At 41.2% G+C, this 144,179-nt stretch overlaps 2 protein-coding genes across 8 annotated transcripts; one reads left to right on the top strand and one right to left on the bottom strand.

The window, feature by feature from the left end:
- The first annotated feature begins 26,243 nt into the window (after positions 1–26,243).
- BMAL1 (basic helix-loop-helix ARNT like 1) lies at positions 26,244–108,326 on the top strand. 6 transcript variants are annotated; one of them, XM_081934156.1, is made up of 20 exons: positions 26,244–26,383; positions 65,274–65,418; positions 66,793–66,940; positions 67,595–67,615; positions 69,965–70,003; positions 70,534–70,575; positions 71,356–71,513; positions 72,018–72,097; positions 80,912–81,004; positions 81,613–81,730; positions 82,216–82,365; positions 83,325–83,571; positions 91,652–91,758; positions 91,922–92,072; positions 92,295–92,383; positions 97,874–97,982; positions 100,375–100,468; positions 100,860–100,943; positions 104,943–105,045; positions 107,672–108,326. In XM_081934156.1, exons 3-20 carry the CDS (start codon positions 66,801–66,803, stop codon positions 107,830–107,832), a joined length of 1,986 nt encoding a protein of 661 aa, XP_081790282.1. In that variant the 5' UTR covers positions 26,244–26,383; positions 65,274–65,418; positions 66,793–66,800; the 3' UTR covers positions 107,833–108,326. The 6 variants fall into 6 exon arrangements, with proteins under 6 accessions (XP_081790282.1, XP_081790283.1, XP_081790281.1 ...); XM_081934157.1 differs by having other exon boundaries at positions 26,325–26,540; positions 83,328–83,571; XM_081934155.1 differs by having other exon boundaries at positions 26,326–26,540; positions 65,279–65,418.
- Positions 108,327–120,061: 11,735 nt separating this feature from the next.
- BTBD10 (BTB domain containing 10) lies at positions 120,062–141,078 on the bottom strand. 2 transcript variants are annotated; one of them, XM_081968641.1, is made up of 8 exons: positions 140,880–141,078; positions 129,134–129,324; positions 127,408–127,693; positions 125,896–125,998; positions 124,639–124,759; positions 122,483–122,680; positions 121,907–122,017; positions 120,062–121,218 (listed from the first exon to the last, which is right to left on the bottom strand). In XM_081968641.1, the coding sequence occupies exons 2-8, from the start codon at positions 129,285–129,287 to the stop codon at positions 120,908–120,910; spliced, it is 1,284 nt and encodes a 427-aa protein (XP_081824767.1). In that variant the 5' UTR covers positions 129,288–129,324; positions 140,880–141,078; the 3' UTR covers positions 120,062–120,907. The 2 variants fall into 2 exon arrangements, with proteins under 2 accessions (XP_081824767.1, XP_081824766.1); XM_081968640.1 differs by lacking the exon at positions 140,880–141,078 and adding an exon at positions 139,756–139,910.
- Positions 141,079–144,179: the final 3,101 nt, after the last annotated feature.

The raw sequence follows: 144,179 nt of genomic DNA, 5'->3' as shown, positions 1-144,179 counted from the left end.
AGGAGACTATTGCAGCTGAAAACAACCTGAAACAAGCAACCAGAAGTAAGAAGATTCACTGCTGTGCTACAAGATCTGTTTAACTCAGAAAGTTAGCCAGTCAATAAAAAAATGACCAAAGTAATACAAAAATGCCAACCAAATGCAGTTGGCAGAGGGGGGGCTAGTTGTAACCCCCCAATCAGATGCCACTGTCCTTTAAGAGCACTTCTGTCTTCCCCAGTTCCTGTTTATCACCTGGCCAGGGTGCAGCAAATCAAGGAAGTGTGTGTAGGTGTTTAATTTTTAAGCAATTGTGAAAAACCTTTTGTAAGTTATGTGAGACTCTCTGTATGCTATTTCTTCCCTTCAGCATCTCATTGCTGTATAAGACCTTAAAATCCAGATTTATCAGAATTTCTGGAAAATTGGAGAACAAGCATGATTTGTTTAAACCCAGCAATTTTACCTCTAAATTCCACAACTACTTTAGTCCCTGTAAATTACAGATATAAGAAAGCAGTTATACGATCCCATAAACTCTCTGGAAAGCAGCAAACGTAATCATTTTTTTATAAGTGTATGTCACAGCATTTTTGAGACTTTGCTTTTATTCTAGTCAATTTTCCCTAAAGGGAATTGCATTCCTCTTACATTTCTTTAACAATTTTATTGACTTTTACAAAAAAAAGTTTTCCAAGAATTCTTTTCCAAGATCCAGTATAAAATGTATTTTTTATTGTAGCTCTTCTCCAAGAAAGCTGAAATAAACAGTGTAACACCTGGGATTCTAAATCAAATGATGTGTTGAGGTTTCTGTGTTGTTATTGTTGTTGTGTGTGATGTGTGTGTATGTGTGTTTGTAGCATAGCCAGGTGAGTCCTAAAGGAATGAAGTGGGAAGTAGCACAGCTGCATATTTCCCTATGCCTCGAGCACAGCCACCATGTCCAGACAAGTACTGAGTAACCTTAATTAACTCTAATTAATAAAAACATATAAAGTTGCTCTAACCTGAATCCTGGTCATCTAGTTTTACAGTGACTCCACTCATTAATCATGACACTTTTAAGCAACAATGAGCCTTATTAGTAGCACAGGAACCCCCAAGGGGCTGGGGAATAGGCTGTAATTTTTGACTATCATCTAAACACTACTATTTCAACCTCAGTAACAGTGCTGAGAGAGGCAGTTTGGTGTAGTAGTTATGGCATCGGGCTAGAAACCGGGAGACTCTAAGTTCTATTCCTGCCCTAGGCATAAAGGCAGCTAGGTGACCTTAGGCTAGTCACTTTCTCTCAGCCCTAGGAAAGAGGCACAGAAACAGAGAAATATAGAATCCTATGACTGGAAGGGATCTCGGAAGTCTTCTAGTCCAACTCCCTGCTCAAGGCAGGAATCTTATACCATTCCAGTCAAATGGTTGTCCAGTCTATTTTTGAAAACCTCCAGTGATGGATCAACCACAACTCCATGACGCAAAGGTATTCCATTGATTAATTGTTCTTTTACTGTTAGAAAATTTCTCTTTACTTCTAGGCAGGGGTGGGCTTCAAAAATTTCAGCAGTGGGTTCTCTGCCTGGTTTCTGGGTGGGCATGGCCCTGGTGGCGTGGCCTAGTCTGCCTCCTGCACCACGTCATGGGGGACATTTTCACCTTCCCTGGGCTCTGAAGGCTTTCCTCAAGCCTCTGGGAGGATGAAAACTGTTTTCCCCAGGCTCTGACACCCTTCAGAGGCTGAAAATGGGCCCATTTCCGGCCTTCCGGAATTTCCGGGAGGCCCATTTTTCCCTCTCCCCGAGCCTCCGCACTGGCCCTGCACTTACCTCGCATCCAAAATGGGCTGTGCGGGAGGGGTGGGATGGGATGGGCAGGGCCAGCCAGTGGTGGGATTTGGAGGTTCTCCAAACCAGTCATAACATTAGTTACGGATTCTCCCGAACCTGGGCAAACCCGTAGCAGCCCTAGGTTGCTCCTAGGTTGAATCTCTCTTTAATAAGTTTCCACTCATTACTTTGTGTCCTGCTTTCTGATGCTTTGGAAAATAAGTTAATCCCCTCTTTTCTGTGACAACCCCTCAAGTACTAGAAGATAGTTAGCATGTCCCCACTAATCCTTCTAGGTTAGGCTAGACATACCTAGCTCCCTCAACCTTTTGCCATGCAATTTAGCCTCCAGATCTTTTATATCTTTGTTGCTCTTTTCTACATACTTTCCAAGGCCATTATTTTTGTGTATGTGTGTATCTGTGTGTGTCATGATGACCGGAACTGGATGCAATAGCCCAGGTAAAGTCTCACCTATGCAGTCTAAAACGGCACTATCATTACTCATTTTCTTGATGCTATTCCTCTATTGGGTTGAGCAAACCATTTCTGAAAAACCTTGCCAAAAAAACTGCAGGGACTTGTCCAGGCAGTCTCTGAAAATTGGACACAATTGACTGGAAGGGAGGAAAAAAACAGGATAAAACCTTTTCCTAAAGGAACCATACTCGTAACAATTCAGAGCCAAATATATCCTCTATCTAGACTGGGGGTGTCAGACTCGATTTCATTGTTTGACCTCGGGGGGGGGAGTGGGCATGGTTGGGTGTGGCCTGGGTAGGCATGGCCAGCTCAACATTCTGCAGCCCACACACACCCCTCCCAAGCTCCATTTTCTCTGGCAGAGGCACTGTGGGCTAGTCCTTCACTGTTTCCATGGTAGCCCCGTGGGTGAGATCTAAGCACCCGTGGACCGGATCCGGCCCACAGACCTTGAGCTTGAAACCACCACCACCACCCTGATCTAGACATAGATGAGCAAATGAGTGACCTCCATATGCTTTGGCTATAACTCCTATAGTCTTCTATCGTTAGCCTTTTAATCTGGGATTCAGGGAGATACTTACCTTGCCTTCCTGAGTATTTCCATGAGAGATATTCTTTTATTTCTTTCAATTTGAACCACTGTTGTACTCGGGAGAAGGCTCAGAAGAATGTCTGCCCTTCAGGACTTCTTTTATCAGTTGTATCAGATCTCTTGAATGTTTTAGGGTTTATCTGGACTGGTGCCACGTTTAAGGACAGAAGTAAACGATAAATCACAGAAAGGTAAAAGTTAAAAAAATATCCTTAAGGAGGAAAAAATGCACTATATTCAGATTTTAAATGTCAGCATACTCAGAAAGTGTAAACATGTATTTCATTTCATGTTATGATTACCTCCAGTTCAAACCCAGTGCAGGCTAACATAGTAATCATCAAGGTCTAATCCCATTCTTTTTATTTTTAAAAATGTGTTATTTCATGCCGCAGATCTGGGCACAGTTCCAAGGATATTGTTCTTCCTGGTAAGGCTTTTCAGCTGTTCATTCATATAAAGGCCTCAAGTATGATGTATGGGAAAACTATTTCCATTTTGCAAAACTTTGGATTTCTTCAGTTGTTACTTCGATTACTCTGCTAGTAATGGTGCAATGAAAATTTTAAAATATTTTTTAAAAGGTAAACTGCTCCCAACTCAATTGCAGAAAATATGACTTCAGCAACAGAGTGGTCAATGCCTGGAATGCTCTACCTGACTCTGTTGTTACATCCTCAAACCCCCATAACTTTAACCTAAAACTGTCTAGCGTGGACCTCTCCCCTTTCCTAAGAGGTGGGGTGTGCATAAGCGCACCAGCGTGCCTACTGTCCCTGTCCTATTATCCCCTTTTATTCATGAACATTTCCTGTGTTCATGTCCATGTTTATACTTATACCTGTTATCTCATACATGTTTGACCAACTAAATAAAATAAATAAATAAATAAATAAATAGTCAAAAAATCTGTTTTTTGGTTAAATTTGATTTCTCAAAACAGTATTACTTTGAATCAACTGAATTCTGCTGTGATTGTTTCTTCATTTTTTTTTTAAATCAAACTTGATTTAGTTGACCTGGCCTACTTCTTGGCAGTTAATTCAATTTAAACATTAACTGTTGGTAATATTAAATGTTAATATTTAATAAAGTAATATTGTTGCCATTATTATCTCTGAATTCCCCTAGGGTTTTTTGAGAAATCAGCAGAGGCTCGTAAACTGGCAATCCACTTTTGCAATAAACTGAAGGAAATGTAAAATAGATTATTTTTGTGAATGTTGAAATAATAAACGATAGTTTTGCCTTTGTGGAAGAGTGAAAGGTTATTTTAATTTTAAAATTAAATTAACACAAATTAGTTTTCTTTTATACTGGACATCTCAGATAATATTTAATAAAATTTGGTTGTAATTACCTCACAGCTGAAAATGCAATTCAAAAATTGTAACATATATGGATTGGGTTTATCCTATTATCACTATACTTTCAGCTGAAATAAAAAAAATTGTTAACATGATTTTAGAACAATCATTGCTGATTATTTCTGCTTGTCTACATTTATTTTATTTAAGGTCTCTCAAGACACCAAGAAGTGTGGATCATTCAATGAATTATACAACATTGGAAAGGCAATCTATATCTGAGTTGGAGCAATATCTTCATCTGTCAACATCTTAATATTTGTTTATTAGGGCCTTCAGAGGCTGTCGCATGACTTCCATGAATGGCTCCCACCATTTTTTTAATGCCAGCCAAGCTGGTAGCTAGCACCACAAGAAATATATGGTTATATAGGTTAAAATCAGCACTTTGGATTTTTCTTTAAAACGTATAAGGAGCCAGGTCAGGGCCTCAAACCAATGTAAAAGGTTTGTGTCAGCATCTACCAGCAACACCCAGGCCACTGAATGCTGGATCAAGTGTGGCTCCTGGGTGATCTCTAGAGGGGGCTGTATGTCAAGAGATGCTACATGTAGACAGACAGAGCTACATACTACTAACCACAAATGACAATCTAATAAGAATAAGATGTATTAAAACATTTTGGATGAAGTTATATTCCAACATGATTTTTAAAAATGCAGGTACACGTATATGCTAGAAAGTAAGGAACTATACCAATCTAGTATATCTTCCTGAGAATAAGTCCAATTTAACAAGATCTGAATAGCTGTGTACTGGATTGTATTCTAAAACATACACCCATCTACTTATACAATTCTGCCCTCTTGTGCTTTATTTAATGTATACCAAAAAACCAGGCCTTTTTTCAGTGGGGGAATTGATATTTGCTGAGATTGGCATTTGAAATAACATTTTAAAAATATGCACACCATTCTCAATCCTGCTAACTTATTGAAGTTTGTTTGTTTTTTAAAATAAAACCCTAAACACATTAAATGTCAACCTGCATATTATTTGTCACTAAGTACCCAATCAAGCTTGGTTTATCTCAAACATTCATACAGACACAGTTTGTTAGTGCTTCAGCTAAAAAACCATCAGGGAATCTCAGAACTGCAGACTAGATTGGGAAATAGGAAAATCATAACAGAAGTCAATGGTAACTGGCTTACGCATGTAAACCAGTCTACAGTCTTGTCCTGAAATAATTGCGAGTCAGGTTCAATTTAGACCTGTTCCTTGTTGCTATTGTTCAGTTGCTAAGTTGTTCCTGACTCTTTGTGACCCCCATGGACCACAGCACACCAAGCCTTCCTGTCCTCCACTATCTCCTGGAGTTCACCCAAACCCATGCCCACCATGTCAATGACACTTTCTAACCATCATCAGTGGTGGGATTCAAAAAGTTTTACTACTGGTTCTGTGGGTGTGGCTTGGTGGGCATGGCAGGGGGAGGATACTGTAAAATCTCCATTCCTTCCCCACTCCAGGGGAAGGTTACTCCAAAATCCCCATTTCCTCCCAATCAGCTGGGACTCGGGAGGCAGAGAATACATGGGGGCGGGGCCAGTCAGAGATGGTATTTACCAGTTCGCTGAACTATTCCAAATTTCTGCTACCAGTTCTCCAGAACTGGTCAGAACCTGATTGAATACCACCTCTGGATGACATGTATCTTACTCAGTCAGTTGTTTCATATAATATACTGAATTGTAAACAAACTACAGATATTGGATTTGCACAATGTAGGCAAAATGTGGATTTCAGTTCACGGGGGAAGCACATGGAAAGTTGAGGGGGGGGAGAATCTAGATCTTGTAATCTCAGATAATCGGAGTTTTCAAGCAGCCCCTTTCTTCCTGAACGCAGATATCATGTTCATGTACAATTTTCCATCCACCGAGTTTATCCTGAATAGATAATACATAGATACAGGGACATCGGAAGCAAATATGGTCCTAGGATCCTCCAAGATCCTCTCAGGGATTTCAAAAGCAAAACTATTTGCCAGCCTATGTTGAAAAATAAGCAATATAAAAATCCCATCAAACAATGGTGAGAAGTTGCAGAGGCAATGAATGCATCAATTTTAAATTCCAATACAGAAAGTATCTATTAATATAATCAATATAAACAAAAGCTGTTTTGGGATCCTAAATAGTTTTTAAATGTGGGAAGAAATCCTGAGAGAAAATATTTAAGAAACACTATGATTTAGAGGATTTTAAATTCAATTATTCCCGGTTTTGTACACTAGAAGGCAGTACATGACTGTTCTATTGAATGTAGCCCTAACCTTGGCTACTATCATTAACTTTCCCAATAACTGTTAATCATTCTGAATCTTAAGCAATTATCAGCTTAATACACCAGATAACATGGCAATACTCAGATAAAGTGAGTTCTAGTTCTGCATTTATCCAAACAAATGATAGTGCAAATAAAAAAAAACCCTGCATAGATTGCATTGCAGTTCTTGGCCAGGTAGCATGAATGTTAGTAATACAAGCAAAAAGAACTATATGCCACTTCGTATTCCCCCCCCCTCAAAAAAAGTGGTTACATTTATATATTATCTTTCTTACCTATGATGATTTTTCTTCTAGAAAACACATCTTTTGAAGAAGATGGAGAGATCCTTAGTAGCACTTTGCATCTAGATATTCTCACTTGTGCAGATGGTATATAGGGCCTCCTGCTTGAGCAGGGAATTGGACTAGAAGACCTCCAAGGTCACTTCCAACTCTGTTGTTGTTGTTGTTGCTGCTGCTGCTATTATTATTATTATTATTATTATTATTATTATTATTATTATTATTATTATTATATACTTTCATTAAACATGAAACTCAGCCAACTGAACATTCAAAAATGCATTACAAATACCAGTGACTGGTGCTAATGGTGGATATGGTTTGCTGTCAGCGTCCTAGGTATCATGCTTCATCCATAGCTATGCAGTTTCGATGGCCAGGTCGCAATATTTCATTATTTTTTCTAGTTCTTTTTCTTCGACTCTGGCATCTCCAGGAACAGCGATATCAATAAACTATACACTTCGGCCCTCTACAAACGTGATATCTGGTGTGTTGTGCTCCAAATGACGATCCGTTTGTATTCAAAAGTCCCACAAGATTTTCACCTTCTCATTTTCAATAACTTTTTCCACTTTATGTTCCCATGACATGATGATGATGAGGGTGGTGGTGGTGGTGGTTGTTGTTATTGGTTAATTTTTGGTGAGATTCACAGCCTTTGGGGCTGGTTGGTAGCTCAACAGCTTGAGTCCTAACCAAGGATCTAGGAACTATTAAGGTAACGTCAGAGGATATAAGCTGTTCCAAGTAGGGTGGTTTTTTGTAGAATCAGAATGTTTAAGTCTGATAAATTTAGAATTTTCAAATAGCGAGGTAGCCCTTTAGGTATTGCTCCAAGGGCTCCAATTACAATTGGGACAACACATGGTTTCTTTTTCCACAGTTGTTCAACCTTAATTTGCAAGTCCTGGTATTTTGTGATTTTTTCTTGCTGTTTATCTTCAATTCGTGCATCACCAGGCATTGCAATGTCAATGAACCATACTTTTTTCTTTTCAATTATTATTATGTCAGGTGTGTTGTAGGCCAAGTGCCTGTCAGTCTGGATTCTGACTGGTGGCCTAAAGTCCTTTCCTTTTTCTTTATCTTTTTGGATCAAAAATGTCCTTCCAGTTGTCATCCATTCATCATTTTCAGGTGTTTTTAAGATCTGGTTCATTTGGGCTACCAATCTTTCATGCATACTTGTAAGTGCCTTTAGCCGGAAACCATGTAGCTCATCTGGTCCAGGTGCACTCCAATTCTTCACTTTTCTTGACTGCCTTTGCACCATTTCTTTTGTTATTTTCACATCTTCCATTTTATTCACTTTAATAGAATCCTCAACCTGCTTGATCCATTTTGCATTTCTGTTGTGCTTCTTGTTGTTTTCCCACAAATTCTTCCAGAATTTCAGAGCTTTCTCTTTATCAGGCTTTTCATTTGTTGTTACCCCATCTCCACTTTCTAAGCTCTTATAAAACTGGTGCTGATTTGCTCTGAACTGTGAGTTTTCCTTGAACTGAGTTACTCTATTTTCATACCGTTTAATCTTTTCAGCAATGGCAACAACCCTCTGCTTCAGCTCTTCGATTCCTACCACAATCTCCTTATTCTCCAAATCGTATCTTGCTTCCAGGCTGCTTTTGACCTGCTTGTTCTTTAACTGACCTTGCCTTAGGTTCTTCAAGTTGCTCAAGTCTCCATGAAATTTTTTGATCTTCAATTCCAACCGAATTTTCCACTTAGGCTTCCCCTTCTTGCCTCTTTGGTTCCTTTGTATTTTCAAACCCAATTCTTTGGTGGTTATGAAGGCTGCTGCATACATCAGCTGGTTTGTTTCAGTTAATGTAGTGGTTTGAATGGTTTGCACATCATCATCATCATTATTATTATTATTATTATTATTATTATTATTATTATTATTATTATTATTATTATTGAGAATCGGTTGTTAACTTTCTAAGCAGTTCAGAGAACTGATTGTTGGAAGAAATCTCCTTTTGTTTTTTTCCACTTTACAGGGATAATCCTGTAAGGAAGGCAGGAAGGAAACATTCTGGTGTTGTTTCTAGCCTAATTTTTATTGCCCTGATTACAGAAACTGCCTCTCTGGTTAACCCTTATTACATTGTAACAGCTAAGGTGGAGCACCCATTGATTTGAGTGATGTTGAGTTGGCCACGCCCACCCAGTCACATGACCACCAAGCCACGCCCACCCAGCTGGACATTAGGGCAGAGAATCAGTTGTTAAATTATTTGAATCCCACCACTGCTCCCATTCTACCAATTACATGAACCAACAACGTCAAACAAACCATACAAACCTTGCAAAGTATCATACAACTGTATCAGCAAGTATCTCCCTTTCTCACCTCCTTTGGAGTCCCACTGTCTCTAGGACTCCAGATTCCGCTTTCTTGTTAGCTTCTGTGTTTCAGTGCATTAACACTGAGGAGCCCTGTTGGTGTAGTGGTTAAACTGCAGCACTGCAGGCAAACTCTTCCCACAGCCTGGAGTTCGGTCTTGATGGGGCTCAAGTTGACTCAGACTTCCATCCTTCAGAGGTTGGTAAAATTAGGACCCAGAGAGTTGGGGGCATTATAGAAATGATGCTGGCACTGTAAACTGCCCAGAGAGAGTTGTAAAGCACTAAAGAGCAGTACATAAGTCTAAATGTTATTGCTATCTTAACTGTCTCAAAGGTGATTTGATTCTGCTTAGAACAGAACTCTTTCTCATTTGGTTATCATCAAAATTCAGCTAGGTAGGGCAGGTTGAAAGGGTTTGATTGGTCCCAATTAATTCAATGGTCCTGTAAATATGTGCGATTTCTAAATGAAACGTCTAAAGTAAATTTTCTTTGAAGTCAAGCTAAGTCCCTGATAAACCTATTTACTTTCTATTCTGTCTACCTTACCATAATGGATTGGTCATTGAACTTCACAAGTATAGAGGATGAAATCCATTATTTTCTACCATTGATCAAAAGAAAAATATACAGGAAGTTCAGCTACATTATGAACACCACAACTACATATTTGTGTATCTCAGGTGATTCTGAACATCACACTTTGCTGTATATGCAACTCTCAGGACTCTAGGGAAGGACTCAAACGTCTGTATCTCCAACTAGTTCCCTTAGGTGCTTATTGATTCTAATGTCTGCGATGAAATAAATTCCATTCTTCCACTGGTAAAAGAGCTAACTTTCTAAAACCCACATCCTATACTTGCGTACTATATTTGTTCACTGCTCAGTCCTACTGTGAGGGAGATGGTCAATTTCTAAATTTGATAAAACCATTAAAACTATACATAATGTGAAGGATGTCAGAAACATCTTGCTGCATCAGCCCAAATGTCTTTCTAGTCCAGCTTTTTATTGCTACAGTAGTGACGCAGTTATCTGTGGAAGGCTCATAAACACCATATCAGCCATTGTACCTCCTCTTGATCCTGTTGCCCAGCAACTGATTAGAAAAGATAAATTGCTTTGAAAAATGCAAGTGCTGGGGTTAAAAGCTAGTGATAGTCTTACCTGTCATTAATTTGGTTCACCCCCTTATAAAGCTGACCAAATGGTGGCCATCACATCCCATGATGCTGAGTTATTTGCCCTGTGTTGGTGTGCCAATCTTCTGCACTTGTGTTTCTCTAATGTGACCAATAAAAGATCTACAAGGGCATTTCACGCCATGATTCTGAAGCATCTCAAGATAGATCTTTATATCTGGGTTTCTAAAATTCATGTGGATGTGCCAAATGGCTTAAGCAATTTGTTTTGTTTGCCTCTGAAACAGGGTGGATAAAATTGATGATTTTTTTTTAAAAAAATCACATTTTTTTGGATTTAAATCAGATTTCTTTTTTATTTTTATCAAATTTATTTTAATAAAATGCTTTTGGAGTAAAATTCTATCTAAAGATAGTTTTCTATTTAAGATACATTAATAATTTGGTTTATTCAGCATGAAATGGAGCTTAGTTATGTAGCATGAGGCTGTATATTCTGCAATATTGGGACTGTTGGTGAGTCAGCAGCAGGTCAGAGGAGGAGCTGCTGCAGGACAGAGATGACAGTTGCTCTTTAAAAATTATTATTTAAATCTAGTTGATTTAAATCAAGCCTTTTTACTAGTGATTTAAATCATGATTTAAATCGACTTGATTTAAATCAAATCCACCCTGCTCTGAAACCTGACAGGAAGTATTGTCTTTGGAAGTTTGCCACTGAATTTCAACCACGTGGTCTTGAGATGTCCAGGGTCCACATGCAGCTATGGCTTGCCCAAACACGCACCATGAAGTCCTTCTTCTCATCTACCCTGGGTCTTCCCTCAAAGGATTTGGAATTATGAGAAAGGAATGCAAGTTTTTTTCCTATCCACTTTTTCCATTTCTGCATTTGGCATATCTGACCCAGTGAACTTCCAGGGTGTAGGCTAATGCACTATAACCTGTTAGTCCACCCGTTTTGCTTCTGTTTTATACCTACAGTTCTAAAATATGTGGATGACACAGGTTTGGAAAGGTGTTTTATCTCATTTGTAAAACGAACAACTTATTAACGATATTTAATGGATAGATAGTTTAATGAATTGGAGAAAAAAAATAGAGAGTGAAATGACATTTTGGTATAATCTAATTTAGTAGGTTTGTATTATGTTAAAAAAAAGAATAATAATCAATATGCTAGTTGAGCAGATTTAACATAGTGAGGATGACTAAGAGTAACTATGGAAATGTTTAGATTTCATTTTCATTTGCCCGGTATATGTAAAGCCTAGTAATATAAGCTTTATTGGTATATTCTCAGAACAAGAGGAGCATAATTAATTTTGTACATATCAAAGCAGCTTCTCTCAGTGTAGAGTTCTTGTGGTGGTACCTCTCGCAAACAATAAAAAAAAATCTTTCATCTCGCAAAAAAATACAAAGTTGGAGACTTATTTCTGTTGGTAGAAACCCACGTTGACTAATGTCAACAAGCTCCTATTTCTATCAGGAGAAGGAAGGAGGGAAGGAAGGAAGGAAGGAAGGAAATCTTAATCTGATTTGTCTTCAAAAGTGCTTTCAGTTATTTGTAAATTACTCCTTGCCATTATTTCTCTTTGCTGGGTTGCCATCTGCTATTAACAGATGGTATAACTTAGAGTAGCAGAATGGCTACAAAATAAAGACACATAGAAAGAAAACAGTAAAAAAATTAATAGGGAATATGAAGGTTTTGGGAAAATAAGATATCTGATTAGTTTTCACAAGAGAAAAACAGAATCTGCACAGAATAATTTAGCTGCTGAACACTTCATACAAAACATTGACAACATCCATGGAAGAGAAGACAAATGTAAGAAAAATAGCTTCACTTTGTGCATTTAAAAGCAGCACCATATTTATTGACACTTTGGTTTTTTTTAAAAACTGCAGCACGTTGACTGCATAAGTGTTTGAAGTTATGTTCTTTCCACTATTTGTAATTACGATAGGCAGAAATCATGAGTGTGTGTTTAAAATGGAAAATGTTATTGCATTATAAAGTATAGTGGGACCTCGAGTCACAAACGGTTCTAACCACGACCAAATTGGGTGCCAACCAAAAAGTCCGCTAAATGTTTCACCCTGTTCATGAACATACTTGGGTGGTGATCAAACACACCCACAGTGATTTTCCCTGCCACAGTCATTTCCCCTTCCTCATCTTTTTGTGTGTGTGTGCGTGCGCATGTGCAATCAGTCTTGCTTCCAGGCACGACCAAATCAGGTGCCGACTGACATCCTGGAATGGATTACAGTCGTGACCCAAGGTCCAGAGGTGGGTTGCTCCCAGTTTGGCCCACATAGGGGGAACCGGTAGTAGCAGCATCAGGAGGCTCTGCCAACCTGCCCAGATGCTTCTGTGCATGCGCAGAAGTGTCATGCGCAGGCACGCGCATAGGCATGAGCGTGCCACAATCGGTAGCAAAGAAATTGGCAACCCACCACTGCCGAGGTCCCACTGTATTGCTGTTTTAAGTGGGTGAGGGAGGGACAAGAAAAAAATTACTGCTTGACTGCACATCAATTCTGACTATGATCAGATATTTATGATAAAACCTTGGCTAACGCTGTAATCAGACCATCAGGGCCCTTTTGCCCCTGAGAGGATTTTTGCATTACCAGACAGCCAAATGTGTTAAACTAATCTTTGTGATTGTTTTGTATTTAATGGGTTAGATTTTAGTGCCTTACTCCCTGCTTTGGAACAAGCCTGCAAAGTTTAAAAAGCATGGCACTGTTAGTATCTATATTTTATAGAACTCGATATTTTATTTTTATTTTATTTTATTTTGCACAAGAAAAATATCACAAGACAGTATGGCTCGTTGAAATGTTCCTGCGCAGGTTTCTGCGCATTAAGAGCTGCATAAGATGCACTTTTTATGGTTCCCAAAGTTCATTTGAGGTAGGAAAAAAATACTTGGAGGGAAGATAAATAAATAAGTACTGTGATTCATGGAGGAAGCCTCTAATGAAAGAATCTAGATGACATCAGTGTTGAGAGGTCAGAGTAGTAAAGCTGGAAAAATCAGTGGGATGTCATCAAGCAATTAAAAACTAAAATGTCAGTTCATAAGGCCAAAGTGGACTAAAAGATCTGAAGATGGGTGGGGTTCAGCCAGGAGAACTACAAATGAACCTAGGCAACAATCATCACTAAAGGCATTTTGGTCCAAGGACAAAGGAATTGTAAATAGATACAGGTAGTCCTTGACTTACAACAGTTCATTTAGTGATCATTCAAAGTTACAATGGCATTGAAAAAAGTGATGTTTGATCATTTTTCACACGACCTTTGTAGCAGCAAAGTCATGTGATTTTAATCATGTGATTAAAATTCAGATGTTTTGGAAACTGGTTCACACTTATGGCCTTTGATGTACCCCAGCGTCATGTGATCACCTTTTGCAACCTTTTGACAAGCAAGGTCAATGGGGAAGCCAGATTTACCGAACAACCGGGTTACTAACTTTTCAATTGCAGTGATTCATTTAACAACTGTGGCAAGAAATGTCGTAAAAAAGGGGGCAAAATTCACTTAACAAATCTTTCACTCAACAACATAAATTTTGGGCTCAATTGTGGTCGTAAGTCAAGAATGACCTTACTTGGATATCAGAACTCAGAAGAAATTGACATTATAATGTTAGGTTTAGAGAGGTTTCTACCAATGTAACTATAAGAAAGTTCCTACTTCTAGTTCCAAACCGAAACATCTTCAAATGCAATTTGGTGAAGGTATTGCATAACTTCTAATCAGTAATGGTATCCTATTTTCTTCACTACTGGTTCAGAAGCAGGAGCGCGCATGCACAGAAGGTCCATGATGACGTCTGGGTGGGTGGGTGGAGCCTTGGGTCGCCGCCACTACCGGTTCGACCAAACGGGTGCAAACTGGCAGAATACCATCTCTGCCTTCTAGCCAAAATTCTCAGCTGTGCTTATGAAAGTGTAATATTTATGGCTGGCTGGAGCAACCTAGATCCTATTCACATTGGTATATTCTAAACAACATGTTTAGTTCTAAACAACATGAAGAAATTGTTGGAAAATATATAACTGGTCAAAATACAATGTATTTTTCCAGGTGTGCAGGAGGAGTGATGGAAAGCTCCCCCCACCCATTCTTCACTGATAAGATACAGAATATCATCCAGACAGCCAGTGCTTCTTTAGTCCAAACCATAATAGTATGACAGTATAATTAGATTTATCCTGACAATCAAGCTCTCATTTGCTTTAGTGACAGAGTCAGCAAGTGATATTGTTCTTCCAGCTTGATGTGGAATACATTAAAGAAAGCAATACCATGTTTCCCCAAAAATAAGACAGGGTCTTATTTTCTTTTGATCCCTGAAATAAGCACTTGGCCTTATTTTCGGAGTGGTCTTATTATTTTTGAGGTGCAGGAGACAGTGAGTGTGGTCACCTCATGGCTGCTACTGTGTTGCAATATTTTCAGGGAGGGCTTATTTTCGGGGGAGGGCTTATTTTAATGCATGTGCTCAAAAGCTCGATTGGGCTTATTATCCGGGGAGCTCTTATTTTGGGGGAAACAGGGTAGGTAGATTTCCTGTGGATCATTTTTGACAGATAGGTTGACCTATGGGCTTATTGGGCAGGCTATATAATTTGACCATGATACAGTATATCAGATACTAGGTGATTATTTTAACATTTCTCAAGGACTGGTAGCAGGTTGCAAAACACTCTTTAGGAAACGGTTGTGACCTGTCAGCCACTGGCCCCTCCAGCAACCGAATCAGAGGAAAAGGAGGTGTGGGAATCAGGATCAGCATCAAGGCAACCTGAGAGCTCTCGGGGGGGGGGGGAGATGGAATGGAGCTGGAAGAGAGAGAGAGAGAGAGAGAGACAGAGGTGGGGCCTAGGCTGTCCATCAGCCCTCAGATAGAGAGTCAACAGCCCCCAGGTCTGAAGATGGCTGATGCAGAAGGAAGAGCTGGGTCCAGTGCCTGACACGCAGATGCACAGAGGGCAGAATATAGCCTTAGAAATAGATGGAGTAAAAGATTTAAGAGAAGAATATGGGAGGCAAGCCCCCCCCCCAAAAAAAAGATTAAAAGTTTGGATGTGGACAAGGGGAGAAAAAGAGTAAAAGATTTTTCATGATTATACTTCAGTAATGTGTATTAATATTAGAACTATATAGGTTGGATACTTATTTTGTACGTAGTGCAATAGACATTAGGATAAATATTTTAATATAAATAGATATGAAGAGTGAAATAGGGGAATTATGAAAAAAAATATGAGTAAGAATTAAGCATGAATTGGAAAATTAGAGCTTGAATGATGTATTATTAAACATGTATAAAATATGATTGGCAGTGAAATGATAAAATTAAACAATGAACAATTAGAAAATGAAAGAATATATTTTAATGTAATCATGTGTATTAATAGACCTACACAAATTAGAGGATTGAAAAAAAATATGAATAGTTGTACTTTAAATGCTTAAATGATTGTGATTGGTAATAGAAGTGTACATTGAGACATTGAATAATGAAAGAAGGAAATATGAAACTAACATAAATAGATGTGAAGAGCTAAATAAGAGGAATATGAATAATAAAATAGTGGAAGATGGGAAATAGAAAAGAAACATCTTTGAATATTATAGTGGTATGGTGGGAAAAGGAGTTAAAATAGAGATAGAAATAAGAGGGGAATAATTGTTTGTGTGTGTGTATACACATATTAAGATATAAGAAAGAATAAGAAGGAGGTTTAGAAATTGAAGGGTGGTAGTAAGGCAGGGGTGGGTTCCTGCTAGTTCTAACCTCTTCTATAGAAGAGGTTCCACAAATCTACAGTGCCGTTTAGAACCGGTTCCAGCTCCCTCCCCCTGCCCGTCCGCACATCATCAAGATGAAGAGCGACAGGAGGAATTCTGGGAGTTGAAGTCCACAAGTCTTAAAGCTGTCAAGTTTGAACACCCCTGGGGTTTTTTTCCTAAAGGGTTAGGGCTGCAAAGGTCTTGTAACTTGACAGCTTTAAGACTTGCGTGCTTCAAATGCCAGAGTTCTGAGCCAACATTTTGGTTGCTAAGCAAGAGCGTTGTTAAGTGAGTTTCACCACATTTTACAAGTTGGTCACGCTCACCCACTCACATGACTGCCAAGCTACTTCCACTCGGTCACATGGCCAGCAAGCCACTCCCACCCGGTCACATAGCCGGCAAGTCACTCCCACAAAGCAGGCCACACCTACAGAAGAGGTTCTAAAAAAATTTGAAACCCACCACTGTAGTAAGGGTATGTGTAAACAATATGAAGTAATGAAAATGAAATGTAATAATCATGAGTAATAATATTATGCTTATTTGCATTGAAATATATGGCACCCAGATATCACATCATTCACACATTGATATGTATAAATCATATAAAATAAAAAACTTGCTTGAAAAAAAAGAAGGCAGAGGAGAGGAGTGGAAATCTATGGGCCGATCCTTGGGAAGGAAGGGCCATTGCTGCTAGAGAAGCCCCACCCTAGCTCTGGGGATAAAAGGCAGGAGGCGGAGAGGAATAGATGTGGCAGACAACTATTCATCTCTTGGCTGGACGGACTTGTTAGCCTGCGGTGACAGAGAAACTTTTTTCTGGGGCTGCTGGCGCTCCTAAGAAAGGAATCTTTGAGTTAACTTCAGAGGGTTTGCCGTGTTTGGGGAGCTGGGCCAGAACAGAAACGTTGCCCCAAGCTTTTTCCTCCTACCATTACAAGGTAGTGGAGATTTGGTGGTTCACTTGAAGACCTTGGACTACTTAGAGATACTTTTGTAAGTCCTCTCTAGTCTGGGAGCTGCAGGTAGCCACCTTGCCAAAGTCAATCTTACACAAAGGTCTTGTGCAGCTCTTCATCCTTTCTTCCCAAATGGATTTTCTGTGCTAAGAAAAAGAATTAGAGCTCCATGTCATGACAGGGGAGAGGAAAGAAAAGCGTCTGAACCTCATTTCCTTCCTTAAAATTCCTTGCATGAAGCGAGTTCACTCAAACAATGCTGTAAAAGCTGTATCTGGAATTTAGTGAAATGCTTTGTTAAGCTACAACATGCTTTGTTATGCTACCAACCCAGTACCGCTGATGGAAGTTTAAATAATGTTAATGACTATTGGGAGTTACTTTGACTAATCTGGGATGAGTTATTTCATACATATACAGTACACACTATACTGTGAATGATTCATTTAACATTTAACGGATTGTGTTTTTCCAATAACAAAGGCTGATCAAAATTGCAGACAAAAAGGACTTGGCCCTTGCTTCTATGTTTATGACATAGAAATCTGATAATTTAAACATTCACCTCCATTCCAATCGACTATTTCATATGAACGCTATAATCTTCTCTGTCTAGAGAAGATGGAGCTGTTGGCATCTGATATATAAGCTTTCTAGCTGCCTATTTACACAATAGTTGATCAGAATGCTTAGCATCACAACCCCCCTGCCATTTACAGCTACTTTGTATAAACATAATCCATGTTGAGAGAAAGACAAACACGCAGACTCAACTGAGCTATTGCCAGAGAGGGACACGATTGGTTATCAGAGACATGTGTCTGGCCTACCATGTTTCCTCTCAGCAAACCCACTCTCTTTGGATGGGATGGGAGATACTGGTTTATCACTGGTGCTGATTGGAGCCTCAGGTTCTTTTCTGAATGGTGTGGGTTGGACATGGTGGAGACAGGGAAGAAATTCCATTTTTTCCTTTGTACAGGCAAGAAAATGTATTGGGCTAGCCGGGCAACAGTTTCAGCACAAATCTCTGTGGGGAATATATAATATTTATTTATATTTAAAACATTTATATCGCTGCCCATCTTGACTCAAAACCATGGGAAGCTCACAACCCCAAAATAAATAGGACCAGGTGGCCCCACATTTAAAATGTGCCTCTTTGTTTCTTTCTCTTTCTTCTTTCTTTCTTTCTTTCCTTCTTTCCTTCCTTCCTTTCCTTTCTTTTTTTCTTTTCTTTTCCTTATATGCAAATACATAGACCATTTTTATAAATAACATAATTATTTGTAATGGATGTTTTGAGAACAATTGCAACTGAAAAATCTAATAGATAACATAAGTTAATTGATTGATTTATAAATACTGAATATAAAATTTGCATCTAATGGGAATGCTTTTTTAAAGTTAAGAAATATGCACAAATCTTCAGATGAAGCATGATTTCTATATGAAATCACATTGTAGAACTGGAAATTATTATTTAAATTTTATCAAAGAACTTGACTCACAAAAAGGTCAAGAACAGGTTTTTAAGTTAACAATCTCTCTTTTATGCCATTAAAACAATATGATTATTTATTTTACTGTATTTATGCTCCTGTTCAGGAAATTACACCCACAGGAAGAAATTATCAGGAATCTGAAATGTCAGTCAGCAAGTTCATATTATTCTGTTCATAGTGCTAATTTATTGTTCTATTTCAAGTATGAAATTGTAAATGTTAAGTTGTGAAGTTTTGTAATGATATTTAGAAAGTTGGGTATTTTGGGCTGGTTGCCATTTGTAGTATAGCAGTAAAAGATGGGGAAAAGTCACCATAAAGCTGTAGTTCTTGTCATTGACATGCTATAAAATAATATTTTCTCATCCATGTCAATAGAATAGAATAGAATAGAACAGAACAGAACAGAACAGAATAGAATTCTTTATTGGCAAAGTGTGATTGGACACAAGGAATTTGTCTTTGGTGCATATGCTCTCAGTGTACATAAGGAAAATAAAAATACATTCATGAAGAATAAAAAGATACAATACTTAGTGACAGTCAAGGTTACAAATAAGCTATCAAATTGTACTAGAAAACAATAAAACAATATAAATTGAAAGATACAAGCAACATAGTTATAGTCTTAAGTGGGGAGAGATAGATACTAGGAAGGATGAGAAGAATAATAGTAATACTTTCTTGGTAAATTATTTACAGTGGGGTTTGTTTGTTTTTTGCAGTTCTAATTATCCATTGAAGTCTATGTTTTCTTGTTTGGTTGCAAAGCCAAACCAGACAATTATGGAGGTGCAGATGACAGACTCGAAAATTCCTCTGTAGAACATGTACATGCACAAACACACACACACACACACACACACACACACACACACACACGATTAGGGGAAATAATCTTGAGGCCAATAGGTGAGACACAGAATGCATATGAACAGCCAAAATGTATGGCTCAATAAATATTTTAAAAACATAAAAGAGCCACTAGAATTCTGTAAAGAGAAAATTTCACACATTTTCTTCCAGCCCCTTTTCTAAAATGAAATTTAATTTTAAAAAGTGTGAAATAAGTTGTAAAAGAAGCTTGATATAATTCATTTCCTGAGCGTCTGCATGATACCTAAGGAGGTTGACCAAGTTTTTCAGGATGAATGACTCTGCTGCTCATAAGGGTGAGATCAAATTGCAAAGGATTGTTCAACACTTTTTGGAAACTCCCTTCTTAACTACAGTCTGATTCATCAATAGGGATGAATAATCCCCCCTGCAATGCTTTTCCAAGTACTTCCTATCCGTCTCCATGTAAGGCGGATAAATACAGGGTGCTTCTTTGTTTTGCATTAGCCAGTTATTAAAAATGCTCCCATAGAATGGGATTACATTACCTGGTATGTTACTTAGAACAATTGGGATACAATCCAGACATTTTGAATCCCATTGACTTAATAACAACATAAACACTATTTTCTTTGAATTTAATTTATGCTGCATCCATATCCCTAAAAGTTTATTTCTGTTTTGAATTTTTGTCTCCCAGAATAATAATGAGAGAAAAAAGAAGAATAGTAAACAAACAGCACCCATAGTCAAGAAAGCACTATGGTAATTGTATGACAGCTAAATATTCCAACCAAACACTTTACATTTTGTCTAAAAAAGAAAACCTCTCTCTATAATTAATGGGTGGATTTATTTATTTTATAGTATTCTTATAACACAGGTCAAAACAATGTTCACAGGGGCATTTCTGATTCATAGTGTTCAATTTTCACAATTTTATAGCAATCGTCTCTATTTTCTAAAACTTTAACCCTAACAATTGAGACCCTAACTAACTTCTGGGATGGAAAGAGAGACTTACATTATCTATTTTTTTTTCTTTTTAGCCACAGGGTGATGTATATTCCACTTGTTTCTGAACTGTGTTCACATTTCTCCCTCAAGGTATTTCGTGATTGCAGTATAGGTTTTCTGGAGGAGTCTGTTGACAGAATATTTATGTATGCCACTTCCTAGTTGTAATTTAGACAGCTGAGAATGCAGGGACTGGATTTACTTATATCTCCAAAACACAAAGCAGAGAATGTTCTGAATACAGTTTTCCCTGGCAATGAATTATATGGGGCAATTTCCTGTGTGTCAAATAGAGCAATATATTGAATATCAAGATATTTCTGGCTATAGCATATGGGTCATAGGTGGCTTGATCACCTACCCCTGTGGTGCTCAGTTTTTGTGGCTTGGTGGCCTGGGGGAGAGGGGAACTAGGCCATGCACATGCACACACATTCAACTTGAGAGAGTGGTGGGCTGGTGCACACATGCATGTACACACAGCTCAACTTGTGCAAATTGAGCTCTGCATGTGTGTGCACATGTGCCAGCTTACTGCTTGTGCAAGTAAAGCTCTTCAGTGTGCACAGCAGTCTACCGCTCATGCGGCCCAGTTGCAAATAGGCCCTGGGCCGATAGTGGGCCACAGCCTGGGAGTTGGGGACTCCTGACTCCTATATGTCCATTTTCCCCCATTACAAAGCATATCTGAAGAGATGTGAACAGAACTGTCAACTTGATGTTGGGACAATTGAATTAAAATTAAATTATATAGATCAGTGGGTGACCTTATTCACACATTACATTAAGCTGCGGTTTAAATAGCAAAGTGTTTGTTGACTAAGCATTATTTGGCTGGGTCCATGCATCATATGACTTCTCCCAATGTCTTTTCCTGACACTTAACCTATTGCCCTGGAGCTCTTCCCTCCGAGCCCTAAACAGCCAAGTCCTCTTTAGTCTTTTGAGATCAGCCAATATCATCCAGGCGATGTCACCTACAAACGCTGGTAGGCCCTTAATTAATGATGCACAACATCATCATGTACGGAAATACAGAATCAGAACATTTTATACAAGTAATGCTAACTAATTATGTTGCAGCAACGTACAGAGATATTTAACAAAATAGACTATCAGTCCTGTCAGATAATGTTGGTAGAGAGCGCAACAATGAAGTTGTAGAAATATCAATGTCAGGAAAAGATAGGGCAGCCATTAGAGATAATGATTTCAAAGGAAAAAGAATTAGACATCACATAGGCATTCTTGCTGATATATCATTCACAACTGTTTTATAGTCAATGTGTTGTTTTGTCAGCCATGCCTTTTGGTGCCTTCCCTACTTGATGGTACAGTTGGATAGCATGATGTCATTTTTAGGCATTGCAGTACTTATTCTAAGGCATTTTGTGGGGGTTGATGTTGCCGTGGCAACTCAAGTTGCAACTCTGGAAGTGTGAGGGGGTGGATGCAGTTACTACTGTAGCAGTGACATTGACTTTGGGAAAAATCTTACAGCATTTTGCTATGATGAAGAACTAGAGATAGGCTGCCATGGAACCCTTGAAGATAAAAGCTTCTAGAATTACCAATTCATAGGCATCCCACAGCTATGCTGTCTCCCTAGCCTCTTTTTTTCTTTAATAAGAAAAGGCTCACCTCTTCCATCATATAATTCTATGAGATCAGAGATGATTGCAGAAGAAAACTGTTGTCTTTAAAGGACCCCCCAAAAACAGAGGACACTATTAGACGCATAGATGTGTGATGTCAGAAATCATGCAGATGGCAGAAGAACAGCATTGGAAGAGATGTGTATATATCACAATGTTCTCAATCATCCTCCAAGTACAAATTTGCTGCTGGAGAAGATTATATAGTTATAATGGCACACTCCAAAATAAAGATGGGTGGACTGGTTGAAGGAGGAGATTGTCACAATTAAAGGATTGGAGGGAAGAACAGAGTTAACTCTGTTAACTTTTAAAGGGAGAACCAAACAAACCCAAAATATATGAATTAGGACTGATTAATGCTCAGTGGGGAGGAAAAAGAAAGGCCACAGCTGACTGCATCATTGAACAGGAACGCTGCATTATGCATTTTATTGCAAGTCCCAATTGTGTAAATGTAATACCTCCAATTTCCTGTTATTTTGCTATGCTTTAGAATAGTTCTTTTGACATCCAGTACAGTCATCATTGCTGAATTCACTTAAAATAGTAAAGAAGAATAGAAATGTAGAGTAGCAGAGAGTGTTTTAAGATAGAGAAGCTTTAGGCCAAAAATAAATAAAATAAAATAGAAATTACAACACATTTTCATCAATTTCAAAGTGATAAAGTAACAATAGTGGAACCTATCCAGTTTACAGTTACATTCTTCACAATAGCATCCTCTTGTTTTATTTCTTGTTTTCTTAAAATGCTAAATGATCAGCAAACATTTCTTTACTTTGACAAAATTACAAAATTATTTTGCAGAAAGTAGCAAAGAAGCATTGAATAAGGGATTCTACTTCACATTTCTACAAAGGGCAGACAGTAATATGGAACAGACAGATTACTTCATATACAGTATGTGAGACTGGTCTTTTTCTATTTGTTCCTCTCTTTTTCATGGAATAATAATAATGTTTTTCCCCCCTACAGTTTTCAGGTCTCAAAATTATGAGAAAGCCCACGGCCGACATTCTTTTGGAATTCAGTGCGATGATCAAAGGGGAGTGCAAAACTTTAAAATTGTGTGTAAAACAAAATTAAGAGAATATTGCATGAATATTCATTTTTAGTAAGATTAATTATTTTAAGATACTTTTATGTTATTTGTTTAAAATTAAGAGAGAGAGTCTTATTGTTATCTTTGTACTAAAAGGAAGCCAGAGGTCATCTTATAAATTTGTTTGATATAGGGTTTTTTTGGTCACTTTCCATTTGTTTTGTTATTCCCTTTCCCATTTATGTTGGTTTGCATTTTAATCTTTGATGTTGAAATTTAATAAATTGTAAAAAATAAAATAAATTTCTAGCCATGGACGCAACTTGGGAGGTCACAGATTATTTCAGGTTCAGCTTTTATCTGATGGCTTCTGATTATTATCTGAAATATCAATTCCTTTAGCTTCTCTCTTATATTAAACCTTAACTGGGACATTCAAATTACATGACAATGCATATGACTTGTTATGTATTTTTAATGTTCCCTATAATGTATTAGATTATCAAATGCATTTTCCCCCTCCAGGTGACTCTCCTCATTGACATATGACAACCAGGAAACAGCAGTTTATTTAAATATACACTGTTGTCCACTGAGTATTTCGGCATGCAAGTAACTAGGCAGCATATCTTTGTAAGTTTATGGGGCTGTCATCTGAACACATATGAGAAAATTTTAATATTGAAGAGGAATTGGCAAGTATATTGTTGGGAAAAATAATTTATAAAGTTCATTAGGAGAGTCAACCAGCAGGACTTCAGTTTAAGAGACTGTTTTACTTGATAAATTAGGTTAGGTTAGGTTTATTGGACTTGTAACTATAAATTGTAGTTAAACAGCAAAATGAGGATAATTCCATACAATCAATGAGGCAACAGCATAATTTTATCAAGAATGGAATAAGCAAGACTTTTCACCGTTCACATTTTTCACATTAAAGCATTCTTTTGTCTGTGTTATTACAAAGCTCGTCTCCCCCTCCCTCTTTTTTTGGAGACTGGTGGGGCATGTTCTTTGCCAGGAACAGTTGAATGTCAGCTAGTCTGATAGCAAATGGAAATATCTTTGCATTGGAGATCAGCGATGAAGAAAGTCACTTTTATTAAGTGTCACTCTTCCTAGATACATTTTTCCCCTGTATGTTTCTTCAAGTAGGCCTAGGACAGTGGTGGCAAACCTATGGCACTCATGCCAGAGGTGGCACTCAGAGCCCTCTCTGTGGGCACATGGGTATGTGTGCCATCACTCCAGCCCAGCTCCATCGGGGGGGAGAGAGGGAGGGAGGGAAAGAGAGGGGGGAAAGAGTGAGGGAGGGAAAGAGAGAAATTTTATTACAAAAGTTTTTCTTTTTTATTGTTGCTAAATGTAATATTTAAAAAGTAGGGGAAAAACTGAAGGGGCATAAAAGTGCATTTATCACATTTTTCTTAGAACAATTAGCTGAACTCTGCCTTTAATGATTGTTATCATTAATCATATTATCATTAATAATGAGGTAAAACCTCAGTATTCAGGTTAAATTGCCGTGTTGGCACTTTGCGATAAATAAGTGGGTTTTGGGTTTGGGCACTCTGTCTCTAAAAGGTGCGCTATCACTGGCCTAGGATTTATCAACACAAAAATGAGATATATCAGTGGTGGGATTCAAATAATTTAACAACCAGTTCTCTGGCTTAATTATTTCTTCCAATAACCAGTTCACCAAACTGCTCAGAACATTAACAACCAATTCTCCCCAAGTGGTGTGAACTAGCTGAATCCCACCACTAGGTATACTGGAAACATTGTTACATACCATGTTAGATACTTGTTCTAACTACAGTGGTTTCCACCAAGGTCCTCTGTTCCGTGGGAACAGAGGTTTAATCCTATTGGTCGAAGGGTCTGACAGCTCCCTATAAAAGGGCTGCTGTCAGACTCAACCTTCGCTGGATTGTTCTCACTTGTTGTACTTAATAAAGAGCTGTTGTTACCTTAAGCCTGCGTGTGCCTATCCATTACCCAATCTAACATGCCACATACTTGGAAAGAAAACTAAATGAATGAGCAGGCTTCACGTAAAAGACTATAAAACTTGGGTTTCATAAGGATTCCTTAATTCAGAGATAGGAAGACTTTTGGTTTGGAAGACTACCTTTTAAAAAAAAATTAGGGTACTGATATCAACTAACCAGAGATTGATGCAAAATATGTTAAAGAACACTTAATATCCCAAGATCTTTTTGTTTCAGAAATATGATTTGGGAGGGTACCGTTCTGTTAGTTTTATAGTTAAAAAACAGATGAGTCAGAAACCATTCGCTGGTCTACTAGTATTCAGAGCAGCTCTAAATACCACTGATTTTTCCCTACCATTATCTACCCCAAAGCTTTGAAAAAACGAGTCTCTTTCAAGTTAGTCTATTCTTGGAGTCTAAAATGTGCAATTTTTGGTAGCAATGCCAAATTGTTTCCTTACTTTCCTGCGTTCTTTTGGGACATGTTTCACTACCCAGTCTAGCCTAGGATTTCCTCGTGGTTTCCCATCCAGTTACTAGCCAGATCTGACACTGCTTGTTTTCCGAGATCAGCCGAGCAATTATTAGGCGCTGCTACCCGCATGTAACAACAGAGGTGTTAGGCATGTAACAACAGAGGTGTTAGGATCTGTCACAGGTTAAATGTTATTTGGGGACAGAAAGTAGCTGCCCTACGAGGTAATGCGCAAAGGCTGGATGGAGAGGGAAGCAGCGGGTTAACGGTCCGCACTCCGCAAGGAGCAAATACACTGCAGAAGCAGACGTACGTTGCTCGGCACAGCCACAGGGAGAATCGCCAGGCAAACGGGGATCCCCTCACAGGACCTTAACATCCGGGTCTCACCCGTTCCAAGCAGCTACTTACGCAATTCCTCGCAGAGCGGGAGGGAGGGAGCGCGAGAGCGAGCGAGTGCGCACGCACACCCGCGCGACAGTCCGCTCTCGCTCCCCCCCCCTTCTCTCGCAAGTTACAATCGTTTAATCGGGCGGGCACGAGCAGAGTGTTATCCTCGTTCTGACTCGTTTACTCTTCAGCCGCACGGTTCGGATTGGTCGGCCGGGTCGAAGGCGGGATCTAAGCACCCTCTTTTGGCAGAGTATTGGGCGGCAGGCGCAAGCCTCGTCCCGCGATTGGCCAAGAGGCGAGCAAGGGCTTGATGCGGGGGGAGAAGCCATTGGCTGGAAAGTAGGTTAGTGGTGCGACGTTCAGCGGCAAGCCAGGCGGAAAGTAGGTCAGGTATAGGGGTTGCTGGTGCCGGCCGTCGTTTGCATGGGCTACGCCGGCGAGCTGCTGCGAGAGGAGAGCACGGACGAGACCCCCCTCACCTCGTTCTCCTTCTAAGCACGGTGAGGACCGGGAGGGGGCGGAGGGCTGCTGCTACCTGCAGCCGGGCTGGCGAGAAGGGATCGGGGCGGCGGCGTTGAAGGAGAGGCGAGGCGGTGGAGGAGATTCCCCTTTGGTGCCCGCGCGCGACCAAGGGGATTCCTCGTTTGGAACGTTCCCGGGCAGGTTGGGGAGGGGAGGGGGACTTCTGCCGAGGGGGTTCCCGCGCCGGCTGCATTCTGCTTCGGTCTTCTCTCCCTTGGACAGGTGGGCGGAGGAAACGAGCCAGCGCAGGTTTATAGTGGGCACGTTGTTTTTTGGGTGGGAGCCCACGGACGGGACAACCGAGGGCAGGGGAAGTTTTCAGGATAAGGTTTCAGGTGCGGCGAGCCTTTTTGGGGGGGGGGAGGAAGGGTGGCGGTGGTGTTTCCCGTGGCTTCCCCAGTCTTGGGGACGACGGGGAAGACGTTTCCTCCTTGGGGGGGCGGGTGTCTCCGGAGGCATGATCGGGGCGACCCCCTCGGGAAAGGCGTGGGGAGGGGAATGGGGAACGGGGGTAGGTAGGGGGAGGAATCCATGCTTAGGTAGAAAAGAAGGGTCCCTTTTCCCTCTGGCTTCTATCGCGGGGCATTTGCTCTGGAGAGATGTGGAAGTGAAATTAGATGCTCTTCCTCTTGATTGGAGAGCAGGAAACAGCGTTTATTTACATAGGGTTGTCCTTAAAAAACCCGTAGCCTTGCAGTGGCAAGTTCCATGCCGGGTTGTTGTTTCTCTCTCTCTCTCTCTCTCTCTTTTTATTTCAAACCAAAATCCGGTCCGATGTACCTGGGGTGGAATTTGACGTCGGAACTTGTCAAACCCCCCTCCCCCCCAGTTTACTTGCTGGTGCCTTTTCCCTCTTTTCTTTATTTTGGGAACCGGACTTGCTGAAAACGCAGCTTCTAAGGAAAGCTGTAGTTGACCTTTTAATGTTTCGGAGTGGAAATCACGGCAAACGTTAGGAGTTCATTCGTAAGCATGTGAAACGACAGATACGCGGAGAGTCGAGGAGAGAGAAAGAGAGAACGGGCTCGGTTTCCCTAAGAAGGAAACCTGTTTACCAAATTGGGAGTGAAGTCCTGGTGATTTTCATCTGGACCTAACTTTCTGGTAATTGGACATATGAGTCACTTTTCTGGATTCTGGTGCTTTAATTTTTTTCCTATGAAAAGAGATGTCAGCTATGTGTTAATGGAGTCTTCTCTGGTTTAGATTTATAAGTAAATCTCAAGATGTTATAATTGATAAAATATTTCTCTGAACTACTAACAGTTTAATGAAGACCGCATGTATGTGGTTCTTGCTTTTAGTGCATGCCTATCGCAACCACATTTTCTTTAAAAAAAGCTTGACACATCAGGCAATATTCCATCATTTCTTTAATGCAGATCTCATGCATAATTATATATGTTTCACGGTATCACTGAGCATAAGTTTACCTCATTTCAGCCTCATGATAAAATAAAGCCTGAGTGAGCTTGGTTTAAAAAGTAAAGCCCCAAACAAGCTGTTAAAATATTTTTAAAAATGAGGGCATTAAAATATCTAGAATGGGGAAAAAATTATTGCGTTGCTATTTATGAAATTTCTATCATAAGCCTAACAATGTATTCTTTTATGTATTTGGAGGAATTCCTGCTGTGTTTAAGGAGACCTTATTAAGCATTGCTTCCTGAAATTTATTGGCAAGATGAACTTTTAAAGGTTAAGATAATAATTTGAAATCTAATCTTGGTGTCTGAATAGTTTGAACTTTGAAGTATCTGGTGCTCTCCTGAGCATGATTGCTTGTTCAGGTGTTTCATACCCACTGAGTAACATCATAGTTTGGACTTCCCCTCCCCCCAAAAGCTCTGAAGGACCAGTATCCCTTTTAAAAGTGATAACATAGAAACATCAATTTCCTCTTTGTTTCCCTTGTTTTGAAATACTCTTTCTCTTTCTAAGAGTTTTCTTGCATCCATCTGTCTCTCTCTCTCCATCCTCTTTTCTGTTAGAGTTCTTTTAGATTAATTTTCTTCCACATACACTAATACTCAGGGCAACTGTAAATAATGTCTTCATTGTGGAGTCTCAGAGGTGCTCTCTAAGCTTGGTTGTTTGCTTGCCAACTAGGTAGCATCATCCCTGCTAGTGAGTGTTGATTTGTTCCCTGTTTATATACAGTAGCTTTCCTCCCCTGCCACCAGTTATCAATAGATATATAAAGATAAATCACTTTTACACACCATTCAAAAGAAACAATATGCTAAGAAGGAAAGAAAAAGATCAAAACACATCCTCTCCAGCAACCAACCTCCAGATAAGTGGGAATTAACACTGGACAAACAGTACATTAATCAAGAAATGCCAAGGAGAAAGCCATTCTTCCATGAACACTGGCATTGTATATAAATAGAAAGCAAACCCCACACTCACTAGCATTGTGGGACTAGAATATAATTCCAGTCCAAGAAGTTCTTTCGATTGTTAATATACCATACTTAAGAGCTTCATTTCTGGGGCAAAATGTATAATAATGGGAGTTTTGGAACAGACATCACAAAATATACCCTTGGCTGTCTTGCTCAGACAAAGAATATTAGGAGGAGCCTCAAATGCAAATACACCTCAATATGTGGTTAGGAATTCAATTTTATTTTTAAGCAAGGTCTTTTCTAAGCACAAAGTGAAGTTAATGAGATATATGATATCCTTGGTCCACATAATGCAGGGAGTTTTCCTTTCAGTGGAAGTAATTATGCTGTGATTCAGTAGTTATTAATAGGTTGGTTGCTTTAGCTTTTGCTTTATACCATATCAGAAAACCTTTGACCCATTGGGCCAATGGGGCCATTGTTTCAGAAATATTTCCTTGCCAGATTCCTCAAATTATTCAACAATGGCAGAAGTTCTCATATATTGTCTTCACAAGAGAAGTTCTTTAAAAACAAGGGAAATATTCAGAGATGCATCTATCTTAAAAATAGCCCATGTTGAACTTATAGCACAGTCAATATCCGGAGTTGACCACAGGAAATGTTTTATAAAAGCTTTAATATATACCATAGTGGTATATGATAGATACCAGACAAGAATACCATTATTGAAGCTCTATACACTATTAATCTCCCAGTGAATTTAACTAAAATTTAATTTTGTATACAACTCGGTTGCAGATAATGACCCACAAAACATAGTTTTTAAAATGTCAGCCATATGACAAGCAATTAGTGGGTGGGTATTTTTTTTAAAGAGAAACACCACATGTATTTCAAAACTATTGTAGTTGGGGGTCAAGTGTGTTAGTTTCATTACCGTTCTCACTGACAATAATACCCAGTAAGCACCTGAGGGTGAACTGTGCATCCACTTCCCACATAATAGGATCCTGAATATGCTTGTTCAGATTAAGAACATTTTCATAGCAACAAAGTATTTTGATCTCAATGCTAAGAAAATACAATATTTCTGCAATTAAAACACTGCTTTAACTGAATCTCATATGATAATTTTTTTATGCATAGGCTTCTGGTATAAACTCATAATTAGAGAGGTACCTGTATTAAAATTAGTGTTAATTACTTACAAAGAAGTGTGTTCAAGACTATGTCCAAATAAAAAAAGATAATCTTGACATTATGCCTAACATATTATCTGTTGTAGCCATATTACTTCCAAACAACAGACTTAATTAATATGAATACCTGCTCAAAGTCTGGATTTATACATTAGAATGTAATACAGCAAATAAATACATGTAATTACTTAAACTATCAAACCTTTAGTTTATCTAAAATTTTACATTGCTTCATAAAATGTTCATGGTTGGAATAGGGATAATTGTTGAAAGTATGCACTGAAGTAATCTAGGTTTAAGATTGCTTTGGTCAACCTTTTGTCAACTGTATGAGAAAGATAGAAATATGTTGAGCCCAAATTATGACAGCTAAGAATTTTTTTAATGAAAATACAAGAGTTGGAATGTAACTAATATATTTCACTAGACATTCTCAAAGCTGTTTTTGAGCAGTAACTGCAAGACAAGAAGGGCCCCCCAAATTACCCACTGGTCATGAAAGGAGAAATACAGTTCCATCAAACAGGTAACATCCCAAACCCTGAAGGGTCCAACAGCAGCAGTAACTCAGCCATGTTAGGAGAGAGCTGAGGTCTGCTTTGCTCCACCCAGACCGAAATAGCCTCCAGATACTGGGTCAGTATATTGACAGATTCACCTGTGAGGCTCAGGGTTGTGGCGTAGAGCTAGGTATCATCACTATACTGATAATACAGTATAGTGTACTGTATTATCACACTAGTGAAAAATCTCATCCAATGGTGTTGAACAGGAGAGAGGAGAGTGTTGAGACTTGAAGCATTCCACATAAGAATGCTTCACAGCCGTGATCTCTTTTCCCCGCACCACCAACCACTGAGGAAGAATGTGAATCACTGGAACCCAGTGCCTCCCATTCCTAAGCCCTACAGCCAGGACAGAAGGATACTATGGTCAACAGTATTGAAAGCCACTCCAAGATCAAAAAGCACTGGGAAGGATGCATCAATTAATGCATCATCCTCATGCTGCTCTGCCAAAAGTCATCAACAAGTGTGAACTGTGCTGTCTCTGTACGGGATCCTGTCCTGAAATCAGACTGAAATGGTCGAGATAATCTGTTTCCTCCAAGAACCTTTGTAACTGTCATCTGGCCAGCTTTTTTTACAAACTTCCTCAAGAAGAGAAGGATGGAAATTGGCTAATAATTGTTGAACTGGGAAGGGTCCAGTGATGATCTCTTGAAGTGGGGGTGTACCATTGCTTCCTTCAAGGTCTGATAGGAACATCCCCTCTCTCAAAGAGGCTGAAACCAGCGCAGGAACCCACCATGTGGTCATCTCCCAGATTTCTTTAATAACCCAGGAGAGCCAGCATTTAACAAACAGGTGGCTGAACTAATAAACAGAAAAACCATATCCATTTCCTTGGATACAGCAGAATCAAATTCAGTCCAGATAGGATCACAAGATCGTCTTTTGGACTTGCCTCGTCGGAATCTAACTGAGCGATTTTGTCTGAGTGATTTTGTAGGAATATTCCTCAGTGTGGCTTTGCAGATAATTCTATGCATTCCCCACTCTCTGAACAGCTTACCCGAAACAAGGGCATTGGACAGCTATCAGGAGAAAGAACAGGGTGGAGGAATAGCAACTTCTCACTCTCCTTATCACCACGATGTAGACTCCCACTTCTGTTTGGTTGGATACACTCTTTGACTTTCTCACACATTATTCTAGGCATCACCTCTAGCATATCATCTCCTGGAACTCTCAGAAAACCAAGGACGACTCTCTGATTGGTGGATAGAAAGAGGTTGCATAGGAGCAGTCTGATCTAGGGTGTCAGTCACATGCCTATGCCAGGCTAAACCCAAACTGTCTTGCTAAAACCCCCAAGCTCCTTCTGGGACCCAAAATGGTCCATCAGTTGCCTGGGGTGGGCCAATATGTTAGGTCCTGTCAGATAACAGAAGTGGCAGATTATATATAGTAGTGATTAAGGCTACAATGTTTACCTACTTAAGTAAAAATAAATTCTACTTTTGAATACAAATATATATATGATTGCTGAGTGTGATGGGAAGTTTGCCTGAAAAGAATTCTCTTTACATGAATGTAGTTATATATTTTGACAGTAATTTCATCTATTCTGCTAACAACCAGTAAGGTTATGGGTGAAGAGAATAGGAAAAATGTACTGCATTAGCGACCTTATCCTCTTACACAATACACTATAGAGAACAGTATAAAGTAGCCCCTGGCATAGTTCAGAGTTCTGCTTAGAACTAAAGAGAATACAATATATAAATGGGCATGTTTGAAAAGATCAGAAAAATACCTCCTCCACATTCACAAATGAGAGGAAAAGCTAATCACTTACTGAGGTAAATGGGGGGAAAAATCAGTAATTTCTCACACCTCCTGAAGCGAAATGTTTGTAGGTACATACTTAGTATGATTAAGCTGTCACCGACGCACATCTCTTTTTTATGTACAGAATTCCAAAAACTAGTTGTTGTTTCTCATTGTCAGGAATTCCAGCTGTGCTTCCTTCTTCAGGAGTTACCTCTTAAAATATCATTGGATAGTGACAGTATAGTGTTTATATCTTGATTTGTTGTCACGGAGAACTTTTAACTGCAGGAGCATTCATCTTGATAATGTATTAATTTGATTTACATAAATGTGTTGACAAAGCTTTTGCCATTACTTTTTCCTGATTTTTTTTGCCCAGCTTAATATTATGACAGTCCATGACATTTCAAAAAGGTGAGATAATATTCAAAGAATAACTTCTAGTTTATTTAGATTATACACCAGGAGAAAAAGATTTGCTGAATGAGCAGTTGTGTGTTATTGTTTTTGTGACCTTACCGTAGCCAAGGGGCATTTTTGTTGTTGTTGTTGTTGTTTTGCATTGTAACAAGTCACTTCCAGTTCATCTTTTTTTCCACATACAATCTCAATAAGTTTTATGTGCTGTACATGAACGCTATAACCTTTTCAACCTCATGCTATTTGAGAAGCTTGGTATTAAGAATTTCAACAGCCCTAAGATGTTTCCAAGTCAGCTGTACAAGCTGGAACAACTTGTGATATTGGTTTGATTCCATGCTGTAGTGTTCTAGTTGATTTCTAGTAGGAACCATGCCATTACGCTTATCCTGAAGCAAACAATATTATCAATGAATGGCATTAACAGTTCTAAAGTTCTTGTAACTTCAGTCACAATTCAGTGAAGCTTATTCATAGACAAAACTTAAATAAATTATACAAGTCAGATTATCTACTCAGAAGAAAATCTTCAGGTCAGCTGGAACTGGAACTGACCTCAAGTAGATCTTATGACTTTTTTTTGAAGATTGCTACAAGTCTCATATTCCCACTGAACAATGTTTATCCTGGCTTGCAATACAGTAATAAGAAATTTAGTTCCAATTACCTAAAATGCATCATGTGACAAGACTGCAGTGGAAGGCTTGTAAAACTCTGGCAATAGAAAATAATCATTATTTTAGTTTAAAATGCATTTTTGAGCTCTTTGAAGGAAATATCAAACAAAGCACCATATCTAATGTGGCAGAAAAATAAAGTATTTGCCTAGCTTTCTTTTTGGTTCAGAGACTATATTTTTCAAAAATCCTCCAGGAATTACTTTTTTAATCTCACTATATATTCAGGTTTAAAACTTATTTAAAGATAAACATTCAGTGATATCCACTTGATTTATATCCCGCCTTAGAGGAAAGTAGATGTGTGGAGTTTGCCATGTTATATTTTCACAACAATATCATGCCCTAGTAAGGGCTGAAAGACAGAAACTGCCCCAAGGTTTTATTTATTCTCCAAAGTAAAATTAGGAATGTGCTACAATGTAATGTATAGAATAGATTTGCCTGTGTGCATGAATCCTACTGGGTTTAGAAAGATGATTTAGGAAGCTTCATTAAATGGGCCTAATATATTCTAAATCAAATTCTTTATTTATCAAAACTTTTAAAAGTGACAGCATTTTAAAAAAATGTATTGAAGTGTACTTTGTGTGTACTGGAATGCTAAAATAGGGTTGAAAAAGTGGAAACAATTCCTTGATTTTTATTTTGTTTTGGAAGCACAAGCAGTTGCTATGAGGCACGTATGAATTATTATTCCAATTTGTTACAGATTACTTGATATTTTATTGACTACTTGATAAGCATAATCTGTATGCAATAAATGTTGCTTTGCCTCTTAAAAAATGTCATTCTTGTTTTGCTTACGCCAATAAAAATAAAGATGTTAAGGCCATTTATCAGTTGTAATGTTTGATCTAGTACATAACAGCCTAGCTGTTGGAAGTGTAGCTATACTACAGTTTCTTGTAGTACACTACAGCTTTGGTTTTATCTCTCTTTTTCTTGTCCTCATAATCTGTTTTTATAAGTAATTCAACATGCAACGTGGATTAAGTGTGAAATATGGAATGTTTATGACAACTTGCTGAAGTAGAAAATGCACCGAACTCTTTCTCCTTGTGGATTTATTTTGGTGATGTTCTGGCAATGCAGTGACTTCTCTGCTATAGTTGATATTCTCATTGTGCTTTCTTCAGAGACGTATTTAGAAAACAGCACAGGGAAGATACGAGCATAAGGAAGAAATAGCTGTGGAAATGACCATTGGCTTACCTGAAGGGTCCTTTTCTGTACACCGCGGGAGAGTCCAAGCAATGGGTTAATTCAGTCTGCTTGCCCTTAGGACTGAGGAACTTTTTTTCCTTTAGCCACACCTCCTGGTGTGGTCAATCCCCAGAATTATTAGAAAGAGTCAGTTCGTGAGGACGGAGCGAAGTGTTCAAGATGATGTTCTGTTGACACGAAGAACCCGAATCCCGGCATTAGACAGCCAGGGTGGGTTGGACTCTCCCGCGGTGTACAGAAAAGGACCCTTCAGGTAAGCCAATGGTCATTTTCCTGTACACCGCTTGGAGAGTCCAAGCAATGGGACATACCCAAGTTATTGTCCATCCAGGTGGGCAGAAGAAGGCTCCCGGGATTCGGTCTCTGACACAACCGCCTGGAGCACACGCCTGCCAAAAGACCCCTCAGCCGAGGCGAAAATGTCCAATTTGTAGTGTCGTATGAAGGGAGATGGAGAAGACCACGTAGCGGCCCTGCAGATTTCCAGAATCGAGGGCTGAGTGGCCCAGGCTGCAGAGGTAGCCGCGCTCCGTGTAGAGTGCGCGGTAATGCCGCGCGGGACAGCCTTGGACTGGCACTCATAGGCCGACGCAATGCAGGCTCGAAGCCACCTGCCAATCGTGGACGAAGAAACCTTCTTCCCCAGGGAACCTGGCTGGAAAGAGAGGAAGAGAGCCTCCGACTTCCTGAACTCTGCAGTGCGAGTGATGTAGACCTTCAGGGCCCTCCTGACATCAAGAGTATGCCAGGAACGCTCCCTGGGATGCGACGGGTGCGGGCAGAAATTTGGCAAAACAATGTCTTGTGCCCTGTGAAACCACGAATTTACTTTAGGGGTAAAAGTCGGGTCCAGCCTCAATATGACCCTGTCAGGATGGATGACGCACAGGTCCTGCCGAACAGACAGGGCCGCCAGTTCGGAAACCCGTCGAGCGGACGTGATGGCTATCAAGAAAGCCGTCTTCAGCGTCAGAAATCGAAGGGACGCCGTGCGTAGAGGCTCAAACGGTGGGCCAGAAAGGGCCCGTAGGACCACGGACAGCTGCCAGGTAGGGTAGCGATGAACGGTGGGAGGACGGAGGTTAGAAGCGCCTTTGAGAAAGAGGCGCACCTTCGGAATCTTGCTGAGAGGGAAAAGAGGATCGCCCGACCAGACAGTGGACAGAGCCGCCACCTGGCGCCGAAGTGTGTTTGGAGCCAAACCTTTGTTGAGCCCCCCTTGGAGGAAGTTGAGGACTCTGGAAACAGGTGCGGTCGTTGGCTCGATGTGTAGCCCCTCGCACCACCTCGCAAAGGCGGCCCAGGACGCGTCATAAATTCTGGTGGTTGAAGGACGTCTAGCCGCCTGAATGGTAAACACTACCTCCTCTGACAAAACTTCGCCCTTCAGTTGGTCCCCCTCAAGTGCCAGACGGCCAACTGAAGCCACTGGGGCTCCGGATGAACAACGGCCCCCTGGCTGAGGGAGATCTGGTCCGGTGGAATGCGCCACGGAGGAGACACCGACAGGTGGACAAGATCGGCGAACCACGACCTGCGGGGCCAGTGTGGAGCTACTAGAAGAACCTCTGCCCCTTCTGCGATGACCTTGGCAATGAGTTGAGGTAGGAGAGGTAGAGGAGGAAAGGCATACAGCAGTTCGCGGGGCCACCTGCAACGCAGGGCATCCGTCCCCTCTGCCCCCGGGGTGAAGAACCGGGAGTAGAAGCGGCTGAGCTGCTTGTTGTCCCTGGACGCGAACAGGTCTACAGCTGGAGCTCCGAATCTGCTGGACAGCTGGTGGAACAGGCGAGGGTCCAGTTTCCACTCCGCGGGATCTATGGTTGTCCTGCTCAACCAGTCCGCTTGGGTATTGTCCACTCCGGAGATGTGGTCGGAGCGGAGGGACTCCAGGTGGAACTCCGCCCAGCGGCCCAGGGACTCCGCCTCCCTCATCAGTGCTCTGGATCTGGTGCCACCCTGGCGGTTGATGTGCGCCTTGGTGGCCACATTGTCCGTCATCAGAAGTTCATGTTGACGATGAATAGACCAGCGGAAATGGCGCAGGGCCAGACGAGCGGCCCTCAGCTCCAGGAGGTTGATGCTGTAACTGGCTTCCACTTGGGACCCCTTGCCCTGGACTCCAAGGTGACCCATGTGGGGCCCCCAGCCGGAGAGGCTGGCATCTGTGGTGATGATCAACCTCTTGGGCTCCTTGAATAGGTGGCCCTTGAGGACGGCCGGAGACACCCACCAGCGGAGAGACCTCTTCACCTCCGGCGGGATGCGAATCGGCCTGGGCGAGTTGCTCCTGGATGCCCTCTGGTGCGGTAGCAGCAGCCACTGGAGCGCCCTGGAATGCAGGCGGGCCCACGGGACGATGGAGATACAGGAGATCATCTTCCCCAGCAGCTGCGACAGAAGGACCACTGGAGCCTGCCTCATGTGCATCACCTTGTGGGTTATGGACCTTAGACCGTCCAACCTGTCTTGGGAGAGGAAAAACCCTGCACAAGTTGGTATCTATCACCGCCCCCAGGTGTATAAGTCTGGTGGTTGGGATGAGGTGGCTCTTCTCTATGTTTAGAGAGAAGCCGTGGTTCCTGAGGAACCTCATGGTGATCTGAAGATCCCGCAAGGCCTGCTGTCTGGACGACGACTGGATAAGAATGTCGTTCAGATAGCACTGGAGCCTTACAGGCCTGCGCCTTAGCTGAGCCGCCACAACCGCCAGAACTTTGGTAAACGTCCGAGGAGCGGACGAGAGGCCGAATGGAAGAGCTTTGTACTGGAAGTGGCGACCGGCATAAAAGAAGCGCAGGAACCTCCTGTGCTGGGGACGGATCGGGATGTGAAGATATGCCTCTTTCAGATCTATAGATGTGAGGAGATCTCCCTGTCGAATCCCCGCCAGAATGGTTTGCAGGGACTGCATCTTGAACCTCCGATAGGCGATGTGCCTGTTGAGGTTCTTGAGGTCCAAGATGGCCCTCCACTCCCCCGAGCTCTTGGGTACCAGGAAGAGGATGGAGTAAAACCCCCTCCCTTCCTCGTCCGGAGGGACGGGTTCCACGGCCCTGATGTCCAAGAGGTGTCTGACCTCCTGGTCCATGCGCTCCCTCTTTTGAGGGCAGGTTGGGATGGGACACCGAATGAAGTTCCGGGGGGGGAGGGATAGGAACTCCAGGGAGAGGCCTCCCCTGACTATTTGTAGGACCCAAGCGTCCTCGGTGGTCTGGGCCCAATGGGAGGCGAACAGCTGGAGCCGACCCCCAATGGGAGCTGAGTTCGGGCAGTCACTTTGACTTACGGAACGGCCTGTTGGAGGCCCCACCGCGGTTATACTTGCGGAAGCCGAACTGTTGTCTGCCTCTGTCCCGGAAGGACGCCCTGTCCTGGGACCTGTCGCCCTGCTGACCGAAGGACCTATTGGAGGGAGAGAAGGAAGAGGCAGAGGTGGAAGGTTCGGAGGCACGAAAGGACTGCCTCCTGGGATAGGGAGCGGCCTTGTGATCCTGCTTTTTGGATAACAAAGGGAGGACCTTCCTCTTGTCTTTGGACTCAATGAGAAGAGGGTTCAGGGACTCGCCAAACAATTTAGACCCTTTAAAGGGGGCGGAAGCCAGTTTCCATTTGTTTTTCTGGTCCGCTTGCCAATGACGGAGCCAGATCAGGCGGCGAGAGGTGATATTGGATCCCAGCGCCCTGGAGGCAAATTTGGTGGCGTTGAGAGATGCGTCAGCAGCGTATTGGGAGGCCGCAATTATCTTAGACACATCCTGGTGGAGACGGACGTCTCCCGCCGGGAGCTTGGTCAGAAGCTCGCGCAGCCAAATCACAGAGGCCCTGTTGAAGAAGGACGCGGATGAAGAAGCCCTAATGGCCCAGGCAGCCACAAGGTGAGTTTTGTGGCACGCCTTTTCCGCCTTCTTATCCTCCGCCTTAAGGCCTTCCAGGAGGTTGGCCGGTAGGGAGGAGTTAGAGGTGAGGGCAGCTATGGGCGGGTCGACAGTAGGAAGGGCCAGAAGGTCCTCCAGTACTGGCTCCATAGTATAGAGTTTCCTATCTATCCCGCTGGGATAGGACTGCGTGGCTGGCTGAGCCCACTGGCGCTGGATGAGGTCGAGAAACAGCCCCGGGACTGGAACCAACTCCTGTTGGGGAGCGGGGACATTGAACATGACCGCGTTGGGATTAGCCGGAGTGGAATCTGCCGTTGGCGCGGCCGATTTGGGCTTGATCCCCACCCTAGTGGTAGCCTTAACCTTGTGAAGGACAGACTTGAAAAGGCTGGGCTTGAACAAACCCGCAAAGGCGGGCGCCTCAGGGGAAGGTCCTCGTCATCCGAAAGACCTAGCACCTCTGGGTCAGGGTCCTCAATGGCGGAGACCTCACTGACCACCGAGGATTCCAAGGAAGGGTGGCGAGCTCGTTTACTTGGAGGAGGAGCGGCCTGCTCGGGTTTGGGGCCCCTAGGGATCACTGCAGGGGGATCCCTAAATTTCATGGCCTCCGTGATGCCCTTGGCAATGGCACGGGCCATCAGCTCCTGCATGCGGGGAGAAAGTTCCTCTTGATCAGAATCAGGATCTAGGGCCTCCTTTAGAGGGGGTTGAGCTCCACCCGGCATATCGTCTATGCTAGCATCCCCAGGGGGAGGAGCTTGTTCACAGGCCCAGGAGGGGGCTGGGGAAGCTGGCTCCGCAAATGACCTGTTTGGAGACAGGTCCTGGGACTCCACCTCCTCGGCAAGAACCATTTGGAGATCCTCCCGGGAGGGGGGGAATTCCGGAATGGGACTGCTCCCTGCCTGCCTGGCGTCTGGCCTTCTCAAACTGCTTGTCAAGGGCCCGCTGGCGCCTTTCAGCATCCTTGGCCTCAGCCACTGAAGGGGTTCTGGAACGATGTTTCCCAGAACTTCCCCCACCACTCTTGCCCGCACCCCCGCTCCCCGATGAGGAGGAACCCTTGCTAGGGGCCTGAGAGAGGCTTGGCCTAGTGTCTTGGGAATCAGGGGGACTGGGCAGGTCCATAGTCAATGACCACACAAGATGGAGCAAGGCTATGACAAGGCAGTAAAGGTAGAGGCGAGACTGGTTTGCTGCAAGGGGAAAAACAAAAGAGGAATCTGTTAAAATTGCTAAATGCACAGTAAAGGATTCAAGGCATTCAATACATATTAGGGGTCCCTTGCTTAATACCAGTCGGAGGCCCAGGGATAGGATTGAGGCCTGCACCTAGGCGCGAGGCCCCGCAGGAGAGACAGGGAGGAGAATGACTAGCGAAAAAAGGCTCTGGCCTGCACTTAACATAGGCCTCCTCCCTGAGCCGGTATGGTGACCGTTGCACGGCCCAGGAACCAGCGCCGCTCGCAAAAATAGGCAAAAGGTGAAGGTGGTGGTCCCAGCCTGGAAGCCCTTGCCAGGCCCTGCCACCTCCAGCGGTCTCCCGATAACGAGGCTGATGCAAAATGGCAGCCAGAAAGGAGCACGCTTTTTTCACGCCTAAAATGGCCGCCGCAACAGCGTGGGGGCGAAGGGAGAGCGAGGAGCGAACGCGCCTTAATGGCGACGATCGCTCACTCCTCCCTGCGGCAGAGGTCCTCTAGCAGGCGGGGGAATGAAAAAACTACGTCTAAAATAGCAAACGAGGGGCCTGGGGATGTAGGAACCTCGCCGCTGCAGCCGCGCCGTTTTAAACGACAAGCGGCAGGCCTCCGAAGCCGTCCTTTTGAGATCGGCTGAGGGGCACCCCCCCACACACCTCCTAGCTTACCTCCTGGCCTTTAAGAACGGAGAATCTGCTGGAGGAAAGCGCAGCAATGAAGAGGAAAACGTCTCACAATGTTGGGGGAGATATCAGGAAAAGAGAAAAAAATGCAAATAGAGAGTCCAAGCCAAAAAAGGATTAATTCAGCTCAGAGCTCTAGCTAATTACGTCCAAACGGGCTGACTGAGGAATAATTCTGGGGATTGACCACACCAGGAGGTGTGGCTAAAGGAAAAAAAGTTCCTCAGTCCTAAGGGCAAGCAGACTGAATTAACCCATTGCTTGGACTCTCCAAGCGGTGTACAGGAAAAGTGTTAGATATTGAGGAAGTATGCTGATTAGGGGTCAGGTCAAACAAAGTTGATTGAGGATTGTTAGAAAGAAGCAACAGATAAGGCAAATAAAAGAGCAGTTTAAGCTGAGCTGAATTCATAGGCTTTGGAATATTTGAGGCAAAATAGTAGATCTATTTTAAAAACCAATCTGGGTAAGAGCCAAGTGGAGATGTTGCTGTTTTTATAAAAGAAGCATGTAAATAGGGCAGTTAAAAACAAACAGAAAACGAAATTGCAACAAACTTGGCAGTAGTAGTAACTGTAGTGTTTGCGAAGTTTCTGAACGGTGGAGAAAAAAAGAATGATAAAAAATTGTGCTTGGTGTTAAGCCATTAATATTTTATATATTTATAGGCATATAATTTTGTGTAGAGTGCTGGATCTGGAAATCTGCTGTACAAATCATTCCTTACTACTGTTTGTTTAAATTATCACTACTCTAAGCTATTTTGTGATTTTATGCCATAATTATTATGCATAGCTTGCTAACTTGATAATTGTGTACAGCAGACCACTGCCTTATATCGCTTTTGAAGATAGTAAGTAGTAATAATGATTAGCAGCCCATGCCTTATCTCTTGTTTGTTTCTATGTTGTTAGATTGTATACCACAATATATGGCAGCTAATAGGTAGCCTATTTAGAGGTATAGGTTTGGGTAAATACCACAGTTGTGGTTTGCTGCGTGGATGTGAACAGTCACACTCAGTCATGTAGCAAAGAAAGACTCCTGGACATTTGATTTTGCCAAGAATGTGCAGGAAGTCCTCAACTTACAACAGTTCATTTAGTGACAGCTCAAAGTTACAACGGCACTGAAAAAAGTGACTTATGACCATTTTTCAGAGGTATGACCTTTGCAGCATCTCCATGGTCATGTGATTAAAATTCAGATGTTTGGCAAATGGTCGTATTTATGACCGTTGCTGTGTCCCAGGGTCATGTGATCCCTTTTTACAACTAATGGGGAAGCCGAGTTACTCAACAATCCTGGGTTCCTGTCTTATCAATTTCAGTGAGTCATTTAACAATTGTGGCAAGAAATGTTGTAAAATGGGACAAACTTCACTTAACAAATGTCTCACTTAACAACAGAAATGTTCGGCTCAATTGTGATAATAAGTTGAGGACTACCTGTACTTTACTGAAGCTTAAGTGGTTACAGAAGTATAGTATAAGCTGAATCTGAGGTTTCCCCATGCAAACAGTACAAAGTAAATTTTCTTACCATCCCCCCCAACTATCTGTAAATGTCAAATTAGGTGCTTGTAGGAATGTCAAATTAGGTGCTTTAGGAAACAGGTTCTCGGTTCCCAAGTCTGCAGATTGATCTTGCCTGGCTGGCTGAAGCTTCTCACAGAACGCAGCTGAGCTTCTTCTTCCTTACATTCCAGTCTTTCCTTATACACCCCGCCTCCATGGCTAATGTCAGGCTGTCAAATCATGAAGCTTAGATAGGAGAGATGCCGCCATGACAGCGGAAGTTAGATTTAGAGGAAGAAACTTCCCAAATCACTGTTTTACAGAGAGTTACGATGTGGAGTACCCTAACTTTTTCTGTGTTTGGTCCCTTTAAATTTACAAGTTTCTTAGTCACTAAAACAACTCTTAGCAATGCCTCACATTATCTGACATTTTTAAAATCCTTCCCTGGATAATAAAGACTCTCCATTATAATCAGTCATAATAGGAGATGGACAATATTATCTTAAATGTACAGAACAGGAACTATTACACTAGTATACATACTAGTATAAATTCAGAAGGTTGATTATCTACAGTATAGAAATGGGCCATTCTCGGCGCTGCTTGGAGTGTCCAAGCACGGGTTAACATCAGCTTGCTGCCCAAGGACTGAGTTCAAATTCTTGTAGCTCCGCCTCTTGCTCCCCTCAGAGGCTCAGTTTTAAAAACTCAGTCGCCCTACAGGACGCAATTTGGGGAGATCCAGTCCTTGAGCAGCAGACTGGACCCTCTGGTTAGTGTAGTTTGCTCCTTTTAAGTCAAAATTTTAAGTTTAGTTAGCTCCTAGATAGAAGTTTGTTATTTTTTAGTATTTTTCTTGTATTTTTCTTGTATTTTCGACCTTTGCTGTTTGAATTTCACGCGCGAGCCAGGCTGCCTGGAGCGCGACTCGCTTCTCGCAGCGACGAGAGCGATCGCACCGGAGGGGGTTCGTTTGGCGGCTGCCAACGAACAACTGGGGAGCAGGTAGGAGGCTAGGACCCCAAAGGACAGCATTAGGCTGTAGCCTTTTCCCCCGGTGCCGCTCCAGGCACGAAAACGCGAACGGCGGCCATTTTTTTTCAAAAATTTTGGCGCGCTTTTTTTGGCCGGGGCTTTTAGCCTCATTGCGTTGCCTGCGCTCTCTGCAGATCGCCGCAGTAGGATTGGAAGAGGACCATCGCAGGGTCTCCTGACTGGATCTCTTCCCTCCAGACCTACAAAGCGGCCGCAGGGGTTCTTTTGGTCTCCAGACCATTCACCCTTGCCTTCTTCAGCGCGGATGTGCTGGCTTCCAGCCTCATCTCAGCCAGAGCCATTTTCCAGCCACCACTTGCCTACAGCAGGAGGATCCCAGCGATGCAAGCCTCAGATTCTCCAGCACCTCAGCCATCGGGAAGGATTCCCAACGCTATGGAGAAGCAAGTGGATCAGCAGGCTGGCCCACCAGCAGCTAAACGCAGCAGGACCAACCCTGCTGCTAAAGGTGAAGGGGTGGGATGCCCAGCTAAGGGGAAGGCTCCTAAAGCCAAGCAGCCTTCTAAGGCTGAGGAGAGACTAGCTGCTAGGAGGCAGAGGGCCCTGGAGAAACAATTCCAGAAGGCCCAATCTGCCCAGCAGGCCCTTCCCCCAGCTCCTACTCCTGGGGAGGAAGGGGTTCCTGTTCCATCCACCTCCCAGAAAGGGAGGAATTTGATTTTTCCCCTAATCCTTCCAGGGCCTCTATGGGTTCCCCAGGCCATTCCCTGGCAGCAGATTCCCTTGATGAGGCAGACTCTCTGGTAGAGGAGGGTTCCTTCATCTATTCAGTAACTGGGCCAGATACTCCTCAGGCCCATGATCTTCCTTTGCCCAAAAGCATGCAGGAGGTGGTGGCAGAGGCCATCTCTCGGGGTATCACTGATGGGATGATGCTGCTGGCATCTAAGTTTCCCTTTGCCTCTGCTAATCCCAGTAAGGGAAAACCGGCTAGGGCACAGGGGCCTCCAGCTAGGGAGGCCTCACCTGCCCCCTCGGGCATCAGTGAGGTTTCTGATTCAGAGGAGGTGGAGCGTGATGCTCCAGACCTCTCTGAGGATGAAAATCCTACACCAGAACCGCCCCCCTCTCTGGGTCTTTTCAACTCTTCCATGTTTCGGGCTATCCTGACCAAGGCCCGGGCTGCAGGACCCCAAATGTGCCTTCCAGCCCCTAGGCCCAAACCTGCCTCGGATCAGGCATCCATGGAGACCATCGGTCCCCAGGACCCAGGGGCAGGGCTGTTCAACGAGGTTTCTCCTCCCCTAGACTTGGTTCCAGCCCTTCAGCTGTTCCTCGATATTATCCAACGCCAATGGGCCCAGCCTGGTTCCTTGGCAAACCCCAGTGGAAACGACAAGAAGTTATATACCATGGAGGAACCTCTGGAGGAGCTCCTAAAGCTCCCCCAGGTTGATGACCCCATTATGTCCCTTACCTCCAATTCGGCTCTACCTGCTGAATTACTGGAGGGGCTCAAGGCAGAGGACAAAAGGGCTGAATCATCTTCTCTCAAGACGCATATGGCCACTGCTTGGGCCATGAGAGCTTCTTCTGCCTCTTCCTACTTCGGAAGGGCAGCTCTCTTCTGGCTCCGCAAACTATTGTCCGGCCTACCGGCTGGGGACACTAAAATGAGACAGAACGTGAATAAGATCATAGCAGCCATAGAATACTCGGCTGATGCCTCACTTAGTGCCACCAAGTTTTCCTCCAGGGCATTAGCCGCCAATGTGACCTCACGTCGCCTGCTGTGGCTCCGCCACTGGCAGGCAGATGTCAAGGCAAAGTGGAAGCTGGCTTCCGCTCCCTTTAAGGGTGGGAAGCTTTTTGGAGAGGCTTTGGATTCCTTTCTGATTGAATCCAAGGATAAACGCAAGGTACTCCCAGCCATGACCAAGAAACCTGAACGCAAGGGCCAGCCCTTTCGTAGGGGTTCCTTTCGGGGTTCCGAGCCTTCCACCTCCTCAGGTGGTTCCGGCCGTCCCTTTTCCCAGTCACAGGAACGTTCCCAGGACAGACCTTTCTACAGGGATAGAAATAGGCAACAGGGCTACCGTAAACCTTCCCGAGGGGGGTTCTCCAACCGCCCCTTCCGGAAATCCAAGTGATCGTCACAGGGACCCTCCCATAGGCGGCCGTCTCCAACTCTATGCCGCCCAGTGGGAGGAGACCACGACGGACGCGTGGATCCTCAACACGGTCCGTCACGGCCTGACCCTGGACTTCCTTTCCCCCCCTCCAAAATCCCGGGTTCGCTGCCCCACTCCCAGGTCACCTCACAAGCTCCAACTAATGAGGGCGGAGATAGACCACCTTTTAGAGATAGCGGCCATAGAAAGGGTACCCGAGGGTCAGGAAGGCACAGGCTTCTATTCCATCCTGTTCATAGTCCCCAAGCCATCGGGAGGGGTGCGGGCAATATTGGACCTCAAGCGACTCAACAAGCATCTAGAATACAAACGCTTCAAGATGCAGTCCCTGCAGACCATCCTGGGTTGCATCAGACAGAGAGACCTCTTGACTTCGATAGACCTGAAGGAGGCGTACCTGCACGTACCGATTCACCCGGCGCATCGCAGGTTCCTGAGGTTCCAGTTTGCCAACCAGCATTTTCAGTACAGAGCCCTTCCCTTCGGACTTTCGTCGGCCCCACGCACTTTCACCAAACTGCTGGCCGCCATCGCAGCTCACCTACGCTCAATTCCAGTGAGGCTGGAGTGTTACCTGGACGACATCCTGATCCACTCGTCATCCAGGGAGCAGGCACAGCAGGACCTCAACACCACCATTCAGGTCTTGCAACAGCACGGCTTCTCGGTCAACCTGGCCAAGAGCCATCTCAACCCGACCCACAGGATCCAGCATCTCGGCACCATCATCAACTCGGAGTCCTGCAAGGTCTTCCTCACACAAGAGAGAGTGGACAGCATCAGATCCCTCGTGCGGAAGATCCGGTCCACCAGGTCAGCAACGGTAGTTTCCCTCTCCCAACTGCTAGGGAAGCTGGTGTCCTGCATTTTGGTGGTCCCGTGGGCACGCCTCCACGCGAGGGACCTCCAGTGGTTCCTGCTGCCCCTCCAGAGACGCATGGCCAGCAACTCCAAGAGGGTGATACGTCTCCCTCCCAAGGTAATTCGTTCCCTCCGGTGGTGGCAGTAGGATGCTCTCCTGAAGGGCTCCTACTTCAAGGAGCCAGAGCGCCTGGTCATCACGACGGATGCCAGCCTCTTCGGGTGGGGGGCGCACCTTCAGAACCAGGTGATCCAGGGCAGATGGTCGCCAGCGGAGCTCGCCCACAATATAAACTGGCTGGAGCTCCGGGCTGCCAGACTGGCCCTGCGACATTTCCTCCGGCTGGTCAGGGACAAAGATGTGCTGGTCCTGACCGACAACATCGCCACGAAAGCGTACATCAATCATCAGGGCGGCACACGATCCCTTGCTCTGATGACGGAGGCGGAGTCCCTGGGTCGGTGGGCGGAACGGCACCTCAGATCCCTGCAGGCGGACCACATCTCGGGGGAGGACAACGCGACTGCAGACTGGCTCAGCAGATCCACCATCCAGAACACAGAGTGGCGCCTTCACCCAGAACTGTTCCGTCAGCTGTCTCTGCGATTCGGCCTTCCAGTCGTCGACCTCTTCGCGTCCCCGGCCAACGCCCAGCTACCCAGGTACTTCACGAGGTTCCAGTGCCCAGGGGCGGAAGGCACGGACGCTCTTCGCTCTCGCTGGCCCCCGGGTCTGCTGTATGCCTTCCCGCCTCTGCCGCTAATCCCACAGGTCATCGGGAAGATTCTGGCAGAGGGAGCGGAGATACTGCTGGTGGCTCCTCATTGGCCGAGGAGATCCTGGTTTGCTGACCTGATCAGTCTCTCAGTGTCTCGTCCCTGGCGCATTCCTCAGGACCGCATATCCCTCAGCCAAGGGGCCATCCAATACCCGGAACCCCAGTGGCTGAAACTTGCCGTGTGGCACTTGAAGGGGAGATCCTGAGGCTCAGCGCTTATTCGGATAAGGTGATCCGCACCATCCAGGCATCCAGACGTCCATCAACAGTCAGAATTTATGAAGCTACCTGGTCGGCCTTCTCCCGCTGGTGCCTTCAACACCAGATCTCTGCCACTTCTGCCACCGTTCCCCAAGTTCTGGACTTCTTGCAGGACGGTCTTGACAGGGGTCTGGCACCCAATACTCTCAAACGCCAGACTGCCGCCTTGGCCTCCATCCTGTCTACAGAGTCGCGCCTGCTCCTCAGCAAACACCCGCAGGTGCGCAATTTCCTCAAAGGAACCACCAATCTGTCTCCTCCTACCATCCACAGGTATCCTACCTGGGACTTGTCCGTGGTGCTACGTTCTCTGTCCGGGCCACCATTTGAACCTCTTCGGACAGTTGGACTACGCCACCTGACCCTCAAGACGACATTCCTCATTGCCATCACTTCGGCACGCCGGATCTCTGAACTGGCAGCCTTGTCAGTCAGAGAGGACCTTTGCATCATCCACTCCGACAGAGTGATATTACGACTGGACCCGGCATTCGTACCAAAAATCAACAGCGTTTTCCACCGCTCGCAGGAGGTGATCCTCCCGGACTTTTGTCCGCATACCAAACACTCCAGGGAACGTGAGTGGCATAAGCTGGACGTCCGCTGTGCCCTGTGGATCTACATGAAAAGAACAGCTCCTTTCCGCAAGTCAGAGGCACTCTTTGTGTCCTTTCAACCTGCCACCATGGGCAAGAAGGTCACTTCCACTACAGTAGGGCGCTGGATAAGGGCGTGTATCCAGTTGGCCTACGAACATCAGGGCAGGCCGGCGCCTCCTCGTATCACTGCACACTCGACAAGAAGTGCTGCTACATCGGCTGCATGGGCCACCCAAGCATCCATTGAGGACATCTGCCGGGCTGCTACGTGGTCAGGCCTGTCACCGTTTGTCAAGCATTATAGACTGGACACCTTTGCCTCGGCTGAGGCAGCCTTTGGGAAAAGAATTCTGCAGAGGGTTGTGGCTAGTCCCGCGCCCGTGAACAGTTCTTCCCTCCCTGGGGGATCATAGCTTTGGCATGTCCCGTGCTTGGACACTCCAAGCAGCGCCTAGGAGAATGACCGTTGGCTTACCTGAATGGTCTTTCTCTGGGCGCTGCGGGAGTGTCCAACCCCACCCTATCAGGTGTCGCGGGGTAGTTCTACATTGGATTTGGACTATTGCATTGACAGTTCCTTTGGACACTCCTTCGTTTTTAAAACTGAGCCTCTGAGGGGAGCAAAAGGCGGAGCTACAAGAATTCGAACTCAGTCCTTGGGCAGCAAGCTGATGTTAACCCGTGCTTGGACACTCCCGCAGCGCCCAGAGAAAGACCATTCAGGTAAGCCAACGGCCATTCTGAAGATGCATTTTCATTGGTACTACTGCTTATGCTTAAGGATTATTTTTATTTAACATTGCAATGGAATGAATAAGAGGTAGTAATTTATCAAGAATAATTTGTAATAGGTTTATAAATATTTGGACAAAGGATTTCCAAAAAATTCCTACATAGAGAAAAGAATGTTATCATGTATCTGCTTTTCTTAAAAACTTTCAAGAAAGGGAAATTAAAACTGGCTAACAGGTTGCTGACTTTAATATAAGCCCACATAAAAATATTGTCTCATAAGACTGCAATTCTGTGCCTGTCTGTTCAAAAGCAAACATCAGTATGTGGTTCTTTCTTCAAAATAAATGAGCATAATTTTGCAATCTTGTTTTCTGCCACACTTTTGGCTCCTTTGGTAATTGTAACTTCCAATCATGCCTCAAAATATGCTGTGGAAACTCTTCCAGGCCAGAATTGAAAGCAGCATGAAGGACTGTATCTTTGAATAAACAGAGTTGGCACTTTAGAAGTCATGTACGGTAGCAAAATACTGAGAAATAGAACATTTGCAATTATATTATTATCACTGTCAAATGCTGCATTACTTTTTAAATAGGCATGTTTCAAATTAGGAGTGCACAAAACTTTCAAACCGTTTGAAGTGTCAAACCTCTGGCTCAAACCACTTCAAATGGGTGAAACCATTCAATGGTTTTGTGCTCAAACAGAGCTTTTTCAAACTTTTTTTTTGGTGTGTGTGTGTGTTTGAAAGAAATTATTTTTTACATGCTCTTTATTTCAGGAAGCTTTCTAGCAAATGAAAATGGATTACTGTTTTGATATTTACAAAGAGTCATGATTCATAATTATAATGCGGCATTTTAAAAGACAATAGATGTTGGAATGTACGATGAACGGGGAAAGCCAAAACAACTGGTACTCTAGAGGTTTTGGATTATATCTGGACAATTGGCCATCTTATTTCTGTACTTATGTAATTTTTGAAAATTTGGATCATACAATCTCAATTTAGACTTTACTCATTGTATCTTGTCTGGGTTTGTTGTTAATATTCCATAATTTGTTAGAGCTGCCCTTTAGGAAGTGATTGGTCAATTGGGCAGTGTTATTAGACTTCTAGATTTCTTTTGAAGTTTGGTTATTAAAACCCAGCTCTTTAAAGGGAACTGACATAGTTTGAACTAAATCCAGTTTATGTACAGTTTCTTTCTCCTATTTTTGCTTTCCTAAAAACTGCTGTGGAAAGTGTCCCAACTTTTGAAACTATTTTAGAGGATTAGTATGGTTTTGCCCATTTCCTGTTTAATTGGTCATCTACTAGATTGTCCCAAAAGAGCTTTTTAATATGGCTATTGAGACATTATCAGGCACAGGTAGATCTGTAAAAAAAAATCGCAATTATAGTCAATGAGGCCTAGAAATATGTTTCTGATGTCTTGGAAATGAAAAAAAATTATCACTGGTACACGACAGTTTACTTACTGCAACAAGTCCATATTCTAATTATGATAACTGTATAAATAATCTGGAATGAAGTAAAAATCTTTATCCTTTTTAAACTTTAGTTTTGTTGGGTGTTTAAAAAAGAAATAGAGGGAATTTGCATGCTGTTTGGATTTTTTTTTTTTTTTTTGCATTTGCTCATTTATCAAGTCAAATTGAGCGTAACATTTTTGTTGATGAAATATTACTTAAAGAAAAACATCTTGTTATCTCCATCGTGCATATTCATTCATTATGGATATTCACCTTGATATGTTTGAGTTTTCAGAACAAATGTTCAGAAGAGAAATTACAAAGTAGATAAAATATTTTCTAAATTTTAGAAAACGCATTTACTAAATGGGGGAAATTGTTAAAGTATCTTTTCACAAGTACCGGTATGTAAATAACAGCATTTTCATTATAGACTTTAAACCAGTGGCTTCCAACTTTTTGGGCACCAGGGACCAGTTCTGTGGACAGAGGTTTTCCACAGCCCAGAAGGTGCATGGTGTCACATGCTGCCTTCATCTCGTGGATGGGGCTTTGCTTGTTTGCGCGGCTTGGTTGCTGGCATGCCATGGACTAGTGCCGGTCCATGGACCAGGGGTTGGGAACCCCTGCTTTAAACATCTTGTTGACCTTTCCATCTTAGACCTTGTTCCACACTAATTTTTACGTGACAAAAGGTGACACAAGAGTATATATCTTATTCATCACATGAGGTATGTTTCACAGGACAGCATCCCATGAGGCAGTCCTATCTCAAAAGAAACCTTATGAACATTCATGGAAGTTTCTTTATCATTTAGCGATAGCAATAGTACTTAGATTTCACAGTGCTTTACAGCAGAGTTCACCAAACTTTTGGACCTCAGAAACCACTACATTCATAATTTTAAATCCCGTGGACCACTAATATAATCTGCCTAATTACCAGCTGGGTGGGCATGGCAAAGTGGTCATGTGACTGGGTGGGCATAGCCAATTCGATGTCAATTTATGTTGAGGGGTGCCTTGCCAGCATCTACTCGCCACTCCTCACCTCCCCATCAGGGCTCCTTAGGGCCCCAACAGGAAGCAATTGCTGGTTAGCTAAGCAGCCACCAGAGAAAGAGCTGGCAAAACAGCTGGCTCAGTTCAAACAGTTGGATCTCACCGAGAAGGAGGCTCAGCAGAAGCACCTCACTGAAGACTATGAGAATAGGCTTTCCTAGCAGAGGGAAGACCTGCAGGAGAGCAAGGCCAGGTATTGGCGCCTGGAGGCTCAGCGGACTGAGATGGTCAGCCAGTTCCAGGCCACGATGCTGTCCCACGGGAAGAAGGCCTATGGCTCTTCGACACCAGCAACACTTCCCTCCAGCCTTCGCCCAAAGCCCTGCACCAGGAGGCTGAAGCAGACCCCAAGTCAAAATTTATCTCCCCCCCCCTCCGATCCACACAAAAAGACCCCGAAGGGGGAGACTCTCTGCAGCAACACAAATGTTCATTGCACATATCTGGCCCAGGGGCAGTAGTTTGAGGACCCCTGATTTAGTGCAAAGTAAAAAATACAAATAATTTTTCTGTGGACCACCAAAATGTTCTCATGGACCATCAGTAGTCCACGGACCACCAGTTGGTGACCACAGCTTTACAGCACTCTCTAAGCAGCTTCCAGAATCAGCATATTGACCCCAACAATCTGGCTCCTCATTTTACCAACTTCAGAAGGACGAAAGGCTAAGTCAGCCTTGAGCCGGTGAGAATCGAACTGCCGAACTGCTGGCAGCCGGCAGTCAGCAGAAGTAGCTTGCAGTCCTGGATTCTAACCACTGCACCACCATGGCTCTTGAGGTAATATTTAGGTAATATGTCCATTAAAATAAGTGCAAGCACCACTAAAAGGAGGCTTTTCTCTATTTATATGAAGAAGTTTAGCATTGATTAATTTCTGTATGTGTGGAAAAGCAATCAAATGACATGTTTACCATGCATTCAATCTATATCTCTAGCAATGTCACAAATTTGTAAATAACTGGTGTCTTAATTGAGCAGCAGAATTCCTTACCATGGGCAATCAAGCAAAGATTTACTGATTGGAACAAAATAATCTTTTTTTTTCATAGAAGTTACCAATAGGCCTTACTCACTTAACAATACTTACAGTCAAGCAGAAAAATGGTTTAATATATTCATTATTTAAGGTAATTGACTATGCATGTTTCTGGTTTCACAAGTTCACCTTTTCTACATATTTTCTGAGTTATTAAATGAGCTGTGGTGGTACAGTGATTAGAATCCAATATTATAGGCTGACTCTTCCTACTGCCAGTAGTTTAATTCTGACCAGCTCAAGGTTGACTCAGCCTTCCATCCTTCTGAGGTCAATAAAATGAGGACCCAGATTGTTGGGACAATATGCTAATTCTGTTAGCTACAGTTTAGAGAAGGCCGTAAAGCACTATTAAGCGATACATAAGTTCAAGTGCTATTGCTAAATGTGCTAGCCTAAGAAAGAGGCAACAGCAATTCTCCTACCAACGTCAGTGTTGGGTTTGCATAGCTAAGGTAGAATGAAAACAAATCATCAAAATCATGCTGCTATACTGTAGTAGAACTATGAAAGTACATCTGGAATGGATCATTAAATAATAATGGCTTGACATTTTGCTATAAGCATGTGCTGGGGTCATAATTTGGTTATTCTGAAACAAAGATGAGTATAGACGTCTTGACTTGCATATATTTCACGATTGTGTCCTTTAACCACACCAACATGCATTTAGTCTTGTTCATATCTTTCCCAAAGTGTGGCATATCATTTTAATATACGAGTGTTTAATGTGCCAGTATTTTGTTCTCAATTAGATGTGACAAGAAGTCAGAATAGTTTGAAGGCTTTCGGTTAGAATTAAGCCTATTAGTTGAAGAGTATTGGCCATTAGAGGAATGCCCTTGATGAAAACATCTTAGAATATAAAGGACTTAATCTGTCATTCCCAGTTTATTCAGATAACAATTCTTTCCTAGTGAACACAACAGTGGTGGGTTTCAAAATTTTTTAGAACCTTTTCTGTAGGTGTGGCCTGCTTTGTGGGTGTGGCTTGCCAGCCATGTGACCAGGTGGAGTGGCTTGCCGGCCATGTGACCAGATGGGAGTGGCTTGCCAGCCATATGACCGGGTGGGAGTGGCTTGGCAGTCATGTGACTGGGTGGGCGTGGCCAACTTGTAAAATGTAGTGAAACTCACTTAACAACGCTCTTGCTTAGCAACCAAAATATTGGTTCAGAAACTCTGGCATTTGAAGCACGCAAGTCTTAAAGCTGTCAAGTTACAAGACCGTTGCACCCCTAACCCTTTAGAAAAAAAACCCAGGGGTGTTCAAACTTGACAGCTTTAAGACTTGTGGACTTCAACTCCCAGAATTCCTCCTCTCGCTCGTCATCTTGATGTGCGGACGGCGGGGGAAGGGAGCTGGAACCGGTTCTAAACGGCACTTTAGATTTGTGGAACCTCTTCTATAGAAGACGTTAGAACTGGCAGGAACCCACCCCTGGAACACAAGTACTATAATTCAACAATATTTGGAAACCTAAACTTGGGAAATGCTGAATCAGGATTACCATTCTATTTCCCCACAAGGAAGATGGAGTTTCCCCCAGTTTTGTAAATAGAGAGAAGGGCTATTTTCCTACTTTTGCTGGAAACTATTGTTGAAAGTTGGAGAATGGGTGGGAGATGCAAATAAACAGATGAAATCGAGGTAGAAGAAGAGAGAAAAGATAATGTGATTCTTTCTCTGAAAAGGAAAAGGAGAAGCAAATAAACTTAGCACATTGTCTGAACTGAATTCGAAGTGTTGAATATATTTACCTCAGAGTAAGAGTCCGTAAAATTAGAATCAGACCTACTAAATCAGACTTACTACAGATTACACATACAAAAGTTTTTTGTTTTGCAATCTAACCTCCAGCAACTTGTTTCCTTGTGTAAAGCAGAAATCACTCTGTGTTACAAACTTTTCCCCTCAGTTCTTACCAGTTATCTGGAGAAAACTGGGCTAAATAACTACTCCCAACACCATTATATATTTATCAGAATATATACTGTGGTCCAGTCTATGGACTTGTTACAGAGTATATCTGTCTATCAATCAGTCATTTATCCATCTATCCATTTATTATTTGGGGATTGGGGGGACTTCAGAATTGGTTTTAGAGTAGATTGGTAGTTTTAGATGATAAAGAAGTAAAAGTAGACAGTACACAGGATTTTTGTATGTATTTTTAACCTTTAATCTTCCTCTGGAGAGAAGATTGTCTTAAATTCAGAACTGTCTTCTTTTGGGATTAATAGAGCATGTAATCATCCTTGGCCACTAAATAAGTGGTATTGTCTGCTTCAAATATTTCTATTCTTCCAAATTTGGACTGAATGTATCAGTTTGTGTTCCCTCTTTCTCTTCTATACTGCTGCACAAAGACATAAAGTTAAGCAGAATGAAGCACAAGAAGAAGAGTCAGAAATATGAATAAAATATTTTAAGTAAAAAAATAATGACAATTCTTACATGTTGAAATATAATTAATAAAATACAAAATATTCCAAATAATGTGGGCAAGATCATTGTGTGCCAAAAGATAGAAAGGTAATGAAATCTCTAAAGTGGACAATTGTAAAATTAACTAAACCTGCAGAAATGAAGAAACTGATCGGTCTGGTCAACGGGGGGGGGGGGGGGGAGGGGGGAGGGGAGGGGAGAGATAAAGGCTTTTTAAAAAAAAAATCTGGAAATCCTATCTAGAGATTTTGTTCAAAGAAGAAAAGACTGAATTGATGGTTTCTGGATTTGGGGATTAAAAAGGCCCAAAGAGAATGGGGAAAAGAATAATTATCCAATAGAAGGGTGGCAAGCATAACTATGTTTTTCTTTCTCTTTTCTTTTTCTTTTTCTTATTTTATTTGGATACTTAATAATTTTACCTTGAAAAAATTTATATATGTGTTGGATTAAATGTAGGAAAAATGTTAAAAAATGACTGACAGCCAGTAAAGCTGACATTTACTAATTTTCTTCCAAATGTTTTGCTTACATCCATCCGCCCATCAATCTATCATCAATGGCTGGAAGTTTGCATATGTTAAATCATAATATGATTTTTCTTCAAAGTTTCTATATGATATGGGAATTTTTTCATAAAATGTGGAAATTACACGATGGTTTCTCACCATATACAGGCTAGCTCCAATGATTTCTATCAGGGTTTTACTCTCACTGTGGAAGAAGGTATTTCTTTCCATCCTGCTTAGTGTCTTTCCTTGGAGTTGAATTGTTTTAAAACAGCCATACTGGAGGAGGGGGGAATATCATTTCAAAAGCAGGTTTGAAGTGAAAATAATAGCAGTCTGTTTGTATAGTACCTCCCTAAACAATAGTAGTGGAATAGCTGTTATTCATGGTGGCCATATGCTATATACAGAAGCTAGGAGGGGGCATAAGTGACAAAAACAGCATCATGTCATCACAATGCAAATGTTCTGCCTTTTTTGTATGTGATTCATAATATTGCACACATATCCAGGAGGGATGAAGCTTGCATTGCAGGGAATTGCTGCTGCTTTCCTCATTTTGACAAAAGCCTTTGATTCTGTGGAGATTTCTGGCTACACATTTGAATAGTAAATTGGAAATTAGTAGGAGAGACTATTATCTTTCAGTCCTATCTGCTGTTTCCTATACAGGTAGCCCTCAATTATTAACCGTTAATTTAGTGATCATTCGAAATTGTGACTGTGCTGAATGAGTGGTACACACGCTCTTGAAGTTCCATCCATCGGATCTCCCTCACAGTCATGTGATTGCGTCTGGGCACTCGGCAACTGGCTCCTCCATGATGGTTGCAACATCCTGCAATCACGTGCTCACCATCTGCAACATTCCCTGGCAGAGTCTTTGGGGAAACCAGAAGGAAAGTTGCAAGTTACTCCTCCTGCTTTTTCCCCCAAGGTGCCCTCCTTGATATTGCAGGGATCTAGTAGTGATCTTTGTAGTGCATGCTCGCACAGTAGCACCCCCTTCCCTAGCCTTGATACACTTACATTGCAGTACAACACACCCAGGTGCTGCCCAGTATTTAAATATTCCAGCTGTTTCCCCTTTGCCTTTGCTTATGGAAAGACAGCAGGAAGTTGCAAGTGAGGTCTTCGGTTAGTGATCCACAATTTTTACTTAAAGTTGATGGTAATGAGGACTGCCAGGGTTGCTGTCACTAAGCAAAATGGTAATGTGATTTCGTGCTTGACCATATCATTGAGCGACAGAAATTTTAGTCCCAATTACTGTGGTTATGTAAGAACTACCTTTACAATATGATATATGGTAGTCCATCATGTCTCTGGTCTCTGACCCAGAAAATGTTTTCTTAACAATTTTCAGGCAACACTTACAAACATGTTGAAAACAAAAATCCGCATTATATATATGCAACTTTTCATCTTTACGTCAGTGCATACAGTGAAACCCTGCATATATTTCATTGCTGCTGAATTCCTTGTCTGAAAGGTTGTCCTGCAGACATTGCTGGTACAGTATTTAACAAATAACTCTTTTCATGGTTAGTGGGGCTTGAGAATGTGGTCTTATTGGATGCTGACAATGAATGTTCTCGTAGCCAGAAGGGGCGGTCTGTACATCGCCTGTTGAAATTCTACTACTTAGAAGGGGTCATGCCAGGCTTTTTATGGTTATGGTTCTGACCTTGATTTGCTCAGTGGGATGTTTATTTTATTTATTTAAAACACGTATATAGCTGCCCATCTTGAATTGAACCTTGGGCGCCTCTAGTTTTGATGCTTGTGATGTTTATGATCTGATTTGCTGCATGGTTAAGCTGATTCTGTGAAAAGAAGCCATCTCTAAAGAGAAGCTCCAAATCAAACCACTGGCTGCCTTCTATGTGGGGAAGGAAAGAGGAGGAAGACAACATATATATGTCTTGGCCCTTTATCTATTTCTCTCTTTAAAAAGGTGTAACATTTAAGACGAAGCATTGAGGAGAGAATAGAAGTGTTCTTGTGTGAGGATGTCCTTGGAAGTATCTTGGCAACAAGCTTTGGTCACAACATGAAGAGCATTAAGGGTGTTTTTGCAGTCTATTACAGCAGGCGAATGTTGCCTCATTTCAGAATATTTTTATAGTGCTTCAATAAACAAGAGGAATAAATCTATTCACAGCATCTCATCTAATTACAGTACAATAAAATGGACAACTGTTGCCTCCTCATTAAAATAAAACAGCAGAGATTATAAACAATTTATCAAGTTGCAAATTATGGAAATAATACCGTTCTCCATAGTGAGGAGAGGAGTATCCAGGATGGGTTGACTTTGTCCTCTCATTGATTGGGCTGAGTCAGATAAGCTCTTTGGGCTACGCCCTGGTCACCAGGTACCATCCAGTTATCGACTCAGCCCCTCAACGGGAGGCTGTGATCATCCCAAGCTCCTGGAAAATTTTAAAGAAAGGATTGAACTCACTGTTAACTTGATTGCATTTGCTGCCTCCCTGCCTGAGTGAGTAACTGGCTCTTGGCTGATTCCCTGGCCGAGAAGAGAAAGAGAGAGCACGTGCAACAAGACCTTCAGGGCAACGCGCAGCCCAGATCATAAAGAGAGACTTAAGGCACTAATCTAGACTGCTGGCGAGGGGACGCTCCCCTGGAAGCCCTGGGAAGGCAGTCATGTCGGAGAGGGTCAGCCAGCACCGGAGCGTTCTGCCTCTCCCCCCCAGGGTGGTGAACAACAGCGTTTTTAAACGCAGCGGAGAGCCCGTGACTGCCTGAGAGTGCCGGAAAGAGATAGCGGCCTGCAGGAGCTCGCAAAGCTCGGAAGAGAGTGTGGGAAGTGAGAGAGAGAGCTCTCCAGCGACAGCAGAAGCCGCGCAGCAGCCCCAAAGGCACAAGCTGCTTCCATGTGTTCCCAGGGAGAGGAACTTTTTGAATTTGGAGCAGGTGGCCATTTTGGAACCACGTGATCCAAGATGGCGGCGCCCGCAAGACTCAAGCCTCCAGCCCAGCTGCCAGCAGCCCCACCGGAGGAGCAGAGGAGCAGCTAACTAGGTCAGAGACTGCTACAATGGCTGCTAAAGGAGGAGGAGGCAAGGCAAAGGCAAAGAAAAGCACGTCTCCTCCAAGGGGGCCAAAGAGGAAGGCTGCAGCTCCAAGCCCCCAAAGCCTGGCTCCAAATACGAAAGGCAAAGGCACCAAGCCTTGGAGTGCATTTGCCACAAGGCCAGCAGCAAGAGGGCTACCCCTGGCCAGGAACCTGGGGAAGGATTTCCATGGATTCTTTCTCCTGGCAGGACTGCAGATGGGGACCCCCCCCCACAAGTGAGGACTCCCTTTGATACTTCGGGCATCTGGGGGGCTGCACAAGGATGGCAATCACCTCCATGCCCCACAGCAGCAGGACCCTCACCACAGCCCTTCCTATCCACACCTGCTGGCACAGGGGCTGGAATACCACCCACATCAGGGATGCCCAACTTCCAGGACATGATGATGCGGGCCTTCCAGCAGTGCATGGCAATAGCCTTTCAGCAGCCACAGATGCAGACCCATGCAGCCCTGTCCCTGGGGTCTCGGAAGGGCTAGAGACTCAGGAGGAAGATTTTCCAGAATCACCTGCCTCCTCCCAGGGGGACAGCGATTTGGATTCCAAAGAGGGCAAAATCAGAGAGGATAGACTCTGAGGACAAAGGCATGCCTCCTCCCAAACCTACCTTCTCCGGATTGTTCCAGCCCTCTTTGTACAAATCCCTTCTGTTCAAGGCCAAGACATCTGCCAAGCTTGGCAACAGGCCAACAGAAGCCCCGTACAACCCCAGGGGTTTTCAGCGGAAAAACATTTTTGAGGAGCAGGCCATCGAGGCAGACATGGTGCCCACACCCAAGTCTTTCCTAGACATGATCAAGCGACAATGGGCCTCTCCCATGGCAGGCCCCATGCCCACTTCCACAGACAAGACCTTCTTCAACGTGGACAGGGACATGGCCCAGGTGCTTTCACAACCCACCATCGACCCGCCTGTCACGGGTGACACCATCGACCTGCCTGACCCGCCTGCTTGGAAGCCGTTCGGGTCTGGATGGGGGACAACAGACTCAGGCTCAACCCCTCCAAGACAGAGTGGCTGTGGCTACCGGCGCCTCGGTTCAACCAGTGGACTCCATTGCTGGCCATAGGGAGCGAGCAACTGCCCCCTGTGGAGCGGGAGCGCAATTTGGGCGTCCTCCTAAATGCCCGGCTGTCGATGGATGACCATGTGGCAGCCGTGGCGAGGGGGGCGTTCCACCAGGTTCGCCTGGTGCACCAATTGCGCCCCCTATTGGACCGGGACGCCCTACACACAGTCACTCATGCGCTGGTGACGTCCCGTCTGGACTACTGCAACGCGCTCTACATGGGGCTCCCCTTGAGATGCACCCGAAGACTACAGCTAGTTCAGAATGCGGCCGCCCGGACTATCATGGGGAGTACCAGGTACTCCCACATAACACCTCACCTGCGCGAGCTGCACTGGCTGCCTGTGGTTTTTCGGGTGCGTTTCAAGGTGTTGACCACCATCTTCAAAGCGCTCCATGGCACAGGACCTAGCTACCTGCGGGATCGCATCCTACCTCATACATCCCTGCGACCAATTCGCTCCCACAGGGAGGGACTCCTCCGGGTGCCGTCCACTAAGCAATGCCAAAGGTCATACAGAAAATCCTGCGGGAGGGGACGGAGGTGGTGGTGATTGCCCCACACTGGCCCTGGAGGCCTTGGTTTGTTGATCTCCAATCTCTCTCGGTGGACAGGCCCTGGAGGATCCCTCAGGAAAGAATCTCCCTCAGCCAGGGATTGCTGGAGCACCTGGACCCTCAGTGGCTTCAGTTGACCACTTGGCGCTTGAGCGGAGCATCCTGAGGGAAGGCCACTTCTCTCTCAGGGTGATACAGACTATTCAGGCGGCTTGCAGACCTTCCATGGAGCACATTTACAGTGCTACATGGCGTGCCTTTTCAACATGGTGCAGCTTCAGGGGCCACGATCCGGTTCGAGCCACAATCCCTCAGGTTCTGGATTTCCTTCAGGCGAGCCTGGACAGAGGATTAGCTCCCAACACGATTAGGAGACAGATCTCGGCCATCTCATCGGTACTTCTGTGCGGTAGGTCTCAGACCTTCACTCTCCACCCCTTGGTCAGGCGATTCCTCAAGGGGGCATCCAATCTTAAGCCACCCACAGTACATAGGTACCCTTCCTGGGACTTGCATAAGGTGTTGGATGCTCTGACAGGCCCTCCTTTCGAACTGTTTCTCTTAAGTTTTTGACTCTTAAAGTGGCCTTTCTGGTGGCCATCACCTCAGCCAGGCGGATATCTGAACTACAGGCACTGTCGGCCAGGGAGGATCTCTGCGTGTTCCACCAGGACAGGGTGGTACTAAGGTTGGACCCCCTTCTTCATCCCTAAGGTGTGCTCCTGCTTCCATCGCTCGCAGGAATTGATATTGCCGAATTTCTGCCCGGACCCCTCTCACCCGTTAGAGAGGAAGTGGCACATCCTAGACGTAAGGTAAGGAAGGCTCTGAGGATTTACCTCAGAAGAACCCTGCTGAACAGGAAGTCTGAAGCCCTGTTTGTCTCTTTCCAGCCAGGATCTCTGGGGAACAAGGTGACATCCACCACCATAGGCAGGTGGTTACGAACCTGTATTGTTACCGCCTACCAAGCACAGGGTCTGCAAATACCGAGCTCTATTACAGCGCATTCCACACAAAGCACAGCCACCTCAATGGCCTGGGCCACCCAGGCCTCATTGACTGAGATCTGTAGGGCAGCTACGTGGTCTTCTCCCTCATCATTCGTGAGGAACTACAAACTGGATTCCTTTGCCGAGGCTTCATTTGGGCATAGGGTGTTGCAGGCTGTGCAAAGGGCGGAGGTGATGCCTCACCAGGCATAACGTTTGTGCGAGCTGTTAACATGGGTAACCCTCCCTAGGGACGTGTAAGCTTTGGTACGTTCCATCTTGGATACTCTTCCCCTCACTATGGAGAAAGGGTGTTCGTACTTACCTGATACAACTCTTCTCATAGTGGGGGAGGAGCATCCAGCCCCTCCCTGATATGGTTATGTAACATGAGCGTTATGTTTGATGGTTGAGCTGTTCTGTTGAATAAATAAATAAAGGTTTAAACTAAGATAAAGTCTGGAGTGGATGACACAACGAGTTGTATAAAGTTCTTCACTGATAACTGGGTGGTACCTGGTGACGAGGGCGTGGCCCAAAGAGTTTATCTGACTCAGTCCAATCAATGAGAGGACAAGGTCAACCCATCCTGGATACTCCTCCCCCACTATGAGAAGAGGCATATCAGGTAAGTACCAACACCCTTTTTAAGGTTACCTGAAACTGCATTTGGAAAAATATATAATTTTTCACTTTAAGTGACAATAAAATAGTTAAATGTTGGTATAGATTTTTCCTGTAATGATGACTAGGAATTCTGGGAGTTGTAGGAAAAAAGATTCAAATCTCTGATCATCTATAGCAGGAGTTTCCAACCTTGGCAACTTTAAGCCTGGAGGACTTCAACTCCCAGAATTCCCTAGCCAAGTGGCTGGGGAATTCTGGGAGTTGAAGTTCACCAGGCTTAAATTTGCCAAGGTTGGAGACCCCTGATCTATAGTGTGGCCTTGGCCAAAGCTCAATGTACTCAAATGTATGTCATAGATCGCTTTAGTACAATGGTGGAAAGAAGGAACCTTGGAACTGTGAGAATGTGCTGTGGGAGAATTTACATGAGATCTTGGAATTGTGGCTAAGATTCATGATATATACTTGAGGTTTGTAGGGAATTTGTAAAGAGAAAATGGGATAATGTGAGTTGATGTTTGAGTTAAATCTGCTGAATAATAATAAGTGACAGCCATCGTTGAATAAGCTCTGGAGGCTAGACATTTCTTACACAGTGGGGATGAAGGAGAGTAATTTTCATTGTTGCAATCTTCTTTAACTTCATTCCTTAATAATGACACTGCTGGGTTTGCAGTCACTAAGCAACATGTCATATTTTACGACCACATTACTTAACGAAAGAAATTCTGGTCCCAATTACGGACGTTAAAGAAGGATTACCTATACTCTCAAATAGAGTTCCTTCTTTAACGTCCATAATTGAGACCAGAATTTATTTTGCTAAGTAATGTGGTCGTAAAATATGATATCAAGTGATCACATTGCTTAGTGACTGCAATCCCAACAGTCCTGGTTGGTCTCATTAACTGAATCCCACTCCAACATTAGGCAATGACCCATCCCAATGCAAACCATTTCTGGCTTGATTCCCTCCCAGCCTCAAGTTTCAGTAGGAACTGCCTCCTCTTCAACTCCTTCCTCCTCAATAGGAATTGCCTACTTTAACTCTTCAACCTGCCTACCTCCTCCCCATCTCTTTCCCTTTGACTGCCCTGCACTCTGTTTGCTCTGCCACATGGCTGGCCGTGTGCTCCACTCCAGTGGTGGGTTCCTATCAGTTCAGACTGGTTCAGCCGAACCGGTAGTGGTTTGGTGGCTTGGGTCACTGGAACTGGCAGTGACCAGGCCTGCCACGCCCCCGATCCGTCGGCGCCTTTCAGTTCTGTGCACACACAGAACAATTTTAATTGCACTGTGCACACATGCGTATCAAGCGTGCACACACAAAGCATGCACACGAGTGTCAGTAGTGTCAGCCGGAACTCACCCCTGCTCCATTCCCTGCCCCCCTACACTCCAGTGATTCTGCCAATCCTGCTGCCCCTAGCTATCCTTTGCTTCTTCCTCCCACTGCTAACCTTCTTCCCATGAGGCCTTGTCCTGATTGCATGGAGCCTTCTTGCTAGGCTTGAAGCAGCAGGGCCAGCGGCGTGCGGTGTAGCAGGACCAGCAAAGATGGCAGAGCGCAAGGGGGGAGGGGGGCAAAAGGGCAGAGATGGGAAGAAGAGTTAAGCAGCTGGGGAGAATCGAAGTACCTCTGGTCTTATGTGTGGGCAGATTGCCAAGAACATGACTTTTGATCACAACCATGGGGATGCTGCAATTGCTGTAACTTTGGAGACCGCACATAACTACCATTCATTCAGTGCTGTCATAATTTTGAACCAGTACTGAATGAGGGTTCATACTGAGCAACTTAATAGGGCATTATGTTTTAGGGTCCTACAGGAGAAAAGGAAATAGAAATAAATTGTTCTTTCTGTTCAGTATTTGAAAATAATTGATTAAAAGAACTTCTGCATTAGGCTTAGTTAAGCAGATTAGGGCCCTTTTTTTCTTGCCTGGAACAAAAAAAAATGGATTCAATTCAATATCTATAAATTACTTTATTGGTGTATCAAATAAACAAGTGGTAAAGCTTAAGTAAGAATGTCAGGCTTAGAGGCTCAATTTGTATTTCTTGGCAGTAATCATACTTATTTTAAAATCCAATATGATAAAATCTAATGAAGGGTTAGAATTAACTGTGTTTAAATGTAGTATGAGTAGTGGAAAATAGTGTTGGCAGCAAGGCTAGATCATATTTTAATGGAATGTTCTTTAGATTTTGTATCAGTATGTAATTATGGAATGCAGTTAGTTAGCATTGCAGGTTTGTTTGCAATATTCATACGAAGTTATTGAGCTGCCAGGGTGTATGCCTCTAAAATATGCATTATGCAAGGCACGGAATGCTAATCTCTTTAAAACTAGTGCCCAAGGTTACCTCTAAAAATAATTCATGTAAGTGTTTATGACATTCAGAAGACCTCCCAGGTAGTAATGGGAAACATTTAATTTGGAAATTTTAGTAATCCTGCTTTTATCTTTTAAAAACCGTTCTCAACAAAACTGGAGGAGGAAAAGCAGGGATTTCCTAGCAAAGATTTTACTATATCTTCTGTTTATTGTTTATTTTTGTTGTGGGCCACCTGGAGTCACATTGTTTCATCTGGGTGGCCTTATAAATCCATTAAATATACAAGTTTATAAATATCCCATATTTGTACAGATCTAAGATAACAAAAATAAATTAATCTGACATTACAATTTTGTTTTACATTAAAATGAATTGCAGGCAACTTTTCATATAGCTTGTATGTATATCAAATATATTGATTGATTATGTAGCATCAAGATACACTATGCATATCAAATACACTAAACACACTAGAATATGAGAAAAAGAGAAGTGCTTGAAAGCATCCTTTAGGAAAAAGGCATAGATCTGTTGCTTCTCAGTAAGAGAAGTAACTTGATTTCATTGAGGGCTGCATCACGGTTGTGTTTGACCTCAGGAAGGTGGGGGGCATGGCCAGGGGGGAATGGCCAACTCAACGTCACTCATATTGAGCTCCATTTTCATTGGCAGAGGGTTGCAGAAGGCCGTCGCAGCTGAAAATGGAGCTCGGGAGCTCTTTTTCTGCTGGCAGAGGCACTGCGGGCTGGCCCTTCACTGTTTCCAGAGTGGCCCTGCGGCTCAGATCTAAGCCAGGATTCGGCCCACAAGCCTTTGAGTTTGACACCTCTGGTCTAAACATGTATCTGATTGTTTGAATATATGCATCTACTTTGCGAAACACTTGGTTATCTTGGATTATTTTCTTCTGTCGATGGTCAGGAAGGAGGAGATTCCTTTTGCAATCTTCACAGAAGAACAGTCTTTTCCTTGGTGCAGATTAAGTGTAGGAAGCAATAGAGAAGAAAAGTTGTTTGCATGAATGGAAGACCTCAGCTCTGCCTATTGCACCTTTAACTCCATGCAGTGAGTTATGTCGTGTAACTCCAATACGAGCAGAAAGATCCTGAAAATACCAACCTAAATTTGATAAAGGTTCTCCTATGCCCGGGCTCTCCTCTGTAATGCAAAACAAAATCTCCTTCATGAACAGGTTTTGTAAACATGATAGTTCTATTTCTTTTCTTTCTTTTTCTGGATGTGGAAAGTGCCCAACTAGAGATCAGTAGTGAGTTAAAAGATTTTATTGGCATAGTTTCAAGTCAGCAAAAGCAACCAATATGTCAGCAACTCTAATTTTACACGGATCTGTGAAACTCCTATACAATGAGAGTCTTAACTGAGGCTCCTTTTAACTGGACCAAAGGTCTTTTATGTACTTTTGACCATATGGATTGCTTTAATTTATGGAGAGAAATTCTAGTTTGTTTGTTTGTTTGTTTGTTTGTTTGTTTAAAGGTCAAAGACTGTAGCCAGTGATTTGGCGGTAGTAAATTGACAGCATGATATTTGTTTTCTTAGCACAGAGGCACCTTGAAAGTGTTGACGAGCAAGACTGGAGGAAATGAAAGGACAGTTAAGGTAACTGGGTTGCTTTGCCGTTGGCAACGGTAGAACAGCACATCTTTGCAAAGTGATTTTAGGATTAAAGGGATCAAGCTTACAGGTAAGCAAAGCCACAAACTTAACCGCTGCTATGTAATCATATTTTCTTTCACAAAAAAAGAGAATCCTAAATGTCCCAATTTATTGTATTGCCCCACTTTTTCTCTGCTTATTTAGAATTTTAAAAGTTTTTTTTTTTCCCCTGTTTGGCTTTCTCTTACAAATCATGTGTTGTTGTTTTGTCTTTTTTTATTTCTTAATTAGAGACATTAAATAATTACTCAGTGCTTTCCAAGAGCTTTAGGCAGACTTCTTAGTAATATGAGCATGTTATGCTATTTCAAGTGTGGTAAATTCATAAGGAGCTGAAATCCTGAAGTGTTTCATATCAAAATCCTGTTACTCTAGCTTCAGTGTATCAACTGATACTTTTTTTAACCTAATTATTTATTTGTATTTCAGTCAGATTTGACTCTTGGCAACTCCATAGATAAAATCCACACCCTTTTTGTCGGCAATATTTTTCTTAAATCTTTCTTTTCTAGGATTCTTCCTAGGGTTAGAGAAAGGGACTGGTTCAAGGTCATCCAGCTGGCTTCCATGACTAAATCAGAATTAGAACACACAACCATCTGGTTTCTAGTCTGGCACCTTTAGCCTTGACACCATCCTGGATCGCATAATACTGTATTATGATAGGAATAACATTAATAAAGAATCTTGTGACAGCTAAAATATTGCATAGAAAGAATAGCACAAGTCTTATCAAGTTCACCTAATTTTTGTTTTCATTTTACAAAGTACATCAGTGTTCAGCATTTGTCCCAAGGGCATGAGAATTTGATTTTGACTTAAATGATATATGTGCTTCCCAAGGTCAGTTTTGAAATATGAATGGCCCCTGGCTCAGCCAACTATCTATTGGCATTACACTGTTAAAAAAAAGAGATCTATCACTAGCAGATATAATCAATGTCAATAGTTACAGCCTTTGGGACATAAATAGTCTCTTGTTTGTGAGCTCCCAAAAAGTATATAGGAGAGAATGATATAGCTGGGACTTTTTCTTAACTGTTCCTTCTAGCACAGAGCTTCTTCATTTTTCCCTTTGTTACCCCAAACTGTTTATCAGAAAGTCCTTTCTATCCAATGTAGGTCAAACACTTTAAATCAATTTAAATATCCCTGTTGTGATTGAGTAGTGTTTTTGTGTGCCATTACCTAAAGAAAAAACACTTTTACCCCATTTTGGGTAATTTATCCAGGCTTGGGAAGTTTTGTTGTAGCAGGTTACTTTCCTGTTTGATGCAGAGGAATGCTAAGGAATGAAATAATAAATCAGCTGAGCATTAGGGTACAAAAGACTATGTAACTATACAAACAATTGACTTTTTAATATAATCCTTCAGTGTTTTTTCCCTCTTAATAATGCCAGGCAATCCAATGGCTGACCAAAGGATGGACATTTCCTCTACGATCAGTGATTTTATGTCACCTGGTCCCACTGATTTGATCTCTAGTTCTCTTAACTCTTCAGGAATGGATTGTAACAGGAAAAGGAAAGGAAGTTCTACCGATTACCAGTAAGTGTTTCCAACCCATATCACACTTCAACTGTGCCTTGGCTTGCTACTACACTTCGGTTTTTGGGATTTGCACCTTGCTTTCAGCAAAAACATTTAAATCTTCTTCAAGCTGTATAAAGTGCTAGGATAATCCAAAATATACAAAGTAAATATGTGGTCATGTATAAGTAGTTTGCTTTGCAGACCTCGTATAAGAAGTCCCAATCTCAAATGTCTGTATTAAAGAACAAAACATATGAAGAATATTACTCATCAGAATATATATATTCTGAGAATATAGTTAGTCAGAAAGTGACCAGCCCAAGGTCATCAAGCTGGCTTTGTGCCTAAAGTGGGATTAGAACTCTTGGGGTTTCTAGCTTGATACCTCAACTACTGTATCAAACATATATGTTGAAGATTGTTAAAAGTAAATTCAAAGTATCTTTACTATTGCAGCTGTACTATTTTCACAGTTGGAACAAATGTAGCAAAAATGAAGTATTTTCACAATGCAATGACTACTAATGCATATGAATCTAGCTAGGATTTCTTAATAAATGTCTTCAGAGTGCAGTTTCTCAGCTAACAGTGGAAATTAAAATAAATGGACAGTATAAAGATAGACATTTTTTTTACTAATAGTACAATGTACAATTTATCTCTTTTCAGGCTCGATGGGTTTTCTTTTGAGTAAGTATAAACCTTGGGTGATGATGAGGGAATCTTGTTATAGAATTGACTTTTTCAAAGTGTCTCAAATAAGAACAATGTGAAATAGATTCAGTAGCACTAAATTATACAATCCTGATTTTAAAAGCAAATAGGTGGGAGCATACACAACGAATAGGAAAAGTTTCCATTTAAGCAACTTGCAGTTAAATTGTTAGCTTTGGACTCCTAATAGTTTCTAAATCCTTACCTAGTTTAGAAAATGTTGGACCTGCAACTTGGGGAATCACACACATCCCTGTAAGTTTTAATGTAACCTTCAGTGTTTGATTCACAGTTGTTCTATCAATATCTAGGAAATCTCTAGGAAATGAGTTTTTCTCTTTTTCTTATGTTCTGAATAGCTTTCTAAAAGATTTAGGTTAAACAAAAGAGGTTAATAAATTACTGTGGATAGATGCTGTTGAGAGCAGAACATTTATCCATGTATTTAATTTCTGTTCTAGACTTCCTTTCATCCATTTGACCCCCATTCTGTTTTCCACAGTCATCCCAAAGCCAAATTGTTTTTAAAAAACTAGTATTGTTGCTTTATTTTGCCACCTGCCACCTCCCCCCCCAACCCCAGTTTTCTAATATTTGGGCATACCGAAGATATGCAGACTTTTCCAGACTGAGGACCATATTTAGTCTTTAAAGCCATATTCCAAATCATACTTTGAAGTGTGGTAGAGCAGGGGTGTCAAACTGGCAGTCTGTGTAGGCCACGCCCACCCCAGTTCCTCAAATGAGGAATGCATCACAAAATGTCACATGATAGCAACGTCACTTTGCGAATTTGACACGTCGTAGAGGGAATATAATTTAATAAATAAGGTATTTCAAAAAAAACAGGTTTATACCATTTTTATGTTGTTGGAATCTTGGGGGTTGGTGAGCAGTATTGAATTGAAAAGAATAAACAATTGAGCATTTCAAAACAATTTTTATATTTCAGTAATATATTAAAATGACTATTATAATAAATGATAAAATATAAATCAACACCCATCAACACCCCAATCGATTATTAAAAAGCCATATAGCTAGGCACTACATAAATACTACACATAGAATAGCCCATAGCATACATTTCTGATGTGAGAGAAGTTCCCTGAGAATGAGCTCCAGCACGAGTCCAAAAGCTTGGAAGACTAAATCTTCCAACCCATATTGGATCCTGAAAAACTAGAAATGATTAGTGGCAGTTTAATTCATAGGGTTATATGACTAAGACTTCGCACGCAGTTGTTATTTGTGCTTCTTAAAATCCCAGTATATTGACAAGAGAGAAAGAAACGTCTATAAAAGCTGTTATTCAAACAAACAAACAAAATCATATTATATATTTCCCCTGGGACTAGAAAATTTAATAGCTAAATTTATAGGGATTATGAAAATTGTTTTCTTCTAGCAATATACAATATGCACCCCACATGAATTTCATACTCTAGTAATAATATAAAATCACACTAGGCATGCCAAAGCTACAGATATGAGGGGAAAGTTCCACTTCTTAGTCTTCACTTCTTATTGAAGAAATAGGGAGAGGAAAACCTACCCAAATTTTTCTCATTTTCTTTCTGTGTTTTCTCATGTTTAGCCATACCTTTGATATAAAGGCTTACTCAGTTTTGGACTGTCCCTGTTTTATCATTTGGATTAACATTGTTACTTTGGATTTTTTTTAAAGATGAACTATCAATGGAAAACTTAATTGTTGAAACACAGTTTTACAAATTAGAGAGCAGAAAGAACTACACTACACATATAGTACTTACAGTACTTATTCTTAACTGAATGAGTACTATATATTGGTGTATGCATCAATTCTGTTTTGCTGAATGCATCTACTGCTTCAAATAGTAATGGAGCGTATACCTGATTGTTATATTTTTTGAGGGGAAATATAAACCCCCTTACTTTGATTCATGTATACCAATCCAACACTGATGATTGTCGATGTCAGCAGAAGCAAGAAGTATTGCCTTGCTGCAAAACAAAAAGATATCACCCAGATAGAGCTAAAACTATAGATAACCCTGTAATCAGTGCTAATATTTATTTGATCTTATTGATCTCTTCTGCTAAACATGGTTTTCCCTTCTTTTAATTAATAAAAAGAATGCATCAGAGTATTAAACGGTATGGGTAGGTTAAGCTATTTTGGGAATAAAAGGCTATACGTGGCATCTCAACTGTTTATTTCCCAGTGCAATTTATATATTCACTGTATCATAACATTTTATTCCAATGATATGAATGTTAAAAAGTTACAAATTTTACTTCATTTAGTGCCATGTTCATTTTTCTTTTGTTTTGATTTTATAGCGAAGGCATGGATACAGATAAGGATGATCAACATGGAAGGTATTTATTTGTTCACCATTGACAAATTGATTGGATTTTTGGAAAACCCCTATTTTCTTTAAAAAAAGCTTTTCCAAAAGTATAATGTTTTGATTATTCTGAAGCAAGAGATAAAAGGATGGTTTTGCTCCACGTGGACTATAGTTAGGATCTCTGGGAATCTAGGAATGTTCAAGGGACCAGAAATTGATTAATATTACTGCAGTGTCAGATCCTAATAGAATACCCAATGAGAAAGAAGTGATAATGTTGGTGAGAGAATACTGGAGAATAATGAGAGAATACAAAGCCTCACTTGAATACGTGGCAGTAGATGCAATGTCACTGACGTTATTTCAGTTTCAGAAGGAATCACCAATAATGTTGGTGATCCTTCTGAAACTGAAATAACGTCAGTGACATTGCATCTACTGCCACGTATTCAAGTGAGGCTTTGGGTGTCACTTTTTTTTTGATGCCTTCTTTCTCCTGCTGCATTATAAATAGAGAGCTGCTATCAAATCTAACTTCTGTCCCTTTGCTTCCACTAGGTTGGAATATACAGACCAACAGGGCAGAATAAAAAATGCAAGGTAAGGTAATAACAATCTTTATAGTTACCGGTTGCGATAAATGCAGATCTTTTAGATGTATTCCTAAATGGAGTTGCATGCTTTTTTTTTAAATTGCAACATTTTTACATTCATCAGTACTAATTTATATTTTTAGACAATATGAGACTATATTACTCTATTAAGGGGAAACCCACCCACCCCTGCTCTATTTGCATTTACTTATTGGACACAACAGTCTTCAGTCATCAGATCTTAAATTAGCTTGCATTGGCAATCTATTTTGCAACTAGCCCCCTGAATTGTGTCTAATCATTAGATGGCAGTTTTAAAAGAATTTTTTAAATCTGAAATGAAAATTAAATTAACCATGAAAAATAAGTCACAGTTGAAAAATGTGATTTATACAAATAATGGTGGCTACAATTTGCTATTAATGTTCCTCTTGAAGTATATAATATCTGCTCCCGATTAGTTGAGAATGCTGTGGGAAACCAGAGTTATCCAAGGCTTATTTTTCACTATGTAATTTGTTTCAGACTTGATGAAACTTTTGAGCCCAATGTTATTTATTTATTTACTTACTTACTTACTTACTTACTTACTTACTTACTTACTTACTTACTTACTTACTTATGTGTATTAGCTTCTCAACTCCAATGGGCAGCTAATAAATTAAATATTTATGTATAAAAGACTGCAACTATTCATAATCATGTCCTGCAAATGCTGTAGATAAGAATTGAATTATAACAGCGGGGGTACTGAAAATGTCATGATTTTTATTTCATGATTGCTTAGAGAGGCTCACAGTCAGATTGAAAAACGGCGGCGTGACAAGATGAACAGCTTTATTGATGAATTGGCTTCTTTAGTGCCAACATGCAACGCTATGTCCAGAAAGCTAGACAAACTTACTGTTCTGAGAATGGCGGTTCAGCACATGAAGACTTTACGAGGTAAATTTGAAATAAATGTTTAAATAGAATGATTCCATATATGGATTTTAGGTACTGAGAAATTTGTGAGTGCTTTTGTGTAATCAAAGCACTTTGGATAATATTTACAACAAGGAGGGTCAGCATTAGTCTTCCCTCTTGTAAAAATCTTCTGGGAGAATGGTGGTATGCCTAAAGATAGCAAAAGAGTGTGTGACTGAGAAAATATTCTTAGCTGCTGTTTTTCCCCGTTTCAGATTAGCTAGTAATAATTTTCTATTGCTGAAAGGTACAAAATAAATATGACAGTTGATTATGGTATTATTGTATACGTGGTTTCAAACTAAACATATTAAAACATAACTTGGTGTTTTCTGAAAAAACATCACATTTATTTTAGAATTTCAAGCAGAGGATACTGAAAATAGTTAAGGTACTGAAAATAGCTGCATGCACAGGAGTTTAACACATGTTCCACATAATATGATAGATTGTTTACTTAAAATATTTTTCCTTTGTCTTAAGGTGCTACAAATCCATACACTGAAGCAAACTACAAACCCACTTTTCTCTCAGATGATGAATTAAAGCATCTAATTCTTAGGGTATGTATAAGCTTCAGCTACATGAATTTGTATAAGGGGTGATGAAAGAGAAGGTTTTCTTTTACCAGACACACTGACTGCAGTTTCTTTTAAAAGTAACAGGTGGATGCTCTAAGCCAGGGGTATCAAACTGGATTTACTCGAGGGCCAGATCAGCATTGTCGTTCTCCGCTGGTGTGGGGGGTAGGGGTGGCAGGAGAGATGGGACGGACACCTCCTGCAGCACTCTGCTGGCCAAAACAGGGTGCAGGAGGCCACATGCGCCCCCCTCGGCCCTGTTTTTGGCCGGAACAGCCTCCTGTAGCACTTTATTGGCCAAAAAGAGGCGCCTCCCTCGTGCTTTGTTTTCGCTCTCCATAGCCTCCTGTAGCACTCTGCCGGCTGAAAAGAGGCTGTTTTGTGGTCTGCCCGGCCTCCAGAAGCACTCTGCTGGACAAAGACAGGCTGTGCCGGTGCCTTGGGAGGCTTCCACATAGCCTGTTTTTGGCTGGCAGAGTGCTGCAGGAGGCTAAAAATGGACTGTGCAGGGGCTGCATATGGCCCGTTTTAGCTGGCAGAAGCCCCGCAGGCCGGTCCTTTGGTACTTCCAAACCTTGGTCCCCTTTTTGTTGGTTGTCTTGTCAGGGCAAATTATTTAGAATTGGTTTTCGAATTGCTCGCTGGGGCGAGCAAAGCAATCCTATTTGAAGTGCTGTGTCAGTTAAATTTAACAGATTCTGAATTAATTGATACTTTTTAATCCCTGCTATGCTGTACACATCTTCAAATGATTTGAAACAAGTGCTTTAGAACAGATGATAATACAGCACCTCTTCTCTACTCATTAACAAGGAATCTTAATACTTTGATGAGTAGTAGAATAGATGCTGCACTTGCCCCAGTTCCAAAACACCGCTTTGAAACCTTTTTCAACGTGTGCATCAATGTTCTATTTCCAAGTTATATTATTGGCTACTAATTTAAAGTCCCACATTACTGTAAAATCTTCAGTGCTCTTGTTATAGCATGTCAGTGTAAATATAGTTTTTTTTTTTTAACATCATAAACAAAAGGTGCACAGCAGCCATCCTCAAAGATTAAGGCAGCCAAACACACAGAGGTCATATTGGATCCTTGAATTGGCCTAACACTAATAATACATTGATTGCATTTTATAGATAGTCCTTTACTTATGACCGGTCATTTAGCGACTGTTCAAAGTTACGATAGATTTCTCCAGAGCTACTAACAAACTGGATTCGAAGTTCTTTTTATTTTATAAAGATTTTTTTAAATTTTTGAATACAACACAAACAGACAAAACACACACAAAAAAACAAAAAACACATAAACATCTTCCATTACAAATTGTAGAAAGTGTGTCGATTGGTTACAAAATCTTGCATGCATCCTTTCCACATTCATCACACAATTCATATCAAATCATATATTTTAAATCAAGTAAATTTATATATATTACTATCATCATACCTCAACCTTCATTTGACTATAATTGTTTTTATGTCCTTTTATATAAAATATTCCAGATTTAAAGCAAAACCATATAATGGCATTCCATTAACTCTTCCCAATATCATCCAGTAACATTACATCTTTATAACATTTTCTAAATTAAAAAATGGTTATATTTAATAACAGATTCAAAATTCTGATGGCCATGCTCCCACCCGACAGCCATATGATCATATTTTGGGCACTTGGCAGTTAGCCTGCATTTATAGATGTTTGCAGCATCTTGTAGTCATGTGACCATGAGTTACAATGTTTTTTACTGGAAACTGGCATTTACCTCCAATTTTCAGCAAAAAACCAGCCATTGTGGACAATAGATTTGCATAATGACCATAGTGATTCATTCAACAACTGCAGCAAAAAAAGGCCATAAAATCAGGCTGTCATCATGGTGATTCACTTAATGGCCAGCATAACTTGCAACCCTAATTCCAAGATTAATTTACAGTCCTAAATTGAGAATTACCTGTATTTTTGTTTTCATATGACCAGTATTGCTGTCTTTTCTTTCTAAAGTGGTAAGCACCTTTCACTCTGTAATGGAAGCTTGGTCAGATCTTCCTAATAAGATATCCTTGAGATGATCTGTTGAACTATCATATTCTTTAGCCAGTCAGCTCAATGACTTTGCTGAATGTTATTGTATTAAAATACAACAAATATGGAAAGGGTTAGGTTGGAAAAAATTCAGTAAATCCCTCAGCAGGTCCAAAGAGTACAGACTTTAGGTTTACTTGAAGCCACAGTTGCATTGTTGTGCTTTTGTTCTGTGATTATGGTATATCAGGGGTGTCCAAACTTGGGAACTTTAAGACTTGTGGACTTTGTCACGATGTTAAAAAGTTTGCTAGGCCTGAACTGCCTGAATTGACACTCAAGAGTTAAACTAAGAAAGCTTTATTGCGCAGGTCATAAAACAAAAAAGGGTTCTTATCTGAAAGTGATTTATTGCGCACGCGTTACACATTCCAAAAATTCCTCTCTTCTTTGTTCGGCAGCCAACTTTGGCTAACGTAGTTTTCATTATCAAAATGTAACCAATTAGTTATTTTCTGTTTTATTTTATTATTAAAGTTTGTTTATTAATTAGAATACTTTTAAAGACTTATTTTTCTCAATATCTCAAAAGATATGCAGAAGGGAATCAGCCACGGTTCATCGATCTCTAACAGGGTGTTTTTTTTCCCCTGACAACTTGGTAGCAGAGGTTTGGTTGACACCTTGGTAGCAGAGTTTTGGCTTTTGATGATACCAGCTGAGATGACTACAATTTATGGCTGTATTTTCCCTTCATGCTATCTAAAGATAACCGACTAAGCCTAATTAGCAATGTCGAAGAAGAGAAAGAAAAAGAAAGATGGGGCGAGCACAGATGGATCAGCTTCCTCTGACAAAGAGGCTCCCTCGGACACAGAGAAGCAAGATCAAAACGTGCTTCAGGAACAACAAATTCCTTCAGGTGCCGAGCCAAATATGGGAGAAGGAGCTACAGGACGCGACATCCACGAAACGAGGTCAGTGGTTCCTCCTTCTAAAATATCTCCAGGAGATTATGAATTTTTGGGGGCCAAGCCAAAACTTCCCACTCTGCCAGAGCCACTCCATTCCCAGACCCTCGCAGATTATCAAACGATTGATGAATGGCAACTGCCGGCACAGAAAATATCCTCCCACGCAGAAAGCAGATTTTATAACATCTCCCCAGATGATGAGCAAGAAATGCAAAGCTATCTAGATCAAATAGAACTGTTTGAAAAATATGCTAGGGAGGCGAGAGTGTGTTTTGAAGAGATAAGGCGAAGTAGAAGAAGCTCCCCCACTCCCAAAATGTCTGAGGACGCCATCTTGTCTTCTTCAAAACAACAGCCTAAGACACACCCCACAGAGTTCATTGGTCAATTAGAACAAAGAGACATGTACACGTCACCGAGGTCACGTGGTCCCTTTGAGCCCATTGAACTTCAGCATACGTATAGAAAGGAGAGGCAGCCAAAAAGTGAAGCTGCACTGCCATCTGCTGGCGGAGAAAAATTATTACAGCAAAAGATTAAGCAATTGGACCAGATTTTCAGAGATATGTCTATGAGTCCTTTAGAAGCCAAAACTTTGTCTCCAAAGGTTAAGTCTTCAACACCTCCTGGCGGTGTGGAATTCTCCCTAGATGGAATAAGGCAAAGCCAAAGGAGAATTCGAGGAAGCCAATTTGATGTTGCCACGCAAAGGCCAATGATGCAACCCCAGCATCCCCTGGTTCAACAACCAGATTTGCAACCAGAGCAACAAATTGTTCCTCAGCAGGTATTCACAGTCACCCCCTTGACTGGTGAGTCCAAATTAAAGGAGTCAGGAGAGAATTATAAAGCCTGGGTCAGTGAAATTGCGCTCTTGCTTCGAAGAGAAGGCACATATTCCATGGTTTTTGATCCTCCCCGTCAACCCTGGACACCTGCAATAAGAAACCTTGAAAACAGAGCTATCACGACTTTACTCATGTCAATGGAAATTGAGATCCAAGGTATCTTTCCACCTGATGCAACTGCCCAAGAAATTTGGGCTATTTTGGAAGATTGCTACAGGCCCGTTTCAATTGAATCCTCATGTTTGCTCATGTCTGAGTTCCATGGTTCGAAGTTGAAACCTGGTGAACGAATTGGTGGACATTTGACCAAACTGAAAAGAATGAGAAGTGAATTGAGACAAAATGGCCATGTAATCGATGATATCCAAATGATTAGCATCATCATTAACTCATTGAATTATGAATGGAAAGATGCTGTTGCAAAGATTAACTACGTGCCTATTGCTCAACGCACAGTTAACCACGTTTGCAGACTTTTAGTGGAAGACGAAGCTATCAGGTTAGCTACCCCACATCTGCAACGGCCTCCAGCACCGAAGGCTCCAGCCAGACGTCCCTTCCGAGGAAGAGGCTACGCTCCAAGGATGCCAAAATGCTACACCTGCAACCGTGTGGGACATGACACCCGGGATTGTCCCCAACGAGTTCCAGCTCCCGCCACGTACCAGCCCAGAGGAACAGATTCCAGAGGCAGAGGTAGAGGCGGAAGACAAGGTCGTCGTGGTCCAAGGCGTGATCCACAAGCTCCACTTGCAACACTGGCCATAACCAACGTTCCACAACCTGATCCAAAGTTCGACAGACGTCTTTTGTGGACTTTAGATAGTGGAGCAGCTGTGCACGTTACCCACAGAAGGGAACTTTTCACAGAGATGGGCGAACCAGAGCCCGAGTATCGAGAACTGTATTCCTTCACCAACCACACTTGCAAGGTTATGGGAAAAGGAACTGTTTACATTGAAGAGCTCGATACACACATCCCTGATGTTTATTACATACCTTCAGCAACCAGTAATTTGCTTAGTCAAAGTCACTTGTCTAGAGAGTTAAAGTTCCAGGTTCACCACCTCGAAAAAGCAAGTTACTTAGTTAAAGATGGTGATATTGTTGCTGAAACCATGCTGATTGGTGGTGTTTATTACTTAAAGCCAAAGCCTAAAGGGCAAGCACAGGCAAGTATGCAAACTCCAAAAAGGCACAACGCAAACCCAGAGAGAGTTGTCCCAGAGAGAGAAAGCGTTACTGTGCCAAAGGCTCCTAAAGCCAACAAACAAAGAAAACAGAAACAGATTGCTCAAAGCAAGCCTGAGGGTCCTCATGAAACTGTTAATGTTGAGAATTCACTAACTGGTAAACCTTTGCATTCCAGGTGTATTCACAAGTGGCACAGAAGATTGGGGCATGCCAGTTTCCGTGTTCTTAGAAAGATGCCGGAGTTCGCAAAAGGTTTGGATCTAAAGGGGTGTAAGGTGTTTTTGGATTGTGCGGTTTGCAAAAAGGCTAAATCCAAGGCGGCTGCAATTCCCAAACACGCTACACGCCGGTCAACACGCATTTTTGATTTGGTACACACTGACATAGTGGGTCCTTTCCCACCAACACTTGGTGGCAGAAAGTATTTTTTAACAATTGTAGATAATCATTCTAGATATGGATTTGTATATCCTATGAGAGAGAAATCTGAGACCTTTCAGATCTTTAAAGACTTTGCAGCATTTGTTTCTACACAATACCAAGTTCGCATCGCCAGAATCCAGAGTGACCGTGGTGCAGAATTCATGTCTCAGCGTTTCCAGGACTGGATGCGTAAGAATGGAATTCTTCATCAGACATCTGCTCCATATACACCGGCTCATAACGGAGTCGTAGAAAGAAGACAAGGGGTTCTACAAACCATGATGCGTTGTCTTCTAGAAGATGCCAATCTCAGTAACGCATACTGGGGTGAAGCAATCAAATATGCAAATTACATTGTCAACCGTACTTGGAGCAGTGTAATCAATCAAACTCCTTTCTACATGCTGTATGGCTACAAGCCTGATCTCAAGAACCTCCACATTTTTGGTTCATATGCTATGGTGAACACTCCCTTAAGTCAAAGAAGAAAGGGAGGTGCAGTAGCAAAGAGACTGAGATTTATGGGTATTGATGATAATTCAAAATGGTACAAATTCATTGATACTAAACATGTGATTGTCATTTCACAATCTGCTAATTTTGAGGAAGACATTGACTGGTCCAGGATTCATTCCAATGATCCTGAAGTTTATTTTCCTAGAGATGGTGTTCCAGATGCCACGCAGCCTGATGACAATTCGCAGGCAGATATTCCTTCTACCAGTTCTTCACAACCTGATGTTCCGTCTTCTCAAGCCGCGGATGCTGATGCTAGCGACGAACGTGAGGACGAGGATGATGATGATGAAGAAGAAGAAGACTGGTCTGTTGTTCCTAGACGCTCCAAGAGGGCCACAAAAGGAATCCCTCCACAACGTTATTCATGGCAACTGACAAAATCACCAGTACCTTTGATTTGCAACGTTACTCTTCCTCCAGAGACATTCACACAAATCAAACAGCTTCCTGATTCAGAACAAGACAAGTGGTATGATGCAATGCAGGATGAAATGGACAGTTTAAAGAAACTTAATGTATTCACACCTGCAAAAACCTCCAGCAAACAAGAAAGTCATTGGCACCCGATGGGTCTACAGAATCAAGAAGAAACCGAATGGTGAGTCTTTATACAAAGCCAGACTGGTAGCTCAGGGTTTCGCTCAACGTTATCCTGAGGACTACACAAACACTTACTCACCAACAGTCAGAACTGAAAGTGTAAAAATTGCCTTAACCACTGCAACTATTCTTGGTTTAGAAGTTTTCCAATTTGATGTGGACACAGCTTATCTACATGCAGACCTAGATGAAGAGATCTACGTGAGAAGCCCTCCAGGATTCCGAAAGCAAGAAGGGGATACCTGGTTTCTGAACAAAAGTCTTTATGGTCTGAAACAGTCAGGTTTAATGTGGTATTTATGTCTTACTGACAAACTAAATTCAATGGGCTTTATTAAGTCCGAAACTGATGAATGCGTGTTCACAAAAAGATCTAACAATGCATATGAGATAATTCTTGTTTATGTTGATGATATTGTTTATATTGGTCCAAATAAGAAAATGAGTGAGATTTTTGCCAAAAGTTTGCAGAGATACTTCACACTAAAATCTTTAGGACACATTAGCACTTATTTAGGTGTTCAAATTGAAAAGACACAGAAGGGGTTTAGTCTTTCACAAGAGGAGAAAATTGACCACATTCTACATCATTGCAACATGAAAGATGCTAGCACAACAAAGACACCCATGCAAACAGATTTTCACAACTTAACACATGAACTAAGTCCTGAGTTCGAGGATCAAACACTTTATCGTTCAGTCATTGGTTCACTATTATACATTAGTAGTTGGACCAGACCTGACATCGCACTTAGTGTTAATCTTTTATCACGACACGTAGGTAAGGCAACACAATTTCATTGGTCATGCATTAAGAAGTTGTTGAAATACCTAAAACACACTAAGCACATGAAGTTATTGCTAGAACCAACACACACTGATCAACCAAAGTTGATTTGTTTTGCCGACGCCGACTGGGCGAGCGACAAGAAGTCACGCAAAAGCACTTCTGGTTACATGATGTTCCTAAATGGTTGTCCTGTTTACTGGCAAGTGAGAAAACAGAGTTTTGTTTCATGTTCATCTACTGAAGCTGAATATGCTTGTGTTTCAGATGCTTGTAATTCTCTAACGTGGTTTGATGCTTTGATCACAGATATCTGGACACGTCCGATTCGACCAATCACCGTGATGGAAGATAATGTATCTGTTGTTTATATTTCTGAGTCACATTTCACAGGTTCTAGGTCCAGACACATTGACATTCGTTATCAAAACACAAAGCAATTAGTTAAGCAAGGTTTTGTTAAATTGCAATATGTTTCTACACATGATCAGATTGCAGACATGCTTAACAAACCACTTGCCGCAAATCAACACGAGTATCTGCGAAAGAAGATGTGCCTTAATTGATGATTTGATGACGTCAGCCCAGACTAGCAAAAGAAGGGGTGTCACGATGTTAAAAAGTTTGCTAGGCCTGAACTGCCTGAATTGACACTCAAGAGTTAAACTAAGAAAGCTTTATTGCGCAGGTCATAAAACAAAAAAGGGTTCTTATCTGAAAGTGATTTATTGCGCACGCGTTACACATTCCAAAAATTCCTCTCTTCTTTGTTCGGCAGCCAACTTTGGCTAACGTAGTTTTCATTATCAAAATGTAACCAATTAGTTATTTTCTGTTTTATTTTATTATTAAAGTTTGTTTATTAATTAGAATACTTTTAAAGACTTATTTTTCTCAATATCTCAAAAGATATGCAGAAGGGAATCAGCCACGGTTCATCGATCTCTAACAGGGTGTTTTTTTTCCCCTGACAGACTTCAACTCCCAGAATGGCTGGCTGGGGAATTCTGGGAGTTGAAGTCCACAAGTCTTAAAGTTCTCAAGTTTAGACACCCCTGTGGTATATAATGTCTTCCAAAACATCCAGAATGCCTAATCTTCCTCTTATAAAGACAATAACAAAAACATTTCCCCATGGCAACCTTAAAAAAGACAGAAAAACAATTTAAAACAATATAGTTTAACGTCACTGAATTATATATATATATTTAATTAGATATTTAGCTATGACATGTGATACTGCTTTTTTGTTTTTAGTGCTGCTGAGACAGTAAAAAAGTGCCCGGATCTACTTTAGCATTTTATTATGTGTTAATCTTGTTATCTTCAGAGAAAACACAATGTAATTCAGTTGCACAAAGTTGTAATTAATTTCAAAAATATGTAAATAAGACAACCACTATTTTTTGCATACCATCAGGCAGCAGATGGCTTTCTCTTCGTTGTGGGCTGTGACAGAGGGAAGATACTCTTTGTTTCAGAATCAGTCTTCAAAATCCTCAATTATAGTCAGGTATTTTTTATTTATTTTTTTGCTTATTTTATGATTTGGAAGAAAAACATAGAAGAAGAAGCAGAAATAATATATTTGAAAAAATCAGAAATGGAAAATATTGTTGAACTAGTCACTATGGTGGGATTGAAGGTCTATCTATCTATCGGGAGAAATGTTGAAAGTTATAGTTTAGCAACATTTGGAATATGGCTCTAATTTTAATGGGGCATATAATCAAATATGTGCTTAAAGAATCATGATTATCTCTGTTTTATGGTTGAAAGGACTTTTAGCAAACTTAAGACTGGGTTGTTCTTCAGATGCTTCCCTTTGGTTGATTATTAGTTGGTTGGCTTTTGTTTTTTTGTTGATGTCGTTTTTTGTGAGCTGTCTTTTCTTCTTGATATATTCTGTTTTCTTTTCATCACTATGGCCCTCAAATTTGAAAGAATAAAAATCAGGTAAATAAATCAGCCTATTCTTGGTACGAAATATATTAAGCAATCATATTTTATTTTTCCACTACTTTGAGTATCAATAAACAGTGAAATCAGCACTTTTCTTTGCTGAAAGCTTCATAGCCGATTATAATGACTTTACTAGTTGTATGTATTTTCTATTGATAGAATGATCTGATTGGCCAAAGCCTGTTTGATTACCTGCATCCTAAAGATATTGCCAAAGTTAAGGAACAACTCTCTTCTTCAGATACTGCCCCACGGGAAAGGCTCATAGATGCAAAAAGTGAGTACTTGAGGAGTTTATCCAACTTTTATTTCATTTTTATTTTCTTTTGGAATAGCCAAGAATAAAATGCTTTATAACAGTAAATAGCTATTTAAAAAAAACCTGAAAATTACAAAAGATTGTATATGGTCATTTAATATATTAATATTATATTATACTAACCATAGTTTTAGAGTTGATATTGGTTATCGGATGTGTGGTTGATTTAACTGAAACATCTATCACCCCCTTGATCACCAGGATTGATTTGGCTATTCTGGCTGACTAGGAGGATCTCCCTTTCCTCTCTCACTACTCCATGTGTGTCCCTCCCACTGTGCTCTTGATGAGAGATCCAAGCGATCTCAAATAAGAGGAGGGTTCCATTTTTAAGTCAAGGCTGTTTGAGAGCTGTGCTGCCCAGCTAGAACCGTCAGACAAACTTAAAGCTTGGATGAGACATACTCAACAGTTTGGAATTAATGCTTTTTCTCTTCATGCAGCTGGACTTCCAGTCAAAACAGATATTACACCTGGGCCATCACGACTGTGTTCTGGAGCAAGACGATCATTCTTTTGTAGGATGAAATGCAACAGACCCTCAGTGAAAGTAGAAGACAAAGACTTTCCTTCCACCTGTTCTAAAAAGAAAGGTATTATGAAGATTTAACTAGCATTAGGTGATGCAAAATTGTATACAAAGTAGGATAAAAAGCTATTTTTTTACAGTCTCAGACAATAACTTTTCAGACCACTGAATCCAGCAAAATCAAAATTGTTTGGTGTTATATAGAAAATGGGAATTAACTTCTTCTTGTGATTTATGCAAGCCTACATATTGAATGAAGAAAAGCTGTTGGGGAAAAAGGTTTTCCTTAGTGTGCTAGGAAAACATCTTTCAAATGATATTTATTAAGAGTAAAATACCAACTTACTAAAAATTTATAAACAGTTTATTTGAGTGGCAGGATAATACGTTTTCCTTGCTGATCTGGTTTAAAAAAAATTAGGTTTATGAATAGAACTTAAAATTACCTCAGTTTAAATAAATTCACACACTGAATTTAAGAATAAATATAACTTGTAGTTTGTTTTTTAAGTAAAATAATGTCAATTAAAACACAAAATGCAAAGCAAGTGAAAATGATATAGAAATAGGATTCAATTTAAAGTATATGGAATATAAAACCCAAAATGCTTTCCAAAATGAAGACAGTATGCTGAGAATAATCAGAATATGACATTCTATGGTTCTGGACACAATCAAGAAGTCCTCCCCATTCAATTTTAGTAATTGATTTCCTAGGGCAATCAGTCAACTATCATGGTTTATTGCTGGCTTCAGAACAATATAGCATGTCTGTGGCCACCGAATCAAGGGCAGTGCTGATTACATTTTATTTTGTTTGTATCTATCTTTCTGGTGCCTTCGAGTTAGTGTTGACTTTTGGTGACTGCCTGAACTAGTTCCTGCAATTTTCGTAGCAAGATTCTCTTCCTATTGACTCCATCTTTGTCTCCAGTTACTGGTTTACAACATTGCAGTTTCTCTTGATTCCAATTTGTGAATGTAGTTGTTTGCTTATTTATTTAACCTTATTTTGTTTTGTAGCAGATCGCAAAAGCTTTTGCACCATCCACAGCACAGGATATTTAAAAAGCTGGCCACCAACAAAAATGGGACTAGATGAAGACAACGAGCCTGATAATGAAGGCTGTAACTTAAGTTGCCTTGTTGCAATTGGACGTTTGCATCCTCATGTAGTTCCTCAACCATTAAATGGAGAAATCAGGGTTAAACCAACAGAATATGTTTCTCGACATGCAATTGATGGCAAATTTGTATTTGTAGATCAGAGGTAAGAACAGCATTTAATTCTTGCTTTGAGGATAATAGTTCTTATTCTTTTTAGATGGCTGGAGGTGGCTTGTTTGAAGACTGTTTCTATAATGATGAACAAATGGCAAAACACGTCAGCTCTTATAAATATAAATCAACTGAGTATCCTAATTGTTTTACTCTTTGTAATATAAAATGCAAACCTGAAAAAAATGCTTAAGGATTATTAACAATTGGCTGAATGGAAATACTGGCACAATCCACAATTTTTCCTTGCTGTGCTGAAGTGAACTTTGAACTACCTACCCTTGCCCAACTCCCAACATAGTACAAGAAGCCAATGGGAGGATATAATTTCACAGAGCAGCATCAACTGACATAGGTCTGATCACAGGAGTCATAAGAGGTCTCAGCCTAGAGATACAAGTACACAGTCCTCAATTGGATTGTAAAAATACACTTGATAGATTTTTTTTAAATGGTTCCTTTGATATCTGTTGCTCTATAATTATGTGGGAGGGAGTAAAAGGTTCTATTTATGAGCTTATTTTACTTTTCTAAAGGGGCAAACAGAGGAAATTAAACAAAATGCAGGGGACCGCTTTATAATGCCTTGGTAAGGCCACACTTGGAATACTGCATTCAGTTCTGGTCACCACGATGTAAAAAACATGTGGAGACTCTAGAAAGAGTGGAAAGAAGAGCAACAAAGATGATTATGACTGGAGGCTAAAAGATATGAGGAACAGTTGCAGGAACTGGGTATGTCTAGTTTAATGAAAAGAAGGACTAGGGGAGACATGATAGCAGTGTTCCAATATCTCAGGGGTTGCCACAAAGAAGAGGAAGTCAAACTATTCTTCAAAGCACCTGAGGGCAGAATAAGAAGCAATGGGTGGAAACTAATCAAGAAGAGAAGCAACTTAGAACTGAGGAGAAATTTCCTGACAGTTAGAACAATTAATCAGTGGAACAGCTTGCCTCCAGAAGTTGTGAATGCCCCAACACTGGAAGTCTTTAACAAGATGTTGGATAGCCATCTGTCTGAAATGGTATAGGGCCATGATGGCGAACCTATGGCACGCGTGCCACAAGTGGCACGCGGAGCCATTTGTCAGGGCACGTGAGGTGCTGCCCTGTCAGCTGAGTTCACCTTTTTAAAAGCTATTTTTCGCCTTCCACAGGCTCCAGAGGCTTTATTAGGAGCCTGGGGAGGGCGAAAAGAGCCTCCCCCGCCCCCCCCCCCCCCGGAGGCTTCAGGGACCGTCCGAGGCTTCCCTGATGCCTTCGGAGCACTTAAAACGACCCTCCGAGCAACCCGGAAGTCACTCCGGTTTGCTCGGAGGGTGGTTTTAAGCGCTCCGAAGGCTTCAGGGACCGTCCGAGGCTTCCCTGATGCCTTCGGAGCGCTTCCGGTTTGCTCGGAGGGTGGTTTTAAGCACTCTGAAGGCTTCAGGGACCGTCCGAGGCTTCCCTGATGCCTTCGGAGCGCTTAAAACGACCTTCCGAGCAATCCGGAAGTCACTTCCGGTTTGCTCGGAGGGTGGTTTTAAGCACTCCGAAGGCTTCAGGGAAGCCTCTGGACAGTCCCTGAAGCCTTCGGAGGGCCTCCGGGGGGTCGGGGGAGGCTCTTTTCACCCTCCCCAGGCTCCTATAAAGCCCCTAGAGCATGGGGAGGGCAAAACAAAATATAAAAATGGGGTGGGTCGCGCGTTTTGCGCACATGCGCACTGGGGGGTGGTCGCACGTTGCATTATGGGTGCGGCATGCCCGCACTCGACCCCCCTGCGCTCCCCCCACTTGTGGCACGCGAGCCAAAAAAGGTTTGCCATCACTGGTATAGGGTTTCCTGCCTAGGCAGGGGGTTGGACTAGAAGACCTCCAAGGTCCCTTCCAACTCTACTATTGTATTGTACTGTATTAAGCCAACCAATAACTGTATTAAGTCAGTGCCAGTTGTATTGCTGAGAGCATTGGAACTGGTATTTTATGTATATATAAAAAAGCAAAATGAAAATATATTATATGTCAGTATGTGCAACCTAACTCTAGATTGGCAGAAGTTGAGGTTATTTTGAAGAAAGGTGTGTATGTATATATTTGGAGGGAAGATAATTTAAAACCTCTCTGACAAGAACCCTTATTTCAAAAGTTTCCAATAATTAATTACAATAGGTTGTAATCATTCAGGGTGAAATCCTGAGCTCTTTCTCTGAGAACTTCTCTTTCCAATGCAGCTATGAGGGGAAAAGTAGAAAGGAAGATGTTTTGGATTGTCCCACCCCAAATCCAGAAAATATAAAACACAAGGGATAGCTATGAATAACTACACTGCATTCTCATGAGGAAGCTTTTAATGAGCATTATTTTTATTAAAACAAATCAAATTCCAGTGTTAAACCAATCCACAATAAATAAAAGTTTTATTGAGGTAAAGGGAGTAGAGGAGAGCGAAAGAAAGTAACATTCTCATACCCAAGGAATTCCAGTTAAAATCAATGTAGTCGCCTTAGCTAAACCAGTTACTTGGATTTTGGCCTATGTGCACTATTCACTGCTCAAAAGAATGCTTACAGATTATTGGTATTTTCTGCTTAGCTGTTGCTAGGCAGACCTTTCTGCCCTAATACCTGTTGAACCTTTCTCAGCTTTTAGAATATGGAGGGTAAGCCAAAGTCACCATTAGCTTTCTCCAGTCAAGCTAAATGCTCCTAAATCAAATCAGCAAATTAGAAAATCTTCCTGATGACCCCTTATTGAATGATAAAGATTAGTTCTACCAGATTATAATGAAATGGTTATGTATGGAGGAATGAAAAAACCAATTTTGCATCGTCAGGTTTTTCAAAATGGGATCCAGTTATGAACTACTTTATGCGTATGCTTTTATCATATTGGCATTTCCACAGCTACAGTTGTATAGTGGGATATAACTGTATGCATTTGCTATGAATGACTTTTGGTGTATTGTCATAATAAAAATACACCTTAGATAAATTTCTGTGTATAAACTACTAGTTTAAGTTTAAAGTTCTTTTAAATGTTGTCATAAAATTTTATTTAAAACTTGTACATAGCTCTTTCATCCTGAAATGATGTGAGCATTGAATGTACTTCATTTTGGAGCTCTTCCTCTCATAACTCATGTATTCTTGTGTAAGAATTCCTTGTATTACATTGCATTTTAAAATTTATGTACACTGCAGAATTGGTGGGCGAACTTTAGGTTATTAATATTTTCAACTATATAAATCTTATACGTGATAAGATATTTTTTTAAAGGAATATGTCTATTTATCATATTGTTTATATGTATCTACTAGGAGGTGATCTCTTATACCACCAAATAAGAAGCTAATATTGTGCTTAATAGAAAACAAATGTTTATTTAAAATTTATATAATTTATATAATTATATAAGTAATCTCTTTTTTTAAGGATGACAACTAGGGTAAAAATACTTGGTAACATGTATTGGAATGCTCTGAAATATAGTTGCTAAAATTGATATCTAAAGTTTAGTCATAGAATATTCCTGCCAAAATAATATTTGCTTATAAAAATGTCCAATATAATGGCAACAAAGAAGACATTATTACTAATAGCAAAATACACACAGAGACACATATTCACATTATGTTGCATGGATTATCTTGATAATTTTAACTTTGTCAATAACCAAACCCCAATCTACAGTTAATATATCAATATATTTTAAATTTTGTACGTATTCCATCACATCTGTATTAGGGCACAGTTTATGTTTGTGTGTCTATTAGTTCTCCATAGTGAGGGGAGGAGTATCCAGGATGGGTTGACCTTGTCCTCTCTTGATTGGACTGAGTCAGATAAGCTCTTTTAGCCACGCCTTGGTCACCAGGCTCACCCAGTTATCGACTCAGTCCATCAACGGACGACTGTGTTCATCCTGAGATCCTGAAGAAACTTAAAAGAATTTTTTTTTAAAAGCGATCGAAATTGCCTCCACACTGCCTGATCAATCACTAGAGGCTGAGGAAACCCCCAGCGGGGGTAGAAAGCCCGCGCAGCAACCGCTAAGGCGGCGTGCAGCCCAGGTCACAGAGCGAGACCCAGGGCACTAAGTGAAGACTCTCACCAAAGACAGGCAAGCGAGCTCCGCAGAGGCCTCTGCAGGAAGGGCAACAACCAAGGAGACTCTAAGGGTGCTGGAGCGCTCCACCGCTCCCCTCAGGGGTTGGGCGATGAACCGCGGCATTTTAAAATGCCCCAGAGCGCCTGCGCTGGCAGCGATTGCCAAAGAACAAGGTGAGAGCCGGAGGCTCAGAAAGAGCTGCAGGAGGCAGGGGGAGGCAAGAGAAGGCCCCCAGCAGCAGCGGAAGCCGCACGGCAGCCTGCAAAGGCACAAGCTGTTTCCACATGTTCCAGCAAAGAGGAGCCTTTTGAATTTGGAGCCGGGAGCCATTTTGAAACCATGTGGTCCAAGATGGCGGCCCCCAGCAGCTCAGAGGTGGCCGGCAGGAGCCAAGCACTCAACCCTGCAGCCAGCAACCACTGGAGGCACTGAGGAGCCCTTAAAAAGGTTAGAAACCATCTCGGAGGTATCAGCCAAGGGCGGGGGAGATAAGGCAAAGGCCAAAAAGAAAGCATATCTCCACCAAGGGGGCTAAAGAGGCAGGCTGTGGATCCAAACCCCACAAGCCTATCTCCAAGTATGAAAGGCAGAGAGATTATTATGCTCTTGTGGATTGGTTACTATTGTTTATGAATTATTTGGGAAGGGCTCAACCCCTATAGAAGGTACCAAGCTAGCCAGGTCCAAGACGGGTTCCAAGTTCGGGTAAAGACCCTTAGGAATTCCAAAAACTGGAGAGTCAGCTTGATAATCTAACCAGCAGAAAAGCCTTGGCAACTAGAGCTGAGGTGGCACAGGGGTTAGAGTGCAGTACTGCAGGCTACTTCAGCTGACTGCTAGCTGCAGTTTGGCAGTTCAAATCTCACTGGCTCAAGATTGACTCAGCCTTCTGTCCTTTAACAGCAAGGAAGGTGCCATTACCAATCACTCCAAACAGTAGGCACAAGCAGTGCCCTCTAGTGGCTCCTCTACAAACTCCAATCCAGTATTTTAGGCCAACACTTGCAACGCCTAGTGGCCGACAAGTGGCCGACAAGTGATGTGCGCCTGCATCTACAAAGCATTGCATCGCACTCTAGTGGCCAACTCGTGAACTGCGTTTGCATCTTCAAAGCCCTGCAATGCACTCTAGTGACTGATCAGTTAACTGCATCTACTAAGTTTTGCAACGCACTCTAGTGGCTGACCATGAACTGTGCCTGCATTTACAAAGTCTGGCAGTACAATCTAGTGGCTGACACGTGAACTGCGGCTGCATCCCCAAAGCCCTACAACGCACTCTAGTGGCTGACCAGTGAACTGCGTCTGCGTCTACAAAGTTTTGCAATGCATCATAGTGGCCGACAAGTGAATTGAACTCAAAGAATTCATAATACATTCAAGAAATTTTTTGAGCTAATCCTAGTCATAGAATTATAGCACCCTTCTAGCCATGGCAAAAGGGTCAGACAGGCCGGTCCCCATGCCTGAACCTACCACAAACTCAGAATTGGATGTCCAACTATGAGAAATCGCAGAAGTACCTCAGAAAGCCTATGACCTTAGACAGCATTCGCTGAGGGCAGAACACATAGCAGGAGTGGAGAACATCAGAGCCGACTGGCTCAGCCGGACCAAGGTGGACAATTTGGAAGTGGAAGCTGCAGCCACAATCTTCGAGGAGCTGGCAGAGTGCTTCGGACGCCCGGAGGTCGACCTATTCACCACCCCTCTCAACGCCCAGCTCCCGAGGTTTTACTCTAGGTACCGGACTCGGGGGGAGGGGGTAGATGCTCTCCACTGCCCTTGGCCCCGGGGGCTCCTCTATGCCTATCCACCTTTACTCCTGATCCCCAGGGTCATACAAAAAATCTTGTGGGAGGGGGCGGAGGTGGTACTGATTGCCCCACACTGGCCCTGAAGGCCTTGATTTGCCGATCTGCAATCCCTCTTGGTGGACAGGCCCTGGAGGATCCCACAGGAGAGGATCTCCCTCAGTCAGGGGTCACTGGAACACCCGGACCCTCAGTGGCTCCAGTTGACCACTTGTCACTTGAGCGGATCATCTTGAGGGAAGATTACTTCTCCCCCCAGGCTTATACAGACTATCCAGGCAGCTTGCAGACCCTTCATGGAGCGCATTTACGGCACTTCATGGTGGGCTTTTTCAACATGGTGCATCTCTAGGGGCCACAATCCAGTACGGGGCACTGTTGCACACGTTCTGGACTTCCTTCAGGCAGGGCTGGACAGAGGGTTGGCTCCCAACACAATTAGGAGACAGGTCTCGGCCATTTCATTGGTACTCCTGTGCAGTAGATCTCAAACACTGACTCACCATCTGATGGTCATGCGGTTCCTCAAGGGGGCCTCCAATCTTAAACCACCCACGGTGCACAGGTACCCTTCCTGGGACTTACACAGGTTGCTGGACGCTCTGGCAGGCCCTCCTTTTGATCCATTACGTACTGTCTCTCTGAAGTTCCTGACACTTAAGGTGGCCTGTTTGGTGGCCATCACCTCCACTAGGAGGATATCCAAACTGCAGGTTTTGTCTACCAGGGAAAATATCTGCATATTCCACCAGGACAGGGTAGTGCTAAGGTTGGACCCCTCCTTCATACCCAAGGTGTGGTCTTGCTTCCATCGCTCACAGGAGTTGATATTGCCCAATTTCTGCCTGGACCCTTCTCACCCATTAGAGAGGAAGTGGCACACCTTGGACGTGAGGAGGGCTCTGAGGATTTACCTCAGAAGAACCAGGCCGAACAGGAAGTCAGAAGTCCCATTTGTTTCCTTCCAGCCGGGGTCCTTGGGGAACAAGGTGAGTTCCACCACCATAGGCAGGTGTTTAAGAACCGGTATTGCTTCTGCCCATCAGGCACGGGGTCTGCAAACACCGAGCTCTATCACAGCTCATTCTACACAAAGCGCGGCCACTTTGGTGGTCTGGGCCACACAGGCCTCACTATCTGAGATCTATAGCGCAGCCACGGGGTCTTCCTCCTCATCATTCATGAGGAATTACAAGTTGGACTCCTTTGCTTCTGCAGAAGCCTCATTTGGACATAGGGTGTTGCAGGCTGTTCACAAGGCAGGGGAGAGGTCTCACCAGGCATAATTTTGGGCATATACTCATGTGTCACCCTCCCTAGGGACTTGTAGGCTTTGGTACGTTCCATCATGGATACTCCTCCCCTCAGTATGGAGAAAGTGCGTTGGTACTTACCTGATACGCCTCTGCTCATAATGGGGGAGGAGTATCCAGCCCCTCCCTGATATGGGTATGTTGCGAAATTGTTATGTTTGTTGAACTGTTCTGTTGAAGTAATAAATAAAGGTTTGAAACTAAAAGTCTAGAGTGGATGACACAGCGGGACGGATAGAGTTCTTCGCCGATAACTGGGTGGAGCATGGTGACCAAGGCGTGGCTAAAAGAGCTTATATGATTCAGTCCAATCAAGAGAGGACAAGGTCAACCCCATCCTGGATACTCCTTCCCCACTATGAGAAGAGGCATCTCAGGTAAGTACCAATGCCCTTTTTTAACTACATTTTTGTGTTATCTGAAATGGTTCTCATTTTGAGCTGTAAGCACCATCATTTCTTTTGTTTATAGAGAAGAATTTGAGTTCTTTATAACTGAACTCCCAATTGGAGTTTTTGTTTCAAAAATAGTGAGATGTTAGTTGTATTTGGATTTTTATCTTCTAGTTGCAGTTTGATTTTCTTCAGCCATGACTGTCATAATAATTGATGACTTCATGACGGGTCATAACAAATTGGGTATATTAAAGAATTTTTGATTTCCTTATGGATTATAGCATAACAATAGCAGCCTTATTTATGAACATTGTCCAATGGATATTTTTGAACAAGTCACATCCTGATTTCTGTAATTATGTGTCTCTTAAAAATACAAGAAAATTAAAAAAAGATTTTCTTTCTACTTTTACACTAATTTCTAAGTAAATAATTAAAACACTGAAGCATTTGTCTGTTTTAGGGCAACTGCAATTTTGGCATATTTACCACAGGAGCTTCTAGGCACATCATGTTATGAATATTTTCATCAAGATGATATAGGACATCTTGCAGAATGTCATCGACAAGGTAAAATGTTATCTGTGGAGTAGCCAAATGGTTCAGATTTTTTTTTACCCCTGGGTAGGAAAATGATCTAGGAACCTTGAAAAAAAATTAACATTACCATTGTACATGTACGTACTACACACACAAAAATTGTACAAGCCTAATCCCTTTTGTGTCTTTTCAGTTTTACAGTCAAGAGAGAAAATCAGTACTAATTGTTACAAGTTTAAAGTCAAAGATGGATCTTTTATTACACTGAGGAGTTGTTGGTTCAGTTTCATGAACCCTTGGACCAAAGAAGTAGAATATATTGTCTCAACGAACACAGTGGTTTCGTAAGCTGTTTTCTTTTCTTGTGGGGGAAGAAAATAAGTTGACTGCCTTCCATGTATCAAAGAAGGAATACATCAAGTATTAATTTGTTAAATTTGATAAGAATCTACAACAATTCATATGTTGCACGGTAATGAGGTTGACGGTAAAAAAATTAAGTATTTTGCTATACTAAATAATTAATAACATAAAATGATACATTTATGTTTCTTCTGAATCTCCAGTGCTAATATGCTTGATGGTGGAGATACGTCTTTTCCACAACTAGCAGCTTCACCTCACAGCATGGATAGTGTACTTCAAGCAGGAGAAGGTAATTAGAAGACTGTAACAAACTTCTTCGAATTTGTTTTATTGAATATAGTGCAATTTAAAACGCTTAGTATTTAAAGCCCGTAACTGCATGTTCCTTCTATATCACACTCAAGAAGCTGAAGAAATGTCAAGGAGGTGAAAATTTAAAGAGCTAAGAAATGTCAAGAACATTGATCCGTGAGGATGACAGCCCAAATTAATCCCTAATCCAAAAATAAACATAACAAATTATTTGGAGTATAAAGCGAAATGTCAGGATAATGGGTATTTCCCACCAAAATCCCCATGCTATATTTGTATAATATTCATTTTCTTTAGCATATGATGAAATTAAATGCATGGTGGATAGAACCATTATTTTGGATCCATATTAATTTTTATTTATATTCTAGTTTTATAATTTTTTGTAAATAATTCAAGGTGATGAACATATATAACACTCCTTCCTCCTCCTATTTCTCCCACATCAACAGTCTTGTCAGGTTGGCTGATCTAAGAGAGAATGACTGGCCCAAAGTGTCTAAGGCAGGACGAGAACTTATAGTCTCCCAGTTTTTAGGGTGGTGCCAGAGGTGGGTTCCTACTGGTTTGGACCGGTTTGGTCAAATAGGTAGTAAATCAGCCTGTCACGTCCCCGAACTGGTTCTATTGTTGGCAGCGCCATCTTGTTTTTGGGTTGTGCGCATGCGCAGAACAATCTTTATTGCAAAAATGTATTTTTTTTTCCTTTTCTAATGTTCTGCACATGCACAGACCTTTTTAGCTGCAAATGCGCACACGCGTGGAACGTGTTTGTTTGTTTGTTTTATTGGATTTATATGCCGCCCTTCTCCCAAAGGACTCAGGGCGGCGTACAGCATTAAAAAACACATATTACAAAAGTTAAAAGGAAATTAGAAACAATCCAAAAAACAAACCCCATTAATATAACACTAACATTTAAAAAATTAGATAAAATTAACAGGCCAGGCCAGCTTGCTGGAAAAGCCAACTTTTTAGGGCGCGCCGGAAGGACCGGAGGTCAGGGATTATGCGAAGCTCAGGGGGCAGCTCATTCCAGAGGGAAGGCGCTCCCACAGAGAAGGCTCTCCCCCTGGGGGTCGCTAGCCGACACTGTTTGGCCGATGGCACCCTGAGGAGGCCAACTCTGTGGGATCGCACTGGACGGTGGAAGGCTACTGGTGACAGTAGGTGGTCTCGCAGGTACCCTGGGCCTAAGCCATGGAGTGCTTTAAAGATCATAATTAGTACCTTGAATCGCACCCGGAAAACAACCAGCAACCAGTGCAGGCCGCCTAAAAGGGGTGTAACATGGGAGCACCTAGATACCCCCATGATAACCCGCGCGGCCGCATTCTGGACCAGCTGAAGCCTCCGGGTGCTCTTCAAGGGCAGCCCCATGTAGAGAGCGTTGCAGTTGTCCAGGCGAGAAAGGACGAGGGCATGAGTGACTGTGCATAGAGCATCCCGATCCAGGAAGGGGCGCAACTGACATACCAGGCGAACCTGGCCGTCAGGTGATCTTCGAAACTAAGCCGCGTGCCCAAGAGGACTCCCAGATTGCGGGCCCTTTCTGAGGGGGCTAAAATTTCTCCCCCTATCATCAAAGATGGAACAAGATGCACAAATCGGGATGACGGAAACCACAGCCACTCAGTCTTGGAGGGATTGAGCTTGAGCCTGTTCCTCATCCAGATCCGCTCAGCCTCCAGGCATCGGGACATCACATCGAGGGCATCTATTGGGTGGTTTGGGGTAGAGATGAAAAGTTGGGTATCATCAGCATATTGATGATAACGTACCCCAAAACCACGGATGATCTCGCCCAGCGGTTTCATATATATGTTGAATAGGAGGGGTGAGAGAACCAACCCCTGGGGCACCCCACAAGTGACACGCCTCGGGGTTGATCCCTGCCCTCCAGTCAACATGAACTGCGACCGACAGGTAGGAGGAGAACCACTGTAAAATGGTGCCCCCCACTCCCAACCCCCCGAGTCGTCGCAGTAGGATACCATGGTCGATGATATTGAAAGCCGCCAAGAGGTCTAATAGGACCAGGATAGAGGAGCAGCCCCTGTCCCGGGCCGGCCAGAGATCATCGACCAACGCGACCAATGCCGTCTCCGTGCTGTACCCGGGCCTGAAACCCGACTGAAAAGGATCCAGGTAGACAGCTTCATCCAGGTACTGGGGAAGCTGACGTCCTACCACACTCTCGACAACCTTTGCTACAAAGCAAAGGTTGGAAACCGGACGATAGTTGGCTAAAGAGGCTGGGTCCAGGGAAGCTTTTTAAGGAGGGCCCTCACCACCGCCTCCTTCAAGGCGGTGGGAAAGAACCCCTCTCTCAATGAAGCGTTGGTAATCGCCTGGAGCCAGGCTCGTGTAACCTCCCGGGAAGCCGAAACTAACCAAGAGGGACACAGGTCCAGCACACAAGTGGCAGCACTGAGTCTCCCCATAATCCTGTCCATGCCCTCGGGGGTCACAGGGTCAAACTCATCCCAGATTGTCTCCACAAGATTCATCCCCGTCGACTTGCCCGAATCAGTCCAAGCCTGTCCGAATCTGAGCGATTTTATCCTGCAGATACTGAACAAATTCCTCAGCTTTAACCTGCAAGGGGTCTTTCCCAGTTCCTTGGTTGAGTAAGGAACGGGTCACCCTAAACAGGGCGGCTGGGCAGTTATCTGCGGACGTGATAAGAGCGGAAAAATGTTGCCGTGTGTTTGGCGTGCATGCATGCACAAAAATTTTTGCGTGTTGAATCAGCAGTAATGCAGGTAGCAACCCACCCCTGGGTGGTGCCTTAACCACTATACCAAACTTCACTACAAACCTTTGACAGAAGGAAAAACATACATGCTGTCCTTCCCTATGGATAAACAGAGATACAGATTAGCAAGATTTCGCTCTCTCTGGATTCAGCAATATTCTAGATTCTGTGAAAAAAGAACACTTGAAATGTGTCCCTGGCCCAGAATCACTTGTGAGTATTGAAAAATCTTATCGTAGGATATTTTTGTCTCTCAACCTTCAACAGTATACTAACAACAGATAATGGAAATAGTTCTCTCTTCTTCCCTTTCCATGCTAAGATCCTTAAATGGAACAATAATTATTTTTTCTTTAATAATCAAGGAAGCTTCAGTGTAAGAAGCCAGCTAGGAACCCAGAGATGTTTTAAGCATCTGTCCAAGAGGCTGCCTTTGTGTTGCCAAACAGTACTAATATTGTTAATAGCTCATAAATTTATGTTTCTGTGTTAAGTCTAATACATAGTAATTCACATGATTTCTGTTTCTCAATCTGTTTCTCAATCTGACCCAAGCATTCAGTTCTGTAGTCTCCTAGGACGTACTGTCTTAAGTGAGCAGTTTGTTGATACAGCAACAAAAAACACTTGAGATTCAAAGCATATTTTTAATAGTAATTATGGATTATCTGCTGTTTCAGGCAACTGAGTTATAGTATTCCAAAGCCTAACCTTGTCCATTTTGTACTTGCTTATATAAAATTGCAGGGCATGTTTAGATATACTGTATTTTTCGGAATATAAGATGCACCTTTTTCCCTCAAAAAAGAGGCTGAAAATCTGGATGCGTCTTACACACTGAATACAGCATGTTTTGCCGTTTTTTGCTCAATTTTGCCCTCCCAGCCCCCAGGAGCACTCTATAAGCTTCCTAAAGGCTATCCATGCCCCTTTTTAAACAAAAAACGGGGCTGTTTTTGCAAAAAATTGGGCGTTTTTTGCTCATTTTTGCCCCTACCCCACCCCTCAGGAGCACTCTACAAGCCTCCTATTCATGTCCTTTTTTTGAACGGAGGGGAGGCGTTTTCACGAAAAACGAGCCATTTTTGGGAGGTTTGCAGAGTGCAAAACTTTTTTTTTTTTAATTTGCCTCTTCAAAACCTTGGTGCATTTTATACTCGGGTGCGTCTTATACCCCAGAAGGCTGAAAACCAGCTGGCCAGCACACACATGAGCTGACAACTCGTTTGCCTGCAGATATGGCTTCACGCATGCCATAGGTTCGCCATCACTGAGATATATATATATATATACATACATACATACATACATACATACATACATACATACATACATACATACATAGTTGTGTGATGATTTGGAATCAAGTGAAGTAGCCTCTAGAACATCATATTGAAAGAGGAGCAGACATTTTTTCCCAAATATAACCCAGCCATTTGGAGTTGCTGGAGAATTTAAGGAGCATGTGTACCTAGTATGTTAGGTATGTGAGAACATAGAGAAGAAAATTGTGTTTTGAAGGAGATTTTAATTGTATAATTGTAATTGTAAGCTTGCATTACTCATACAAGGCATATTGCATCTATCTTAACAATAGAAATGCTGAAAGTTCTCCATCTTCAGTGATTTCCTCCTGAGAGGGGCTTGCAATACCCTTTAAACTCATTGTGAGATGCAATAAACTTGACTAGAAAAGCCCATTAAATAACTTTATATCCCAGGGCAGTCTTTTAAATCCCATGTAGCAAGGCTATTTTTTTAGCGGGCACTTAACCTCTCATAAGTACACCAGGGGCTACCTCCAAAAAAGTGGTAGCTTAAAAAAAATTCATTTCTTTGTCATTTAATGAAAATTGAATACTGTTAACATAAGAGTTGTAGCAGGAAATAGAAATTACTTCTTTTCAACAGGCAGAAGAACTTTTATCCCTGGAAAAAACATAATCTGAGTTTTGAAAGATTTCTCCTATGATGAAAAAGGTCATACATAAAAATGCATTCAACAGCTCTCAAAAATCAGGATTAATAGGGTCAGGCAGTAATGCATGCCAGTGACCATGAAATATATTAAAATCAAATTGTAGGCAGTAAAACATACAGTGCCTTGCTCTTCGTGTAATGTTAGAGCAACTTTACTGCATTGAAATTAATGTTTAGTGAAATAGGATGAGATTGAAAGGAAACAAAAAAGAAATTGTAATAGAATTGCAACAATTGCAAAGGGTATGTGAAATGCAGAGGTGCAAGTGCAGGTAATCCTCAACTTAACAGCTATTTGTTTAGTGATTGTTCAAAGTTAAAATAGCATTGAAAAGAGTGATTTATAGTTGTTTTTCACATTTACAACCATTGCTGCATCCCGGTGGACGTGTGATCAAAATTCAACTGCTTGGCAACTGGCATGCATTTATGATGGCTGCAGTGTCCTGGAGTCATGTGATCATCTTTTGCGACCTGGCAAACAAAGTCAGATTCACTTAACAACTGTGGCAAGAAAGTTCGTAAAATGGGGCAAAGTTCCCTTGAAATTTTAACAGTGGAAATTTTGAACTTTATTGTGGTCATAAATCGAGAACTACCAGTACCTATATTCAGAGTAAATGTGTAGATTGCAGGTATATATTAGCTTGGGTGCCCTTTTTCTTTCCCTTTCATTTATTTGCATTTCCCCTTCTTTTTTTCTTTTCTTTTTTTGAAAATCTTTTTAAGGTGGTCCAAAAAGGGCCCTTCCCCCAGTTCCTGGTATTCCAGGTGGAACGAGAGCCGGTGCTGGTAAAATTGGAAGGATGATCGCTGAAGAAATAATGGAGATCCATAGGTAAGGAAAAGCTCATATTTCAAAATTATTAAGTATATGTTTCTCAATTTGTTAGGGAAAGTTCTATTTCATTCCTATTTTTAAATCTTTCACAGAAACATGGGGTATAAATCCAATAAATTGATTTCTAAATAGGCTGGTCAGTTGTTTCCTTTCAAGACAAAACAAACATAACTGCTTGTATGTTTCTTAGTACAGTGAAGTATTTTAGCATGGTTTATCTACAATAATTAAGCAGTAATTGTGAAAGAAGTTTAATAAAATAACCCAATGTAGTTTCCAAGATTATGATGAACAATATTCAACATATAGTTTTCCAAATCATAGTAATGGCAGACAGGAAAAATAGACTAAACTTGTGGAAATGTAGTTTGTTTGCCAATTTTATTTTCCTTTTGCCATATCCAGGCATATACTGTACAATAGCAAATTGGAGCCATATTCCTTAGGAGATAAAAATCAAAAAATTAAATCATAAAACATGACAAGAATGCTGTGACTGTCCCACAATGAACACAATGTGAGGAACCCCAAAGGTGCATTTTAAAGAGGCAACTGGATTTTATGCTTTTTCTTTGAAGACTTTTAGGTTCTCATCTAAGAAGCTTCTTCAGCTCTGACTGGATGGTGGGGAATAGAAGGATTTATACTCTTTGCAGACAGCTGTCACTAAAAGAATGCAAATGACCAGCTGTCTGTAAGGAGTATAAATCTTTCCATTCCCCACCATCCAGTCAGAGCTGAAGAAGCTTCTTGGATGAGAAGTGAAACGTCTTCAAAGAGAAGAAAAAACAGCTAGAACACCTAGAAGCAAACAAAGTAGTAGCCAAAAGTCAACATGGATTTGTCAAAAACAGATCATGCCAGACTAATCTTATTGCATTCTTTGATAATGTGACAAAACTAGTGGACAAGAAGAATGCCGTTGATATAGTTTACTTGGACTTCAGTAAGGCTTTTGATAAGGTAGACCATAACCTACTACTAGATAAAGTAGAAGAATGTGGGTTAGACAGCATCACCACCAGATGGATTCGTAACTGGCTGACCAACCGCACTCAACGTGTAGTCCTCAATGGAACTGCATCTACATGGAGGGAAGTATGCAGTGGAGTACCCCAAGGCTCTGTTTTAGGCCCAGTACTCTTCAACATCTTCATCAATGATTTGGATGAGGGAATAAATGGGGAACTCATCAAATTTGCAGATGACACCAAGCTGGCAGGAATAGCCAACACTCCAGAAGATAGGCTTAAGATACAGAAGGATCTTGACAAACTTGAACATTGGGCACTATCTAATAAAATGAAATTCAATGGTGAAAAGAGTAAGGTTCTACATTTAGGCAACAAAAACGGAATGCACAGGTACAGTATAGGTGGTACCGTGCTCAATAGTAGTAACTGTGAGAGGGATCTTGGAGTTCTAGTGGACAACCATTTAAATATGAGCCAGCAGTGTGCAGCAGCTGCCAAAAAAGCCAACACAGTTCTAGGCTGCATCAACAGAGGGATAGAATCAAGATCACGTGAAGTGTTAATACCACTTTATAATGCCTTGGTAAGGCCACACTTGGAATACTGCATTCAGTTCTGGTCGCCACAATGTAAAAAAGATGTGGAGACTCTGGAAAGAGTGCAGAGAAGAGCAACAAAGATGATTAGGGGACTGGAGACTAAAACATATGAAGAACGGTTGCAGGAACTAGGTATGTCTAGCTTAAGAGAAAGAAGGACTAGGGGAGACATGATAGCAGTGTTCCAATATCTCAGGGGTTGCCACAAAGAAGAGGGAGTCAAGCTATTCTCCAAGGCACCTGTGGACAGAACAAGAAGCAATGGGTGGAAACTAATCAAGGAGAGAAGCAACTTAGAACTAAGGAGAAACTTCCTGACAGTTAGAACAATTAATCAGTGGAACAGCTTGCCTCCAGAAGTTGTGAATGCCCCAACACTGGAAGTCTTTAAGAATATGTTGGATAGCATCTGTCTGAAACGGTATAGGGTTTCCTGCCTAGGCAGGGGGTTGGACTAGAAGACCTCCAAGGTCCCTTCCAACTCTACTATTGTATTGTATTGTAACAGAAAGTCCAGTTGCCTCCTGAAAAAGCACCTTTGGGACAACCATGACCTGGATGACTGAGAATCTCCACAGACAATGTGAGGAAGAACCATGCAGTCTTAAGAACAGAGATTATGATTTACTGGAATATTTTATCAATATAATTTACTAAAAATAATTCCTTAATTGTGTTTAAATTCCAAAACTAAGCACACATACAGGGTTTCAGATTATAATTTTGGGTTGTTGATAATATGTCATCCTAAACAAAAATGACTTTATATATTTTTTTTTTATGCCTTTTGTAATTTGGATGTCGTTGGTGTAACAGGATACGAGGATCTTCCCCTTCAAGTTGTGGCTCTAGCCCATTGAACATGACCAGCACGCCTCCCCCTGATACTTCATCCCCAGGAGGGAAAAAGGTGAGATGGGAGAATTTTAAAGAGTATTTTCAAAAAGCTATATTGTCAGACTTCACCGTATAAATTAATTTAAACTGTTCTAACAAATCTGTAAAATGAATGCATTGCAGCATTTGCAATCTGTTGAAATAGATGATAGACTGGCATAATAATATAATTCCAAGTAGAGCTTTTAAAAGGTTTAAAGGATTTTTAAATGCAAACACAAAATATGAACATAATTTGCCCTACGAATGAAAGCTTCAGAATTCAAGCGAGAGCAAAAATGTGATCTTCATTGTTCAAAAGAATCAAAACTGCTTTCATAATAGAAAAATATATATGTGTATTAATAAATGCTTATCGTAGAAATAATGTTTCCCTGATTGACCAGTGTTCCATTTGTTAATAGGTAAGAAATTTGAGAACCATTAAACTGATTTATGATGACAAGTATCCATGCACAAATTTGAAGAGCTTATTAAATACACTTGAGGTAGGATCCTAAGTACATTGTGGTTAACGGTATCCTGGCTGTAAGTAGGAACAATATGTAACTTGATCATGTTACAGTATTTTCTTTGTGGGTATCATTAAAAAAGCCTCAAGTCTGTGTGGCAGAGATCCAAAAACCTGGAGCTGTGGATCTGTCAGATTCTTATTAAATCTTCAGTAGAGTCAGATATATTTATAGTATACGGGATGCCCATGAACCAGGGTGCCTAACATTGTCAAAATAGGTTTTTCAGTTATTGCTCATTGCTGTGCGATTATGTGTGAATATAAAGCTACTTGTATCTTATCATCAAAAATTTACCAATATATCTCAGGATCTAAAGTAAAAAAAAAAAGGAAGGACAAAATAGAACATAGTTTATCACTTTCTATCACCTAACTGCATTTAATTTTCTTATTTCTATGGTCACCCATTTCACCAAATATGACTCTGGGCAGTGTACAATTAAAAAAAAACCTATAAAATATGGTAGTCCTTACTTATGACCACAATTGAGCCCAACATTTCTCTTGCTAAGCATGACAGTTGTGAGTTTTGCTCCATTTTATGACTTTTCTTACCATAGTTGTAATGTAAATCACTGCAGTTGTTAAATTAGTAACACCAGTGATGGGTTCCCACTGGTTTGGGCCGGTTCGGCCGAACTGGTAGTGGTTTGACAGCCTGGGTCGCTAGACCAGCAGCGACACAGACCTGCCATGCCCTCGAACTGGTTCTCCCGATAGCGCCATAGGTGCCGCCATCTTGTTTTTGGCTTCTGCACATTTTTATAGTACTGTGTGTGTGCACGCGGCACGCATCATGCGCACGTGCTGCGCAACCACGAGCAAACCAGCAGTAGCGGCTGCTGGAACTCACCTGAGTAACACAGTTGTTAAGTGAATCTGGCTTCCCGATTGCTTTTGCTTGGCAGTTCACAAAAGGTGATCACAAGACCCTGGGACACTGCAACCATCATAAATGAGTAAATTGCCAAGTGTCTGAGTTTTGATTAAGTAACTATAGGAGAGATGCTCCAATGGTTGTTAAGTGTGAAAAATGATCATGTCACTTTTTTCAGCGCCATTGTAACTTCAGTCACTACACAAATGGTTGTAAGTCAAGGACTACCTGCAGTACTATAAAAAACAGTTATTATTTAAAACAATATTATTAAATGGCAGTTTTTGAATAATATGATTAAAACAATATCTTAATACATATCAATACAATTCTTCTAAAACAAAGACACCAAGCTTTTTCAGCATACTGCTACTTTGTTATTTTTTATTTTGTGCCTTGAGAGCAACAACTGGGATGTCTTATGACATTGATGTCACTCAATGGATTACATGGAATTTTTTAACATGAATTTCTCGGATTATTTCAAAATGGGGAGGGATATTAGATATTAAGTAGCAATAGCACTTAGACTTATACACAGCTTCACAGTGCTTTACAGTCCACTCTAAGCGGTTTACAGTGTCAACATATCCAACAATCTGGATCCTCATTTTACCGACCTCGGAAGCATGGAAGGCTGAGTCCATCTTGAGCTGGTGAGATTCAAACTGCCGAATTGTGTGTATTAGTCATGCAGATGATTAATATGGCATTTTAGAAGAGGGAAATAGTGATAGTGGTGAATATCTGTAGCTCAAGTATAAGATGAGTCTAGAAGTTCATTCTCCGAGCTTGAGGGTTGGTTTCTGAACGTTTTGTTACCAGGCTAATTAACATTTTAAATGGAATTTAGGGAATGTCGGTGTTGATGTTCTTCAGTTTATAAGGGCTTTGTGTAGTCAGTAGATCTGGTGATGGAGGGTTCCATCAGATGAGGGTCTTGTCTTGGGGAGGTCACATCGGGTGAGGGTCTATGGGAGATATAGTGTTAGTTGGGGGAATTCAAGAGGTTGGTTGAGGGTTAGTGCTATCACTGGTTGGTTGTGTAGTTGACTTGAAATCTCTGGGGTTCTTGTAGGTTGATTGTAGGTAGATATGTCTGTTGATAGAATTGCTTGTGGAATGCCAGGGATTTGGGATGGTGGTAATTGACTGCCAGCTGGTGTTTATGGATTCTAGTTTTAAGTTGAAGTGATGCTTGTCCCAGAAGAATTGGTTGCAATTGTTACAATTGGTTTTGTAAATTACATTGTTTCTTTCATCCTTCTGCATTATTTCTTTGGTTCCGTATAATTCCTGGTGAAGTGTGACTGTGGATTTGTGGTCTATTGTTATTCCTAGAGTTGGGGAATTCTGGCTGGGGAAGTAGTCTTCTCACTAAACATTAGAGGGGTTTTACAAAAATGTGATGCGTGATGTTGGAATGCTCCGATAATTAAAAAATTGGGACCAGGAGTACATTGAATTATGGGTTCCTGGGGTTTTCAAGATACAAACATCACCTCACACTTTTTGTGACTTTTTCCCCTCTTTTCTGCTACCATAACAAGCAGAAAACAATTTCATCTTTAAGTTGCATTCCTTTACAGTACTCGTTTCTGGCCTCCCACCTCCCTGTAATTGGTAATAGCAGCCACAAAATAATAAATCCTGTAAGTTAGAAATGACAAAACAGAATTTTTAAAATATTTTTTCTCTCTGCAGCACTAGCAAAATAAAGCTCTGGTGAAATCTACATTGCTATGTGTGCAATCCTATATGTTTGCTGAATATGGCTAGTGCTAATCCTATATGCTATCTCTACCTCCTATTTTATAATTACTTTACCACTAAGGTAACTGACATTCTTTCTCAGATTGTCATTCTCTGTCTGGTTGTGGTCAATGTGATATCTCCCCTCTCGTCCATAGTGAATTGAAATTTCAAAAATGTGTGGTCTCTCAGTGTTGCTGGGCTGCTAGCTGGAGGTTCAGTAAACTGGTCCTGCCCTAGCCTTCTGCTCATCTGGAGGCCAGATAGACTGGCACCTCCTTTGGCTGCTGGAAATCAAGTAGACCGGTCCCATCCTAGTCCTCAAGAGACCAGGTAGACCATTCCCACCATCAGCTGCCAAAGGGTAGTGAGCCAAGTCAAGCTCGCAGGAAGTCAGAAGCTGCTCCCACTTCCATGGTTTTTTTACCCATGATTATCCTTAATTATGTAAGGCAATATCTCTGAAATGATCAAACATGTCATGGGTTATCTAATAGTATATAAGAGTGTGGTATAGCCATTATATATGAAGAATTAATCCATTCTTCCATTTAAAACAATGTAGCCCGGATAAGATTCCAACTTCCCAGTAATTAAAGAGACAGGGCACACTATCTTATGCAGTCACATTTGATTTTGATAAGTGGTATAATTATACCTAGTTTCATTTTGTCTACATAGAGCATCATCTGGAATGTAGTGTCATCACTTGAGACATGTGTAAGGGTAATATTGGTGACAGCATTGTTTTTGAAGCAAGCATGTGCATATGAAGCTTTGTAACATAATGAATCAATTTTATTTCTCAACACAAGATTTGATAAGGAAAATAACCACATGGGATTTTTAACTAACTGTGAAACATAGGGTATAGCTAAAGTTCACCAAAATTTGGTTCCTAAGTTAGAAATCTCTAGGACAGGGCTGTCAAACTCCTGGCCCATGGCTGTGGAATGGATGTGTCATGCCCATGCCCCATTTAGCGAGTGGGGGGAAAAGTCTTGATACTTCACGTGATGCTGCCGTGATGTGAGTTTGACACCCCTGCTCTAGAATGATTGTAATTATAGCAGTAATGAACTACATAGGAAAGCATGTATTCTGCCTGAGTAGGACTTCTTTGTCACTAAGTTGATAGGTGATTGTACAAAGCAAATTATTGAGGAAGTTACATGGCTGTATAATGTAGATGAAATTTTGTGTATAGAAATATAATGACATTACCATTTATAAATTTCATTGAAGAGTTAATTTTATGCTAGACTTTTATAACTTCCAGCAAGATCAAATGTGTAAAATAGGCTGAATATAAAGCCTTTTTATTTTGTTTTCATTTTCTTTCAGACTTTGAATGGTAGAACACAAGACATTCCTCCTGCCAGTATATTGCCTGGCCAGATACAAGACAATCCAGTCTATCCATATTCTGACAACAACTCCGTTCTTGGTAAGGCAATTCATGAAAGTTAGAAGATCAAAATGAGGAATAGGAGAGTAGAGCCCTTTCATTATTAGCTAGGTGAAATCCTTAAGGGTGAATCCTGCCATGGAATGAATATAATTTCTAAGGAAAAATATATAAAATTAAAATATGGGCATATTGTAGAATGTAATATTGTATTAATAAAGCTCTAGAGTTTTGGAGGATCATTTTGTTGGAAGATGTTTTTAATTTAGCTCCAACATTATTTCTTAAAAGAAATTCTACAACTTTGGTAGCATATTAGTAATTTTCCAAGTTACTATGGTAAAATGTAAAATTAATATCTTAAATATTCCTATTTAGAATATTTTATATTGATGTTTAATATATCTTATTAAAAATAGATTATTTTTTCAATTTCAATCTACCTCATCCCCCGGAAAAATTCTTAAGACAGTCTAAACACTAGTAGTATTTTATCCAAATTTTAATTATTTATACTATGTCGTCAGTTACACAATACTATATGGATGTTTCATTTCTTTGTACAGTTCACAGAGATAAAGTCAGCTATCAAATAAGAGAGTTCATACTATATGCAGTCAATGTTCCCTCTAAGGTGCGCGGCTGCGCGGCCGCACACATGGCAAGAAAGCACCGCACAGCAACTGCCGTGCAGTGATTTCTAATGTCACAGGCTCCAGAAGCTGAGGGGCCTCAGATTTTCTGTCCTGGTTAGGGTTAGCACGGATGCAGGGGTGGGGACAGTGGCAGGAGTTTACGCGGCACGGCCTCCTAGGGGCCCGCTGCTCCACTCAAACTACTGCCAGTCACCCCGTATTCAGCAAAGCAAACACGGGGAAGTCCTTTGCAGGCGGCTAGAACTGGCCGCCTGCAAAGGACCTCCACAGACTTGCTTTGATGAGCACGGGGCGACTGACGGTAGTTTGCATAGTTTGAGGTGAAGCCGCCAAAACCACCGCCGCCACCGGAATAACTGCTGCCACCTCCTCCTCCAACAGCACTGCTGGATTTGCCGCCCAGCGCTGCGGCTGAGGTGAAGCCGCCAAAGCTCCCGCCAGTGCCCCCACCCATGGCAGCAGCGGCGGTGCCTTCCCCTCTGCTTGGAACACCTGAGCTGGGCCCCACATTACCCCTGCCACCTCCTCTGCCGCCGTGCTTTTGAGAAGCCATGAGGCCTTTTTTTCCTGCAGGGTGGGAGCTGTATGGCAGGTGCGAACCGACCGTGGGAGGGGAAAAGGGCGCCGGAGCCCTGACAAAGGTGAGGTGGCAAGGAGCCAGTAGGAAGGCGGCGGATGGGGCGGGAGCAGGAATAATAATAATAATAATAATAATAATAATAATAATAATAATAATAATAATAATAATTTATTAAATTTCTAGACCGCCCCCTCTCCCCGGAGGGAAGGCTTCATGGCTCCTCAAAAGCACAGTGGCGGAGGAAGAGGCGGCAGGGATAATGTGGGGCCCAGCTCAGGTGCTCTGAGCAGAGGGGGAGGCACTGCCACTGCTGTAACTGGTGGGGGTGCCGGCGGGAGCTTTGGCCGCTTCACCTCAGCCGCAGAGCAGGGCAGCAAATGCGGTGGTGCTGTTGGAGGAGGAGGTGGCAGAAGTTATTCTGGTGGGGGCGGGGACCCGTCGGCATCTTCAGCAGCGGCCCTGCCCCCGGTGAAAAAACCAAAGATGGAGCAGATCCAGGCTGATAATGTCGCAGCAGCTGCCAGGTCCGGACGGAGGTAGCCAGAGCAGCGCCGAGGAGAAAGAGCAACATGACTGGAGGAGGAATTCTGGGAGTTGAAGTCCACAAGTCTTAAAAGCTGTCAAGTTTGAACACCCCTGGTTTTTTTTTTTCTAAAGGGTTAGGGGTGCAAAGATCTTGTAACTTGACAGCTTTAAGACTTGCGCACTTCAAATTGCAGTTTCTGAACCAACATTTTTGTTGCTAAGCAGGAGTGTTGTTAAGTGATACTGATATTATATAACACTTTTAATTAAGCGGGTACCTTGAATAAACATAACTTTGAGTTTCAAATAATACTGATTTCGTTGTTGTCTTAGGTGACATCTGTGAAAAAAATTCAGGTACTCAGGCATGAAAATGTGCCGCTCAAACACTATACTTTTCTGCCCCCGCTGAAAAAAAATTAGAGGGAACATTGTATGCAGTTGCTCTTAACATTGCTCTCAATTATACTGTATAGAGGGATGTGGTGGCTCAGTGGCTAAGACGCTGAGCTTGTCGATCAGAAAGGTAGTTCAGTAGTTTGAATCCCTAGCGCTGCATAACAGAGTGAGCTCTTGTTACTTGTCCAGCTTCTGCCAACCTAGCAGTTCGAAAGCATGTAAAATGCAAGTAGAAAAATAGGGACCACCTTTGGTGGGAAGGTAACAGCGTTCTGTGCTCTTTTGGCGTTTAGTCATGCCAGCCACATGACCACGGAGACATCTTCGAACAGTGCTGGCTCTTCGGCTTTGAAACAGAGATGAGCACTGTCCCCTAGAGTCGGGAACGACTAGCACATATGTGTGAGGGGAACCTTTACCTTTATACTCTATACTTTTCTAAGTATAATAATTAGCTTAGGAATAGAATTATTGTAACATTTAATTTTTCCTATTCTCTTTCCAGGGGAAAACTCCCATATAGGCATTGATATGATAGACAATGACCAAGGATCCAGCAGCCCCAGCAATGATGAGGCAGCGATGGCAGTCATCATGAGCCTTTTGGAAGCAGACGCAGGGCTTGGTGGCCCAGTTGATTTTAGTGACTTACCATGGCCGTTATAGATGCTGCCCATAAGCTTTGACAACAGAATATATCAAAGTGCATTATTGGTCGAGTTCTCCAATCTGTGAAGCTTGCTGAATTGTTTTGGTGTTTTAATTTGATAAGCCATATCAGAGAACAGTCATACTTCTCCCGTGTGTACTTTTTGACCAAGTGGAGATGAATTTGCAATGGTGTTCCTATCTTTTTTGTTAGCTGTGTATAGCTTGCATTAATTGTATATTTTGGGTATTGTTTTTGTTGACTTTTTTTAAAAAAAAAAATCACTGTGCAAATTGAGCACTAGCATCACTGGTAGCTTTTATATGCAAATGTCATTTCAGCTATATGGTGTTTTTACACTACAGAGAAAGTCCCTATGTGGATAAGGAATATTTCTTATACTAATATATCAAAGCTGTTTCTTGTAAGATCCTTTACTATAAATATTGTTGAAGTGTAATGTATTAGACAGTTAAATATTTTTAAAATAAAATGTTTTCTTTGTTCTAAATTGGAGTTACTTTGTAAAGTAGGGTATTCAGGCTTCAGCTGTTTTATGCAACTTGGTAGACTTACCTAATAAGCCAAATCCAGGATGAATATAGCTTTATTATTTGCAATGTAACCTATCAACTGCAATTTGGGTGGGTATATTGTATTCGATCCATAGATTTTGTAACACCATCGGAATACTTGAAATACTTAGATTGGGTAAACTTTTAAAATGGGAAAATTTTCTTCCTTCCTTCAACCCAATATATGCAAGACGTTGGACCTTGTCTCGGTTGTTTTGCTCCTCTTTCTTTCTACATCTGGCAAAAGTATGAGACTAAGTCACAGAACAATGGCGCTTAAGTGTGGTGGTATTTGGAAAATGAAGATAGTTCCTTGAACCTTCTCATCCTAGAAGATAAACTGTCCTACTAAAAACCAAGAGAATACCAGAGACATACATCAAACATGTTTTTTTGGAGTGGGCCCATACCAAAACACAGCCTAGTTAATACTCAGTTATTATAGTATTAGTTAATATTCATAGTTCAATAGTTTCCTTATTGAAATGGAAGGAGAGTAAAGAGAGTTGAATGAGTCAGGAGCGGAGACTGTGGACTGTTTGCTGATGCAGATGGTTTCCAGAGTATTGACTGAGTGATTGCCAATGATTTCCGGAGAGAATGACTATGCCTTATTAGAGTCTTGTTCTTGCTAACTTACCTAGGGCAGCTCTAGGGGAATATATAAACAACCCAATTTCCAAAAAAACAAGATCAATAAGCAAGGAAAAAAGGAATTTGAGCACACCAAGATAAGAGGAAGGCACAGGGAGATATCTGCTTTTTCTCTTCTATTTTTTTCCATCAGTACTACCGGTAGGTAATCTTGTGTTCAGTTAAGGAAGTTGACAGAGAAGGCTCCAAGCAACAAGTGAGGGAAGCATCATTGTAATTTGTAAATAAAATGTATTTCTGTTCCTGCCTACAAACACCCAGACTGCATTCATGCTAATGTGCTCCCTTTATTAGAAAAAAAAGGGGAGGCGGGGGGAGGGTGCTGAAGAAAAAAGTTGTAAATCTGCAATGGATCAGAAATAATATGAGTTTCTTGACTACTCTCCGACTATTCTTGAAACTCTCCAAAAGGAATGTATTGGAATAAATACCAATTGGTGAGGGAGAGGACCTCTCTGGTACAAGCAACTACATGGAAGAACGTGATGTAAAATTAAAGAATAACTCTCTCCTAGAGGAGTATTAATAGTCACCTGGGCAAATCATATCACTGAACCCATACAAAGAATGACCTCATACTAGAGAAAGTGCTGTCGATGTGGCCCGATATTGGGTAAATATCATTTACTATTAATCTTATTTCACGTACTTTTTACACATGCTACATTTCTATGACCTGTTTTATACATAGAATAGAATAGAATAGAATAGCAGAGTTGGAAGGGACCTTGGAAGTCTTCTAGTCCAACCCCCTGCCTAGGCAGGAAACCCTACACCACTTCCAGTGTTGGAGCATTCACAACTTTTGGAGGCAAGTTGTTCAACTGATGAATTGTTTTAACTGTCAGGAAAGGAGCGTTGGCTTACCTGAATGGTCTTTGTGCGCTGCGGGAGAGTCCAAGCATGGGTTAATTCTGTCTGATTGCCCTGGACTGAATTGAAAGATCTTTAGCCATCCCTCCGCTGCTGGCACCTCAGATTTGTTCGATGAAGGTACGGACCTGTAAGTCTATTCAGCTGTGGTTCCGTTGTCTGGCGTAAAGTCAAATTTAGATCATACAAGTCGTACTTCAAAAATAGTTCACATCTACAAAGCTGGCAGCAGCGAAAGACCCTAGGGCGGGGTTGGACTATCCCGCAGCGCACAGAGAAGACCGTTCAGGTAAGCCAACGCTCCTTCTGTGCGCTGCTTGGAGAGTCCAAGCATGGGATATACCCAAACTAAATGTCACTAGGGCAGGGAGTAAGCTAGTCAATGGTCTCTCCAGTAGAATGAATACCCTGAAGGACTCATCTCCCAAATGCTTCTTCCGCTGACGCAAACTTGTCTAATTTATAATTTCACACCAACTGAGATGACGATGTCCACGTTGCCACTCTGCAGATTTCTTCTATGGGTGCTTGGGTCGCCCAGGGTGCTGTGGATGCGGTGCTCCTTGTGGAATGGGTCATGATGTGGCGCGGTACCTGTTTAGACTGGAGCTGATAAGCAAGGCCGATGGTGCGGAGATGACTTTGCATCCCAAAGGGGCCGGCTGAAAGGAAATGAAAAGAGATTCCAACCGCCTGAACGATGCCGTACGCTTAATATACTTGCGAATAGCTCTCCGCACATCAAGCTTGTGCCACCTGAATTCTCTAGGATGTCTCGGGTGAGGACAGAAGTCCGGAAGGATGACTTACTGGCTCCGATGGAACCAGGAGTTGACTTTAGGAAGAAATGAAGGGTCCAAGCAGAGGACAACTCTGTCAGGATGGATGAGACATAGGTCCCCCCTGACTGACAGAGCTGCCATCTCCAAGATCCTTCGTGCAGATGTGATAGCAGTCAGAAAGGTTGTTTTGAAAGTCAGGTGTTTCAAGCTGCAAGAATGGAGTTTCAAACAGTGGACTGATCAGCGCCCCGAGTACAATGTTCAATTCCCAAGTCGGATATCTATGGATGACTGGGGGTCTCAGGTTGGTGGCTCCCTTCAGGAAACTTTGGACTCTGGGATGCTGTACCAGAGGAAGGTGCTCGCTGGGTACCAGGACGGTGGAGAGCGCCGCTACCTTGCAACGAAGAGTGTTAGCCGCCAACCCTTGGTCCAGCCCCTCCTGCAGAAAGTCCAAGATCTCTGGAATAGAAGCAGAGGCTGGATCAATCTGTGACTTCGTACACCACTTGGCAAATGCTGACCAGGTGGAATCATAAATTCTGGTAGTGGATGGTCGTCGCAATGCCTGAATGGTTTGGATGACCTTAGAGCCTGTTCCTCTCTAGGAGGTCCCTCTCAAGTGCTCAACGGCCAATTGGAGCCACTGAGGCTCCAGATGGGATAGGGCCCCCTGGCTAAGAGAGACCTCTTCTGGGGAGATTCTCCATGGCTTGGCGATTGATAGGCTTATGAGTCAGCAAACCATGCCCATCTGGGCCAAAACGGCGCCACCAGAAGCACCGTTGCTTGTTCCATGAGGATCTTGTGAATCACCCTGGGAAGGAGAGGCAACGATGGAAATACTTAGAGCAGGCCTGGGCGCCAGGGGCAAAGAAGGGTGTTGATGCCTTCTGCTCGGGAGCAGAATCTGGAGAAGAAGTGAGGGAGATGAATGTTCTTCGGAATCGTGAATAGGTCGACTGAAGAACAACCGAACCTCTGTGTTATCTTGAAGAAGAGGTCCGGATGCAGGGGCCACTGAGTGATCAATGGTGGCCCTGCTCAGCCAGTCCACCTGAACGTTCCTCTCCCCGGAGATATGCTCCGCGGAGAAGCGATGTCAGATGCTCCTCTGCCCACTTCCCCAGATGCTCCACCTCCGCCATCAACGACTTGGATCAGGTGCCCGCCTGGCGATTGACATGCGCCTTGGTGGCTACATTGTCCGTGAGTAGCATTACATGGTGACCTTGAATGGTCAACTGGAAGTGTAGAAGATCTAGTCTCACTGCTTTTAGCTCCAGCCAGCTTATGCTGTGCTTGAGATCGCTGACGGACCATTTGCTCTGCGTGACTTGATTGCCAAGATGGGCTCCCCATCCAAACAGGTTGGTGTCTGTCGTGATGGTTAGACGATCTGGCTCGCAGAAGAGACTGCTCTTGGTCAGTGCAGGAGACTGCCACCACTGCAGGGAATGTTGAACTTTGAGGGGAACCGGAATCGGAGCAGGAGAGTTGCTGTTCTTGGCCTCTTTGGTGGGGCAGAAGGCACCATTGTAGCTGTTGCGAATGCAACCTTGCCCATGGCACAATTGACAGGCAAGAGATCATTTTGCCGAGGAGCTTCAACAACAGGGCAATGGGCACAGTTCGCGAAGTCCGCACCTGGTGTATCAGGCGTCTGATGCTGGAGATCCCCTCCTGAGACAGGAAGACTTGGCAACTGGCAGTGTCTATTATAGCCCCGAGATGCAGCAACCTGGTGGTGGGAGTGAGGTGGCATTTCTCCAGGTTGACAGAGAACCCGTGGCCTTGAAGAGTTCTCATTGTCACTTGGAGGTCTCAGACTGCTTGATGGCAAGATGACGACTGAATGAGGATGTTGTCCATGTAGGCTTGGAGTCGCACTGGATGTGACCTCAGGGTGAGTTGCCAGAATCGTTATAAATGTCCTGGGGGCCGATGACAGAGCCCTGTATTGATAATGGTGGCCTGTGTAATAAAATCTCAGGAACCTGCGGTGAGCCCTGCAGACTGGGATGTGGAGGTACGTTTCTCGGAGATCTATTGATGTTAGCAGATCTCCTGGTCTGATTCAGCCCAGTATTGACTGGAGAGACTGCATTTTGAAGCGTTTGTACGCTAGGTGGTAATTTAATTTCTTTTAATATCTCCCTCCACCCTCCCGAGTTCTTTGGAACCAGGAACAGGATGGAGTAGAATCCTGACCCTTCTTGTCCCACTGGCACTGGTTCTATGGCCCTTATCTCCAGAAGGTGCTGGATCTCCTGCTCCATTGGGGTCCTTTTGACTGGGGAGGATGGGGTGGGACAGCGGATGAAGTGGTCGGGAGGAGGGGAGATGAATTCCAGGGTCAGACCCAGTCGGATTGTTTGGAGAACCCACTGGTCTGACGTGGTCTGCTCCCATCGGGCCTGAAATAGCTGCAGAAGGCCTCCAATGGGAGCCCTCTGCTGGTCGTCACTTGTAGCGACGGAAAGGCCTAGAGCCTGATCTGCCACAAACGGGCTGCTTGGAAAAAGACTGTTGTCAGCCCCTGTCCTGAAAAGACTGACGGTCCTGGGACCGATCAGAGCGCTGTGCATATGGACGGTGGAACAGTCCTGTGCTAGTAGATGGTTCAGGGCACGAAAGGGCTGCTTCCTGAAATAACTGGAGCCTCTACGCTCCGCCTTCTTGGTCACACAGAAGGCATGACCTTCTTTTTATCTTTGTTCTCAATGAGAATCGGGTCCAAAGCCTCCCCAAAGAGTTTTGCTCCCTTGAAGGGAGACGAGGCCAATTTCCACTTGGACCTCATATCAGCGTTCCAGTGGCGAAGCCACAGGAGCCGCCTGGTGGTGATATTGGAGGCTAAGGCCCTGGAAGCGAACTTGGCGGAATTTAGAGTGGCATCCACCGTGTATTCTGCCGCGGCTATAATTTTGTTTAGCTCCTGTCTCAACTTAGTATCACCCACCGGGAGTTTAGCAGAGAGTTGGCAGAGCCACAGAAGGGTCGCCCTAGACATAAAGGATGCAGGGGTGGCCGTCTTTATGGCCCAGGCAGCTTCCTGATGTGTCTTGTGACATGCTTTCTCCAACCTCTTGTCCTTCGCCTTCAAACTTTCTAGAACGTCAGGAGGCAAGACGGAGGAAAAAGTAAGAGCTTGTACTGGTGGATCCACCTGAGGCAGTTTTAATAGCTCCTCCAAGATAGAATCCACAGTATAAAGTTTTCTGTCACTGTTGCTAGGCGTGTTGGCTCAGGAAGGAGGGGAATGGGACCGCGGCTCGCGCTGATCTGAGGCTAGCACTGAGGAGCCTCCTGCACAGCGTGGCTCTTCGCAGCGCAGCGGAAGGAGTTGCTGTCTCTGCCACCGTGATCCTGGGGTATTTTGCTTGCACACTTGCAAAGATCAAAGTTGTCACAGTCCTCCCTTTTTAGAGGCTTTTTAAGCCTCACCTCAGCACTCACCTTTTCCCTTTTACATTTTTTTTCTTTTCATGAGAGCAGTGAGGCTCTGCCTCCCCGGCCTCCCCTGCCTGCATGTCACTGGTGGAAACTAATCAAGGAGAGAAGCAACTTAGAACTGAGGAGAAATTTCCTGACAGTTAGAACGGTTAATCAGTGGAACAGCTTGCCTCCAGAAGTTGTGAATGCCCCAACACTGGGAGTCTTTAAGATGTTGGATAGCCATTTGTCTGAAACGGTATAGGGCTTCCTGCCTAGGTAGGGAGTTGGACTAGAAGACCTCCAAGGTCCCTTCCAACTCTGCTATTGTATTGTAAGTGGCTGGGTCCTCACACTGCTGACTGCTGCGCTCAGATTACCGCTAATCACGAAGGCATCAGCACTCCAACCCTCTCGCAGCGCCTCCTGGCCGCCCGACAGCTGTGCGTGCCCGAGCAGAGCACAGAACACGTCGGCAACAGCTTGGTGAGATGGAAAGGAGAATTTTTTTAAAAAGCTCACCAATCTGCTCTCTGAAGGGAATTGAGGTGTAGGTAGGAAAGAAATACACAAAATTATTGGTTTGGAGAGTCCAAGTAACTGGTTTTCCTAGGAACCACGTTAGGATATGTCCACTGGGCTAGACTGAATTGAAAAAATCTTAGGTGCCAGCAGCGGAGGTGTGGCTAAAGATCTTTCAATTCAGTTCAGGGCAATCAGACAGAATTAACCCATACTTGGACTCTCCAAGCAGCGCACAGGAGAATTTCTCCTCAGTTTTAAGCTCCTTCTCTCCTTGATTAGCTTCCACCCATTGCTTCTTGTCCTACCCTCAGGTGCTTTGAAGAATAGTTTGACTCCATCTTCTTTGTGGCAACCCCTGAGATATTGGAACACTGCTATCATGTCTCCCCTAGTCCTTCTTCTCATTAAACTAGACATACCCAATTCCAGCAACCGTTCTTTATGTTTTAGCCTCCAGTCCCCTAATCATCTTTGTTGCTCTTCTCTGCACTCTTTCTAGAGTCTCCACATCTTTTGTACATCGTGGCGATCAAAACTGAATGCAGTACTCCAAGTGTGGTCTTACCAAGGAATTATAAAGTGGTATTAACACTTCACGTGATCTTGATTCTATCCCTCTGTTTATGCAGCCTAGAACTGTGTTGGCTTTTTTGGCAGCTGCTGCACACTGCTGGCTCGTATTTAAATGGTTGTCCACTAGGATTCCAAGATCCGTCTCACAGTTATTACTATTGAGCAAGGTACCACCTATACTGTACTTGTGTATTTTGTTTTTCTTGCCTAAATGTAGAACTTTACTTTTTTCATTTTCATTGAATTTCATTTCTTTAGATAGTGCCCAATGTTCAAGTTTGTCAAGATCCTTCTGTATCTTAAGCCTATCTTCTGGAGTGTTAGCTATTCCTGCCAGGTTGGTGTCATCTGCAAATTTGATCCCCATTTATCCACTCATCCAAATCATTGATTTTACTTGCTCAATGTTAAATATTATAGGTCTACAATTTGAAAGTGCTCCCAACACATTTTTTTTTAAAAAAATGACCATTCTTTGTTTAAAAAAGAGGTTCCTTAAGAAAGTTATGTCGAATTTATAGGTGCCGCCCAGTTTGCAGCCTGATCATTTGCAAGAAAGTATTAAAAAGAACAATTGAGTCTAGTATCTTGTACCCCTAACCACAGTAATAGCAATTTATTGAACTGAAGAAAACTGATACCTTGGAGGAAAGTGAACACATTGTGCCTTGAATTTGTGCTATCCAGAGTTGTTTTGGGGAAAAGTCAAGCTTGTATCCTGCACTGCAGAAAAGCAGATTTTGATGAACTCCAATTTTGAATGGAATGTGAAACAAGATTTTGTATTGAACACAAACACAATCTCCACAAGGAAAGGAAGAGACCAGCATGGATCTCACAAATCCTGAAAAGGATATTTACAGGTAGCAGGAGGAAGAAAACAACTCGAATACAAGGTAGTATCCAAAAGCTGCAGGAACCTTTCAGAAAAACTAAAGTTCAAAAAGTACTGAAGCTTACAAGAAATGATGTTGGTAATGGGAGAGAAACAGAAAGCAGAATTTAGTCATTTCTATTGGGCTTCTGCCCTCTTATAAGGTTTAAAAAAAGATAAAACTTAGCTGGTCATCATTATGCCACTGGGGAGAAAAAGATAAGAACCTTTAGCTAATTTACATGAAGGTGACTCTCCAGAGTCACTTGGAGTATGTCCCAGAATACTCAAGGAACAAGCAGAAATGATTATAGAATCACACTCAGTCTCTTTAAGGAATACTAGAGCAATTGTAACCTTCATTTTTAAGGAATATAATAACTACAGACCTTAATGTCTAACTGGGCAAGGATTTCAAAATAGGTCATCAAGCTGCCTATCAGTGAGCATTTGGACAGGTGTTGTGGCCCAGCAGGATCCTGTTAAGCTGCTGATCAACTTGGATAGCGAGGAACCATATGAGTCTGCCCTGGACGATGTGGAGGACCCTGTGCAGGGTTCAGACTCAGAGCAGGGACCAGAGAGGCTGGTTGGCCATCAGGAGGCGCCTGAGGCATGGAGCAGTGGGGAGGATCAAAGGCAGTTTGTCCCTGATGCTAGATTGAGAAGGGCTGAGAAACGGAAGCAGCAACTCCGTAGGCAGACTCACAGATGATTAAGCACAGGTGGTTGTGGATTGGCCCCTCCCAAGAGAGGTGAGGCGTTGGGAGGGGACAGTTGCAGGAAACAACCGTTTGAATTAGTAGTTAAGAAAATCTATCTGTGTATTCTAGCCGTGTCTGTTTGGACTATCTGCGTTGCTTCATTTGAATTATCTGGGTTGCTGCAGAGCTATTCTATTGAACGTGAGTTGTCTGGGGCCTCAGCCAAAGGATTTGTTATCTCAGTAATTAAACAGTGGCAAACAGCCAAGCCTGTGTTCTGGTTTATTCATAGGCATGGAGGGGGGTCAGAACAGACAGGCATGCTACATTTAAAAGGATGGGTTTCTCACAAATCATGACAGATTTTTTTTTTCTTTGATAAACTAGCTTAGTATTACATAAACATTCTTAAAATTGTAACCATGGATAAATGTTACATGGACTTATAATTGACTGAATGACCACACCCAAACAGTGTTAATTAGTTATTCTACTTTAGTTTGAGGACATTATTAAGTGGAGCTCTTCAGAGCTCTTCAATATTTTTATCAATGACTTGGGTGAGGAAGTTGATGAGAGACTTTTTAACAAATCTGCAGAGGATATAGCGCTGAGATGCATCTACTTTAGAGTAAAACAAAATAGGATTCGGCAGTGAACTGGTAAGAGTTGAATAGATTTTTAATGAGTAAATTAAAACCCTGCATTTGGAAGAAAAAAATGTAAAACACAAATGTAGTCTTAACTAGTAGTACATATGTAAAGAATCTGGGCATCCTTATTAACTACAATTAAACAAAAGTTCATGATGTGATACACCTGCTAGAACAGCACATGCTATCTTGTACATTAATAGGAATCCAGAATCCAGGTGATGGGAAGTATTTCTTCCATTTTCCTCTGTCCTAGTAAGACCCTTTGTGGCCAATTCTAGAGAGCAAAGTTGAAAGGACAGTGAAAAATTCAGAAGAAGCTACTACAATGGTGAAGAACCTGGGAACTAAGCTCTTTACTAACTATGCTCTAAGAGAAATGATTAAAGGATTAAGGATCCTGTTCAGGGGTGAAATCCTCCTGGTTCGGCTGAACTGGTGTCAAAAATCCCTGGTGGCCCGAGCAACGCCCGCCTCGCCTGGTTGTCGTCTCATCTCTTCCAGCCGCTCAACCCGCCCAACCAATCCAAACATTTCTCCCTCCATTCGCAGCAGAGCTGCTGCAGCCTGTCCCTTTAAGATAGTCTCCGGGAGGGAGAGGGCCTGGGGGGGGGGGGACCATAAAGGGAGCAGCAACTCCACGGAAGGAGAAACGTTTGGATTCTCTGCCACATAATTCAACATTAAATGCAGCAGAGAGAATCTGAATGTTTCTCCCTCTATTCACAGCAGAGCTGCTGCTCCCTTTATGATCCCCCCAGCCCCCCCTCTCCTGGGGACTATCTTAATGGGACAGGCTGCAGCAGCTCTGTTGGGAATGGAGGGAGAAACGTTTGGATTCTCTCTGCCGCAGCATTCACTATGAGCCCTTCTCATGCTCATATACACATTTTTTCCAACCTGGTTCTGTGGACGTGGCTTGGTGGTGGTGGGTCATGTGACTGAGTTGGGTGTTGCCATGAGTGACATCGAGTTGGCCACACCCACTCAGTCATGGGACCCCTCCTCACCAAGCCACGCCCACAGAACTGGTAGGGAAAAAATTGAATGTCACCCCTGATCCTGATTAAAGGATCTATAAGAAAAAAGTAGGGGTAGATATGGTAATCTTTCAATATGTAAAGAATTGTCATACAAGAGCAGACTTAATCTATATTGTCACAGAAGACACAGCCAGAACCAATGGATTAAAGCTAAAAAGAGACATTTAAACTTCAGGAGGAATTTCTTGACTATATGAAATATTGATCAGTGAAATGAGCTGCCACATAAAATGGTAAGTTCTTCTTTAGGCATCTTCAGATATGGGTATATGGTTCTCAGAGATGCTCCAAAAGATTTTTCACTGAGCAGTGAAGTCTAGCAATTAAGGCACTAGACTAAAAGCCAAAATACAGTAAATTCTAGTTCCCCCTTAGGCATGAAAGCCAGCTGCATGGCTTTTGGTCAGTAACTCACACTCAGCCCAACTCACTTCACAGGGTTATTGTTGTGAAGAAAACATGAGGAAGGAGTACTGTGTGTTTATTGCCTTGAGCTATTTATACAAAATAAAGGCAGGATATAAATATAAATTAAATAAAGTTGATTTCCTTCAAGATCCCTTCCAGTGCTATGCTTTTACATATCCATATAGAAAACCACTGATCATCATGGTTTCAAATGTCAATTATCAAATTTGGGAACAATGAATCATGTTGATAATATATAGTCAAATTGCCAGGATAACATCCATTCTGAATAGAAAAATTCAGGAAGTACAAAGTATCAGACATCAGTTAGACAAAACAGAATGCATGCTTTTCCTTTTGTGTTGCTTAAATTGAATTTTTAATTATGTGCCCATGAATGCTATTTTCTGTCATTCTGAATACTAATTACCTAATTATTATAAATTACAGGAAGTGTGTATCACGGAGCTATGCAACACTTCACCATGGCATCTATCAATGACTCAAAACAATCACTTCTATTCCCAGGGTTCTATGGTTTCTTTGAGATGTTGCAGGCATAAGCTATAGTCATGATTACACATACTCTGACGCATCATTTCCAACTTATTTCAGAAATACTTTACAGGCATTATGGAAAGGCACTTAAGTTTCCCATTCATAATTTATATATACCTCTGAGTCTCAACTTATTATTCAAAGAATATAGTGGTTTTTACATTGTGTCAAAATTAGATAAATTCTGCCAGCTCAATTTATTCCTCATTAAAAACAATAGCCCTGTTCCCAACAAATTTAATTAGTCAATGAAGATGACATGAATATGCTACACAAATATCAAGAAAGGTCAATTGACCCTGTCAACAATCCAAAGGTATTAGTCTAATTCTACAAAAGATTGAATGAAGTCAATTCTAGTCAAAAGTAGTTAGTCAACTATGTCATGAAAATTTCCAAACTCTCATGAATTGCGCTATTTTGCCTTACTTTTAGAGGAAAAATCCTAAAAATGGGGAATCATAGAAAAAGCAAGCCATTCCATATTAAATAGTAGGAAAGATGACCTGATGATTTTTTCTGTAAAATATAAACTTAGGTTGTTATTCATCAATTTCAGAAGAATGAATAAATTATATTACTGCTAATATTAAAATAATGGAAATTTTATTTGAATGAAAAACTTGAGTTTACAATCAGTTATTAAGTGAAGAGTGAACAATTTGCATTTTTCTATTCTATGACACATATGAAAAACCTCTCAGGAAATAAATATTTCTGTGAACAAATTTTAAGATAAGGCATTTTTTAAAAGATAAAGCCCATATCAATTGTTCCTGACCTTTCAACATGGCTCACATCAAAACATGAAAAAAAAATTAACTGGATAATTCTGAAAAAAGTAGGCTGTTGGATCACAACCCAAATGTCCCAGTGGCAAGAATGTTGTGCTCATTCATTAGAGAACAAGTTAATTATCCTATTATCCCTATTCAGAACAAACTATTTACATTTCGCTGAATAGAGAATCTCTGAAAGCAGCACTCTGTTAGAATCAACATCGTGCACCCAGACTATAAAAATGGCTTTGAGAATATTTTTGTCCACCATTTGTAAAGTGCCACTATCAATTTTAAGTCTGCATTTTGCTCACTGTGTACCAAAATACTGAAGAAACCATAGCTTCCAAATCCTGCTGTTTTGACAAGAGTTTGAGGCTAATAACAGTCCACCATACAACCAATACCACAAAAGCTACTTACTGGGAAACAAATGCAGGTATGTAACTGAACCTCATGATGTTACATATGTACTCCTACAAACCATAATCAGATCCCACTTTGGTCTTTGTGAAGTCCATACTGCAATATCCTGAAACATTTTATGTTCATTACACAATGGAGAGAAGCTGGAATTGCAGTGCAGTATGAGCTCATTACAGCATCTTCAATTTTTTTTTAATAATAGCATGCTTTTGTTTAACCCACAGTTTGGATCAGAGTGGCAAGTTCTGTACTTCAGGATCTGTGTCACTGTTGCTGGGTTGAGGATGAATTGGTAGAATATCTAGCTCATCCACCTGGGGAGTGGGGTGCATCACCACTAGCTGGTCCTGGGGAATGTCTGCTGCAGCTGCTGCTAGGTTGGTAATTGATTTACTTTTCACACACTGAAAGTCAACATGGCGACTTTTCCCTTCTTCTTTCTCCCATGACATCCTTATGAAAGGTCTTTGGACATAATTATAGATTACTTCTGGTCTCCCACCAGGTCGCTTCTTAACTTTTTCTTTGTATGTGGGATAACCTAAAAAAAAATTACCAATAACATTTATAAATTTTATTTCACTCAACATTTGAGGACTCTGAGGTAGAATACAGCATTTTATTCAACAAAATATTTTATTTATTTGGCATATTTAAGACATACCATTTTGTAAATCCATCATCTAGCGTTTCACTGCAGTTTAATTGACACTCTACTTTTAACACTTTCTGTAATTAGATTCACTTCACGAAATATAAATTATTCATTCTAAGTTGAAATTTCAAGCTATGCTTCCGTATAAGAATAAAGCTTAAACTTAAGCAGAATTACTGTTTACCTGAATTAAGACATGATACTGAAGAAAGGACAACACAGTGACTGCTTATCTCTTTTTTTGAAGTCACCAAATTGTAGTATTATGTGGTCCTCGTTTAAGAATCACTTGTTCAGTGACTGTTAGATCTTATGACAGCACTGAATTAGGTACTTACATCTTCTCCCCAAGGTTCTGGCTGTTGCAGCATCCCTGCATTTGTGTGATTGCTATTTGCAACCTTCATGGCCAGTTTCTTATAAGCAAAACAGGGAAGCCAGTAGGTGGCCGCAACTGTTGTTGTTAACAACTACCTGCACTCCCTCTTATTTCACCCTGGTTTTAGATCATAAGTGTCTACATCCTAGTTTTTCACTGCATGTTAGATTAGACAGCAAGATCAAATTATCTTACCTTCTATACCTAATCGAATCTTCTTAAGACCTCTTTCCTTCAGTACTGATTTGGCCACATCTCTGTTCTCAATATACTTGAAGAACCTATATAACTTTGTGCTATAAATAACTGGGGGGAAAATACATTTCATGAAATCAATAAACTGTACATAGGTTCAGTCAGTATACAATAAAAAAACCAAAGTACTGCATTTGGAAACAACTTAAAAATATGCATAGTATTATTTATATCATCTAAGAATCCATGTATTACTAGATTGAAGAGTGATCCAACATGGTAATCCAGGCTAATATGCCCCCTGCACACTGACTACATTATGACCTTGCACACAGACATGAAACAATGTGATTGTAAGCCAAATATAGCTGTAATTCTCCAATTGACAGATTTGACAGGACACATTACACAATCAATGTGCTGAATTACCATAAAAATTATGTCTACTAAATGATGCAGGTCTGCACAATGCAGTGATCAGAGGTATTGTAGTGCATATATTTTAAAAATTAATATACAATTAATTATATAGAAAAGGGAATGAGCCAAATTCAACCAGAATGCCAATTGACTTACTTTGAGAATATTCTTCTCCCATTTGAGGTGGGTACTCTTCATCCCAATCAACAACATCATCATCAGTGAGCACTACAATATGACACTCTCTTTCCCCACTCTGAGCACTGGCTACCATCAGTGGCAGTATCATTTCTTCAAGGTAAAATTCAAACTGTTTCCGAGCACCATCATTTGATAATTCATGCATGAGAGCACCTGAAATGAAAGCAATCAAATTCATTACTCTCTGCACATAAGAATACTTAGCTGAATGTTAGATGAGCCATTATTAATTGCTTCAATAAAAATATTACTTTTGGCACAACAGAGGTGCAACTTCTCATAGTTCTCGTAATTGCTAAATGATGCTCAAAGATTTTCAATATGTTACCTTGCACTTCCTAGCTTCTGGGCTCAGAATAGTAATTGCTGATGTTTACAAGGTATCTCTGACTTGCATATAAAGCTAAATAAACTGGATCAAAATAGTGTAACTTGAGAATTAATCAACACATCAAAATCATTAAAGTATGCCTTTCAAATATTCAAGATAGTTATTTGAGCATGTAACATCCTTTAAATATTTTTCATCCTTCTAGTAGAAGGAAGTCTCATGCTTCCTATATTACCCAAAGAACTCAAATGGGTTGTATCTGCCATCCTTAATATAGCAAACAAAAGGGCCTAGTAATTGACCTGCTACATTGAGCAAAAATACTGGCATCAACGTTTTATGGGGAACCTTCAGGCCATATTTCAATTTGGCTTTTTACAGAAAGTCTAATCTAAAGGTTTTAAACTCAGTAATCCAGGCCCTCTACTGTCTCACTAAATGTACATATTAATATTAATATGAAACTATTAGCTAAAATACATTTTTGTCTTCTGGCTTCAGTCCCTTTTAACTATGGAGTTTGAATTCCAGTCTGCTTGGAAGTAATTCCCGGTTAGATAAATAAAGTTGCCTAGAACTCTCTCATTCCTTATTTACTATTCTTGAGATTTGATCAAGCCAGTTCTGTGCTGAACCAGCAAATATTGAAAGCTAATGTGGTGTATTAGTTAAAGTGCTGCTAGAAATCGGGATACCAGCCCTCACTTAGGTATGAAAATTAGCTGGGAGATTTGGATCAGTCTCTCTCTCATTCCATAACCCACTTCATGGAGTTGTTGTTGTGGGGAAAAACAAGGAAGTAATTAGTATGATAGCCATCTTGATCTGATAACACACACATACATAATAATAACTCTCAATCCAATTACACATTACTCATATAATAATATTAATAGTTATAAAGCCTGATCTAAGTAGTGCTCCAATTCTCCCTAATATTGACAGCACAGATATACAGTAGCACTTGCAGCATAGCTTATTCAATTAAAAGCATCCAAAATGTAGAAGGGACACTACTTTGATTGTTTTGAAAGAAAGATATAGGAAAATCCTATACTTGGAACATTCAGATCTCTGAAAGCTTAGGGAAGCTGAATCTACTGAGCAGATTCTTCTTCAACATATACATACATATACATTAGAAATACTCCAACCTCTTCACAATTGAAAAGTTTACAGGTAACAGTTCAAGCTATTCCTGTTTATTAGGCTAAAATCCCTTTACAACAGCTTGGTCATTTTAATATTATTTATGATTCCTGCATGTAGTTTTTAGAGTTACGATGTTCATAGTTTTGGGCTATTAATGCAAAGTTTTACCTCTATGTTCCACAGCTTAGATAGCTTATGTTCAGTAACACATTTTGTGGTTCTCTAATCAATATTTTTAAATATATTTTATATTGCATCTTCTTTCTATATAATCGTAAAACTATTTAATGTTAGACATTTGTAATAGTAATGCTGATACTTTAAATATTTCTTCCATTCTACAGTCCAGATATATATGGAGTTGTTGGTTATAAGTTGCATTGTTATATGCTATATGATGCTGGTCTATGAAAGAAATAAAATTTTATATATAAAACGGCTATGCACTTAACGGGTATAACTTCAGTATATATTACTAAACCCAATCATCGACCCAATCTATAATCTATTTTATGATGTTAAAATTGATAAATGCTGAAATATTACTTGAAGTAGTTTATGGGTAGAAAACAGCATCTTAAAAATGTACATATGGGGTATTTGAGGTTAACAGCAATGTTATACTTACTGAGGTCTCTACATTTGATAGTACTATAATCAAAAGAAATACATAGATAGTCACACGCTTCTCGTAGTTCAGGAATAGATATTCCATCTGGACAGCGTATCATCCCAGTTTTGTAATAATCCTTAAATTAAAAAAGAAAAAAGAAGCAGATTTGTGAGAAAACATTTCATTTGTACAGAATAACTTTTCATTTTTCTAATATGTTTTGCTGCTACTGCAAACAAATTGGATGTCCAGTGGTAGCAGAATGAAGCAATCTCCTTCCTGTCATATGGAGACTGAGAAGAGACCCAAAGAACTAGAACAACAATTAAATTCTGAGAGCAATTCAAATTGCTTGGCTAACAACATTATGTTGAATGAATCTTGGGAAATATCTCTCCCCTCAGAAATGTTATCATACAAAGCTGTTAATGTCTTCATTCTGTCTCTCAACTTCAGTCTTCTACTTCCTTGCTTACAAATAGCATAGTTGAGGAGTTGAGGAACTCTGGTGTTTTCGTGGGCAAAGTCTTTTCAATTAATATATTAGTAATCAAAAGCACATTTTATGAAAAATAGCCTGCTCACTATTGCTGCCTTTTCCCAACAATGCACTTCCATATTCCAGAAGATGGTACATAGATGGTAAGCCCAAAAGGAATGGCCAGTATCTTAACTAAGCTGAGAATCCTTTAACATTCAGATATATTAATGAGATGCCTGAACAGAGTACCGTATTTGTCAGAGTATAAGACACACCATTTTCCCCCCTAAAAGAAGGTGAAAATTTGGGTGCGTCTTATACACTGAATGTAGTCCCACCCACCAGCCCCAACCCTTTGGCCTCTGTCGCCCAGCGATATACCTCCTTGCAGCAAACGGGGGCTTGTGGAGCCTATAGCAATCCCTGCAGCCTGAAACAGCTGATGATGGGGAGAAACAAAGTGAAACTTGCTGTTTGTTGCAGGAGGCAAATTGCTGGGAGGCAGGGGTAGATATTTTCCCCTAGTTTTCCTCTCCAGCAGCTAGGTGCATCTTATGCTTCAGAGTGTCTTATACTCCAAAAAATACAGTAAGTCACAGACTTATATCTAAATTCTTTATTCCTGAATTTTCCAGGTTTTTGTAAAATTGCAATATGAATTAATGGTACTTAGAATATTGTTTAAATAAATTATAGAAGTTCATGATAAGCTTTTATAGGAATGATGTTCCATTTTTTAAAATTTCATAAATGTGAAAGGGTGAGAAACATAATCTCTTATGAAATCTCACCAAGATAGCACGAAACACAGTGGAACCAATTCCTTCAGCCACTTCATATTCTCCTTTTTCATTGGGCCGTGTGAAGTTATGTTCCCTTCCGGAACCAAACATCCTATATATAGAAGAGAGGAAAAAACATGTTATTCCAAATCCACACAGTGCACATAGTTCACTAGTATTTGAATTCAATTTGGTAAAACTTTAGAAGGAATTATAGGAAATTCAGAATATGCACTGTTAAGGGACTTGCAGACTTTACAAGAGATTACATTATGTTCATATATCCAAAGGAAAACATTTTTTGGAAATGTTAATTTTAATGCATGTAAAATATGAATTAATTCAAAAACATTCTGAACTTCCAAGTTTAAGATAGAAGTGTTTTGCAATTTTTAATAATATATGTGTGGAAATGGATGAGTAAGAAAAAACACTGATCTTCACATGAGTAGTATCTAGTAGTATTTAAGTAAACTGAAGCTGAAGCAGTAAAAAGTTCCCTACATTAAGACAGCCAACCAATCTGCTTTTTGGTAAATTTGCAATTAATGTTGAATTGACATGTTTCAAAATAGTAAGTTAGCATATACTGAACATGTACATTAAGCTTCATATCTTGTTCAGCACCACCCTTTCCCCAAACTTTGGCCTTAGCCACAGGAGCCTCTCTGAAATTGCCCAACTGTTATGTTTAACCTGAGACACTATAATTAAATAGTTAACAATAATAGCAGTATTACATTTTACTTGTTTAAATATAAATTAAATCAGCTGTTTTGTTTAATTACTTTTTGCTTTCCTCTTTGCCCTCTTGTCTGCCTTGTCTACTTTTTCAATCAGGCTCACCACGTATCATAAAAAGGCCAACTATGGCTCTTGGTATTTTAAAAAAAGGTTCTTACTCTAGATAAATGGCATTGTATGCATCCTCATTATCACATACTCTACTCCAGAATGAATTTGACACTTTACATTAGGTAAGTTCAAAATAACAAGAGTGTTATTTTAAAAGTAATTATTCAGGAAAGAAGTCATGAAGTGTCTTATTTCCAGGAAGGATAGACTGGTTTAAAAAGAAACCACACAACAGCTAAATTATACTTCATGAAAAATACAGTAATACAAATTAAAGGAGACTAAACTACACCTGAAATGTTACACTCAAGTATTTGACAGAAATAGCAATAGCACTTAGATTTATGTATCATTTCCAGTGATTTACAGCCTTCTCTAAGCGGTTTACAGACTCAGCATTTTGCCCCCCAACAATCTGGGTCCTCATTTTACTGACCTCAGAAGGATGGAACATTAAGTCCACCTTGAGCCAATGAGAATTGAACTTCTGGCAATTGGCAGAATTAGTCTGCAATGCTGCATTCTAACCACTGCGCTACTAGGGCTCTTTGACAGAAGCAGCAAATAATGAAATCACAAAATATTTCGCAATACGAAGACATTTGTTTTTAGCCATGATTTACAGGGATATCTGATGGTATATATGCAATAAAAAGCCACACCAACCTGCCCAACATTGTATTTGGCTGTGCAGTAAAAACTGAAGGATCTACAACAAATCGAGTATTGTCCACTATAAGTGTTACTCTCTCTGACATTCTTATGTTCCGTGCTCCTTCTTTTGCATTCTCATACACAAAAACCATTTCTCCAGCATTCTTGCAACTCCCATCCGAACTTGACAGGCTGCTGTTTCTACTACTGTTTACTAGACTGCTACTGGAACCATTCGGAGAAGCTTTCTGAGGACGAGGGCTGCTTGGTCGAGATGAGCTATGATCCTTCTCACGTTCTGCAATGAAAAGTAATACAAGTATTTAAAACTGAGTTGCACTATCAGAACATATTATATCTCAAAAACATATTTACAAAGGCAACAGTTTTTCCACATTAAGCCAAACTTATTTTTGGATTTTGGTTTGGTGCCAGTAGTAACTCAGGGTACTATCTCATGGTGCGTCAGAGAAAAGAGGCAGTCTCCTGGCACTAGCATTAAGTATGTTTGCTGCTACTTAAAAAGTAATAATTGTAGGGGGGAGAACTAATTAAAAAATAATCCAGCAACAGGATTATAAAACTTTAAATTATTCTAAAATCTGTGGTTTCATAGACCAGTTTTCCCTAATGTGGTGCTCTCCAGATAGTTTGGATTATATATTCCATCACAAAAGGCTTGCCAGCATCCAAAACAAGTGGAAGGGGATAGATTGAAGAAAAATGCCACACAACCAGTTTACATGCTTAGGCCTCAATTCAGCATATCAAACAGAACATACACATACATGGAACATTGTACCTAAACATTTAATTGAGGCTTAAATAATTTCCCTGGTAATTTTTAGTTTGATTCAAACTATAAATATTAAATGGTGATCAGTACTTACTGCATTTTTGGAGTATAAGACACACCGGAGTATAAGACGCTCCAAGGTTTTGAAGAGGCAAATTAAAAAAAAAGTTTTTGCACTCTGCAGACCTCCCAAAAACGGCCCGTTTTTCGCAAAAATGAGCCCGTTTGTTTTTCAAAAAAAGGCATGAATAGCCTTTAGGGGGCTTGCAGAGTGCTCCTGGGGAGTGAGTCCCCCCCCCCAAAACGAGCAAAAAATGACCAATTTTTCATGAAAACGAGCCCAAAAATTTTTTTCCCCCAAAAATTGCATGCATAGCCTGTAGGAGGCTTATTTTTCACTCATTTCTGCCCTCACCTGCCCTCAGGAGCTCTCTGAAAGCCTTCTACAGGCCTTGCACAGCCATTTTGGTAAAGGGAGCGGAAGGTTAAAAAATGCTGTATTCAGTGTATAAGACGCACCCCAATTTTCAGCCTCTTTTTTTGAGGGGAAAAAGTGTGTCTTATACTCCGAAAAATACGGTATATTTCTTCCATCCTGGAGGCAGTTACTGTATTAGAAGATTCCTCCTCCACTCTCTTGTATACTCTCCACTATTTTAGGTATTTCTTCAGTTGTAATTTATTTATTCTGTTACCATTTTAATCTTTTCTATTATTTTACCAGATCATAAGCCACCCAGTGCTTTGTGACATGGGCAGTGAATAAATTTAATAAAAATTCCCAATGCGATTCTTCATCATGTTAATTTTGGAGCTTTCATATTTTAGGTTTCTGACACAAGAACCCAAGTGAAAAGATGTTATGTTTGATAAAGATATGTACTTTCTAATGAAAACTAGAGAGTAAATAAGTAAAACAGATACGGATTTCTCATGATATACCTCCTTGATGTTGCCTTGTTGGTGAAGTAACATTTCTGATGCATGGAGTGAGCTGGGATTCAAGACGTTCATGGGATGAATCACGTGATCTATCACTTGACCTTCTTCTGTCTCTTGATCTTTCATGCCCACCACTAGCCCCATGAAGACTCATTTTGCGGCAATCACCCTTAAGAAGACGAGATGAAGTACTAGAAGATAAATGAACATGATATAGTACTTAGAATTTTTAAATAGCAGTCAATATAAAATAGATCTTATATTGTGATTTTTTATTTTTTCCAATTTCAATAGTAATCTAATATTAACCTCTTTCCTGAAGAGTTTAGAAAGTGGCACATTGTTTGTGGGAAAGTCATATTTATATGGCAAGATTTTCACCTTTTCATGACATCCTGACAACATGTACATAAGGAGTTGGGAAATGCCTTGGAAACAAAATGAGCCAAACCAGAAATGCAATGCATGTCTGGATCGAATGCCTGAAGGCTATCAGAAACTCATGCTGCATCACATCTCAATGATTGCAACATCCTGGGTCATGGGGTTGCCTGATTAAGATTCTTAAGTTTGTACAAAATGTTAGACCATGTACAAACAGATGAAAACTGTTTCACAAAATAGTAACTCAAATTTAACTAGTATAGTATAGTGGCTGCTAATAGGTTTCTGAGAATAAGTCAAATGCTGATTATTACCTATAAAACGGTATGTTCCTGGTAGAATCTGTCCTAACATTTGAATTGTGATTACATGTTTTGTCTTTTCAACTTTTATGCAGTTAAGGGGTGAGAGATAAAAAAAATTGTCTTTCCTATGAAATAGCCTGATACCATCCGTATATGAACAGCTTTCCCTCTTTCTCCAGTTTTCAAATATTAATTGTGGTCATATATTGTTATCATATATTATCAACTATGTTTATTATCTTTTAACTATTTTGTGATTTTTAAATAATGTTATAGATGAATAGGTAAGCCACAGTTAGTTTTTTGGCTAAATTGTGAAATGTAAATACATTTGACATTATGAAGCATGTCAAGTTTAATTCAAAGTTTGGAATTCATATTCTTCCCTTTTCCACAGAAATCTCAAACTGCTCTATTTGGGGGAAAAAATCAAAACTAGATGAATATTTCAGGCTACATCAAACTGAAATTTTTACTGATAGCTTAATATCAAAGTAAAATGCTAATCAACTGGAACATTAAGATCATATTTGGCTTTCTATTAAACCAACTAAACACAATACAAAGGATATCAGAAAAATACACTACTTCTTTGCCTTTGAAGTTTAATAATCTCTTCTATACACAAGCACTGAAGGAAATGTACTTGGCTTCCAGTTCACATTATTTTCCTATAACCTCTAACTGCAATCTCACTTGAAGCAATTGTGAAATCAGCAGCAAATCAAATCAATTGTTTTCCATATTTGAGGCTTTTGACTATTTCAAAAAACATTAAGGTGCTCTAAATTTTTCAGAATTTATTTAACTTCTTATATAAAGACTGCATCCCCCCCCCCCCCATGTATACAGTATAGTACTGACAGGATTTTAAAAAAAACATGTGACATCCTATGGCTTCTACAACTGAAGATCCACAGATATGCAGAAAGACCACAACTGGAAGACCTGAAGATTAGCAAATTGGTTACAATAATATCCAAAACAGTCAATACAATTCAGGACAAAAAAAAGGTCACTTCTGAGAAAGTGAATATATTCAAAGAATAGACCCATTTAGAAAAAAAAAATAGAATTGCCCCATGAAGTGCACCAGCAGCACAATTTTTATCCTACTGAGCACATCAATTATACTGAGTGCATTAGACTTTGGGATCGATATCACTACAGTCTCAATTGTCTATAGATACAACAGAACCTAGGACACTATCCTAAAAAGGAGGAAATGGCAAACCATTTCTGAAAAACCTTGCGAATGAAACTGCAGGGGGCTTGTCCCAGCACTGTGAGAATCCAACATGACTCAACTGAAGGAAGCAACAAACTTCCCAGAACTACAGATTTTTCTGCAATTAAAAGGGGAAAGGAAGAGGAAAGTCACTGGTAGCAAGGTGAATTCCAAATCCCTCTCTCTCTTCCCCCTACATTGCTTTAAGTAGATGAAGGAAATGGGGATACAAAAAGAGAAACTAATGTGAAATTATGTGGTTATCTACAAATTTAAAATAACCAGTTATGGAAGTACGTAACTATATTAAACGATAACATTCCTTGTATTAAAATAACTATCTGGGAAAGAAAGAAGACAATATTACATAAATTGGGAATGGTAATTTATATAATTTTGTAATATCAAAAATAGCATTAAAAAAAATGCTATTGGTAAGTAACTGAATTTTCCTTGCTGTTCAATATTATATGTATGTTTTTAAGTCCAAATCATGTTTAATGGCCCCTTGCTTGTGAGCTTTAGAACTGTAATGTTGGTAACATCAAGCAAAACATTGGATAATATTCATTAAAAAAAATCAACTAATCCATTTAAAAGGTTTTAAAGTTTATAAAATGAATACAAATTAAATTAACAACCAACTAATACATAAGAGGTTTTTTTAAAAAAAATTGAATGAAAGGAACTGATCTAAAATTAAAGTTAAAAGCAAAATATATAAGAACACAAAACATATGCAAACAACTATTTTTAAATTTCATTTTAATTGATCACATATTTTCAAAGTTCTACTGGTTCAAAAGAATACCTACTTCTCACAAAGTGTTGTTAATTACACCAAAAACCTCCTTCGGCTTAAAATTTAAGATCTTTCCATATTTATTTTAAAAATGAATAGAATAAAAAAATAAAATCAATGGCAATAAGGTCTCAATAGAAAAATATTACTAGTACTCTTAGCACCATTGTTGAAAGCTACCTAAAGAAGCCCCGCAGCATGATAAATACATATATAGATTTCAAATTTTAAAATTCCAATTATTATATAATTATAATTATTATAATATTATAATTATTATATTAGTAAGAAAAGAAACTACCTTTTAAATAATGATAAAGAATAACAATCTTCAAAACTTTAATACTTCATATAACTGCTCTTGGAAATGTCAAAAAAAAAGATCTATTACGTAGCATGGAATTAATTTTAGATATTAATATAAACCCATGTTAGAAAGCACTAGATAGCATCAGTTATGACTGATAAATTAGACAAATGGATATGTATTTTATCAAATCATAGCTTTCACTAATTGCTTAGTCTACAATAAAACACATCTAAGCATATATTTTCTAATGTATTAAAATGATTTTCAATTTTTACAATTTTAGTTAACACTGAAGTGTTTCTTTCAACACAACTAAGCTAAAATATAGCAATAACCAGAATATACTTATAATGTATATTTCTATGTGTTATATTTTCAACATGGAAATTCAGATGAAAGAAGATGGAAAAGTTATCATGTCCATTTAGAAAGAATAACTATATATTTTTATAGATACAAAGAAGACAAATTTATTAGGAAGTTCTTATTTGTCACATATGTAAAATAAGTTTTTTTCTTCTAAAATAGCAATAATTTTATCCAGAGTATATATTCCTGCTTCTGTATTTTAAAGTTATTTTCCTCCCAATGGCTTTACATATTCTGTATGGATTGATGCATGGATGTAATATGCCTAAAAATAAGCATGACAAAATCTTGGGAAAGTAGAATTTGTTTTTAACCAGCAAATCACAAATAAATCATATCATAGAAATTTTGTATTATGAAAATACACTCCATATTCCATCCAAAAGAAATATAAAATGTGAAAGTATACTGAAAAAACTCAAGCCGGTATTATATTTTATTATTTCTCATCCGTTTCCTAAATGCTAAAATGCTTTTCTGAAGTCATTTTCCAAACCTTTATAAGCTCTCTTAAGGAGAAATATGTTAGTTGGTAAAAATAAATAAATAAATCTCAAACTTTAAAACATGCAATAAAAAGATAACTTTAAAACCCTGCATTTTAACCATGGGAAATAGAATATTTTCACCAAGTAAGTAGACATTTTGCACCTATTTCTGGATATAAATGAAATTCATTTGTAGCTGTCCACTGATTAAGAGCTGGTGAGGATTTTCCATTTTTATTTTTATTCCTCTATCTACTTAATTAGTTCTAGATACTCTAGCACAGGGAAATGTGATACAGAAAGAAAAAAAAATAGGAAACTTCAATTATAGGAGCAAAAATCTGCTTACCACAGCATTAGATGAAACACACCGTTTTTGCTCATTCCAGAAAAATCAATTTTGCTCCACATCAATCTTATAAAACCCGCATAATGAAAAACAATCCTCTTCAGAAATGTCCAAACACAAGGCAGGTTCATGCATATTAATACTTGGCTATATCTACAGTAAACACATGCTACAGGAAGCATGCCTGATGACTCAGATAAAATGCTTCCTACTCAAGTGATAAAAACTCTAGCGAGATAGTAATCATGCTACAAAAATTTCCTCAAAAACAATAGTATAAAGGTTTATATCCAATGTTCTCATCAACCAATTGAATGGCATCTATTAAGGAAATGAGTTTTCTTGTTTGCAGAATCTTCCTTCCAAATTTACTCAAAATTCTGGACAACATACTCAGAAAAGATTTGGGGAAATTTACAGGGGAAAGAAAAATGTGTTCAAACAATATTACCAATTTAACTTTTAAAATTCCAAAAAACAAAAGGTTTAAATAATAATGAAAATATAGTTCTCACTGTTTTAGTGAGAAGTAAACTATACCTTCAAAGTGAATCTATTTCACTTTTATATTGGAAATTAAATAACGCTGACCTTTTAAAAGTTATAGGGTGTGCACATATGAAAAATGCGCAGGAAAATTTTACAAAATAACACTAAAACAACAACTTTATAATGTAAAGTTCAACCAGCTGCATTACTCAACTTTCCCTTCCCATTAGGTTTTGATCTTATCTTGCATAATTCCTTTGTTTTGCCAAATTCCTATTAGTCAACTGCTACTACTGTTTTTATTTTTTTTCTTCACTTTTTTAAAAAAGCATGTAGGGTCTGAAAGTGATTTGTGTTTAGGGACATTTCATTCCAAGAAAAAAATACTGCCAAATAATATTTTGGTTTATTTGAACATTTATATTCTAGTAATTTAGATATGATTTCCCATTCTCCACAAATATTTTAATTCCATTACATTTTGTTTAATGAGAAAACCTTTGAGATATTTATAAAACATGTTAAATTACATGCCACATTTGCTTTTGTTTATTAAACAAACTATTTTGCTAGACTAGATTTCAGTTTCTCACTTTCTCCCTGTAAAAAACCCATGTTAACTATAAATCCAGGCAGAACACTTTATAAACCTCTATATAACACTCTAATATTTAGGCATATGTAGCACTGACTTCTAAGTCCAACCTACATAGGTGGTGTCCTTGTTCAACTTCTATATATTGTTATAATACAATGTTGCTACTATATAGCAGGCTCTTCACATTGTTTCAGGGTGACAGCTGATCCAATCTAACACGGCTTGCTGATAACAATTTAATGGTCAGCCAATCGCATACAGCAGAAACGTCTTGATAAAACACACAGCCAACTTTAGAGTGCTCTGTGAGAGTACACAGTTCCCATATTATGACACTGTCGTTTATTCTAACTATTCAAATCAATAAATTAAGCATCACAAATAACAGCTGAAAAAATGCATAACATCATTAACAGAAATAGAAAAGTAAATTGTAAAAAGATGTGGTTCATTTTCATCCTGTTGTGTAAGGGTAAGGATGATATGACCTAACTTGCATCATACTATCATGAATCGTCTTTTTACTTCCTTATTAATACAACCAGAGTATAATTTTTTGGCTTAGAAGACCACAAATAGAGAAAAAATAATAGTCTAATGAAAGCTAAACAATAATCAAACTTTAAACACATCATTTCATATATATTTCTATTTCTTCTAAATTCAGCTTTTGCTCAATAATATTTCTATTTGTGTTACAGCTGTTACTTTAGATTCATGGTCACAAACTTCTTTTTATCATATAAATATTTCAAGAGATCAATTACACAAAGAACTATTCCTCCCTTTTACATATTCCCTTCTCATTTAAGTACTGAAAACTGTATTGGATTGTTAACAGATACGCACCTGCTTTTGGGGTAGAAAAGGGCAGGAACACAAAAACATGGAGAAAATATTGAAAACAAATTACAAAAGAAATATGTTCCTCTCCAGCCTGCAGGTTTAGAAGCCAGTTCAGCATTCTCTGGCATTACTTGCTAAGTTCAGCATATTTGTTCTTTCCATTCTCCTCTCAATATTCTACAGCATTATTAGCCTCACTTTCTAGCATCCTCTTTTCTTCTCCATCTCAAGGGTAACACTCATATTACAGCTTTTCAGTCCATTAAGTGCTCAGAGAAGTAAGCCCCCAAGATATTATTTCAATTCATTTTCTCACAGCCACTGACTCAGCCGTGCACAGTGCAGCACTGACGTCTAACCTCACAGCCTCCAGTAAGCTGAATTGATGCTTCCCATTTCCTTTTTTCTAAGCTGCCATTGGCTGGCATATTCGATGGATAGTGTGCAGAACGCATAAGGAAAGAGCTGCTTGGTATCCTGCCAAGTGCCATCTGTGAAGCTATTTCTAGCCCTACCCGCTTGTCAGATTTTAATAAACTAATAAAGCATCTGAAATGTTTCTTCTGTCACCTATCTTTCATGCCTCATTCTTTAGGTTTTCATTGCAGCAGAAACACCAGAATTCATTCAGCATATAGTAATTTGTCTGGACAGGAATTCACAGCAAAAAATTCTTAATAAAAGTCCTGTGCCATTTGTTTAAAACACAGTAGAGAAAGACAATTGCCGTGAAAAAAAGTAATGTCAAGAAATTGCATGTACAAAATAAATAAGATATATTGTTAATTATTCTAAGCATAATATTTCAGCCCCAAATATTTCAGTTACATTAATGTAAAGAAAAAATTAAGATTTTAATTTCTAAGAACAAGTCAAAAGAACAAATAAAAAAGTTTCTGGTCTAATCCCAGCAAGCAAAATTCAGTTTGTGAAAGTGTGATTTTCAGAATATGTGCAATATATTTACACAATGATAGCTGTCTATATGTTTGTATCCATACTGTAACTTCTGCAAAGCTCTGAATTTGGAAGAGATACTGTGCAACACATAGGAATACATGTCTATGACTTATTGAAACAATCATGACTATTTCCCAATTAAACAGCAACTATCAAAGCCTTCAGAGCAGCCCCACAACTACTGTCTTATATCTGTTCCATACTAATCTTTTTTTACACCTACGATTTGTCTGCTTTATTCAGGATGCAAACAGTTCTTCAAGGAATGCTAAAATAAATGAGGGGACATAGTTCAACATGCAAAAGGCATAAGGCAAATATGGCTGGCAAATTAAAAAGCCACATCTGCTCACATAGATGGGGTGGACAGGTTCTACTAGGTTAGGGGCTGCAAACCAGTTTTCTCGCCTGGCAGCAGGCCACAGAAACTAATCTACTTAATGTCATTGGAAGGCAGAGAACTGGAAGATGTTAAAACAATGTCAGTTGAAGATTAGAGGTGGGATTCCAAAGCCTCTAACAGTATTTAAGTATTGAGTATTTAGCACTCACAATTGCTCAGAATATTTTGAATATATGGAGTTGTATTCCACTGTGCCTTCTAGAATACCTGCCATACAGGCAGTCCTCATTTAACAGCCACAATTAGAGCCAGCAATTTGGTTGTTAAATTTAGTGATTGCAAAGTGAAACATCATGAATTTATGATTCTATTTCAGCTTTCTTTTGCTTTGCAGACCAACAAAACTCATAAGCACAAAGAGAAGTTACAAGGTTAGTTTTTCATTACCAACATAACTGCAAATGGTCTCTAAACAAGACAGTCAGATCAGAGTTTCTTCAATTGGAGTTTCTTCAACCTCTACCTTTTCAAGATAAATGTGATCATGTCCTCTCCCAAAGAAAAGAGGACATGAGGACTACCTATATTTCTCTTCTGCACACCTCCATTTGCATAAAAGTTATTAGAATCTCTGGAGTGGGACATAAACAGAATTGTACATGGGGAGAACAATGGAAACCATTGTTACACAAGCAACTTGCAGGTATAACACTTCATAAAGTTGGTAACTCTATCCAGAGCTAGTACTGCAGCCATGAAGCCATGTTGTTTCTAGAAAAATAGAAATCCATTATGTTGAGATTAAATCTAAGCTTGTTTATATCCATCACAACTCCACAAACTGGGTAAGACTGGCTGGAAATGTTTCACAATATTCCCAGTCAAGCTTGGGGCATCAATGAAAAGCTGATTATCATCAGTGGACTCAAAATACCTTGGCCAAAGAAATACATGACTTCTCTCAGTAGCTTCACATATATGCGCTAGAGCTACTGCCACTCTGATCACTCCTTATTCACCAATACCAACTGAAACCATCCAAAAAGAGAGGAACTTTTGCAGAAAGGTATCTTCATCCCTTTGCCCCAAAGGTAGTCCAGTAGGATACCATGATATTAACAAAAGCTCCTAGGAGAATCTAAATTGAAAAGAATTTAGATAAACCACTTCATAAAGGTCCTTTATACCTGAATCACCAATACTTCCTGAAGAAGAAATAACACCACCAAGAAAGGGAAGTTGGCAATAAGGCAATAATTCTCCAACAAGGCTAGATCAGACTTTTAATATAAGAGATTCTTCAAACCACCATCTTTTTCAAGACAGACAGGGTCATGTTTTTACAGAAAGAAGCAATTTAGCCATCTTTTGGATCCAGCTACTGACATATCTACTCAATGCTAGAAGGACATTGTCCCTGATCATATGTACCAACTTTCACACTAGAGAGAGCACTCAAGTTTCCCAAAGTTCAAATTGTCACATCAAAATCTATTAAAGAAGCATCAAGCTCAAAATTAACGAATGCAATTTTATCCTTGAATTATTTAGCAAAAGTATCACAGTTGTCAGTGGAAGCATCAGCTCCACTATTCCTCTAAAGAAGGAAATAGGCTAATCTAAACAAAACCACTAGAAACTGTAGACACAGAGGACAGAGAAGTTAGCGTTTCACCATTCTTAACCAACAACGTATAACAACATATTAAGTAGAACATGAGCACATACCTGTGGTCAGTATTATTCATTCCTTGCTAAAAATAAAAAAGGCCGGAACTCACTTAAGTTAAAGGAAAGGAGAAGCAACATGAAGCATCAAACATATCCTTCACTTAATAATCTAACTTTCTATATGTGGGAAGATAATGTCCCTAATTTGATACAGCTGGACTATGTTTATAAACAAGCTAGGATTATGGATCATATTGTAACCCAACATTTTTAGTCAGTTTTTATTAATTAAATACAAATTGGCACCCTATGAGAAGTTTGCTGTCTGAACAGTTATTACAACCATTTAACTGGTGTATCATTCAATAAAAAATGATAGTGACCTTGTGTCCAGTGGACTGTCTAAAGAAAGGGAAATTTCTCACACTGCCTCATTCTTAAAATCAGCAGCCTTGGGAAAAGTGGTTATGGAATACTAAAAATCTGTGACTGGAAACTTCTATTCAAATGTCTATTAATGTAGAATCACTAGAGTGCTAACCAATGCTTTAAATATATTATTTAAAATACTAACATTTAAATTAAGGAGAGAATTGAAATTGTTACTCAAGGGTCCCAAAATACATGACAAAAAAGAATAACGACAGAGTCATTATAATGTACTGGATTTTTTAAAATACTAATATGGATTATATAATTTGTGTCTCTTTTTATTATACTCATAGAGTAAGTCCCACAATTAAGATAAACTAAGGTTCACCCTATTAATATACAATTTATGAAGGTAAATATTAAGCATATTGAAAACCTTGTCCCTGGATACCAACTGTTGGAATTAACTCAAAGCAACCATCCAAACTCCAAAAACAAAAACGTTCACACCCCACGTTCACCACAAACAAGATGTTCACAAGGCAAACTGTGACCCTTCGATTCACAGAGCAACTATCTAAATACAAGTGCAGCATTTCCAATGAATTTTCCATAAAAAGTGTGGAAACAATACAGCACAGCAAAAAGCTTTTGGCGAAACGTGACACCCCGGTCTCCCTAATACGGTTTCTTACACGGGATCACCACTTCATTAACTCTAAAAAGAAGGAAAAGTACAAACGGTGGCCCCACAGTCCAGAATTGCGCAAAACAGAAGGAGTGAGGCCATGACAAGGCAATTTTCGCAGGAACTGCCACGCACACAAGCCCTCCAAAAGCTAACGTCGGTGACCAGATGCGTGGAGGTTTAACAGGAAACCTTCATCCTGGGCGTCAAATTACCTATTTTTTCTCCCTCGGGAACGGCTTGTTCCGCGTTTGCCGCAACGGAAATTACTCCCCTCCTCTCTCTCTCTGCCACCCCCGTCGCATCTAAAAAAGCAGTGCCCGGCCTCGCATTGCCACCAGCAATGTCTCCCTTGCCAATGCCCCCATCCCACACACTCTGTCATCCTTCCCACACTTGTCTACGTCGCACACCGGGTACCTGGCAAGCCGTTTTAGTTGTGGCACACCAGGACGATACCATCGCCCACGACGCCATCCAACCAGCATCCTCCTCACAGCCCAGCTTAGCGACCTACAAAAAACCTTCCCTGGTATTACTCCTCCTCCCAAGTATCACACAACCCGAAATCAGACCAGGACTCAGCAAGGTATTTATTTAAAGGCCAGTGCTCCCCCCGCCCGACACACACACACAAAATCCAAAGCGCGCTGAAGATGTTTCCTCCAATGGGAACCAAACGCTTGCAACCAAATCGCCCAAACCAACAACGTAACTCCCACCCGAGCTACTAATACTCAAAAGACATTTCATTACTCCTCCCTCCCGAGGTTCCCGCTTCAAGAAACCTACCTTCACCGGCTGTCGTCCCCCCCCCCCAACCTGTTGGTGTCGATACTGCCCTTAAACTACGAAGAAGTCCCAAAACTATTAGTTTCCGAAACTGTCGTTTCTCCCACCGTTGGACTTTTTCTCCGGCGCTCCAGCGAGCTTCCCATCTTTTGAAACCGCGCGCGCGCACACACACATATACACAACGTCTGGATGTCCCAAAGGTGATCCCCCCCCCCCCCAAGAGGCAACTGGACTTTCTGGTTTTTCTTTGAAGACGTTTCGCTTCTTCGGATTCTTGGATGAGAAGCGAAACGTCTTCAAAGAGAAACCAGAAAGTCCAGTTGCCTCTTGCAAAAAAGCACCTTTGGGACAGCCATGACCTGGATAGCTGAGAATCTCCATAGACATACAACGCCTGGATTGCAGGGAAAGAAACAGACCCACCGCCGAACATCCTTCGCCTCCCCACCCCACATGTCATCCCTAAAGCTGGCTTGTTTTTTTTTTAAAAAAAAAAATCCCGATCCCTTATCACGAGTCCACCACCCAGACCCCCGGCGTCCATCTTTCCGGCGGCTCCGAGTCTCACTTGCCACTCAAGTCTCCCTTTTCACGGGAAAAGGGAATCCGGGGCGATGACCACCACCTCTGTCTCCCAACCCTCAAGGGAGGCTTCCCGACAACCCGACAACCTCCAATATTCCTTTATTCCGAAGCAATTAGAGGTGCCCCAACCCCCCCTCCAAACCCTTCCTCCTTCTTCACCTCACCTGCCGCGGCCGACGTCAGCAGGGGCTCAAAGCGACTCGGGGTGCCTCCCCCGCCAACCCCCAGCAGCAACCGGAGGGACTACTGCCGCCACTGTTGAGTACGACGCCTAGGCCCGGCCAACCGTCCGCTCAGCTACCGCGAGAAGCAGACTGCTCTATTCTGACGTCCCGAACGCTCGCGATACTTCGACCAGAAAGGGGAAGTCAGGGGAAACCGAATCGAAATTTCCCCGGGGAATCAGCCGGCTCAATAGCGCGCGACTCGGATCAAAGCCGGCGGAACAGGAGTTTTGTGGTCGCGTGGCAACGGCTTGTTTCTTCGCGCTGGGAATTATACCCTAATCTGGGAATTACCAAAGAGAAACATATACACACATACCCTACCCTCTTAGGGCAAGCTACTGTATATAAACAGGGAGGAAACCCCACACTCACTAGTCCTGTTGATGTTGCTTCATTGGATAATGTAATGTCTGCAAGTAAGCAACCAAGAGTTTTATATTGTATTTTTTAATAATGCCTTCATAAGTTATTACCTGTCAATGACTACTTCAGCTTCAACCGCAATAATGCACGGGCAAACAATAGATTCAATCTCAAGGTAAACTGCTCCAAACCGGATTGCAGAAAATATCACTTCAGCAACAGAGTGGTCAATGCCTGGAATGCCTCAAACCCCCATAACTTTAACCTTAAACTGTCTAGCGAGGACCTCACCCCTTTCCTACAAGGTCCGTAAGGGGGCATGCATTAGCGCACCTGCATACCTACCGTCCCTGTCCTATTGTCCCCATTTATTCGTACCCATTTCCTGTGTTCATGTCCATGTTTATACTTATACCTGTTATCTCATACATGTTTGACAAAATAAATAAATAAACGTGTAGGTAAGTTGTGTAGTATTTCACATGCCTTTGCAACTACAATAGTTCCTAGTTCATAAATCATTAAAAAAATTATTTTAAAAGACTTTAGAAATCCATGAAGTCTGATCAGACGCAGGCATCCCAAGAAGAAACCTTTTGCTTCTGTCCTCAATTTTATCTTAATGCTGTTAAAATTTAAACCAAAACCACAGTAAGAGTGCCTCAGGCAACCCTATAAGTCTAAGTGCTATTGCTACTTGCTGAAGTGGAAATAAAATATGTGAGAGAGATACTTTTATTTTTTTAAAACTTTTATAAAGTTTTAAAAACTCCCTTTTTACAATCTCTCCTGTACTTAACTTCCCCTCCCAAATATCCCCCTCCCGTTTCTATGGCAGCCGAAAGCAAATAGCGAAACAGGCTGACATCCAGCCCTCCTTCAGGAAAATAAGTCCTCCCTGCAAGAAAATAAAACAATAGAAAAGACAACATAAGACATGTATGATTCAAATATGATCAAGGCTTATCACGGTACTTAGCGCAGAACTTCTGTAAGAGTCTAAGAGCCCTAACATGAGATTTATCAACCCACTCATCCTGGGAGGGGGGAAAATGCTTCCAGGATACCAGATATTGAATTCGATTCCTATGTTTCCTGGAGTCCAAGATTTCCTTAACCTCAAAGTGTTGCTCTCCCTCAATAAGAAGAGGGGCAGGGGGTGCACGTAGGGGCACACGAAAAGAAGTGTGCTCTGGTTTCAACAGGTTTACATGAAACACAGGATAAATCCGCTTAAGGTGCTTTGGTAACTCCAATCGTACAGAAACAGGATTAATGATTTTCACAATAGGGAAAGGACTGATATATTTCGGCCCCAGTTTCTTTGATTTCTGGGTGGTTTGTAGAAACTTGGTGGACAAAAACACTTGATCTCCTACTTTATACTCCCTTTGCTTCACCCTCTTTTTGTCAGCCTGTTTCTTGTGTGCCCGGTGAGCAGCCTCCAACGCCTTGCGGGTCATGGGCCAAATTTGGTGAAGCTGGTCACTCCACTGGGAGAGGGACAAAATTTGCAGTTTTTCTCGAGGCAACACAGGAATTGGTACAAAGTCCTGTCCAAACACAACTCTAAAAGGGGTCAAGCCGGTACTGCTGTGGACACAGTTGTTGTATGCCAATTCAGCATGTGGTAACAGTTCAGCCCAATTATCTTGTTGATAATTGATGAAACACCGGAGGTACTGTTCCAAAACAGAATTAGTCCATTCACAAGCCCTGTTAGTCTGAGGATGGTGGGCGGAGCTTAGCCTCTGGGAGGAGCCAATTAGCTTCAGAAACTCCTTCCAGAAGAGGGAGGTGAACTGGACTCCCCTATCCGAAATTATGCACTCAGGTACGTACTCCACTAACCGGTATACATGTGAAATAAACAACTTAGCTAACGACTTAGCTGATGAGATTTTGGAACAGGGTACAAAATGAATTTGTTTGGAAAACGGGTCAGTAATTACCCAAACCACGGTATTTCCTAGACTCTCTGGCAATTCGACAATGAAGTCCATCGATACCTTCTTCCATGGGGCCTCAGGGCGGGCCACACCTTGGAGAAGGCTTTGGGGTTTTCCTGGTGGGCGCATTGGGGCAGCACAAATGGGACAACTGGCTATGTAGGACTCAATGTCTTTTTTCAATGAAGGTCACCAAAATTGTTTCTTAACCAGATTTACAAATCCAAAATGGCCTCCATTCTCGAATCGTGGCCCTGTTGAAGAACAAGGTCAGCAGGAACATATAATTTAGCCCCTACCCAAGCCAGGCCATCCTTCATAGTGCATTCGTTTGAATGTTCCTTGAACCAGTCATCGGACTCAAGGCCCTCCTTGAGTTTGCACATGAGGTCCGTCATGACCTCTAAATTTGAAATGCCTTGGCTTCTAGTAATCACCGGGGCAGCTAGACTTTTTGCTGGGATTACTGAGTGAACTACACTCAGCATAGAGCCGTTGTATAGGGGAAGCCTAGACAAAGTATCAGCCATGAAGTTCTTCCCCCCCGGAATGTACTTGAGGGTAAAGTTGAAATGGTTGAAATGTTGCGCCCAATGCACCTGTTTAGGAGATAGCTTACGTGGGGTCTTCAATACTTCAAAAGGGTGTTTTGCCCCTTCTAGGAAATGTCGCCAGGTCATCAAAGCCCATCTGACCGCAAAAGCTTCCTTTTCCCATATAGCCCATCGTCTCTCCATCTCTGTCAGTTTGCGAGAGGTGTAAGTGCATGGCTGCAATTTTCCATCAGCGTTCGTTTGAAGTAATACTGCCCACACTGCCACATCACTGTCATCAGCTTGAACGATAAATGGTGCCTCCATATCTGGGTGTTTCAAAACGGGTTCAGTTGCAAAGAGTCGCTTTCATTTCTTGAAAGCGGCTTGAC

Source organism: Natrix helvetica, assembly GCF_964273705.1.
Source record: "Natrix helvetica genome assembly, chromosome: 1".
In the NCBI taxonomy this organism is placed as follows: Eukaryota; Metazoa; Chordata; class Lepidosauria; order Squamata; family Natricidae; genus Natrix; species Natrix helvetica.
Note: the sequence above shows the minus strand (reverse complement) of the source record. Positions and strands in the feature narration are given on the sequence as shown.

Bases quoted from the DNA above. Each gene is read 5' to 3' on its own strand.
- BMAL1 (XM_081934156.1), top strand. From the start codon at position 66,801: ATGGCTGACCAAAGGATGGACATTTCCTCTACGATCAGTGATTTTATG. The intron at 83,572-91,651 runs GTAAGAACAGCA...TGTCTGTTTTAG, and splicing joins TTTGTATTTGTAGATCAGAG to GGCAACTGCAATTTTGGCAT. The intron at 92,384-97,873 runs GTAATTAGAAGA...AATCTTTTTAAG, and splicing joins TGTACTTCAAGCAGGAGAAG to GTGGTCCAAAAAGGGCCCTT.
- BTBD10 (XM_081968640.1), bottom strand. From the start codon at position 139,823: ATGCTGGTTGGATGGCGTCGTGGGCGATGGTATCGTCCTGGTGTGCCA. The intron at 127,694-129,133 runs GTATATCATGAG...TTTTCATTGCAG, and splicing joins AACAAGGCAACATCAAGGAG to AACGTGAGAAGGATCATAGC. The intron at 122,018-122,482 runs GTAAGTCAATTG...TTTTCCCCCCAG, and splicing joins GGGAGAAGAATATTCTCAAA to TTATTTATAGCACAAAGTTA.